A 119,105-nucleotide genomic window follows, 5' to 3' on the forward strand; every position below is an offset into this window, starting at 1 on the left:
GCTTACTTACACAGAAATTGAAAGGGATGGTGATGTCACGAGGAAATTTCTTAATCACTTAATGCACTTACTCTACCTATATTTAGCCTTTAGCCCAGTGAACCTGTTGTGGTCAAATTTATGGTTATAGGAGTTGAAAGCTAACACTAATGTCCAGGGTTGCTTGAAAACTTGTGCTCTTGCTTGTTTTCTGCTTGTATGACAACACAAAAAATATATATAATTTCTGTACAAGGAAGGAAAGCTCCAGGTGTTTAGGGCTTGCCCTGCATGCACCTGTACTCAGCATGCAGGACAGTAATTCCAGATTTTATAGCGCAGTCTCGGTTATTAAAACTCCTGTGTCTTGTACAGCATTGCTTTTATTGTTCTGGCCTTGTAAACCGGCACATTAAGTCTGGCATAAAACAATTATTATGGCAGCAAAAGCTTTAATTTCAGGATGTTTACATCCACATCAAGTAAACACAGGGCTTTTTATACACAGTTAACAAGTAACAAGTAGATCTGATAGATGCAGGGGTTGTGTACAAAAAAAAAAACTTGATACACTCTGTTTTGCAACTATGTTGAGTGCTCCTCTTAAAAACAACTTCTTTGTTACATACTGAAAAATATACATTTAAAGTGTGAACAGAGCTGTGTCTTTGTAAAACAGATTAAATCAAACCTTTATCGCCATATTGAAAATTTGATTTGAAATCCGGCAGACTACAGACATTAGCAGACACTAGATCTTAATCGTTTCTGGTTATGGTACCATCACCACTACTGGTACCACCGCTGTGATTTCATTCTTGCTACACAAGCTTTTTGCTCTTTGTCCAGACTTCAGCAAATGAAATGGCATGATAAGGTGAATTGCGGTCAAGTGACTGATTTGATGACTAAAAATATTTAACTTTTTAGACACTTTAGTTACCGTGTCTCTGTTCTGTTCTCTGTTAATAAGGGTCTGAGGTGTGGAGAGCCAAAACACATGAGCGCTTTCTTACTGCAAGTGAATTCAGACTGTGTATAGTGTTTCATTGGCATTACCACAACACTATGCTGCCTTCTTCATTGACCATGCAGGTGATTATGCGAAAGTGTGACATTTTGAAAATGCCTGATTGATTATTCTATGAACAAACAGCTAAATCATATGCTAAATGATGATCAAAGCCAGCGGAAGATCGTCTGTCAGACTGCACACAATTTTAAACACTTAGCTTTAGGCAGTGTAATCTATATTTGCAATTCTGAAACAGCCTTTGCATAAAATTGTCTGCAATGCTTCCTGTTCAAACACATGCAGAAGCAAACCAGTTTACAACAGACTGAAATGGACAGATCATAATAGATGGTACACGACTCTTTCACCCACCAGGACCTTTAGCAGGGGTAACTAATCAGTAAAATCAACAGATGTAGAGTAGAGAGAGCTATGTAAAAAAGAAAATCCACATGCACAATGGCACATGGTTGAGGTCCACTGATGAGACGGGCATCTCAACTCCTGACATCTCAATGCGCAAACAATCTGATGCATCTAAATGGTGTTACAGCCAACAGATCAATACAATGAAGTCTACCGACGTCTCAATACCATCTGATGCAGTGATGTTCGATGGGATCCAATAACACATTTGCACATTTCCACTAATCATATGAATTTATTAGGTGAAAGAAGGATTTAAATCGCTACACATTTGCTGATTGCAGTAATTGGGCACGAAGAGATGTATGTTGTAAAGATCAATTTAGAATTGGATTCTTAAGTTTTGTAATTTTAGGACTTATACATCAAGGGAGAGGTATTTCAGAAGACTTAATGCTTGCCATTTATAAATAGAGTTGTAACCAGTTGAAACACAGTTATAATTATAACAGCAGCTGGATCCTAAACTCTACATCACCTCTTTAAGAAGTCAAGTTGCAATAATGTCTGGGGGGCAAGAGGACAGACTGATAGCCAAAGGTTCTCCAGTTAAATTGTTATCAAGCAGCTTAATAAGCTTAGCCTCGGGCCCAGGAGATTAGCAAAGAACAGCAAGAGTAATCACGGATCTGATACCATCGGGCTAGAAACTTACAATAAGCAGAACGGCAGAAGCAGCGAGGTTTCGGGGTTCATCAGTGCTGAAGAAAACTCTACAATTACGTGGTGTAAGCAGTAGTAAGTTCAGGAAATATTTACATTCTGTATATTTAAATCGTTTTATGTGGGAGGTTTATAAAGTAAGTGATACGCAGACAGCAGAATACGAGTCTAGTGGATGACACCCGCATTTGACACTTACTATTCATACAGATGCTTCTTTCAGGAGGACAATCTAGATGTGGTTTTTAACATTGTTTAGAGGAGCAATTGTGTGCAATGCCAATGAGCACGCTGGCAAGAATATACTATAATAATCTGCTCCAGACAGTTTTAAACACCATTTCTGAGTTGTCCTTGAAGAGGTAGTGCTTTTCAATTATGCTTTTGATGTTTTTGTGATAAGAGTTTTTGGATGACAGTGTTATTATTTGTTGAAGCAAGTGGCATTTTATGTTGAAGCTCCAGTCCATGATTGGTGTGCAGTGCCCCATTAGCCACCTGTCACATCATGGCTTCACAGAGATCTCATTATAATGAGGACAACAATGTTCAGTCTACAGTAAAATTCAAAACAACATTGTCTGCATTTTCGAGTCTACATTCACTGAACTACATTGTCAGCAATGGAATTAATGTTTATGGAAGATATTAAAGTCATTTTAAGGACATTTCACCTTTTATTTAATGTCTGTGGGTACACTGAGGGAGGACACAGTGGAGCAGGCCTTCCATCTAAGGACCATTTGGTTACATCATATTGTACACACCTCAGCTAACTGAGCCACCTGGTAGCACCTTTGATAATTATAAAACGGCTTTATGAATACAAGGCAGCTGGAGAAGACACCATTACCGACATCAGGAAAAACACTATCCCCAATGTCAAAGACACATAAGCAGGGGGCACAGAGATGAGGTAGAGAGCAGCCATGCAAACACAGTAGATGTGGGTCCTCTGAATCTGATCAATGCCTGTGGCTGTTTGCACTGCCCACCAACCAATAACACTGCTGTGAGGAGCATTTATTACTCACTACAATGTGCGATTAATGAAGTCTGGAAAATGACTATGACTCATTAGCATCCACTGACCCTTGCAGAATGCAATGATCGGTCATGCTTCCTATTTGTCACCCTTGGTCAAAGTGGGCTTCTTAACAAATTGAGTGACATGATCTGCAAATATAATGCCAGTTCACACTCAGTAAACCTCGAGTGAAGGTTGCGCGTGTGATGATGTACAATATATGGGAGTTTCTGTTGATACTGATGTGTTTCAATTTTAATTTAATTGGGTTTGCATATAACCTGTGTTATTTCAAAACATTATTTTGTTCCCCTTCCTTCATATGTTATTATAATGCATATGGTATCTATTTAACAGTTGCTTGTTCCACCAATATTAGAAATTAAGGTGCAGCCCCCCCCCTAAAAAAAAAATTCCCAAAATGATGATGATGAAATGTCATTGTCAGCACAGCAATAACTCTGCTGACAAACACAGAGTTTCCTTCGACTCTGCTTCACAATAGAAACCAGCCTGTTTCAGCTCAATGCTTTTAATCTGGAGAGGCAGCAGGTGAAAAGGGTATGTGCAAGTAGGCAAGTATGTAAACTCCAGACAGAGAAAAAAAAAATCTTCTCTAAAATAAGTTATTACAGAATGTAAATTCACTGAATGGCTAAAATAGGCAGACTACATATAACAATTGTAACTGTAATATCGTAGTAGACCATATGAGAATTAATATGAGATATAACTTTTTTTTCCTCATGTTCTAAAATGGTTTTCAGTAAAGAGACAGACATTTAATTATGCACTGATGCCTCAGTGTGGCCCTCTCAGAGATAGTTTGACAACCCTGACCCACACTGCTTGACTGACAGGGTGGAAAAACATACTTTCAAATTACTTTGAGCCAGTTCAAACATCATGTTTTACTTTAAATGTCATCCAACTTTCTGTTCAAAGCTCATGTTCCAACATCAGAGCTCTAGAAATTTGTCTGTGGTGTTTGGCACACTGAAGCCAATACTTCCATGATAATCCCATATTGATGAAACCAAAACCACTACACCAGCAGATCAAGCAGACACACTAGTTAGGCTGTTAACCTGTTGTATTAATTAGCAATCCTTCCAACTGGCCTGGTGCCACAATGAGAGAGATCTTCTACAATCGGGCATTAGTTAAACTGTCAGTGAATGACTGGAGCAGGGGGAAAAAAAAAAGATAATTCAGCAGATTCCAAGTAATTACAAAATAAAAATACCTCACAGTATACCAACCTCCACTTCTACTTTGTGTTTCCATTTTTCATCTATTTGTCATACCATCTGTTTATGGAGAATCACAATTTAACCCTCCTGCCTCTCCCTCCTCTTGATTACATAAAAAAAAAAAACACAGCTAATGGACTGACTAACCCCAGTACTCTTCTTTCTGCTCATACAGTGCATGGCAGGAATGAATAATGTGTCTGATATCATCGAACATGGAAGAGAAACATGGTGTGAAATGATCCTGGTATTAGTGCCGTGAATGACATGATTGCACCCTGCAGACTCGGAGTGATGAAGGACTGAAGCAGAAATCTGCAGTGTAGATGATTCATGCCTATTTTAAGCATTTGCACATGAACATTTGGTGAAGTGATACTGTATATGTTTAGGTCAGTGCATGGGTAGCTAGATGGAAGAGTGCAGTGACTGGCTTGTAGACATGAGCCTTAATATGCAGTGATACAAAGACAACTTCCATGTCCTTTCACCTAACAATTCCATCTAGTCCATGCATGCCAGCCTTTGTAAACGAACATTTTGACATACAGACAGAAAAACGGAGATCCCTATTGATTTTGTTGTTAAATTATGTAAAATCCGAACTTCAACAGATGTTTGAAGTGACTTAAAAGAACTAAAAATTGCATCTGAACATTGTTAATGTGATTCCTTCATAATACAAACGCATTTATCTTAGTTGATGTTCAATGGCGATTTTTGAAACTGATAAGTGAATATATCAGATGCACCATAAAAGTGTCCCAGTGAAGCAAGGCCTCAATATTTCAATCACTGTGTCTAACAGTGATCTGATTTCAATGTCTTTTTTTCCTTTCATGAAGTAGTGGATGGTGTTTATAAATCATCTTTAGACAGACATTTACTAAACTCAACTGTGCAATAAAATACTGTACCTCAATGTTTCATTCAGTATTCAATATTTCATATTTGAAATGTTAATACCTATAAGACATATAGCTCTAGTTCTGTAAGAACATGTATGGTCAAAATCTCAATTTACATTAAACCACGTATATTCATCTTTTTTCAATTCCAGCTGTGATATCGTAAATATCTGCCATAATATAAAAACATAAAAGTAAAATACAAACATCACCCCTTAAAACATTTCGATGGACAATGACAAAACACCTGTTAAAACTGTAAATTCTTGATTTATACCAGTGGTTGGTTTTCAATGGTTGCCTGTTTTTACTTGAAGTGACTGGGATCTGTAAGCCCCAGCATGCACTGAGTAAACACCAATGTTGGGTGTAAACAACACGACTTCACTCATTGGACATTTAGAGATCACGTTGACCTGAGCTGCATGTGTTTGGATGGTAGGAGGAAACCCACACAAACAGCCTCCAAACAAGAAGGAACAATGCCACGATTCAAACCCACAAACATCTTGCTGTGAGGCCACAGCACTGACTGCTGAGCCAGAACACCACATTTGTTGGGGCACTTCTAGTTTAAATGTGTCCAGTGTGCATACAAGTAGGTGGCATCCCTGTATGGGAGAAGAATGACAATTCACTGAATTACCATAAATAGCTATAGCTGTCATTTATCATCATTCAAATGAATACATGTAAAAGCTGAATGCATACTGTAGGCTGACATGCCTCTCTGTGTTTAAGCTTTGTGTGACCAAAAAGGGAAAGTGTAGCCAAGTGTTAAAAATCAAGCTGTGAGTTCAGTGGCTATAATTCTGTAATTACTATCAGAAGCCCCACCCCCCCTCGACTGGCTAATTCTGAACTCAGTAACAAGCTGTAACCATCAGGCGCCTATTGCCAGCTATTCATTCAGCCAGCTACAGCACACAAATCATGCATAGTGTGTGTGTGTGTGTGTGTGTGTGTGTGTGTGTGTGTGTATTTATAGCCTATATAAGAATAGACTTACAGTATTTGCTTTCTTTACCAGAGTTAGATTAGGGGATCGAAATCAATCTCGTGTCTGTACCTTCAGTATGGAGCTAAAGCACTGAGCCAGGGGGATATAAACTCAATTTTACATAAAAGCTGGAAACAAGAAAACAGTCAGACTCTCTCTAAAGTTTAAAAATCATCAAGGACTCCCAAAACTCAGTAATTAAGCTATTTGATCTACTTTATCATGTGCATACACAAACAGTATTGAAAAAAATGACCATTTGTGACTAAGATTTATGTGCTATAACTATTTCTTGGGAACAAGAGCCAAAATCATCCTGGAGTCTCATCACCACATGTTGCCTCTATAGCCAAAGATGCTCCTCATAGAAATGCTGGAGATATCTAGTACATGTTGTGCTGGTAATGGTGTTAGACATCTTTTTTTTTTTTTTTAACTTTATAGGAACCAGGCTGGCTGTTTTCCCCCTGCTTCAACTGTTTTTGCTAAGCTAGGATAATCACGCCATTGGTGCAATGCCATATTTACCATACATCAGATGATGTGTTTCTGAATCCCCTTATAAAGTCATTCCTCAGTCAACAGAAATTATTCCCGGTCCACCATGATGAAGGACATCCCAGAGCTCTCATTTCTGCTCCGCAGTGAGGAGGCTGCATAGAGGAGCTAGAACTGGGGATACAGGACAGCATCCTTTTACAGACTGACACATCCCTATATTGGAAATCAGTTTATGATTGGATGTTTCACATTAGGGATTAAAGGAAAGCACCCCTCGTGTCTATTAAAATGTTTGCCACCTCCTCTGTCTTTGCTTCTTTTCCTTGGATTTTTATTTTGCATCTTATATCGGTGGGACACATACAAGGAAAAGACAAGTGAGATGGATTCAGTTAATATAATTGGGAAACACCCGATCTTTAGGTTATATCTCAGAAAGAAAACAAGTAGGAGTATTTTACCAAAACATAATTTAACGAAGTATAAACAGGAATAGTGCATGCATATATAAATCAGAAAAGATGAACCACTCTTGCTTGGCACTAGATTTATGAAGCAAGTTCCTACTGTGTATAGATGCAAAATGAGGACATCCAATCAGTGCAGAACCTCACCTGAAGATCTAAGGGCACAGCCTCTCATTATCTGTGCTATATACCAACAGGATGAAACAAGATTTATCAGGCATCGCCTTCTTTCCAGTACCACCACCTGCATATTTCCATATAGAACATCCTGTCTGACCTGCTTCTTCTCACATTGTTAAGATGGTCGCAGCACCTCATGAATTTTCTGCATCTTTTCACTCTTTAAAAAAACTGTCATGTCACACAAGAAAAAGTAGCCATGGTGCTGTGCTAATTGTGCACAGAATGTAGGGTAGAGAGTAAAAGGAAAAAAACAAAACAAAACAAACTACGTAACCAGAAAGCAAAGAGTGGAAACAGGTAGCAGTTGCTATGGCAGCTGCATCGCTTCACACAAAAGAGGTATTTTACTATTATGGCTTCTCTTTTTCTCTTAGCAATGAATTATACTTCCAAATTAGTTATTAATATATCTGTGTCATCATGGCATGATGAACTGCAATACCAATCTCATAATTAACTTCAAATAAACATACATATAAAACTAACATGTGTCTCCCTCTACTGGGAAAAGCATTAGGAATGAGACATGCATACAAAGCTTACCATAACCTGTTTGAGAACTGTTTCAAGGTAAAAGCAAAGATGTGTGCATTTGTTGGATGTTGCGGTGCAAATGGGAAACCAGCTAACACCTCAAAGTTTAAAGAAAGGAGTGTCATGTTTGGCTGGAACCACCAGCACCCTTGGAGAAGATTTATTTTTGCTGAGGGATTTGTTGTGGTGACATTTTCTACAGTGCCTCTAAAATACACTGACATTTCAGGCATGTGGATACTACAGGGAGCACAAAGCATAAATCCCAAGGTGTAGACGTGGACACATCAGTGTTCATGTCGTGCTCATGTGTGTAACCATAAGACCCATCCCACAAAGGTAAATATTTCATACTCAATACTCTTCATATATCCTTCTATCATCTCTACCTTCATCTTTCACTTGTAACTCAGAAACTAATGTTTACCTACCATCATCCTGATAGTCCCAATGTTTTGACATCCATCATACAAGGTTTGTCAGAGGAAACATGGGAGTATTTTTTTCAGTAAGAAGCTTCACAAGCAGTGTCCATCACCACATAGAGCACACACTGTTTGACCTACATAGTGTGGCCACCGCGCTTTACAGAACAAATTAGTGTAACAATATGATCCATAGCTGTCAGCTGCTTGAAATAACGGCTTTGAATGCCACATTTCAAAGATGTCTCCGACCCAGAAAATGTGTGTAGGAGAGTGTACTGTAGAGGTTTAATCCTCAACTCATTGAAATGTGTGTAGCCTACATACAGCAGTTTTTGCCTTTGTGATACCTTGTGAAAAACACAGATTCACATTTTATTTAATGGCAAACTGTTTGATTTCTGTAATTTAAACCACATGGGTATAATTAAACATGATTAAGCGCCATGGCTCGCTCACCACTCGTGCCACTTGATATTTAAAGCAACACTGATATTCATGATAATGTTTTTTATAAGTATCATCCTAGTTTTGCATGTATTCCTTCTATAATATGTTTTCCTCCCATCATTACAGCTACACTTCCTGGTTAGAGATGAGAGGTTGTGTGGGCAGAGAGGAACAGAGCTAGAAAGATGAAGCTGAATGCATTGTCACTGAGGGATTTAGGATTTGTTCTGCACATGCGCTAGACTGAAGTCCTCTGACAAGACACTTTACGGCAGTGCTATTAAGGCACTGTTGCTAAAAAGAAAGAAGGCAAGATTTGTATTTCTGTTATAGTTTTCATTCTTCAATTGTACATTAATTGTTAAAATAACATAAAGAACAAAAGCATTTTATGTGCATATGCAATGATTATATCAGCTTACTTGTATTAGTAGATGTATTATTGTTATTATTGTATTGTAGATTGTTAGGTGACACAATGAGTAATAAAAATAAACATTTAATGAAACTGATAAAAGCCCATGCCCAGAACAGGGGCTCCCAGGCTGGGTGTGGGCAGCAGGAAGTCCCAGTCTCAATCAATCTGTATATAAACTCAATTTTACATACTGTGTAAGCTGGAAACAAGAAAATAGTCAGTCTCTCTCGAAAGTTTAAAAATCATCAACCAGGACTCCAAAAGCTCAGTAATTAAGCTGTTTGATAAATGGTGGTGGGGAAGAATCAGAGAACCAAGGGGCACAGGCCTACATCCCTTTCCCAGGAAAGGAGCTCACAGGCTGGGTGAGGGCGACCGGATGTCCCTGTACCCTGGATGTGGGGAAGACCCAGAGAACCAAGGGGCACTGGCATACAGCCCATGCCCAGAAAAGGGTCTCCCAGGTTGGGTGAGGGTGGCTGGAATTCCTAGTCCTCTGGATGTGGGGAAAACCCAGAGAACCAAGGCGCAGTGGTGAACAGCCTATGCCTGGAGAAGATGCTCCCAGTTGTTGAACTAAATCACAGTGGGTGAAGCTAAAAGACTGTTGTTGAGGCTGGGTTCTGTTGGGCATACAGCAGCCATGGATGAGGATCACAAGGCTTTAATTCCATTATCTTTATACAAGAAGTAATAACATCCAAATGATTATTTTGCCACCACATTGCAAATCATTTAAATTGTATTACAACAGCACAGACAACTGGGCAACAAGGAATTCTGTAAGAAAAAGACTTTCTGTCAAGACAAGGCCATTTGGTGAGGTTTGTTCAGCTTCCAGGGCTATAAACATAAGCAAATATGCCCATGCAACAGTGTCTGTTTTTTTAGATGCACATTTTCTTTAGATGCACATTGTGCATGATGGTTGTTTGACACAAAAATATGCTTTAGACTGTGTAACTTTAAACATCTTTTGCTTTCACTTTCAAATCCATAGCTTCAGTACACAGCTTTACCCAGCTCTGTGAAAGAGACCGTTTGACAGCATTCTGCTTTCAGTGGGTAGAGAGTTTGCCAAAAGTAGAAAATGTTTTGGTGTTTCACATCTGTCATATTTAGTTCAGCTCTGGATAAGAGCCATTTTGTTTGAAGAATTATACTGGACCAAGCAGTAACTTGGGTGTCAATACAATTATAGCTTGTTATTACCAGGGTCTCATGACAGAATAAAATCCAGATGCAATTCAGTACTGTTTCAGTTACACACACAGATCAGTTGCTGTGTTGCCCATTTTTAATTTTGCTTATATTAGTTATGTTCACATTACAGAAAATAGTGGTCCAAATCAAGCTTTTTTTTCCTTACAGGACTGTCGTATGGTCTTAAACACAGTGAGTAGTTGCAATATGACTTCTGCCTGAATGGTCACATCTGATTTCATTCAAATTTTACATCTCTCCTGTAAGTGGAAGGAATGAAGTTGCTCACTGGAGACACAGTGAGGTCACAGATTTGCTTCCATGCAAATAAAACCTGAAGTGACATATTTGGTACAAAGAAAGAAATTAGACATCTTACAATATATATATATATCTGTATACACAGGTTTTGGGCTTTGGAATTATTCTTTGACAGCATCACATCACAACTGAACATTAAGACTTGCAGATTGAATGTAGGCATTTGGCCTGGCTCTACCCACAAAAAGTTTGCTCATCTAGTTTGCTACTTTATTTAATTTTATTAATGAGACACACACTAATGAAGTAAGCAAAATAAAGACGAGAGGCAAAGACACAGATGTGATATTGTAGATTTGTTTCCAATACATACTAAAAAATATGCTGGTTTGCTCATCTCATCTGTGGGAATCATGATTGGACACCAAATTTATTGAAATCTGCAGGTGCCTGGAAACTTGCATTTCTCTGTCACTCATTCAGTAAAGTCTGACAGCTTCTGGGGTAAGTGTGGCCAGTGCACATAATTAAAGAACTAATCACGCCTCTCAACACATGCACAGCACAGTGTCCTGACAGCATGGCTGCAAACCACCACACCTGACAATGCACATGGCACCAAGGGTTAATGCATCTCCAAGACACCATTACTGAGAGAAGACAGGCTCACACAGCTGAGACAGAGCAAGATGCTGCAGGGTTCACAGGTCTGTCACTGATCACATTTGCAGCTCACAAGAAGAACATTTGATGGCTTGTTTTTATGCCTGTGTGCTGCTGCATTGTTAGCTCTGACTAGGACTGCTTTTCAAGAACTGTGCTACCACTGACAATAGCTGATGAGGCTGGGTGACTCTTACAATACAAAACAATAATGATAATAATCTAATAAGTCATGTCAATAAATGGAAATGATTTTTGAGTCAACACTGCACAATCACTCTGATCGATTACAGCAGTTGGGTTGCTGCATATTCTAGTTGCACATGTGGTCCCCAAACAAGAATGGCCACACATGCCAGTAAAACTGTAGCAGCGAGGGGGTCACGCAACATTGGTGACTTGGAAATTGTTTTGTTTTTTAAAGCTGGATAAACAGCAGAGTGATATTTGTTGCGAAATATGCAGGCGACCTGTGCAGACAGAGATGGGACACACAACAAACCACCACTAGCACTAGAAGTAATGTTAGTTCAAGCACTAGCTGCAGTCACAAGTGTCAATCTTTTCAATCAGTGCCTGAAATAACAAGAGCTCAAAAAGCAGCAGGGACAGAATGACAGCAATTTAATATTTTATGGCTAAAAAGACATAATTCCAGTTATGATGGGAAAAAAACGGGTTTCAGAGGGAATACAAGTGGGTGACTGGGGGTAAAGTCTTAAGACAGAAAACAGCGCTGCCTCAGCTTTTTGCAGACTGCAGAGGAAAAGAGAGAGACTACATACTTTGACACCACCTATGACATGTAATTTTCTCACACAGCAGAGCCATAATGAGCAATCAGCTTAAACCATGTTGATTCTGGAAATTATTCGGGTGTGTTCTGACTGCTTATGGTGTCTTATCTATGGAACTATATGTCTATTAAATGTCCAGCAGCAGCATCTATGAGAAATGAAAGCATTGCAAAGCTTTGACCAATTAAAGGTGACTAGAGGTTAAGAGGACTGGTCAGGAAATTATGCTAATATCATGATTTGGGATTAAATGTCAGATAGTAACAATAACCTTCGGCAAATGACTTGTTAAGTTTTGACAAAAGGGACTGACACTGGAGAGGGGATGTAGACTCTGGCCTTTTAATTTGGTAGGGGGTGATGGTGGGGTATGGGAGCAGGTTAGAGTGCAGATCACCCCCCCCCCCAATACAATCCTGTCATGGTCACTTAAATTAATGTCCAGTTAATTCTGTAGCAATTATAGCACAGTGGCTCTGCTCCCTTTTACCTACAGATATTAGAGAATATTTATATGCTCATTTTTCCCCAAGAAACTTTCATTTCCTATTTATTTTTCAAGTGAAAGAGAAACATTACTGATACTTTTTTTTTTTAGATGTTCTTATATTTTTATATTTGCAGAACCATGTTGATTCTGAGTCTCAGAACATTTTCCAATAGTGTGTTCAAACTGCAGCTTCTCTCTCTCTCTCAATACAAGATACATCTGTACACTGCTTCAGACTTGTCTGATATTTATGTACATGTTGGGCAACACCATCGCCTAGCACTCGATGTCACTGGTCACTTGAGCAGATGTTCAAAACAGTTTAATAATACGATAACATGGAGCCAAAGCAGTATTCCTCTGCATCAACACATAACCTAGTTTAGTTATTCTCAACTCTCATCTAGGCTAGGTCAGGCCTCATGCAAAAATGATTCTCTCCCTACTTGTCCATCAAATTATGCCTAATACAAGAGGAATAAGAAGTCATGTTGAAAATAAATCGGAGCTTATAAATAGGCAGCTTGCCTTGAACAATTAATGAGAAGAAAGTCAGTTTTACTAAGCAGATCACAGTAACCCAAAAATCTATGGAGAACTTTCCTTTGACAACTAACCAGTCTATTTTACATTATTCATCCTTCAGAGAGTATGTGTACGCCCAATAACCTACTTTAACGCTCGGTGTTTGAGCCCTGGATGTCTTATTTCTTGTTTTTCCACTCAGTATTCATATCAAAACCCTTTACCCTCCCTGTGGACACTGTGGTGAAGTAAAAAGCCATTTGTAGCTTGCGTTTGGCTTTTCAGAGAGCGAGGACACAAACTCAGATGCCCAGATGGAGTCTCAGCCTTTCTTAACATTATTCTACTGCAGGTTAAATAATACCCTCCATTACTGCATTGTTGTCTAAGATGTACAATTTATCAAATCTCCATATGCATGTGGAGTGGACGAGTGTACAAATAAGTACAGTATATTTAATTGCAGAACAACTGCTCGGTTTATCTTGGGAAATATGGGATGCATAATATGCTTCTTTTTTTTTTTCCACTGAGATTCTTATTCTTGCATGAAAATATTTTATTTTCAGGCATTTAATCAGATTTATTGTACACTGGCATCTTCCCTTTCAACAGTCACGTTTGCTATTTGCAAAAAGGATGAGAAGTAATTCGCTTTTATTTGACCTAAAGTGATTATGTAAAGTGCTTTTGAGACTGAGTTATACTTTAAATTTCCGAATTTCAGCAAAATTCAAGCTGACGTTTCTTGTTCATTATCTCATACATATTCCTGCACTCTCTTCCACAGTTGTGATTGTGTGAGATTTTCTATTGAGAATCACTGCAGTTGAACTTCCATGAAGAAATACTCAACTCAAACTGCATGTAAAAGCAGACTGCAGTTTGTGTCTAACACAGTAACACAACACAGTAAAATTGTTAAGGGGAGAGACACTGTATCCTGTGTTTTCTCCTCTTAGCAATTCTGACTCTCCATGTGATCAATCTGTGTTCTGCTCCTGTCACTCCAAGCCTGGCCTTCCATACCTGTCCGCTTTCTATCAATATCAGGCATCCTGCCTCAGTTCTTCACCTGACCCTCACAGTCAGCCCCAGTATAAAGACAACAGCTGTCACTTGTAAAGAATGGCATATACTGCTATCACTTTGCTTTAACACCCTTTTTTCCTTCATCTGCCTCCCTCCACCCATTTGTTTGCCTCTGCAGCCAAGTTTCAGGTACAAGATCTGTGATCTAGAAATAGATTTAAAAACAGCACAATACCAATACAACTGTATTCATTTATAGTGTAATGCAACCAGCAAATTTGAAACACAAAAATCCTTGAATAATTAAACTTATAACATATATTATTCAGGATCCAGCAGTAATCAAAGTCACCATACCCATCACTGGTGATATTCCACTCTCCAGGTTCTTATATTTTGTATCATGACCCTCCTGGGTCTGGTACCAGTACAACAAATGAGTGGCGAGGTTTTTCACCTGCTCTTTGCTGAAAGGCTTTTGCTGCTCTACTAAATGTGTTTTATTGGACTCAAGTCATGAGAAATACCTGGCCAGGTCAAAGTTTTTACTTTTGTCTACTTCAAAAAACTTTTTACAGCGTATCTGAGATCCCATTTTGGAAAATGCATCTCAGTTCTTGAGACATTTTTGTCATTCAGCATTTGGTTCTAAAAACTCACAATTATTTTATAAATGTCATCTCTCGTACACCTTTTGCACCCATGCAGCCCCTCTTCAGTACACTCCATCTTCCATGTTTTATGGTCAACACTATGGTAGCCCTGGCCAGGTCCATACCAAACATGACTGAGTCAATCTGGTCCAAATTAATTTATTTTCGTTTCATCTGACCAACAAATGTGCTGCCAATATACTGTACATCAAACAGTTTGTGAGGAAGGGTTTTAATCTTGAACGCTGTCCGCAGAGCTCGACTTTACACAATGTCCTTCACACTGTCTGATCAGTCAATGAAATACCAGTTTCCACAGAAAATCCTTGTGCCAAGTCCCAAGCACTTACCCATCTGTTTTTCGATGCAAGGTTGCATAAATAACAAATTGTGCGTGGCGTAATTTTTCTAGGACCGCCACCGTGCCTTCTGTTATTGGTAGTATGACTCTTCCTATACCTGCCACTATGTTTCCGCTTATGTTCAGCCACTTAATGATGCTCTTGTACCCTCTCCCATCTTTTCACAATCTGGTGTCTAACGTTTTCAGGCAGTTTCTTACCAAGTGAAGCCATGTTGTATTAGACAGGCTAAAACAGTGATCACAGGTTCCTTCCTTATGTTCATGCATTAAGCCTTGCTTACATTCACTTCTATTGCAGTGGTCACTTTTGTTGCAGTACAGATACTTTTTAAAGCATCACACCTGTAGCTAATACACCCATTTGTTATTCATAATGTCATGTCACCAAGTCTCTGTATCGTCAGTGGTAAAATACAACCTTTTGTTTTCTGGCGACTCCTTATAACTTCTGGGTCTGTGATATACATTAGTATTCCTGCGTGTTGATGGCCTATTGTGCTCAATTGCTGAGCAAATTGCTCAATCACTTGGCTGCAGATTGAATTTGTTCATGACAGTGTGTGATGTAAATATCCTGCAGAATCATTTCCTAAAAAGTGTATGTGGGAGGCATGAAGTACACATACACTGATTATGGACACAATACATTTACAAATCGCAGGGAAAAATACTTCTAGCAGTTAAATGTATCAAGTGAGGGCTTAACACACTAAAATACTTGAACACAATTGTGTTGGCTGATGTCTTAAGGTCACTTTTGGGCCACGCTGTAATTCTTTGCATTTGTCTTTATTTTTAGATGCAACTGTAATGGCAGCTCCACAAATAATGGTTTCCACTTTACAGCTCTTAACCAACCTCCAGTAAATCTGTCAACCGTTGCTCTCCCTGCAGTGAAACATACACACAGCTGACTCTCTTTGTTACGGTGAACTGAATACATCGGAAACACACAACCAGAGGCATCTCATTCCCTGACGGCGCTCAAAGATATGAAGGCTGCATCTCTGGCAGAGACAATCATAGACTTGACATTTCTGAGCAGAGTGTCTTACACCCACCACATCACCAAAACCCCCATCGACACCCAAGAAGGCCCCCTGTCGCTCTTTGTTGTCTAACACTCAGCGGGTACAGATGACTCTGTGCAGACAAAAGATGGCCTCTCCTCCACTTCTTCGATTGTTATTTCATTTAAAGTGTCAATCTAAGACTAGCAATAGTGGCAGTTGGTTGGAGTCAGAAGGGGGCTTGTCACAGTGCTCTTTGAAGCATCAGAGGGTGTAATTTGCAGGACAGCGGATGTCAGAGGCCAGAAGCAGATGGGAATACCGACTACAAAGTACCACTACACATATCTTTTCGCCTGATCTAGAGAGAATTTAAATACCGATGATCATATTGTCTTTTAATGGTGTCATAGTTATAGTTGAGAAATAAGCTACAGGAGGACTGGGCTTTACAGAAATTTTAGAAGTCAAGCGGCATCTAAGATAAAACTGCTAGTCCTATTGTATATACAATAAAAGGGATGAAATGTGTTAAATGTCTTCAGATTACAAGAGCAGGTTAATTAGGATTTTTAACATGGCCTCTCACTTCATATAATTTTATACTGATAACATTTAGAGTTCTATACATTTGCTGCTATCTTTGACAAGCAGGTTGAGGATTGCATGTTGGTTGGAAATCAATGACCCCCCTCTTCTGAATATATGTATCAGTCGCTGCTGCTGGATGAGAAAACTGTAATAATTCTGGACAGGAAGCTTGACAGTTGAGTGCCAATGTGATAACGGTGTTTATCAATTTACAGACTACAGGACTTATCTCTCCAAGTGCAAAGAACATTTGAGCACCTTTGGTCCACATTACGTTATAAACTCTGTAGCTTTAAAAATACAGTGCCAGAGGCCCATCTCCTGCAGGATGCCCTTTCTGCTGTGCAGAGATAGGATAGATACCACACAAAGAGAAATCATTTTTACCCTTTTTTGTTGCTTAATATATTGCCACTAATCTGAATTACTTGCTTTTTATTGAGGAACACGTTCTGTACCGCACAGTGAACTCCCACTGAGAAATGTTATTAACTGCTTTTGTTGAGAAGCCTTACTGTATTAGATGTACATCTCCTGGTTCTCTTGGCAGTGTATTTTGCAGCACTCTAGACATTTAAACCTACTTTTTACACTGACTATTTTGCAATGCACAGAACCATATCATGTTGTTTTTGTATACACAGGGACTGTAAACTATGATGGCTTTGGTTCTTGTTAAACTCAAGATTTTCCTATGTTTGGTTACAACCTCTAGCAGTTAATCACTAATGGATACATACATATTGTAGGCATATAAATAAACACACTTTACAAGCAACAAATATAGGCACATGTCATTTTTGGACATATAAAACATAAAAAATGTCCTAAGTGAAATATATTTTACTTTGTATATGAAATATAGTTCACATGTGAAACCATGGTTTCATTGCAGTACAGAAACTCATATTGTTTTCGCTCTCCTTGAAATCCTTTCCTGTCCCAGCAGAAATGGACAGAACTTTCTACTCCAATTTCAAATTTTTTATTTCAACTCCAGTGTGGAGTGAATTATTAAAACTGTGTACAGCACAGATATTTGTCATCCAGGCTCTGACATTGTCACTCTTAACTAAGAAGCAGCAAGCCCAGAGCAGTAAGGTGTGGGGAGTGACTTCCCCTAGAGGAATGTCAACTCTGAGCCAACAGGTGGATGCGAGGGTGGAGGTGGGGCTTTTTAAATCATATATCAGCAGCAGCAGCTAGTGTTAGTGTTGCTTTCGGGTAAGCAGTATTGCAGCTGGCATGTAGAAACAGAGTGACAAGGGAGCTCACGGCTCAAATACACCAAAGAGTGCATGGGAGTAAATTAAAAATAAAATTAAGTTCAAAGCATGATAAGAAAAACAACTTTTTAACTTTGCATAATCTGTCAGAACGCCTTTCTGAGATCACGATTTTTAGAAGACACATGGGCCGTTCAGTTTCACCTATCATGAAACGCTCAATCACTTGATTTACTTCAGCTGCTGCTTGACCGATTGCCCTGTGTTCGTCTCCCCTGGCTGTTCTGCAGTGTCTGTGTGGGCCCCACTAAGTCTGTGTCCGCCTGCGTGGGCTGGCCTCAGTCTGTTCTCCTGCATGTGTCAGTCTCAGTTTGTCTCTGCACCTGTCTGTGTTCGCTGTTATCCATCTGTGTACAGCATTGTGTGTCTGTATTACTTTCTGTTGGGGACCTTTTTTTCTTGGAACTGTCCAAAAACCAAACTAACAGGCAATGTATATACAGTAAATTGCATCTTATGATACATATATTTCAGTCATTCTATGCTATTGCACCTTGATAGTGTCACATTCAGTCTAATAATGCTTAAAGACAGTGAGGAAATATTTTGACTTAGGATTGTTCAGTTGCTCATCTACTCCAACAAGCTATGATTGGAAGGCATGTATCAGGATAAACAGACTATTTAAATCTTAAGCAGGGTGCTCATTGTTGAGAACAGTGTTTGATGTGCAGCAGGCATAGCTGCAGGATTGTAGCTGTTGTCAAAAACTCTGAACATCTTGACAAACAGGCTGGAGTTTCACAGGGTGAAGATCAATCGAATGTCTTATCCTCAGGCTTTGAAAAAATGCCAACTTTTAACTTAAAGAGTTTTTCTTTTTAATTTCATGCATTTTTGGGCCGCCATTAATTTGGGAGTTTTTAAGTTTTTAGTTTATGTCATGCACAGGATGCTGATATTACTGAAACACACCTGAAAGCGTCCCGTTTGAAGGCACTGCTCGCTTTCTCTAGAAGTTCATCTTTATGATGAAAAGACAAGCGGTTCCGGTTGTTGATAACAGCCATTCGCCGTTGAATGAAGAGTGTTGATGTGCAAAATGAATATGGGCTCATTTTAATATTTTGATCATTTTACTGATTCTCTGCACAAATGCAAAGTAGGTTATTCAATCTGCCGGCGGGGGCCTTTAGCAGTCACCTTCCACCCTGGTAAAATACCAAATAACAAAAGATGTTGTTTTACAAACATGGTTTAACATTATAATAGAAATGCCATGTTTGTTGAATAACTGATTAATTACAGTCATGAATAAATTAAAGTTTGAGGAAAAGTGTTTGCTTTAGGGAAGTTTTTTCAAATCTAGTTAAAAGACAACTGTACATTTCTGAGGTAATTCAGGCCACTTTTTGCACCTTTTCTAAATTGGGAAAGCCAGTAAAATTATAATTATAAAAACCAGTCTATCTAACCCTCAGCAATGAAATCAAAGTTTATAATAAAATATTTAAGTGACAGCCAAAAACAACAAAAACCTAGATTAATCAAAAAAATGTACATTTTCTCCAAAGTAAAGCACAAAACAATTAAAAAAACATTTGAATTGATAAAGTTCACCCTAAGGCAATCCATTACTTGAAAGTATTTTGACTTGTTTTGTCTTGGCCTTTTTAACACCATAATCACATCACAGACGTAATTAGGAGGGACAGCACTGTGGCTTATGTTCTTCCCCAGTCTGCATGAGCTTCTTCCCTCATTCTGCCAAGCCAGTCACCAGAGAATCTAAACTACCTTTCTGTGTTGGCTGTTTGTCCTCCCACCCCCGACCAGTGTGTGCTGGGATAGAGTCCATGGTCTACCATAACCCTGAATAGCAATATGCAACTAAATGAATCAAATATTTAGAAAGCCAGGGTTGATTAGCTATGGGACTGCATGAAATCTTAAATAAATCTGGCATTATTGCTACTTCACTTTTCATTTCCTAAAGCTAAGGGTACTGTACCTAGTTTCACTACTGCTGCAGACAGAAATTCCACTGTTAAAGATGTAATGGATGATGACATATTCAGCCACATTTTATCTATGCCTTCACTTAAGGCACTCCTCTATGAATATACTGCTGAGGAGTTTCTGCAAAGAAGGCAAGAAGGATCTGCCGCTCGAGTCAAGCAGCTTCCCTGGGGAATGATATTGCTGGGGTGGACAGAATGACAATGATTGGTGAAGCATGTGCAGATGCTGCAGATTGAAATTAAGAGTGTATGCTGCAGCAAACCAGATCATACCTGCCTGAATCTGTTCCTGAGGTAGCCCTTCGGATATTGTCTTTAGGAGAAACGAATAAGGCTGGTTGTCTGATTTAATTCAAAGCACTATTCCACTATTACTTTGATCAGCGGGTGTGTCTCATATTCAGTGGCCTAGGAAACAGAAAATCATTCATTTTCATTTGGCACAAATCCAGGTTATCAGGAGATCAAATTAGACAGATGAGTTTATGTCTACTGTTTTTATGTCCTCCCCTTTTGATGCTAGTAAGCTTTGAGCTGTGATGAAATATAATGATACAGTGAAAGTATTCAAGTTGTTCCTTGAGACTATTTCTTTTCCTTTCATTTCCTTGCCCTGGGTCAGTAAACACTGGCCCACATTATCGTTTAACTGAAACAATTGTACATTATATTATTACATTAGTCACAGCTAATGATATCAGTTATCTTTAGGAGTCTGCATTGGGCTTGTTGTTATCAAAATTGCTGAAAATTTACAAAACAAATGCTACAAAAGCAGCAGCAGCAGAAAATGCTGTTAACAGACATGCCTTTGAAGCCAAATTGCTTCAAAATTAACCAAATGTTCCATCCAAACTGAACAGGTGTGTGGGAACCATTGAGTTTTGTTTGGCAGCAGTCTTTGTTTAATTTAATTAGCATAATTTAAATACAATGCCAATGCTTTGAAGGAGCTTAATATCCTCTAGGTGCAACAGCCAATTTTTTTTTTTTTTTTGTTTTTTTTTTTTTTTTAGTCCCACGTTTTTTGGCTGGAGCACAGTGAGTGTCTTATGATGTGAGAGTGCATGCAAACAGTCCACATGCCACCTTTTAATAACACTGTATCTGGTGCGGTGCAGTCTAAACAAGTAGCAAGCATCATCTGCTGAACTGGCAGTATCTCACATCGTTTATCTGTCTTTTGATTTATTCACCCACTACGCTGCTGTACCATAGTTCTTATCTGTTATCAAAAGCAGATGACAGACTTCCTGCTGAGGAAACATCTGCAGTGGCCCAAACCTTCTCAAGTTACTCATCTACAGATCATATATTTTGTAAAGCGCCTCAAATGGCCATAATTTTCACTCCAAAGTTTCATGTGTTTGTTACTGTTTTATTCCATTAGAATGGAAGCACTGAAATGTCGTCCCTGTTGTTTTCAATGATGCTAACAGAAAAGAGATGGCATTAATCAGTAGGTGTGAATACCTCAGGGATCACAGATTGTGGGAGGGGTAGGTTGTGGGTTTGGAGGGTGACATTTGTGCCGCCAGACATGTTAATTTCAATTTTGTGCTAAAGAAAACGAAAAAATAGATCTGAATATTTAATATTGTACACTCTAAGGATCTACCAACAAGTGCTTTTGTCTGGCAGAAGGAGTTTTGCTATCATAAAGAAAACCGAACTAAAACTAAATGATGTAGAATCAGGATTTTGTACATTCTAGATTCTTGTTTTAGCCAGAAATTAGATTCCAAATTTGAAACTTTCAGCTTTCATCCCTTTATATGTCCTGCCAAAGATAACTGCATGATTAACAAGGGAAAGTACATGACATGCATTTTCACCATCATGCAGGAATCATGGTCAGGAAAGGCAGAAATGCATAAAGGCAGGAAATCCCTCTAGCAACACTGTAGAGTCAACAACTGTCTCATGCTGCAAACAAAAGTGTGAGATACTGTCAGTGACACTCTGCCAAAGCACCCTAATCTACTCAGTGGTTTCTCAGCGAAGACAGGAGTTTGAAGTTACTACCTATGCTACACCTGCCTGGTTTCAGCTTCACCCTCCGCAGCAGGTAACGCTTTTCTTTAACACTTGTCAATCATCTAGATAAAACATCTAGCTTGAGATGGTGTGTTGCCTGAGGCTGAACTAACTGCCACTTGCAAAGCCAACGCAGGCATATGCAAATACAAGACAAGCAAAAAGCAATACTGAGGCTCACCAACAGCCTTGATCTGCTACACATTGAGCACATTTCTTATAAATCTCCTTGCTACTTAAATGTAACAATTGGAAAATGGATATTTTTCAAAATATTTAGTGAAATAGAAATGAAAATGTTGGAAAAAAGAATAACTGCCTCTGCTATACCTCTGTTTCCTATACCTACTGTAGATGCAAAAACATCTGAACATGTTATTGTATTATGTATTATTATATTTGACTGATTTATATTGCAGGGCTGCTATATATGCAATGGCTGATATATACTACACTGCACACATGAAACACTAATTTGCTTAAATAGCACAGAAACAGATGGAGATTAAGACAAAAAGCAGCTGTTAAACATTATCATATTATCTCTATAGGGCAATATTTAGGTTACTCTCAGCCGTTTAGGATTCATGCAGAGGCAGAGCTTTTATGAGATGAGATTAGAGTCAGAGAAAGATAGTATTTGAATGTTGAATCTGGTAAATTGCCCTGAGAATTTTGACTATGCAGCAAGAGATCAGAAAATGCATTATATCCTTTCAACCTAAGTAGGTGCAGCCATTGTATTGTAGTAGCTTGATTGATCAATATTGTATTAGTTGTGAAAAGATAACAGTTCAGCCAGACAGCATGTCATGTCTGTGTCCAGATTGTTTTTGACTGACACCTTGTCACAGTCTGAGTATATTGGTTAAAATGAATTCAGTCGATCACTGAGATCCTCGCCGGCTTTAAATCCATACTGCCCTATACAAAGCAAAAATGTAATTTCCCCTTACAATATCAAGAAAAAAGATCAGTATTTTTGACTAGAAAAGTAGTAAGGCACAAAAACCTAATTTCGGGGTGGAAAAATACAAAAATACAAAAAAAAAAAGTAAAAAGCAAACTTCAATGACTGCACTCTGCCTAGTCAAGGCTAGGTGTAAGATCAGATAGCTAAAGCTATTTATCCACTTTTCCACTAATTAAAAAAATAAAAAACAACACTGTGTTGATGAAACAAAATCTATTTAGTCTGATATACTACATAAACAAGGCATTAGATAAATGTAACACCACTGGAAAAAGCAACACCAGATTAAATAAAGCTGCTAAATTGATGTCTCTGCAGCTTCTGACTCCACTGAAATTTATGCAATTTGATGTGCTACTTTTAACTGACATATTTTAACATTATTTGATCAAAGACTCTTATGAAACTTGCTCATTAGTTCAGACAAAAAAAAAGTCAACAAAACATAAAGCTTTATTGTGTATTCCAAATGTAGCTTCATCAAGTTTGAGTCTGAGTTTTAATCTGATTTATAGTAGAAGCATTAGAACAAAGAAAAATATTGATATATTTTCTGAAATTATGCACATGCCAGTACTTTTTAAACTAAATACACAGAAGTTCAACATGGCTACGGTTTAATAAAATATGAGTTTGTGTAAACGCATGACTGCTCATAGCGTATATAAGCCAGCTGTAATGTATAATGTAGACCAAGTGTAAAAAAGAGACAAGTGCAATAAGACACAAAAATCTAAAATTCATGGCTTTAAACATCAGACACAATCTGCCATATTTGTAATATACTGAGATGTGTTTTACAGGTGTTCTACAGCATAATGTGCAAATAGCATTCATGGCAGGGTGCACAATTTCCCCCTTAGCCTTCACTATGGCAGTGGAGCTTATTATAAGGCATAAAAGTGTCTGGATAGGTGAGGAAAGGCTACAGGCAGAGATCTGCTTCACCCTCACCACTGGCATTTGTGGACGACATCGCTGCTTTAATAACTGCAGCAGTAAACACCAAACAGCTGTTGTACAAACACGATGAAGGCCTAAATGTACACATACAGCATTAAAAACCTGAACTTCAGGATTGTAAATGAAGCCTGATTAAATTTGCAAACAAGTATAAACTAGATTATGATGAAGGCCTGCTGATGTTATATTTATTTACAAAGAAAGAAAGACGTCAAGAAAATGGTTCCTCTGTCACTAGAAGAAAAACACTGATGCTTAAGATGATTATGTCGGTTTTCAATGAAAGGGAGGCTGGCTGGATTTTTAACAGTGATAATTATAACAAGTACAGCAACAACATTATAATCCAAATTATTATTTCTAAATTGTTCCGAAGAGGGAGTCCATGCATCCAGAGCAAAAGAGCATTGGCTTGAGCTCCTCAAGCCACAAACCTCTGCACATCCCTCATTAAAGGCATGAAGACAGAGAGGTTATGCCTTCCTGGCACACTTATGTTAACTGTGACATGCTCTGTTACCCTGATTAATTATGCAATTGATAGTGTGGTACTCTTTAGCCAAATGGTTAAGTCAGAAGTAATGGCTTAAAGTCCTACATTTCTTCTTCTTATTCATTATTATCTACTACATCCTTGTATGGGTAAGACTTTGGTCTAACAAGATGCATCCCAATTTCTCACTACATGCTGATTCTAACTGGATGCATATTCAGCATATTAAAAAACCAAATTTTCAGTGTATTGCTAATAAACATTATTGCCTCAAACTGCAATGTGTAAACAAAACGGTGAATTTGCGAACAGCTGGAAAAATAACAAATTTGGGGTGATGGTGAGAAAGTACTGTATTAGAAATAGGAGAAAAGCGTTTGCTTTCTCCTTGTTAATTTTAATTGGGCGTAGCGTTTGGAATTTGATGTTTCTTGCACACAGTCTCAATGATCAAGCATTTCTTTTTTTACTGGTTGCAAAAAAATATACTGGCTCTATTAAATTAATCATAGACTATATTGAATTGGATATCACTTCTAACCAACAGGAAGTGTTTGAGTGTGCAGAGGTAAGATTGAAAAAAAAAAAGAAGAGTATAATATCTTTTGGTAGAAGTTCAAGCTCAAGAGAAGCAGTTCAACAACAAAAATGGCATAGGGCCAGCAAGAGGGAAACTTTATTGATTCGGTGAATTAATTTCATTTGCAGGAATAACAAACAGTGTGAATCAGTTGCTTATGAAGACTGAGCAGTGATAAAGAAGGTAGAGAGAACCTGAGGACTGAGACTTGCAGAGGAAAGAGGCCTTTATGAAAATTTCACTCCAGGCACGAGCAGCAGAAGTTGGGCCCACACACATTCAGCAAGTCAGACCATCAGACACTCAGATTGTGGTATACCTTAAAAGATCAGTTCAGCGTATGATGAACTTTTTGCTGATTTTTCACTTTGTCTTACTAAGGTCACTTGTGAAATAATTACATGCATCAACCATGACCTAGAAGATTAGCTCGCTCAATTCCTGAAGCCAAAGAAAACTACTTCACAGATGTCTAATACAGTCGGTCAAAGCAATCCATCAAGGTGAACCGGAGGCCACCAATCACATTTTTTTCAAACTTGCACCAGAACATAATAGGATATAGGTAACAGGGAATAAACTGTGGCTTCAATCAGTTTCATAACACACACACCACTGTTATGAAGGTAAGATTGGAGCTTTAGCTTGATTTTTTTGCTTCAGCACTTTCTTTTATACTATTATTTTTGTTGCTGTTATTATGTCTGGAGCTCATTGTCAATCACAACCAAGTGTGACAGTCAAATGACAACAAATTACCTCATCAAGTTGAGTTTACACTGGATTTACTTCAATATTTACTTTGAAGACAAGTCAACCACATACTGCATCCCACAATGTAGAGCAGGATGTACAGGGTAGCAGGAAATAAGCAGAAGCTCCAAACATACTAGAAAGTTTCTTTTAATGCACTGTATTAAATGTCTTACCCTCGAGTCAAAGCAGGATGTGCACATTTTGCCGCAAGGTGAGAATAGATTTAACACACCTGACCTCAGAGCATCCCTGGAAACAACAAGCCATTGGTATATCTCAGAGAAACACACACGACTTCTGTTTATCAACCTTCATGCAGTCGCTGATTCTGCTTCAGTTTGTAGTACAGTGGTGATCAAAATTTGCTTTTGATTGGCGACATTTCCTGGTGGACATAATGACATTTTGTGTAATGATGAAAATGCTGTTTTGCAAGCTGTAATTCATCCGAGAGGTAGGTAGGTGGGAAAAACAGCTTTAAAGGGTCTGAGCTTGGAGTAACGCATGAGCTGCTGTGATCTAACTGCCAAATCTGCCTAATGTGTAATACAACTTTCTGTGCTTTTTGTGCAGATGATTCTAATGAGCTACAGCTTAAAACGATGATCTGCTGCATACGACCATCTGTAATATAAATGAAAAGACTATTTTAGAAGCCTTTTTTTTTTTTTTGGCTATGTCTTCCTCTGTAGACTTGCTGAAGCTGCACTGCTGAAACACTATACAAGCATATAGCAGAGATCCCAGCTCAGCTGGCAAGAGCACAGTATTATCCCCATTAAGGTTCAGAGTTCACTGCCTACAATGTGTTGGTAAATTAAATACCCCATTAAAGTCAATTAAGTATTGGAAAACCTGAAAAGATACAATATACAGTTGTCACTTGTTAATGTTCATTGCTCTATGGTTAGTGAACAATGTGCAGTGTAAACACTCTTTCAACAAACAATAAAATATAACCTCAATATCCAAAACTTTATGCACTCTGAAATGATGGCAACGATTATAAAGCACCTCACACCACTGGTCTGCACTAAATACTGGTCTCCACTAAATATTGTCAAAAGCAACTGTGTCTGCTGTATATGTGCATCAGCCAACAATAAAATGATATGACTCATTTCAACTTCAAGGGCTCCTCCATATTATCTTCTAAAATAAAAGGAAATCAAAATAATTAATGACGACACTGTTAAAACTTTCAGCATGAAGGAAGGCCATTTTGTAGGATTTAAAATGACTAGAAAGCCTTGTCTGGGCAGGTTTATCTCACTTTAATTAGAGGAGCTGCTTCTGCTGTCTAATCAAGGTCTGGTATTGTTACTGTTCTGACTTTAAGGGCCAAATGAATGGAATGTTTTATTCAATTTAAACAAAGTTGTTTTTTTTGTTTTTTTTTCCACAGGATTAATGTGGAAGTACAACTGTTCTGTTCTGGCAGCAGAGATACAGTAGAGCTGAAATATCCAGTTTGCTGTGGAAACTGGATGCTGAAGAGGGAAGCAAAGCCAACTTCAACTCTACCAGGTAAATCAATGTGTTTGTTCATTTGTGGACAGAGCTTAAAGCAGGCAGTAAGGGTCTGTCTAAGGCAGCACTTAGAACAGTGAATGCCAAATACTGCTTGCAGCAAACTGGCTAATACATGTACAGTATGTCACCCAACACAAAAATGCTCTGATTTGTATTTTAGAAAAGATTTTTCTTGGAACACAATTTTAATTATAAAGATGCATGTGTAATTTATTATTATTATTTTTGGCAAAATTGCACATGCTTATTGTCTTGGAAATACAGTGATTTGCTGGTTTCTTGCTGCAGAGTACATTTACTGCAATATGGGTTTAGTTAGTATGCAGGTGGAGTGGCCTGCTTCACTTTTCTGCCTTTAAATGGCACCAAAGAGTCTGTGATGGGTTATTATCAGAACTGCAGAAGTAGTCAATTTCTTGCTGTCTTGCCAAATGCTGAAAGAATAATATTTCAGTTGTGTTGAGTGTAGTCTGTAAATAATGATGATTCAAATGTCAGAAGATCTGTTGCTTAATGACAGTTCAGTGAGACCTTCAAGACACTTTCTTTTAGCAATGTGCAGAGGGAAGAGTTGGTCCAGGGAGATCTGTTTCTAGACAGAGTAGCCGTTTGCCCTTGTGTGTCACATTATAGTGTGTTATCACGTCAAGGATAATTGGAAGTGTGGGAGGGAATACCAAGCGAGGATACAGAGGACAAAATTATGATGACGGAAAAAACAGTCAAAGCCAAGAACGATATTAAAGCGGCATGCACAGAAGTGGAACAGTGTGTTTCATGGTCACAATTCTAAGTGCAGTATAATTGCAAAACATAATGTGGGGCCTCCCTTTATGCTGTATTAAAATGAAATGGAACAATTTGTTTTACAACAAACTAACAGACAAAATAAGTTAGATTTAGATTAAAATGCTTGATTTTACTAATTGGTATGTATTGAACCCAAACACTAAGATACATAATGGATCAGTTATTCAGCGTCCCCTCATTTTTTATTTTTACTGCAGTAAGTTGGTTTTGTTACAAAGAAAACTGTAATTGGTAAAAAGCTGTGAATAAATTGGACAGTTATGAATGTAGACAGAAAAGGACAATATGCTCCTGATCTCATCTTATTGTCAGGAATGTACAAAGTGCTGAAAGGAACTTTAATATTCAAAACTTTCACTGCTCTTTTTTTCCCTACACTTACGGTACCTATGTGCTTAATCAATCCCCATGAATGCAATTAGTGTATCCTCACATGTCATTACTAGCTCCCATCTGTGCTTTAGGTAGCTATATAGCATGGTTATGCATAGATTATTATTTAAATGATATGAACAGTCTCTAAATATTTCACTATCCCTGTGAAATCATATGCAATCCCCAGAAAATTCCACCTTATGTAACCACTTTGGAAGTTCCCCAAATGGGAGCAACTGCTAGCAGCTTGTTATAATTGCTCTACTAGAACCAAGCAAGTTTATAACAAGCCAAAATATGTCTTGCTCACTTAAAACCTACTGGTGGCCAAAACATCCCAGGGATCAGAAAAAGGAGGTAAAGCAATGTTGAGGCTCACGTCCAAAGCCTTGCATTGTGGATAGTCTCTCGCTCCACAGGGATAACACTGGAGGATATTTGTGGATTGTTAAAACAACAGCCGCATTGCTAAGGCACAGGAGCCACCTGGAACTGGACCATCTAAAATTAGCATATACAGTCTGACAAACTGAAGTACCAGTGAAGCCCTGTCCTATGATCATGAAGCTTGGCAGTGGTGTTCCTCCAGGAGTGTGACTCTGCCCACACACTGTCTATGTGCATATTTGCAGAGTTAAAAAGAAGACCATAAATACCAAGCTTATAAGGGGAAAAAAAAAAAAAAAAAAAGAATTCTGTTCCATATGACTGGCTCTGACACCTCGACTGTCAAATTAGTTCAACGTTACTGGTAGAGAGAAAATGCAGCCCTAAGAATGAAGTTTGCAAGATCGTGGCATGATGGCTACATTCTCCCAGAGCATCTCAGGTGATGAGACAATGGCAGTGTAACACTCAGTGCTATTTTTAAGATGATCTCTGCTGTTGTGTTACGAAATGCAGTGCCGTCTTTCCCTCAAGGCTTTGTATGGCCCCTAATAGTGCAACAACATTGCCCCCTACTGGTTTTATCATGCACAGCAGATCACATACAAAAAGTACACTGTGTATAAGCATTCTGGGCTCACTAAGAGAATGGAATCTTTCCAATATAAAAACACTAAATGTGAATGCACTTGCAACTCCTGAAACAAGAGCAATTGCCATATTAGTAAAGCCATGACATAAAACATGCTTCCATGCTGGTCTTCCTAAATGCCAGCTGTGCACTTTGGGATGTCTTTATATGATATGCTGACTAGTCACACTGCAGTAAATGACAGATAATACTGCAATACTCTTCAAAGTGAACAGACTAACCAGATCCCAAATACTGCTTTTCACCACAAAAACAGCAATGAACTTAAATCTCCAAGTCTCCAAGTCTGAGGAGAACAAGGTTGGTTGTATTCTAGAAGTTGTTCACTTCCCGACTACATCTTTTGCTCCCTTCACTTTCATGTTCTATCACTGATTTTCATTGTATTCAGAGATAAGTGAGACAAGTGCAGCTTCTTTAATATCCTAAACAAAACAAAGCAGTGCAAACATCTTTTTTCTGGGTCAGAGATGAGTTTTATTGGCTCTATAGGACAGGTCCATACAGATGCTTTCCCAGTTGTCCAATCCCAACCCCACTTCAAGTCAGTTGTTTCCATTATTTTAGACTAATCAAAGTAACCTTTCACTGATGGTAATCACAACCAAACTGACCTTGTTCTTGCCTTAGGGAAGCTGTGAGTAAAAAAAGAGGCATTTGAGCTGCTTAATGACTTGCGTTTTTATGAGCATCTCTGATATGCAAAATTATGCAGCAAGGTGCTCCCAAAATCTAATCATATCATCAGTTCTCCAGGGGAAACCTGTGGTGAAGGCGTGGGGTTCCTATTCTGAATTGTTCTGGACCTATTGTGCTCAAGACAAATGTGTCTACAGACAGGAGAAACATGGAGAGAGCAATGTAATAGATCAAAAATGAGATCTGTTTTTTTTCCCCCGCAGTATTTTTTCATCTGCCTTCTCAATGATGTATTCACTTATGTGCAAAAGGTTTGGTGGGTCCAGTGGGATCACTGCACACCAAAGGACCCACCACGGTCAGTCACAGTGGGTCATGGAAAGAGACTGGTTTCACATTCTCTGAGACTGTATGGTGGAGTTTGTCCTAGTGATAGCATACATGTGGACAACATATCAGACAAAACTAATTCATTATACTATCATGATGTTTTTTCTCTTTTTACTACAAGTTCTACATGTTTTTATGGCTAAGTCTGCTCTTTGCCTGGGATGGTATATGAAATGTAACATTTATTTTGAGAGCAAATTAAATTAATTTCAGTGGTGACCCAAATAAAGGAAATTTGCCAGTGCATAATTATTGTATTTGAAATAATACTATCTCAATATGAGACTAAACAGTCTGGTGAATGGCAGACCATGAGTCAGCAGGTCAGAAAAGCCTGTACAGGGTTATATTTTCCACTAGATGGCACTACAGGCTCTTTATTTCAACAGGGGCTGCAAGATGCAATCTTCCCTTTTCCTGCAATATGATCAGGGATAAATAGAATCTGTGTCTCACTATGCTCATCTAATGTTTGTAAAGTGATTCGCTTTAAGAGGAAGACATTTAACAACTCCCCCAACCTACCACAAATCATGTAAATTATACATGTGTTTATTGCAAAATACTCCATTTTCTTTCGGCAGTAATCTAAAACCACTTAAACAAAACGCAAACCATACAATCAAAGTCAAGGGGGTGGTGAGTAGATGGCTAAGCTGGAGAAAAAGAAGAGTATAATACCTGGGCACCATGATTGAAATGAATACCATGATATTACATTAAGTTTTATATGTAATATATGTCACCTACTGAAAAGTGTATGCAAAATGCAATATGCCACTGATTTTAGTCCTCATGAAGTACTGCACTAAAGCCATTATATGCACATAAGCTTTAATGTTACTCTACAAGAAATGCTTTCATATAGACAACAGCAGCTGTGCTCACGTTAAATTCATCCTGGTTAAAGTAGATATGAATAGTGATCAGACTGCATAATGGAACAATGTTCTTAGCACGTTCTTAAACATGATCATTCAGTCCACTGTCAATCCCTTTGATTTGCCAACTATTGGCAAAAATGAATGAACACACATATTGTCCATCTGTATGCTCAGTATGTTCTCAACACACTGTCATGGAGTGTTTGGACCATACTGAGCCAAAACATGACTAAACACAAAGCTTCAACACTTCTATTTTTGAATTTCTCAAGCACATCCATGCCCTTCATATTTTTTGCAATGATATTTTGGCACAGCCGTGGGTGTTTGGAACATAGTGCGTGTACAGATGGACAGTGGATTGGTGGATTATGCTGCAGGATGGGTTTAATAATGCTGAGGTTTTTGTAGCTCCCTTTGTCAGAATACCTTACATGAATCTGTTGTAACAAAAATGACCTGCTGAATTCTAAATTTAATCAACAGCTTTCACTATCTACCTCAATCGTACTACTTTATAGGCCTTTAAGAAGAAATGAATCTTTTCAACAAGAAGTGAGTTACAGCATTCTGTCAGAGGTGCAGAGACCGGCCTATGGACCTGGTAATTGGTTAGCGTTCATCTAGTGATATACAGATAAAGATATCAATAATCCCCTAATAAATGTCATCCCACAATTGTTCTTTGCAGCCAACTCTTCAATAAGAGAAACATCAAATGAATGATCACAATGAATGGTCGGAGATGGATAATGCTGACAGAGAGCTTTCGCAAAGTAATAAAGAGCCCTGGTGTGGATGAGCGCAGGATCTGAGAATTTGTGCCTCTTCCTGTTGTCGATTCAGACAAAACACAGCAATATCTGCTGTCAATGAAAACCTAACCACTGACTGCTTCCACTATGGCAGCTTTACTCAACAGTAATCAGTCACATCAGTACTATTTCAGGTTATTTAGATCTGTTACAGTCTGTAAAAGATATGTTTTGAGAAATAGATCATGAAGGGATGCTATTCCTGGTTAATATTTAATGAACAGACTTAGTTGAACAGTATAATACTATTCACTTTTCCTATATAGTGATAAATCTTTTTACTTTGTAAACATGAACAAAGACTTAATTGCCATCTGAAAGCCACTTTCACCAACCCAATACTGTATGAAGCAAATACATACAGTATAGCATGTCATGAGTAGCACTGTGAGCTGAAGCACTACTGAAAAATATTGACTTATCGGTCTCACAGCCCAGTCCATTTACAAGAGGCCATCCAATAATCTCCAAACACTTCATTAGAGATGACAAAGCACCATGTGGTTATAAATACAGTGGAATAAAAATTCCACAAGAAAAACCTCTACTGGGACAGTATAAGAGCTACACTGAAGCCTTTTCATCTTTGCATCATTTTTATCTCAATAAATAGACAAATAGATGTCTTTAAATTGCTGTCATTTACCTAAAATTGGAAACCTAACATGAAATACAATTGATGGGCACTCAGAACTGATTAATCAGCCATGATCCGATCAGGTCAATGTACTGGAAAATTCTGTCTCAGTTGGACTCCTTTCCTTTATATAGGCTATTCATATACAGTATTAGATGTTTTCCTTTATACTGACAAGTGACCATTTCGTAAATGGGAAGATTTTTTTCATAAGGCTCTCAAGAGGTTTTATATCCAGTAGAGTGTGTGTCTGCTGCTCCAATTTTTCTTCAATAGAAATAAATGATCTGTGCTTGAACGTGATATAACTGCACTGTTTCTTTTACTCGTGAGGTTTTACACGAGGACATCGATGCAGAGTAGAGTGGCCTAAGGCAAATTAAAGAGAAACAAAATGAGAAATAAATGAAGAAAAAAGGTGGTTTGGCATCAAAAAGGCTTTGTTCCATAAATTTGACAGTTGGTATGACATTGTCATATCAATCCTTTTTTCAAAGTAAGGGTTCCCTCATGGTTTTCTGAAGGTGGCAAGCCACCCCGATCCTGAAGCATCTTGTCGTTTGATCACTGAGTTCACAGATCACAGCCACACTCATTAAATGCAGTGTATTGCATTTACTGTGTTAAATGGGCCTAGTCTTTTCTCCTTCAGGCTGATGTTTTATTTCTTTTGATATTAGCAGAGGTGTGTTTTCTCCTCCCCACACAATAGTGCCCACTTCCACCATAAAATATAGCATGGATGCCAGCAGAGGTGCCCTTAAGCAGGGCAGTATACATTCTTGATGCCCTGTACGCTGAGCAATGTGTCTCTATATTGCCTCTCATATAACTATATATTCAAGTGACACAAGAACACAAAGTCTCCCAAAGTGAACAAAGTGTTTTATGTTAGCATTTCAACTAGCTTGAACGTAACATTTCAATGTAGCAATCAAACTTAACATGTACATTTACTACAAGTGGAAAGAGCGAGTTTTTATAGCAGCACGTCCTTCCTGTTTCGCAGAATGGAAGAACTGATATGACTGAAAGACCCCAAAATTACTGCGCCCTGCCATCTCCCTTTTCACTCATTCTCCAAATCTGATACTTTTTTTCCAGTGCAGAAAAACAAACTTTGATAGAAAAAGTTCTGTCAGCAGTTATCACAATTTATATGGTAACAGCCATTACAGATAAAGAAGCAATGTGATTTTTTTTTCCCCCCTGCCTGATTCCATTTACCATTTGTGCTGTTCAATTTGAGAGACTGAAAATAAATAAATAAATAAATAAATAAAAACTTAAACTTTTGAACCTCTTACCAAAAGAACAGTGATAGCCACTGCCTCAAATGAACTGTTTGTGTAGCCTACACACTGAGGAGCTGAGCTGACACTACAGTTTAAGACAAAGGGTTTTCATTGAGATTGAGACGCTACAAATGAGCTGCAATTTAGCTGTTCCATGTGAGATACAGTTTTAAACCTTAGGTTGTCCTTCCTCATGTAGGCCTGCAGGTTACATCAATATGAAATGAGCTCAGAAATGATTTTACACAGGGTTAATAAATGCGCCGCCAAAACAATTTGTTATGACTGTCTTAGTAGTTTGATGTAAATTGAGGATATTAATGGGGTTTTTTTTTTATGTTATTGTGCGCATAGTCGCATGACGTCACGCCCTCACGCGTCTCATCCAGAGCCCCTCAGTTTTCCTTCGTGGTGGAGGATCAGTCTGGATCAAACGGCGCTGCGTAAAAACGGAATGTATTTTTCCAGCTTTGGGGATGTATAATTTAAGTTTCAGTCCGCCGGGGGCTGTGATGGACAATTAAAGTTTAGTTAATCCCTTCATTAAGTTACATTGTACCAATTTAGACTTTTACTGTGGACTCTTTTCGGTCGCGACTGTAAAGTTTTGCCCTCAGAGCCACTGACAGCCCCTGTGTCGGATCAAACACACCTGCGCTGTGTGGAGGTGATGGGAGCGGGCTGAAGTGGAAATGGTCCGACAGCGTGCTTCTTTATGTCTCACTTGCTTTTTTGAATCGCCTGTAACTCCGACAGGTCTGCACTATGTGGGTTTAGCTGCTGGACTCGGGAAGAGAGTTGGGATTCTCATTGTTGGGTCTAGAGGATGCATCATCACTTAAACCCACATCATGTCCAACCTGAAGAGAAGCGGACCTGAATGAGAACTTCTCTCTCGGAAACACCTCTTTAAACCTTACGCACGCAATATCCCAGAGCGCAATGATTTTAACAACTTTGGTCATTATATTGTCCTTCCTGGGTAAGTGACGCACTCATCTGTTGAATTTCTGTCATTTTTAGGCTAGAATATGTATTCGTTTTAAAAAGAGAACAGTTCAATTCAACTAATGCACCAAACAGAGACACACACATCACACACACATCCCTGATCAAATGGCAAAAGATGTTTATTTGTTTGATTTGTTCTTACTGCCCAGGCGCCATTGTGGACATCCAGGGTTCATAAAGTTTGTCTAATGTCCACTGCCTCTCTGTTTATTATATGGGGGGAAAAGTTCTTCAAAATCTTTCCCTGACTCGCTTCTTGTAACTCCCAGACACCATGTTCACCTTGAAGGGTGACAGCAGCTCAGTCTCCCGGCCCGTTCACCTGGACTGCGTAAAGGCCAGTGAGCAATGTCTGAAGGATCCCTCCTGCAGCACCAAGTACCGGACGATGAGGCAGTGTGTGGCGGGGAAAGAGAGCAACTTCAGCGCGGTGACCGGTGCCGAGGCGCAGGGCGAGTGCCGCAGCGCTCTGGACGCCGTGAAGCAGAGCCCTTTGTACAACTGCAGGTGTAGAAGAGGCATGAAGAAGGAGAAAAACTGTCTCCGGATCTTTTGGAGCATATTTCAGAGCTTACAGGGTACGCATTTATTCATAGCAAACTATTATCCATTACTTAGCCGACTAATAAGCTGCCTATATAAATTCAGTATTTATAATGATGGAAGAAGAAGTATTTAGATTACTTTGGCCGATTCGTAAAAAACGTGCTCTACTTTCATTGAAGTACAGACCCACCGTTGGCAAATGTACTGAAAGTATTACAAAAAGTTAAAGTACAGAAGTTATGATGCAGACAGAATGGCCCCCTAATCATTTTTCTATAATATTTTATATGGATTATTATCGCTGATGCATTAATGTATAATAAGTCGCATTTCAAGGTGGAGCGATTTTACTTCTTTAAATATACTAGTATCTAGTATAGCACATACCAGCAATAATGCATTTTTATAAGGTCACAGCCTATATAACATCTGAACCTACAAAGAAATAGCTGGCAGATTAATGCAATGGAGTTAAATGCTCAGTATTTGCATTTGAAATATAGAGGAGGAGAAATCTAGTAGATTAAAAGGGAAATACTGACAGAAAGTACAAGGACCTGGTATTTGTACCCGCTGTAAGTGCTTTGTGCCACTTAACACCGAGCACATCCTCCTCTTACTGTAAATCTCAGTCACACTGTGGTGAGCAGGTCTACTTATTCAGTCAAGCTACAAACATAAATAATATGTTGCATACAATCCTCAGCCCCACAGTTATTACAGTGACGCATGTTAGGATGCAACCTGCTCTCAGACTCAATGTTTTCACCCATTCCATGTAAGAAAGACGAGTTCTATTGTGCAACATATTTATATTTATGAGACAAATACTCATATCAATAAGAGCAATTACAAGAGATTACGCCATAAGCCACAGCGTATAACTTCAAAGAGAGTTTGATAACATCTTTGCACACCAAATACGTACGTTTACATGCGCGCACACACATAATTTCAGCACACATTATTGCCGATCATTTCTTTTCCGTGCAGGTAATGATTTGCTGGAATATTCTCCGTATGAACCAGTCAATAGCCGGCTCTCAGATATCTTCCGTCTGGCTCCCATCATAGCTGGTAAGATACGTTTTTTTTTTTTTTTACATCTGACACTGCTCAAGCTTGGACACTGGGCAAGGTTAAGTCATTTTATACAGAGCCACTATTTCTCAGTTATGCTTTAAACCCAAGCAAAGTCACCACATCACTGCTACACATCTGTCACCCACTGACAACCACTCTTTCCTGCTGCTGTCTGGTTTCTGGCTGCTGCTTTCAACGCCCATTATCCATCACAAAAGCTTTTATCTGCCACTGTGACCCACCATACACAAAGCAGAGTCATTTAGTATATTTCACTTTCAGCTCTCAAAGCAGTGATGAGAGGTTTGCATGTTTTTGCACTGTCAAAGTATGCTGTAAGTAGCATTTATGTGGCAGTTTTGAATTAATCATCCATTTAGAGTAGAGTCTGTGTTGTTTAAGCTCCAGGAGCCTGTTGGGACTGAATACCTGGATTTAAACAAAAGAATGGTTTGCTGTTTGCTGTAAATTTGATTGCCACACATGTCCTCATATGTCAGTGCGGTGCAGGTGGACTTGGGAACATACACCTAGGGCGGCACCTATTTAGATCTGCTGAGAACACACACACACACACACACACACACACATACACAGCAAGCAATTAACCATCTGTCTGCGTTCAATGGCACTGATAAAACAAGAGCTGTGTGTGTGACAAGTGCAGCACTCACTGGCACTCTTGATGCTGAGCTTTCTGGCTGAAGGAGGGTGTCCGCTACACTGGCCAGCTACCATTTCAGTGAAAAAAAAATGGTTATTTGATTCTCTTGCCCCCTCCCTGGCTCCCTCTCTCACTGGCTCTTGCTATGATTGAATCCACTTAGCGTATCACAGTGGCTCTGCTCCACATTCGATGACATAATTGTTAACTGTGTTTCAAACAAACTGAGTAAAGGAAGAAATATTGGATTTCAGATTTCTCTCCTGTGCTGGAATAATGCAAATGAAGTACAACTATAGGTCTGGAAATGCAAAACTAAGAACTGCAGGAAAACTAAAACTGGACTAGTGGTTAAGGATTTATGAGTCTTTCAGATAATAGGACAACCAGTAAAATATAGAAGGATTCTCAAAGGCCAAAGTGTAAAAGCAGCTTGAGGTCCTTTTTTTGACCAAAAAAAAAATAGCTGGATGTACCTTAGATGAGACAGCAGACCCCAAATCTCACAGAATAAATGAGAAATGTTAAGATTTTTATAGCATTTAAAAAGCTGGTTTGCAGTTAATGGGCTCTTCTATCAAAGTCAGTGTCTCAGAATATGGAGACCTGGAAGCTTAACTTGTATTTTGTTACCACTATTAGGTTCCATTATTATAAGAAATCACCTAGATTATGTGAGCAAGATAAATTGGGCTGCCAAGATGGAGCTGGAGCTGAATAGCCCGTTTAATGTGTTTAAACAGCCATAAGGGACCTTCAAGAACAAAATAAATAAGTTAATGGGTTAGATATCAGGAATCCATTTGCCATAAGTGACCGTCTTCCAATGTGCAATTAAGCCAGGTGAAATGGTGTTTTGAGATAAATACTATCAGGTACCAAAATTCTATGGCAATCTACTCACCATCTGAGACCACTAAAAACAACATGCAAACAAAATGGTGGTGCTGGACGAAAAGCCAAGGGCTCACCAAAGTCATTCTAATTCATCATCTGGACACCAAGATTGTCTAAACCAAATCTTGTGCTAATCCATCAAGTCAATGTTAAGACATGTTTGACAGGATAAGTAATAACTAAGAGCTGAAAGGGGCACTAGAGGGTAAAATTAGGGGGATCACCAAAGACAATAAGATTCATCCTCTCAGGACCATAAATGTACAATACTACTATTATGGATCCTTTTTGTTTTGATTACTTCCTTCTTTGTATTTTTTTCTTTATTTATTGCTTCTGGAGAAAGCTCCACTGATGGTGCATTTATAACATTATTAATGCAAACAGAAAGTCATGACATCTGAGTCAATAACGGCAAGAACACAGTCTCCAGGAACAGCCCAAATGAAATGCCATGTCACTTATAAAAATCAATGAACATGTGCCTCACAGAGATGTAATACAATGTTTTTGTGCATACTGAGGCAGTGGTGAAGTCGTATATTTTATCAGGGTATTTGATGACATCAAAAAGGAAAAACTCAGGCCATTAATAACTTACACCAAGCTACACAAATAACTTGGATCAAGTATAAATGTTAATACCTACAGCTTCTTTGCAATCCCACAGCAAGAGCTGATGAGGCAAGGATTGTTGCAGAGTATATCTACTTATACAATCACATTCTGAAATCATGTATAAGATACTTCTTATAAACAAGATGTACCGATTCTGCTTATCCATGGTAAGTCTGACAGCAGAGCTATGAGCACAGATTACATTCCAAGGGATTTCTACAGAAGATACTGTACATAAGAATGAGGGAGAGAATAAATTCAGCATGGTCTCAGTGCTTCAATTGGAAAAGGAAAAAATAATTCACATCTTTTCTATATGTATTTGCATCCAATCCATATTTGAAAGCTTTAATGGATACAGGCATGTGTCTACGGAGACACATCTTCTGTTTTCAATGTCTATCTCCCAGCACTCATGTTTCCGTGATAACATATACAGATGACAAATGTAAGAGGTTTTCAAAAATCCCTCCAGCCGATTCCTCAATTTACATGTAAGACTCTCTCACAGTAGCTGTTCCAGTGAGCCCAGTATCTTTTCCGTCTCCTCCCAGTCCTTCCTCATAGCTCTCAGTCTTACAGAGAATAGAGGCGGTGAACAATGGACAAAGCTTGGAAAGATGATTTTCCATTGCTAAGATCTCAAGGATAATTCAGTGAGTCTAGTTGCCTGAAGCAACAGATTAATCCTCAGTAGTCTTTGTCCTCTGCTGCAGGCTTGGCCAGCCTGTGAATATATGGAGTCTGAGAGCAGGAATATATGAACAAACTGCTCCAGCTTCAGAATCACAGGGGCCATCAGCAAAAGTAAGACTTTAAATCTGCTGATATTTTTTTTTTAAACACAAGACTGTTTTTATCCATGTCAGCAAATCATCTAAAGGCAATTGCTTTCACACACTTCTGTGTTTTCATGTTTCCACCTTTTAATAGCAGAATAACACAATTTATTCCAACCAAATTAACCAGAGGAGGCTCAAAGCCCAATAATAGATACAAGTTGTGGTTTGGAAACTCGACAATCACTTATCTGCTGCATAATAAAACTTTAAAACAAACAAAACATCAACAGCACATTCTTTCATGCACAGTGAAGAAACTACAGTGCATGGACATGATAATACAAACATCTATAAAAGAATAGATAGGCTGTTAAATGACTACCTCCAGCATGACGCACATTTACAAACCACCCTGCATACATTCCTATACACTGACAGAGACATACACCTTCAATATTCAAAAGTATCTCAGTGCCTCTAGCTTTCCATACATCTTCCACACTGATAAACAAGTGCATAAATATGAAGGTTCAGGGTTTTAACTTCGAATGATTAGAAGGAAGAAAAAGTCTGCTATAGAAATATTATTTGACGGTTCCTGATAGCAAGACACTAAATAGTGAGCGATATCTTTTAGATGGCCAGGTTTAGTACTACTCCTTGGATCTGAGTTGAAACTGGCTTCCTGAAAATCCAAAAATGTAAATTTGGTCGGGCTCATCGCTCACAGACAGGTATGACCCCAGGGGTTTGCATTTTTACGTCTTGTTCTCTCTTCTATAAACTTGCAGTCACAGTTGTGCCATATGTCCAGATGTCTAACTTCATCTCATCTTCATAACCAGTGTATCTGGTGTGTGTGTGTTTTTTTTTTTTTTTTTGTTTGACAAATGTGAGCCAACAACCTGAAATCTTTAAGGGTAGTTTGACTTTTAGAGGATGCTGTTTGTTTGTCTCTGTGTGCATGAATGAATGGTTCCAGTTTGAACAAATCGCTAAGGCCATCATTGATAAATACTGTAATCTCCATCATTACACTGCCTTGTATGTAGGGATTTTAGGTCTCAGCATATGAATTGAGGGCTTAGGATCCTACAGGCTAACATCAGCATTCCTGTGAGCTTATATCAGAATACTACTGAACATGGCAGACAACAATGCTGAAAAACTGTACTACTCTTTAAATTCAATGCAGGATGAAAGACTGGCTAGAGGATTAAATGGAGGAAAAGAATAACTGGTGCAGTAGGAGCTGAGTGAAATTTTGCTAATTACATGGGTGCACTTAATAAATGGGTTTTGGGTCTGGTCATAAATACTGAGACAGTGGCGTGGATTTAGTGATGCTGGCAGGAAGCCTGATAGAAGGCATGGTGCCATGAAGGAGAAGGCTCTGACCACTGCTGTTTTTACTCTATTATGGTAGATAACAAAGAAGGCACGAAGCAGAGGGATAGATTTAGAAGGATTAAGTAAAGCAGTGAAGGACTTTGATTTTGGTGACTGAAATAGAGACTTTGTGAGACAATTAGTTTGTGGGTTTAAGTATGTGGACTAGAGAATCTAGAGTGAGATGAAAACATACAGGTAGAATGGCAAGAGAACTTAATATGTCAAACATATTATATTATATAAACACTTTTGCCTGCACTTTGGCTGAGTTAAACCTGAAACAGTCCAATGCACTCCAATCTATTGCGCCTAGACCTTTAAAAAAAAAAAAAAAAAATTACAGGTCAACTATTAATTAGTCAGTTATTAAAACCAGTTACAAACAGACCTGTCAACGGACAAGGTTATTGTCAAAATTAATTAGTTGAAGTATTTTTCATTTATTTAATAGAATTAAATTCTGCACTAAACATAAAGTTCCTGTATGTTTAACCAGTTAAGATATTACAAAGAAAAAAAAAAAACAACTCTTGTCCTCAGTTTTGTTTCACATTCACATACCTCTGAAGCAGCTTGGTTGGTTTTTAATAAATAATACCTCGAGCTCTCCATGCACATGAAACCGAATGATTAAACTAATGCAGTTACTTGGTGCGGTCATGGCGTTTATTTTGTCTACCAGCTACGTTGACAATACTGATGCAAAAATATAAACTATACTGTACTATAGAGCTCCTTGTCCAGCTGTCCAACAGAAACACATCATGTGTCAATTTAGATGAGCTCACTAATCTACAGGGAAAGTGCATACAAATACTATGGCAAATACACCACAGACCTTCACTAGCATTTCATTAGCTAGGGCATTACAATAACGAGACTTCTAGGTCTCATATTCACTGTATTAGTGAACACAGCCCCCTAGGACACCATAATTAACCTCCTCTGAGATGCGTATTTAACCCTACCCGGCTGGAAGCCCTTCAAAAGGTCTTTTGTATCAACCTGGCAAAGGTCAAAGGGTCAGATTCCAGTGTTTGCTTCACTGGCTTGTCATTTGGTGGCCTTGCTCAGGGGGTGCAACCTAAGAAGGCTAAGTGAGACCTGCTTTTCCATAAGCCAGTAGCCTTTTAACAGGATATGATGTTATATGTTACTCATTTATCACCTTTTTCTAGTTGGTGCGCATTGTTTGTCAAATCAAATCAAATAACTGTTCATTTTACAGAAAATGAGCCAGTGCTCTTTATGTACACGTGTGTTAGATCACACACAGAGCCGTGTTTAACCCAACTCCTCAAAATAAAAACTTTCAGAAAAGTGTTTAGTTTTTTTAACTATGGTAAGCATGTTTCCTCTTGGTGACAGTAACTGAGGTAAACTGTCATACCTATGGCCAAAGATCTACAAACAGACACAAAAGTATCACAGCCCACATCTCTCGGCACTTGTCAAATGTAAGTAATGGATTTTGTAATATGTGCTTAACCCAAGGTTCAAGAACATATTCAGATTTAATCATGGTCCATTCTGTGTTGCATGAAAGAGCGCAGTGAGCTTCAATTCCACCTCAAAAGGCAGAATTACCAAATTCATTCTTCCATGTCCAGACTGGGGATATAGTTTGTGTTACTGTGCAGAAGTCAGTGGAGCAGCAAGGACTTTAACTACAACAAATGGAAAAAATGAGATGTGAGAATCATTATGTTGGACACAGAGTGCTTTTGCTGTGATGGAAGGAGAGGCATACTGAGATGGAAGCAAAGGGAGGGGTGAGGGTGATTTGGGTTACATGGAGTAACTCAAGTCGAGGAAAAAGCACTGCATTGGGGCAGGTGTTTGTATTTTTAAGGCATTTGGTCCCTGTTTTCTTTATGGCTGAGGCCAACAAATAATCACCCCTGAGCTACAGGTATAGGATGTGGCAAATACATAGAGTATATGAACATGAGGAATGCACCTTTTGGTAATGATCTGAATATTAAGGGTTTGAGCTTTTGTCAAATTCAGAGTAATAAGATTGTCTTGAAGTGTCTGTGTGTAACAGTGTGTAACTGGTTTTCTGCTGCACACAAAGGGGGTTTGATCATAAAGGCCAGAACTAATGAGGTCTGAGAGAAGAATCTGATAAAAACCTGAAGTGCACCATTTAGCCAGAGGATTTAAAGTTCAAACATGTAACAACGCAACTGCAACAAATGGAGCAACTGGAGCAACAAATTGGTGCAATAACGAATCTTCCGTAAAAGATCTCTCTAGTCACACAATTCGTACAATGTGTTTGCAAATACAAGCCTGACTATATTCTACAAGGTTGATAGTGATCACACAGTTGCTTTTTTTGCTACTACTGATAGAAACACATTTAACAAGTTTTAACACCCAAAACAGATGCCTTTATTGAAAAGTATTCAGTTATTGGGGGATTTCTTCGATATCAGAATAATTACTGGTATTTTCTTGCACAGCTGTAGTTAATGACGTAACATAGTAGTCAAGTTCAGCTAAAAGGTGCTTAGACACTTCCTTAAAACTGTTGAAAGAAACTGCAAATCCCCAGGTGGGAATGAACGAAACAGATTTTTTTCTAAATGCATATTAATATATGCAGCAACACATCCACCGGTAAGGGAACTGTATAACTATATGTAGTGCAAATGGTGCTGAATTGCACTGTGGGGCAAATAGTTCCTCATTTCTGTATTCTGATGACTATGTCCATTTTTCAAGTGTGGCTCATTTATGATGCTGTAACTATATAACATGTGCAAGAAAGCAGCAGTTATTGCATGGCCAAATATGAAATTACGAGTCTCTCCTCTCTCTTAGCTGAACCTGCATCCACAAAGGAGAACAACTGTCTGAATGCTGCCAAAGCCTGTAACCTAAATGACACATGTAAGAAGTACCGCTCAGCATACATCAATCCCTGTACTAGCAGGGTGTCTGCTTCTGAGGTCTGCAACAAGCGCAAATGCCACAAAGCCCTACGACAGTTCTTTGATAAGGTAATTAAGCATGTTCATATTGAGAGCTATTTACAGCCTTTTGTGTGTTTCAGTATGGGAACTACATATTCAAACCAATGTCCAAGTTCACTGTCTATCTAGGGACAGTTTATCATAGTTAATCTGTGATCTCAATGGGAATATTTGCCGTTTATAAAGCAGATACACCAAGACACTTAACTACTGTAGTACAGGTGTACTGTTCTCTTCTCTGTTTCATCTTTCCAAAATTAAGGTTCCAACTAAGTACAGCTATGGGATGCTGTTTTGCTCGTGTCCAGCGGGGGATCAGATCGCATGTGCAGAACGCAGACGACAAACAATTGTACCTGCCTGCTCCTATGAGGACAAAGATAAACCTAACTGCCTGTCTCTTCAGAACACATGCAAGACTAACTACATCTGCAGGTAAGAAAGCGCAGACAGCTCCTTGAACAGACCTCATCTCTGTCCAAGGTTTTTCACCTCTTCAGTGCACGTCTTAACAGTAAGCCTGCCTTTTTTCATGTCTGTGCATTAAAAAAAATCTGTTCTGCTTTCTAGGATGCACACATTGCCTGCAGAGAGAGCTTCAGTAGTAATTCAGATGGGCTGTTATAGAAGATGTTAACATCTGTTCTAGTATAAACTAAAAAATGAACATTCAGAATGTTAGTTGACAGAAAACTGCCCATCTAATGCTATGTCGGTGTGAAACAGGGCTGGCATCTGAGAGGATTAACTAAATACTTTCTCATCCGCTGAGGGAGTTTGGCCAAAAACTAATTGTGTATTTCACAATTTATACTTTTCCTTTCAAACATTGTAACTGTAAAAACTGGCAGCAAGGAAAAGGAATCAATGAAGCATTTAGCCTGATATGCTTGTTACACACATTAACATCTATGACTTGTATTGCTTCTGTTTTTAGGTCGAGGCTAGCAGACTTCATCAGCAACTGTCAGCCAGAAGCCCACTCCATTTCTGGCTGTCTGAGGGAGAACTATGCTGACTGTTTGCTGTCTTACTCAGGCCTTATTGGTAAGTTCTATGCTGACTGTTTGCTGTCTTACTCAGGCCTTATTGGTAAGTTCTATGCTGACTGTTTGCTGTCTTACTCAGGCCTTATTGGTAAGTTCTATGCTGACTGTTTGCTGTCTTACTCAGGCCTTATTGGTAAGTTCTATGCTGACTGTTTGCTGTCTTACTCAGGCCTTATTGGTAAGTTATTCCTGGAAATCTTTTTAAAATTGGCTTCACAATTTGCCTTGTTGATTATATAAGTAGACTAGATTGATAACAGGGCTGGTAGTCTATTTCTTATGATTTGCATCTTATAATTTGACTTCTATTCATATGAAGGTGCAGCAAGAAAAATAAGAAAATGTGACAAGGAATGAGCAGAATCAAACGCATGGACATTTTTCAAGTCATAAACATCACTTGTCAGTCTGTGTAACAATTTTGATTTCCTTGTTTTCTTTGTCTTTATAAGCTTGATTAGAAAAGATGTAGGCTATAAAAGAGATTGTTTTTCTAGGCAAAGACGTCAATTCAAAGTGTGAAAAGTGGTTTCCTCTTCCCTACATGCAGTAGCTTCACAGAATATGCCAGGTCTTTAAAGACACATGTTTGAGTGATGATTTACAAAAACGTAATCAATGTAAAGGCATAGTCATCTTAAGTCATAAAATTAGGGATGGGCAATTCACTCATTAATATGCACAGCTACACTTGAATAATAAACACTTCTCCACAAATCATATCAGTTTTTCAGTATTGTCTAAAAATCTAAATCAGAAAATATAAGATCACCAGAAACACACAACTGTTCGGTGAAAACACTAGCTATACATACTGTGGTATTTCATCATGGCACAGGTGCTGCTTCATTGTGTTCTATGCGAAACCACAAGCTGTGTATCATTTTTTCGGACGTTAACTAGCGAGCCAAATAACTTCACAGTGGAGATTAAAGCAGCAGATCAACTAGTCTGCCAGACAGCTGAGCTCTCAGTCAATAAATTGCAGGATGTGCATGTCATCACAGTTCATACACCATGGCACTGTGCAGGAATAGTACTTGTTACCTTTTGTTCAGCCTATTCCCATCAGCAGGTTTCATTACGCAGAGAGGAAAAGCGATGCCCCGCTGAGGTTTAGTAATGAGAACTGAAAGCAGGGCAATGGAGACCAACTGCAAACTTAACAGGCAGACATTTTAATATGCACCATTCATATCCTACTTCACACACACTACACCCCCTAATGGACCCCCCTGGCTTATCCACTCATCTCTGTCTGTGCACACAAATCTGTGTGAACCTGCTCAGCTAATAAGTATGAACCTACTCAACCCATGCTCCCAACAAAAAAAAAAAAAAAAAAAAAAAAAAAAAAAAGCAACAGTATAACTCAGTGGTCAGTTACAGTATGTTCAGATGACAAAATAGCAAAGCTTTAATGGACTTTGTGCTTATGAAGTACAACATGTCACCTTCATCAGCAGAACGGACGACATCACTGGCCATGCTATATAATTAAGTGGATACGGGACAAGTTGTGAGGCTTATAATCGTGAGGCAGCGGGTTGGTGCCAGTGCCAGGGCAGAGGGCAGAGTCAGTGGGTTCCACCCCTTATGTCTGTGGAGACACATTAAAGGTTGAAGCATTTATGAAACATAATGACAGTTATCACACAGCTCGCCAACAAGGCACCTTACAATTCAATGCAAGTTCTGTAGATTTGGTTCATGGGGGTAAATGCTTCCTATAAAGTTGAATAACCTTATCCTGATTGGCTCTACTGTCCTGCTGGAGGATTTCAGTTAATGGCACTTGCAGCTACAATGACTAACAATGGTTTTCTTCTTCTGCTTAATGCTGTAGGTACGGTGATAACGCCGAATTACGTGCGATCTCCTGGCATTAGCCTGTCACCATGGTGTGACTGTAGCAGCAGCGGGAACAGCAAACCAGACTGTGACAGATTTTCTGAGTATTTCACCAACAATCGATGTCTACGTGAGTGGCCACCCTGCAGATATAAATTCCCCTTCTAATTGCACTATTCTTCACTGAATAAGGCCAAATTTACCAGGTGCATTGTTGGGATTTAGACTGGGATAAACAGATTTGATTGAAACAGATATATCATGTGATGACGATGGTCTATCATGACTGTCGATTGAGAATTTTTTTGTTTTTTTTGTTTGTTTTTTTTTAAACTTGTGTATAAGTGGTATTCAGTGGCATTCCACCTCCAAACCCCAAGTTAACTGTTCAAACATAGCAGAGCAATTCTAATGTAACTGCAGCATCCTAAACAGTTTTGGCAACAATTCATGCTCAGTTGCTTTTTACTTTAATAACTATACACTATTTTCTGTCTGGGAAATATACCTTAAATTAGATATGAAATTAATGATGAAAAATTCACATTAGATAAATTATTATTTTTGAAGTTTTCTTGGCATTTATAAAACTCATTTTTATACAGTTTCCTGAATCATAGCTATTAAAGGCAGACACTGCTTTTAACAAGGTTCTTGCAAAAGGTCAAGTAATTTCTGTTCCTGCTCAATTATCCAAAGTATCAATTATAAGGAGCTTTTAGTTGGACATTAACAAAATGTTTTGGTCCATAACACTTATTTCCAAAAGACAACAGACTCCAGACACCTGCAAGGTTGTTTGATGTTTTTAAAGACAAGGCTCAAAGGATATTCTGAGGGTTATTGCTCATTACAAGAAATTAAGAAATGAAGTCATGACATTGGATGCAGATTTTCTCATATTAAAATATAGAATTGTCTTGCACTACCTACACTGTAGTAAAGCATTGATTCTGCATAGGTACATGATAAAGCAACAGTACACTCTTTTCTTGCAGGGAATGCCATCCAAGCATTTGGCAATGGCACCGATGTTGGAGTTTGGCAACCTCAGCCTCCAATTCAGCCTACTGTAGTAGAGCCCAGCATCACTTGGCACGCTAAAGAGAAAAGCAGCAATGCACTGGATGCACTGACAGACATCACCAAACTGGAGGGCAACACATTATATCACATCTGTGGGATCTTACAGGTGAAGTTTTAAATGCAGAACGGTTATTTTAAAATACACAAGTAAAAAGAAAAGTAGAGATAAATTCAGTTTTTGATAATTTTGATAATTGTTTTTTATTAGTACATTTATTACAAATTAATGCTGTCACATTGAGGTTGTTTGGTTGTTTCAAGGGGGAAAAAAAACAAGAGATAAACATGAAATCCTTCCGTAAAACAACAAATGTTTTGACACATTTCCTGGCTTTTTTGGAGGCATCAGGCTTTTTTAAAATGTCTGAAAGAAAGAGCCCAAATCCAAATTCTGGCCTGAACATCAGTTCGAGATCTACCCTGTCTCAGTGTCAAACGTCTGGCTCAGTCACCTTGATGGATCAGGGATGGTTTTGTGATGGCATGCATAGAATCCCCCCTCCTGGGCAGAAAGATGAGACATCAGTATGGAGTCAGAGTTTCCAAAGCTGTCATGTCAAAGCTAATTGGTTGCCACAGTAGCATCAAAAATGGGCCAGAGGGGTAGAGTGTCCATGGGGATACAGAATGTACCAAATGTTTTGTCCCCCAAATACTATGTTGTAATTGGTATGGAAAGACTGAGGTTCATGTTTACTTAAATCCCAACTACTGTAGCTCTGTTACAGCTATAGCTGCTGATGGTTAAATACCAACTATGTAAATGCTGATTATTGGCATAAGACACAAACTTCAAAAGCAGAAACTGCAGTTGATAACTGTATTAATTTTGCAGCATGGTCCATTTAGTAGCTGTGCCGAACATTGTCAGCAGACGAGGTTTTCATAGATCCTACTTCTAACTCCATTACAGCTACTAAATTGACTTCTTCAACTTCAGTTTCTAAGATCAAGAATGAAATCTAGTCTCAAATCTTGAGGAGTCCTTAAAGTGATTGAAGATTTGGACATCTCCAGGTCCTGAGCACTGTATTGTCATCTGCAAAGGTGGTTGTAGTTTTTCCCACCAAAGACCAACATTTTCTCTTTGATCTATCTTTTTAATTCAAGTCTCACCTTATGCATGAATGCACTGATCTTAAAGACCTACTCTGCAAAAATCTGCACTGTGTGCTGTTTATTGAAAATGTGAGGTCATGCAAAATAGTTTTGCAAATAATAGATGCAGTTGCAGGTAATCATTTCAGTGAGCTGGTTTTTTTAAGAGTCTCATTGGTTGCACATTTTGCTTAAATGATCTGATAGGTACTGCAGCTACTTTGGTACTTTTTGGCTGCACCAACACACTTCAGGCCTCTGCTACTCTCTTCTGATAAATACTATGGGCCTGTATTTTTATATGAGATGATATCAGATACTTTAACCGAGACAATCTATCATATTGGCTTTTAATAGCGATAATATGATTTATCACCAGTAACAACATCCTCTAGGAGAGACCTCCTATGGAGCAATTAATCATTCTTCTCTATAGTCCTGCTTCTTTCAACTTAAGAGTCAACATGTGGAGAGTTTATTGTGTCCCCAAACTACTATAGAGTCTCTTTATCATTTTCTGTACACCATCTTTGCATCTGTGAAGGTTTGTTTGTGTGCCTGCAAATGTGTGTGTGCAGTATTTATGTGTTGCAGAAAAGGTCTGAAGCAGTCTCAGAAAAGTTTAAATGCATTAGACTGTCACAACCTTGACCTTGCACAAACATTTCTCACACAAACTTTCAAACAAACACATACACATTTAAGTCTTACACAGCTTGCTTCAGGAGGATTATTTTACAAAGTGGTCAGTGTGGATCTAAACTATGGGAATAGGTGGAAACTGAAATTATCATTAATTTTATTGTGGTGTCCATTTTGCTGCACAGCTGGGGCCGAGAGAGTTTAGGATGATGATTAATGAGTAATGATTTTGCCTGACCTCGTCATACTTGAAAGGCTCATCTTTTAGTCAAAGTTAACGTTACTTTGCCTTTTTTCTTTTTTCTTTTTTTTTATCCGTCCAGGCCCAAAAACTGGTGTCAAATCAAACAGTGTATACTGCTATGTGTGTGGTAAGTATTATTTTATTCTGTCCATTGCATTCAAGGCTCCTATTAAAATGGGAACAATAGTATTTGTGAGGTAGAAATCAGATCAATATAGCAACACTGATGAATCTACTAATTCTCCACTAAGATGCTATTAAATGGAGAAGACGGTGTAACATGATGGGTGTAATCATCAAAACTTTCAAATATGGAAATATGGCATTTTTCATTCCAGCCTGGAGTAAAAACTTTATTGCAACATTTCAATGACATTTCATATTTCTAGTGATTCTGCCCACAAATTAAGAATGCACATAACGTGCATATGAAAATATATAGTGAAATTTTGTGCTCACCCAAGTGTGACATTCATCTAATGTGCACAACATAAATAGAGCATTTCTGACCTAACTTTTGAGGCCATCAATAGGAAATTTTGCCTTTATTTTAATTGTACAAGTTGCAAATATTGTGTTCCTTTAACCCTCAGGTTCATGGTGAAACCCACAGAAAAATGACACATTTCAAAATGTTTTTTGGCAACTTTCCACTCAATGTTTCGCAATCTGTCGTCCTTCCCCCCCCCCAGAACCACGACCTGGACGAATCCAGTGACTCTAATGCCATTGCTAGAAGCTCACCAGCTCAACGCACCTGCTTACACCCGTCAAGTATGCTCTTTGCACTTTCCTTTGCTTTTATGCCAACAGTATCACCACTTCAAGGTTTCCAGCGTGTATAGGATGTGTGGAACTATGGATCAGCACTCTCTCAAGAATAATTCAACTCTTTCAGACTTCAGATATCTGCCAAATTCTGTCACCTACGTTCTTGTAGAAGTAGATAAAAAGCAATGGAGGTCATAGACAAAGGCGGATTATATGTGACAAGTCCATGTTGACTGTCTTGTGGGGGACTTCAAAATCAGACTCGCATCAGACTTAGGAACGCTAAATTTTTGGAGTGTAACCCTCTGATCTGCTAAGTCAGTAAAGTCACTTCTTTGGATTGCGTGCTATCAGTGCACGTTTGACTGAACACACTGCCAATGTGCTGAACGGTGTCCTGAGGATAAAGTGGCTCATTCTCTGCATAACTGTGCTTTGATTTGTCTTGTCAATAAAGTTGCTTTCGTTCAACAAAAAGAAAACTTAAAGTGTTGATCTAAAAGTGTTGATCTGTAACATTTCTCAGTGAACGACACGTTTCATAGTCAATATGATTCAGAAAACCTTTTAACTCATTTAAGAGCATATAACATCCTCTAAGACATATCAGCCAAAAAACATTTTCAATTTCCTCTTTTATATGTTTGGTGCTAGGTATAGATCAATTTTGTAGATTGATTTGATTGCTATGCTGGTCTGTGGTTTTATCACATTGCCTCAAAAAAAAAAAAAAAAAAAAAAAAAAAAAAAGATCATTTTGTATATAAGATACATGAAATGTGCGCTTTATTACAGTATATGCTGCCCTTAGCTTGTAACATATTGTCTGTAATGTTTTTGAGAATCTATGTTAGTACCTGATGACTGAGGCCTCTCAGCTTTATTCAGTGTAGCTATGATTTCTAAAATGTGACAGGATATGGTTCTTTGCTCACGTGGTTACAGATATGACTTTGTGTGGTTATATTTTAGTGGCAAAGTGCGTAATGTTCTCTTAACCAGTATCAGTTTCACTTCAGGAATAGTAAACTATCAGTAACAGCAAGGAAAACAAATATTACAAAAAGTGTCTTCAAATGTGTTTTGTTAGTTTGATCCCGATTATTCAGCCTGTCACTGTTTGCTTTCATTTTTTCACATTAGTGCATCTGGGCTGGGAGCAAGTGGACAGGGGTTTGATAGATAAAGAATGTGTACATACCCACCAGTAGAGCAAATGCCAAAAGACAAAAGCCAGTAGACAGTAATTATCAGCAATTATTGCTGATGCAAATGGTGCAAATGGAGGAACAGATGAAAACACTTACATAGTTATTATATATTTAATGACACCCTAATTATCAAAGATATTCAAAGAATGTACAACATGATGACAAACACTGAACACTTGTTTTAAACATCCTCACCATTTCTGAAATTGTGTAAAATGTGTCTGTTAATCACATCCATGTATGAGTAGACATCTAAACTAAAGCCTGTAATGATGCACTTTCATCATCCTACTTTAGAGTGTAACAGATTTGTTTCTGAGCCTATAGAAAAAGTTTCGGTCACAACTGTTTAATTTGACCTATAGATATTACCAGCATAAATCTGAAGACCTCTCGTATAGCAGGACATTTATGTACAAGCAGTCAGAAAAAAAAAAAAACAAAACATTTGGGTTGTCTGTCCAGTGTTTGCCAAACAGCTGAAATAAAAATGGTGAACAGTGACTCATGCTGGTTTCTACAATCAACAGCAAATGATACACCCTTTTGAATCTTGTCACTCCTTTTCCAAAAGTCTAGTTTACCAATTCTTCTGGCAAATAGGAGAATTCTGTAAAGCAAGATTATAAAGCATTAGTTGGCCGACAGACCACCATTGTAAGTCAGATCACATCAGTCCCGGTGTGGAGTGACACAGGCGGACAAGGACAGAGTCCTACAAAGGACAGACTGCTCAGCGGTGGGGGGGCCCCCACCTGTTTTGGCACAGTGATGGAATACTTGACCTAGTCGGAGAGCCTAAGATTTATTAGACATGTCACAGAATCAAAAAAGGCGAAATATTGTCCTAATGTTTTGCATGAGATGAAACTGACAGCTGTCTGTTCTAAATGATGGGCCGACATTATATTGGATGGAGATATCCTAACACACAAAACATATTTCAGGAGTCTGCACTTATTTCAACAAGTTGGGAAATGTGCTTATTTTGAAGATTGAATCCATATGTCCCATATCTGCCTGTTACTGTCACTGTCTGGCATTAGTTATTTTAGCTTTATATAGGAGTACATTCCATAGTCTTAGCATAAAGACTGGAAATGTATGTTTGCTGGACTATATCTGGTCCCTAAGATATTGGGGGGGGAATAAAAAAAGGAATTGATCTTATTTGTATTGAATGTGTATCCATTACTCCATTACAGTAGCTAATATGCTCCTAAATATCCACTGCAAACAGGTATTAATTCCATCCATCCATTAGCTTTACGACTTAAGCTGTTCAAAGTGACAGGAGAGCTGGAGACAATCCCAGCAAGCACTGGGGAAGAGGCGGGTGCACACTGAACAGGTCAACCTGTCTATCACAGGGCCAACATACTCTAGACATATAGATCACCGTTCACACTCATTTATGCCTGGTGAGGTGTGGTTATATGGTCATAACCTATTTTTAAAGATTTACACCTTCAGCAGGGAAAAACTGGCTCCAGGCTGAAAGACAGGCAACAGACAAATGTTTAAATCAAATGTACATTTCGTACAGTACGTTCAAGGTAAAATTATAATATATATACGTTTCTGATTAAATGTCCTTGTGCCTTGTGTCAATGTCAAAACTCTTGCACCTCTTCCTGGTATCTGATTAGTGTTATTGCATTCAGAGACGTGAACGAAATTACAATTTAAACGTTCAAGTTTTGAGAATGCAACACACACAGTAGTTGACTGAAGCCTCAAGACAAGAACAGTTGTCATTAAATCTATGATAAATATTATTGCTCTCCAGGTTTACTGATCCCCTGCCATAAAGTCCTGAGGACTGGAAGATAGGGTTTTCAGAGTCCCCCTCCCATGACTATAAAACCACTGCAGGTCTGCTCAATCCAAATGTTCACCCTTGGCACAGATTAAAGAGGATACTGATAAAACAGTTCAATCATAGCAGCACTGCCTTGTAGGGATCACATCTAATTACTGCAACTTTGACCTCTCAAGCAACATTGTTTCAGCACCTCAAAACTACTCTGTGGATTTCACCTTTTCCATTAACCAGGAGAGCAGCAACAATTTCACTTTATTACTTTTTCTTTGTTGTTGTTGTTGTGCCCAAGTGTCAGAATGTGCCTGCCTTTTCACAGTAAACACTCCATGGCATCAGTTATTTAGAGATGCTTCCCCTCACATCTTTTTCAAAGCAGTGTCGGGGCAAAGATAACAGATAATAATGCAGGTACTTGATTGCAGACAGAAGCTAAAACCATAAGCTCTGTTCCACAGGAAAAAAAATGGAAGACAAGAAAACAGTAAATATGACAAAACGGAGTCAAAGGGTCATGGCTGAGGAGAGACCTATAACACTGTGTCACAGTATGTATGTATACTACACGTGTTTTAGTTTATAAAACTGTCAGAAAAATAAAGGAAAGGTTTGACTCTTTAAATATCTTGTGTCTACATATAATTGATATAATAAAACAGAAAAACAGAAGATTCTCTCATTGAAGAAGCTTACACAAGAAAATAAAAAATTTTTACTAGATAAATGACTCAAATAATATTGGCAGTGATTACTAATTTCAGCATGATACATTAAACCCACATAAACGAATAAATATATTGAACAAATGAATTTCAGTTCAAGAAATGGTTTATCATATTAATCTGATGGGGTCATATTAGGACTCCATCACATTATTAGTTATTACCACCACAAACAATCTAAATAGTAACAATATTAACTATTCCAGTGGTTTAGTATTTGTTAACTGGAGATTAAGCAGGGCCACTAATGTCCTATTTGTGTCTTCAGTTAACTCACCTAACCCAAGGTTTATTTCAAGATGTTTAGACATCTCTATTATTAAAAGGACAATTACTCAATGTAATTGCTACTGACTTCTTCTGTTAATACTGTACAACCTCCAAATTACTGTAGTAGCTGCTAAGCACTGAAGCTGCTCCTACACATCTGAAGGCTCTTTTCTAATGAGAATAAATTCAAAGTCTGTGCACTACAAGTTACCCAGGTTCCATCGGCATTGGTCTGTGGTTTGAGTAAAGAAATAAATACTTGTACATGTTAGAGAAACAAAGCCTTCTTCACTCTGAGTTATGCTCAGCTCCAGACTGTGGACTGTGGAGCCCACACCTTTCAGCACCACAGAGAGCCCTGTTTCCACAAACATCGACCTGAGGTGAAACTGCAGAATATGACACCAGCTGGTCTCAATCAAAGTAATGAGTCTGCCACAGGAGAATTTGTTGCTGCTTCCTTTTAAATAACCAAAGTCTATTCATTCTCAGAGGCTGTGGGCTCTGCGTCTGGCCACTGTGGCTGACCTAGTCACTTGTCCCTCCTGCAAATGTGTTCTGTCAAAAATAACATATTTAAAGATGTTCTCAAACATTTTTGTTCCAACAGTGACAGATTTCACTGTGATGGCTGTGTTGCTTCACTGCAATACTGTTACATCTGATACCTTGGCAGTATGTGTGTGTGTATCATGGAAATTGATGTGTAGCCAGTTGATGGTTAATCGTTACAGAAACATGATCCCGGAAATGTTCAGATCTAGTTGATAGGCAGCCACCTCCGACATAACAGATTACTTATGTGGGAACAAAACGTGTACAGAGCTGATTTTTGGTAACCAGGCTCTGACCCTGTTACTACACTGCGTAAAGTACAGCAGAAATTTGAGTATCAATACCAAGAATGCCCTTCAGTCAGCCACACGACTGTTCTCCAGACTGAGCAGATAAGACGAGCAGAATATAAGCTAGTGAGCCTGGTAAATCTAAATCAAGCAATCACATCTACACAGCTGCAGGCTTAACATATGATATGCAACAGATAACAAGAGATAACAAAAAATAACTCAAGACACATTCAACTAACAAAAAAAAAACTCAGTTTGGTGCAGTCTCTTCTGAAATGTTATGTATCACTGATAAGCACCAGATGACCATCGGTACACAGATAAAGCTTAAGGTTGGCAATAAGAGCAGATGAGTGCAACAGCAATATAATCCACAGAACAGGAGCTCAGTACTTTCGATGCAATTATGATATGAAAAGCAGTAGAGCAAGCTGTTTTATAAACCCATTGATTTCAATTTAAGTGTTTTTCTAATGTTTAACAGATAAGAATGTGGAGAGAAATTGTGGGGATGACTATCTTATCTGACAATAGCTATATGGACTGCACCATGAAGCCAACACTACACACACACACACACACACACACACACACAAATGTGTTTGTGTGAAAGCCAACAAATTGGTTTACACCCCCAAGGGCAATAAACAATATTACCCTCTACTGAAAGTTTGCACTAGGCCAACAGATCAGCCACAACAACACCAACAGCTGAGGACACACAGTATGGTATGCTGCAGGCCAACCCATAGCACTCATGCAGTCATGCACCTTTGACCTCTCCAGCAACAAGTTTCACCTGCTCATATATGATGGTATGGAATCAACAAGGCAGAAGAATAAAAGAAAAAACTGGACACAGAGATTACGCAACAAAATCGTACCTGAGGTCAAGCAGTTATCCTCAACATCTCAGCAGAGTAGAGTTCAGAGGATGTCACAGTAAAGTCCACCAGGGAAAGTCCACCAGGAAGAGTCCACCAGGTGAAGTCCACCAGGTGAAGTCCACCAGGAATAGTCCACCAGGTGAAGTCCACAAGGAAGAGTCCACCAGGTGAAGTCCACAAGGAATAGTCCACCAGGCCTTCTCCCAAACAAATCCGTCCTTTGCTTTTGCTTATTGTGCGTCATGCCCAGAGTTAAAAGTGTCTTAGAAACGTTTAACTAGCAGCCGCTGTGTGTATTATTGAAATAACATGTCACTGAAATACAACTTCAGCAGAGACGTTAGTGGAAATGTCTGACGCCGAGGTTCCAATGGAAGAACACAGTTGGCACACAGGTGCCAACAATGACGCCAAATCGACCGCGTTGTTTCCGCTGAAGATCAGCGAGTTCCCATTGAATATTCTAATACGATCACTGCAGCTGTTTTAATACGATACTACAAAACCATCAAGGCTTCTGGACTCTGGGCTTAACCCCATGTTCATGTTTAGACTGTTTGCGTGTATGTGCGTCTTTGCGCGCACAGCCAAGAGACTAACTGCGTGCCACATGGATTTAAAGCAGGGGTGACCAATACGTCGATCGCAAAGGTAGTGTGGGTAGATCATATGGCATTAACAAAGTCGACGTCAGCCCATCATCCGTCCTCACTATGAAATTTGTCACTTGATTGACGTAGGGGGAAGCTAGTCTGACATCTGACCTTTTCTGACACATGGGTCACCGCGCATGTGCAAGAATACATAATATGTATGCAGGTATGCAATATGCATGTACAAAAAAGAACATCGGAAAAAAAACAGGAAGTATCAAAAGATTATCACTGAAAAACACACCATAATGAAAAAAGATACAAAAATCAAATTATATATTTTTAATGCCCAATTGCAAGAAAGGTGTTTCAATTCCAATGCTTCTTTTTTCAATGCCAAACTTTGTTTACAATGCCAAAACTTAAAGACATTGAATTGGCTCCATATAACCAGGCACCTTTTTGCTGTGAGTCAACAGTGCAAACCACCAATATGTGATGTGCTGCACTGCACCCGTAAGGAGAACTGCCATCAGTCCTGGTACCAACTACACAAAAAAGTATTTCAGTGTGAAACTGCTCCCACTCCTGAGATGAATGGATGATTCACACTTTGGTTTTACTGTCACAATCTGAAAGGGAACATTTACCATCGCCAGTAAAAACCTGTCAACATCCTCTCAGACTTTGCACAAATACAAGAATTAATAGTGAGTGTTGACAAATTCTCTTTTACCCTCTCCCATCCTGCTGCTTCTTGGGATTTATAAAAATGAGGTCTATACACTTTAATTGTGCAATATTTCAGTTATTGGTCACACATTAGACATCATGTGACTATACTGGCTGCTGCACAAATGATAAAGATTGCCCTGATGTACCTATTGAAGACATTATATCGTGTCTATTTTCAGCTTCACTAAAACAGCAGGGAGCAGTTACGGCAGCCATATTGCAATTGTACATGTGGCAGCCACAAATGCCACAAAACTGTAAAGCACAGCAGAGCTATGAGACCACCTTGACCTCAAGAGCTGTCAGCTACAGTAATGCTGGGGCACACATGGAATGAAAACTACAGTAAATTCTCTTTGAACAGACAAAATGAGGGGATGCGTTCTGGTCGGGGAGCCTTTAACTCAAAGTGCACGCTACTATAGAGGATTAAAAACAAGTTTTATTGAGCATGCAGCATGTAATCCCACTAAAAACACCAGTCTGGAGAGGAAATTGTGTAAAATCTGAAATATGAACGTAAAATCTTCGCAAAGAGCACTTACATTATACATGTGTCCTTTGTATATACTGTAGTGTAGCATTAATGTGTTTATCCACAGCCTACAAGGTGAATACTCCTTTCACATACTACAGTGGCTTCTCGCCAAGAGCACCTGCAGGAAATAAGTCAACTGTTGAGAATAAATGATGATGGCAGTCTGCATCTCATTCCTTGACATGCTCGTTTAAATGCACACCACTGATGTTAAAGAGCGAGCATTCTGAAAGGTGAAGGACAAGCCTTTCATATCAGGCTGTTCTGTAAAATGGGTTAATGCAGTATATTCTTTTTGTCACATCGTTAGCCCAAAGTGCATCTTGGAGGCAAAATTATGTTACTAGATCCTTTTTTTTTTTTTTTGTTGTTTGAAATTTCTTGTAAGTTTGACCTCTTCTCTACAGTCTAAACAATTTTACAAGATAATCTAGTTTTATCATGTATTTATAAGAGATTCATTTCTCTGAATTTGTGTGCTTGGGTGTTTCAAATGTAATTTTTGAGAAAATGTAAAAATTTCAAATATGTACTGATATTCTATCCAAACTTTAATGTTTCTCTTTGACTTTCATTTATTAAAATGTTATATTTTCCAAGCAGAACCAGGGAAGATGCTTCAATTGCTTAATATTTTAGTAAACACAAAACTGTTTAGATTCATCCTTTTAAGAAATTATGAATGTACCAACCAAGAAACCATTTTTGCAGCTTTTACTGTCAATTGCTTATGTTCAAAACACTTTATGTTTGGGTTGTAGTTTCTCTCAGTCATTTTCAGTGAGAATAATTATCTTTAGTTGAGACAACCAACCAGTGTTGAACAGTGTGCACCAGAATGCAATAGCAAATTGAAGATTTAAGATTCAGAAACAGCAAGCACCAGACAGACTGAAGCAGAGGAAAAGGAAATATACTATAAAATTCAATGCCTGTACTAAAACTACTGCAAGCAAAAAGTGTGCAAATGATCTTCAGGACTGTTTTTTTTAATTTTTTTTATTTTCTGGCATGTTGTCCATCTTTAAAATACACTGAAGATTAATGATATGAAGTTTCTCATCTTTTATCACGGTACAGTGAAACTGCGATTCCTGTGTAATGACACTGTTATAGAATTATCCTACAAACAAAAATAAAAACACATTAGCTGGCATACTATCCATCTGGTATGAAATGCATCATAATGACCACTTTTCAACAAAAAGCAAGACAATGCCCGTACAGTCCTTAAAAATGTACAACTCAAAAAGAATTGACATTATAACAGCTGATTTAAGTCAACAATAAAATCAAGTTAAATGCGCTATTACACAGGAATCTGTTAAATATCAAAACAAAATATGAACAGAAATGTTCATTTCACAAATGTAGCAAAAGACTTACAGTTTTTCATAGATACAATAGTAACAGGTGACAAGGCTGAAAATAAAAGTTAATCTCTTTCCATTCTGTCATAAAAACCTAACAAACACATGAAATCTCAAGATATAATAGTGACAAAGACTCACATTTGTTTCAAGACACTGTACAGCTCAGGGTGGAGTCAGGGCTAAAAATAGTCAACAGTTTTGAAAATTCTGCAGATCAACGTGCCCCCCTCCTTAGGAGTTCACATAAAGCCATGGCATTAGAAAAAGTAACACAACTCCTTGTACTCAAAGATGGAAATAAAGTCATACCTTCAGAGAACTCCTAAAAAAACCTACAAAACAAACTGGTAAACAGCCAGAGGAGGATGTCGTCTCTGGTCTCATTTTATTTAGCAGAGGTCTTCCTTTTTCCCTAGATGGCATCCAGTCCAAGGGCAAGTTCAAAAGCTTCATGTCCAAGTTGCACAGCAAAACGATACAATTACAGACTACAGTATTTGCCAGAGCTTCAGTGTTTCTCTGTGTTATATACCTTCTTCAACAGTGAACACAAAGAAAAAAAAAAAATCTGCAAATCTGTAACTTCCAGTTTGCTAATAAAATGCATGGAACTTTGCAGAGAGACATGTTTCGGAGTTTTCCACACTTTAATCTGATGATTTGGTGATTTGTTTTGCCTCCCCCAGTTTGCAGTCTTCACCCACATGCCACCAGTTGCGATTGCAGTCTGATGTCTCGGCATCATTTTTACGTTTTCCACAGAAAATACAGACTTTAGCGTCATCTGGGTGGATGATACATATATACAGGAAACGCTAAAGGAGATCATTGATGCTAACTTGCAAAGTGGTGCATCAAAAGACAAAAGTTGTTAAAACACTCTCAAGTGGTCATGCGGTGATAATAGGGGCACTGCCCTAGCACGTAGCTTTCCCAACAAAAAAGGCAATATGCATTCAGTCCATGGAACAAAGGCTGTACTCCAAGCTTATCTTAAAAACAAAATGCTTTAGCACCATAAAATACCACTTGTTGGCAAGCAAAAGGAAAGACAAACACCCCATATGCAGCATGTACTGGATCTACCAGGCATTTGCAATCATCTGCTTTTATTTCCAACACACTGTGAGGGAAACCGTGATATCACCTAATGTACAGACACCTTTGCGATTCTCTCATTCTGAGCAAACAGACGATGAGGTGTCACGAAATATTTATGACTGAAGCTTCAAAAGGTGCAAATCACTCTAGTTCATCTCTCTGATGTCACTGGTAGCCACTCATCAGGCAGGTTTGCTCTAAGCTGTGTCATGGTGACTGAATTATGACATATGCAGAACGGGGCAAAAGAGGGTGAAAGACAACAAGGGCTGTGCTCTTGGGACGTTAAAACTTCGAGGGTAGCAGCTGAATGAAATCTTCTACATGTAGCCATCTTTTGTCTCTGGAAAGCTTTCCAACTGGGATCTGCAACATGTTGGAGCAATATAGTATAACCTCTGATGTTACAAAAAGGAACCCAATGTTTTGAGGGGTTGTGAGTCAGACGCAGGTGCCTTGGTGTGCAGGAGGTAGGGGTTTTCGGTTCTTTAAAGACTGGGACTTGTCCTTAAAATCTGTTGGTTTCTGTTGTGAAATATCTATCAGCGCACTGGCAATGATGAGTCCTACAGAGACAAACAAAGCAAGAAAAGTGGTGAAAATTTCCAATTTCACACCTCACATGAATGTTTTTTAATGTAACAAATCTTATTTTGTTCGCTCTAATAGTGCTCAAAATACTATCTGGCTAATAAAGATGTTCACTCAAAGACATTCATTTAAAATTTATTTCTACCAATAAACAAATAAAGTATGGTAAATAAATAAGATGAAACTGTTCATGTTGTTACCGGACTGTCCTGGTGGTGGTAAGTCTGAGGGTCCAGAGGGCAGACGCATGAGGACGGTAAACACAGCAGCTTTCCCGCCAGCACACGGCTCCATCGCAACAGGTTTGGGTGCACCCTGAAAGAAAAAAAGACTACTATGAAACAAATGTATCCGACTAAATGGCATACCTGCTATACTAACCAAGCTTAAATCACAGTAATGTGACAGTTGCACAGTCTTGCACTGGCCCATGTGATACTATTTTTTTTGGTACATGCAATCCAGCCGATGCTGACGTTAACCGCTGGAGTTGCTGCATTTATGACAAGATGCCTTCGTCCCCAAACAGTTTGATTGGTCACACAACAAAAACACTTGTGTGCGTCTGTCAGATATTCCATATGTTCAGGCGATGACCTACCCTCCGAGTTAATGGCCAAATCTGCTCGTCTCAGGCGTGAAAAACATGTCATCCTGATAATGAATGTCAAGGGTTTCACAGCATGTTTTGGATGAGGGGATACAAATTGGGGAGTAATAACATATCTGAAGAGAACTGACTTTTTTCTGTGTCTACTTGAATTCAAAATGAGATTGAGAGAGGCAGCAAAATGGGAGAAAAACATGGATGCACAAGCACATGCATTAAAACATGAGAACCAGGAGTGGGATGGAGTAATTTCTATTAACATGTTCCACTGGAACTTGTGTACTGTCTTTCACCCTGAGCAAAGGACAAAACCAAAACGCTGATGCAAATTTGTGTGTTTTGAATGAGCATTGACTCTGAAAGCCTTGACAAGCTAAATATACACACTACTCTAAGTACAAACATGCTGTAACATGTAACTGTAAAAACACCAAAAAAACACTAAGATAGAATAACCTCTGATATGAATTGCTGTCAGTACTGTTTTGCCCACTCTTTACACTGGTTAATTCTTTAATCAAAGTAAGTGCAATCCTGTTTACCATGAAGCATGCAGTATAATTTTGCATCCAAGTGCCAATTTCATTTGCCATTTCATACACCACAGTTCATAATGACAGTGTGTTTCCTAGTTACTCAGGGAAGGGGGGCGTCATTTGCAATAGGCTTTACCTATGCAGCTGTAACCAAAAGGCAGCTGAGCATGTTTTATCATGAAGGACACACTGTCCTGCCAATTATGTACTGCACAGGTTTCTCCACACACAGGAACTAAGGCAAAGCTACAATAAGGATTAGGTAGCTTTACAGTGAACTTCCTCAATAGTTAAATGAGTAAATGTGTAAACACATTTTTTAATGGATTATTTGTGGGTCTGTGGTTCTGGATTTGTCCTTCATAAAAACACAGCCATCTTTGCACAATTCAAGTAATGTGCTGAGCTTATAAATGCTGTCAAGATTGACCCAGGTTGTTTTCCATTTGCCTGTACTACTAATCAACTGGAACTAATACAGAGGGACAGACAATGAGGAGAATGGAGAGACAGAGGGAGAAAAACAAGGCAAGAATGAACCAAAGTACCAGCAGAAATGCATTAAATACAATCTCCCTTCTCACTTTATTGAAATACATACATACATATATATATATATATATATATATATATATATATATATATATATATATATATATATATGCTTGGTTTAAAACTAACACATGCAGGCAGCTTAGAGACCCAGACTGTTTACACACATTGTTGCTCAAACCAATTAGACCACATGATGAGAACACAATGTTTTAAAGCATCTTTCAGAGTTGTTCAGAGGCACATTTTAAGTCTACTGCTGACATACAAGGGCAATTGCCAGCGATTTCATGACCATTCAACTCTCTCGACTCTGCTAATGATACTCTGCCGCATGAACACAGCTATACTTTGTCCAAACTACCTGGAGTGCTGAGTGTACATGTTGGTCTTAGGGCTTTAGGAGATGTAGTATTACTAGTAACTGGCAAAAAGTGCATTGCTCTCTTTCAATTAAATAACACCTGTCCTTTGAATATGCAACAACACAAAGTGAAACCACCTCCTTTCTTCCTGTTCTCTCTCATCTTGTCCATCAGTGCCTTTAGTAATCTGGCTAAGAGACATATTTCTACCATGCAGGGGAAAATAAAAATATTATTAACTCTGACCATTCCATATGCAATCATATTAAGGCTTTTTCAAAATTGGTGGTCATTTCTTCCACAGAACAGTTACACAGCCTTCACATCTCCTATGCATTAATCAAGGACTGTATTGTTGTGTATTCAGAACCATCCAGCCTCATAAACATGCATACACACACAAACAAATGTATTTCCTTTCCCCCTGCTGACAGGTGTCATCCATCATACTCTGCATCTATTAGCGGTTCCATATGTTGAATGCTGGCCATAGCGAATAGAAACATCTGTGACATCGAGGCCTAGGCCTGCAGTGTTTGGGCCCAGTTGGCTCTCTGTCCAATGGTTGCTGACATCTTGGTCACTAAAAGCAATGTTCATATCTTAGGGGCTTAAATTGGCCAAAAATTGAGGAAATGGACAGAAAAGCTTTTAAAATTTTCTCTCAGACCTGCCGGAGGGTCTGCAGAGATTTAGTGAGAGTGCTGGTACTAACTAATACAGTGAGATGAGTGCTGACAGTACACTCAGAGAAAAAAGTCTTAAAAGTTTTCATGTGTTAGAATGGGTGTAAGTGGTCATTGTGGCGCTGCAGCCCTCCTGTGTCTTTTTTTACCTGTACAAGCTGCATCAACTATTAGTCTGATTATAATGCCAAAAGCCTTCGTCTCTGAAAAAGAAACTTCGGTTTAAACCTCAGACTTCCAAACTGACCAGTACTGTATGGAGTTCTTGCATTATATGCTTAAAATATCTGTAATTTCTCTGTCTGCATTATGTCAGTGAATGACTGTGTGCGTGTTAAAAGTACAAACGGAGCCAGTGAAGCAAACAGGAAACCAAAGATAGTAGGGTAGGATCAGTGTCCTCTTTGATATCAACAAATATTTCGATAGCTAAGTGGTGCCAGATGCAGCCCAATTAACCTTTATAAAGGAGAATTAGGCTTGTTGCATATGAGTCACCTTCAGCTGGTGCCAGGGCATGTGATGGAGCTGTATGTACATGCATTTGCACATTTGAAAACACTCAAGGAGTGAGTCCAAAATACACTGGGGACTAAATAAAACTAAATAAATAATAAATATATACAGCATAATATGTTTCCCTGATGACCTCTCAGGAAGTATTTAGGATATACGGAATGTATTTGGCTGCTATACACCTCGTCTATCATATGCTAGCATCGCACATCATTGAATATTATTTGGGACCATTTCTGCACTATTACAAGCTACTGGGGAAAACATTTAAACCAATCAACACTTAATTGAGAGCCGCCTAGTGAATTAAATGTATGATGGATTTTACCATGAGCTAAAATATGCATGTTTGCTAAAGTAGCTGCTGAAACATTCAGCATGCAGATTTGTGTAAAATAATACTTGTAAATTATCTCCCAGAGTTCTCAGTTTCCTGTAACATTATTTTTCTGGCAACTTCCTTTGGCTGTATGGACATCTGAGTGAAACTGAAAGACCAGTACCAGTAGGTTCATTCTGCATCTAGATATGATTGAGAAACAATACTGAAGTCATGTTTTTTTTTTTTTTTCTTTTCATGGTTATCATTGCCAAAACACCTTGGGACACCGTTTACAGCAATACTCTCTAGTGAATGCAATATTTCTACCTACATTTTATAAACACCATCTTTGTTTACATCTCATTGACAGGTGTGTAATGAACATTTTACTAAATGAAGGCAAAGCCATGATTGCCACAACTATTCAGGTTCAGATCAATTTAAAAGTGCAATGATAAAGTGCACTCAGAGGCTAAGAAGCATTGTTTTTCTCCTCTTTTGCTCTTTACTATGCCCTTCAAAATACCATAATGCACAGTGAGTACCACTCAGCACTACACTAATAGCTAATGTAGTGCCTCTTTGCTGGTTGCCACAGTTATTTTATTTCTCTCAGTGGCAGGAAACACAGAGCTGGCCCTGGCTGAGGAAACACTGTTGGTCCTTCTGATGTCAATTTGAGGATGCAGCTCTCCATATTGCTTTAAACTATGCTTTTATCCCATGTGGCATTGAGCCCTAGACTGTGCCAGACTTCTTATCTACTCTCTATTTATATAAGAGGTATTCACATCTTAGGAATAAAGAGGAGCAGCAGCAACTGAACAGTGCCCAATAATTACAGTGCTCAAAAGCGTATGAGCATCCAAGGTAATATAACAAATTAATCAAATAAAATTCTGAGTGCAAGAACACCATGCAGCATATTTCTAGTAAACAACTGGAGAAAACACTTTAAACAAAATGAAAACATGTAGTAAAATATACAAAATAGGACAAATGACAATGAAGAAATGTTCCAGAAAACAATTTGACTTTACAATTTTTAATATTGGAACAATCCCTCCTCAATCCAGTGACACTTTAGAGGTCCCCCCTCCAAAAGAAATTATGAAAAACCTACAAAGCCTTAAAAAAAATCTTTTCACAAAGATCATTTTACATAAATGGTATTTATCTTAAGATCGACTAAAAAATGTCAGGACGTCAGAGAGAAGGGAACGTCAGTGTCAGATTTCATATGGATGTGATGAGTGAATAAAATACTGACATACTCTGAGCTGAGGGCATGAGCTGATCTAATCATGATGTACTAATGCACTACACAACTGCATCATATTCTGTACGTAAGTAGAAACACTTCATTGTATCTACTGTCATAATGGCAATAAAATGGTCCTCCCAGTCAGGACTTTGTAGCTGACAACATTTGATGGTGGACATTGGGAACAGGACATTATAATAATCAAAATGAAAGAAGTGCCACCCATCACTATGGAAGACTCTTGCAAGATGCTACAAGAATGCAGTTATTCTACAACTCTAACAGAAATTAGATAATAATATCTGTGTGTGTAAGCAAACAAAAAGACTCACATCAGCCACAGGCTGCAACAGCTCGATTTGTTCCCCCCTAGCATCCAGTGCCACGGCAACTGAGGCAAATGGACGACTGGCCATCTGCTGACGCTCTCTCATCAGTTGCTGTAATATCAAACAGAGATGACAGATGATCAAAACATATGATATACAATACAAAAACTCTAGCAGGATATTGGTTTCTAGACTTCAATTTAATAAAATTACACAATTTTTCCATAAAAATATTGTAAATATAATTTTACATTTAAAGCTGAAAAAAAAAAAAACAATGAATCTACTGTATATTCATTGATCACAGTGGTGTGCAATGTGATATTTACTCTTTTCCATATATACTGTAGTACAATAGAAAGTCACAAAGACTGCACAGAAATGCTATGATTGGTTTAAGGTGGACTTCCTAAGACTGACAATTTTTATTGCTTAAACTGAGCAGAAAATAGCTTTTCTTGTTCCCCTTTAATCAATATTGTAAAACAACTAGTACCACACTTTCATCAGCGATGCAGTGTCTGATCAATACTTAAACAGGCCGCCATTTTAGCACCAAGGACATCACTGATTGGTATTGGATTTGTGATGAGCTTAAGTGTGCTGCATTAAGATCTAATTGTATTTCAGATTACTAAGCACATCAAATGGTGGTAGTCACCTGCCCTTACTCTGCTCTCTGAAGTACATGCACAGCAGTACACAACTTCACACAAAAAACACCAACAGATGTTAATTGTACAGAGTATCGTGCTCCAATATCAACTTTATAATATTTCGTCCATGTTCCAGCTGGGGAAGTTAACCAGAAAGAGTGTTTTCAATTCATGGAGCTAAGGTTAGCTGAAGTAGGTACCTAGATGATTAAATTTGCCAGTGAGAGACGTCATTCAGCTAATTACTTAGTGATATGACCCTTGAGCTCATCCTACAAAAGAAGAATCTATGATTATGATAGTGATTATTGAAGTACACTTGACTGATTAAGAACTTTCCAATTATCTCACAGTATCCATTTAATAAAACTGTGGGGCTGTTTGGGTCAGCTGCATGAGAATGCAGAATTTCCTGGTGGTCTGATTCCTCAATAAGAATTTGTCCTTGGTATGCTGGTGAACCCTGAGATTCCTGTGCTTAAACCCCCACCCTCAGTCTGTCTGAATATAATTAAGTATTCATTAGTCTGGCTACTATTTGGCAAAATTCAGATGAGGTGTGCAGGGACTGATAGCAATATACAAAGGAACGAGCAAAAAGAAATTCTGTAGAAGATGCTTTGAATCAACGTCCTGGGGCATCAAGGGCTCAATCTATATGACAGGTTTATGAAAACAGCAGTCAAGAGTCCTGCATTCACATTGTTATAGCTCCGTTGAGGGTGTACACAGGAAAACATGTCACCGAAATGGTGGCGTTCAATTAATATGTCAAAAACATTGATTAGGGATTTGGGAGCTAACAGCGATTCATTACCGAGACGTGCACAGACAGTTCATCCTCTAGAGATGGAAACTGAAAAGACGTAAATGCACTCTAACCTGTTAAAAACACCTAGAGTCCAAAATAATGAACAAAATGCATTTAACTTAAATTAATGTTACCCTTTAAATATATGCGTCTTATTAATTATAAATGGATTTCACATTGGGCAACTTATTATGTGTTGAATTCAATTTGCAGATTCAACAATGATAATTAACATTATGACACATTAATCATGTTCAAAAATGTAAAAATACTTTAATCTATTATGAGGCAACACAGGAGCGTATATCACATTATGCCAGTTTGTCCATCAGCAAAGAGCATGAAAGTGAACAGGGTTCACCTGACACCAGAGTACTTTTGTAAATCAGATCAAATTAGTTTATTATTTTTAACTAATTTGTTATAATCTAAATGCAAACAAAAGAGCTTAAAAATGATAAATATAGTCTGTGCATTTTATAATTTCTGTGTCTTATAAACTATACATCATTTGTGTAAGTGCCAACCATTACTTCACTGACTACCCTTATCTGTTGTACAGACTCACTGAGTGTGAAAAGTTCAGGTCAGCTCTGTGTAAAGACTGCTTTGTTGTATCACTCTGAAATCACTCCCTAAGGGAACTATAGCTAGGGAAAAAAAAACAACAGCCACATGAAATTGAGATTGATCACTGGATTGATTTCTTTTTGTAGCTCTGATTTTTAAACTTTAAATCTGGAGGCCCATGTCAGATTTCTCTACTAATAAACATCAAACCAGCAACACCAACCTTATAGATTTGAGCTGCTGGGCCAGCACAGGTCAAAATGAGAAATTTTTGCCCTTTTTGAAAAGATAAAAGCAGGATAGAGGGTCTGGTGGGGTTGTTGCAAAACACGAAAACAGCTCACGGCTTATTACAATTTCCAACACAAAAGCTTCAAGTCCAACAACATTCATTCTAAATGTCAGACAGCAGTAATGTTATTTATCATGTTGCAGAATTCATTTAAAGCAAAAAAGGTATAATAGAAGAGCAGAAGCAAAGTCAGAGAATGCGTCCCGCACTACATCTAAAATGTGTTGGGAATACGCTCATCAAAGACCCAATACCACGGAGATTTTAGAAATGAATACTACGTTAATAATAAGGGGCAAGAGTGAACTCGGTAAAACCAATTAATGTGTGTGCAATGACAGACTGATTTTGTCAAGAACACAAGCTGGAGTCATTCACGGCTGAGATAAGGGTGGGCATGGAGTGCATTACTATGCAACTTGATTAATTTGGCAAGTGAGTGCATGAATTATCTTTCTTGTGAATGCAGCATTTTGTACCCCTCAATGGATTCTATAAAAGGGTAGGTGTCATCCCGCCTCTGAGCATATTCTACACCTAAGCAGGTCACTTTGTCCTTTTCAAAGGTCACTGGCTGTACCCACAGGCACTGCTCTGCAGACTAAAAAAATGATATATAAATGCAATAACATAAAAAAATTCATAAAATATTGAGTTTTGTGGGCAGCATGGTGGCTGGGTGGTTAGCACTGCTGCCTCACAGCAAGAAGGTCATGAATTCGCAACCCGGCCTTTCTGTGTGGAGTTTGCATGTTCTCCCCGAGTACTCTGGTTTCCTCCCACAGTCCAAAAACATGTATGTCAGGTTGATTGGTGACTCTAAATTGCCCATAGGAGTGAGTGTGAATGTGTGAGGTTGTTTGTCTCTATGTGGCCCTGTGATGGACTGGTGACCTGTCCAGGGTGTACCCCTGCCTTTCACCCAAAGAGAGCTGGGATAGGCTCCATCAGATCCCTGTGACCTTGGTTAAGGAATAAATGGGTATAGAGGATGGATGGATGCATGGATGGATTGAGTTTTGTAATCAAGTTGGCAAAAATTAAACATTAAACAATATGGGTCTTTTTTAAATATTTAATTTACATTCTGCATGTTGATACGCATTTCGACAATTAGACTAGAGGCAAGAAAATAAATATATAATAATTAAAATAATAATAATAATACAAAGTTTGCATTATTGTACGTGTAAAGTAATAAGATCAAGTTCTAATATAAAATATTTATTAAATGTTCTTGTACTGTATTTCTGTACTTCTCTTTCACTTATTAGGAAGAAGGCTCGTAATCACAGCTATGCTCCATGATCCCTAACTTTGGAGGAAATTATCAAAGTACAAACTTTAAACTGAACAAGGGACAATCAAGGTGACCAGGGGCTTAAGAGTAGGATAATCTTATTACAGCAATCGATGCCCGCTGATTGAGCTCTTCAAGAGAAAAGCAGAGTGTGAGACTACGCCAGGTCTGCAGAGGGACATGTGAGAATTATGTGTCTGTTATTTTTAAATGACTGATACATACTAAAGTTTCTGCAAAAGGCTCATGCTGCCAGCATATACTAACAGTATTTACAGTAGTTGTGTGAAAAATGCAGCCCTCTAGTTTATTTGAATGAGGTAAATCTGGCAATGCACAAGGGCTGCTATCACAGCAGGGCTCGAGTAGATAAAAACCTGGCACAACTTTTGCCAGACTGCAACACAACCTCCTCTACCCTGTTGACTAAAATACGAACATGCAGTCCTGGTCATTTATTTTGTAACAAGAACTGTGTTGCTGCTGTTCAAACTAAGGGGTATATTTTACTCAAACTGGAATTAATGATTCAGCAGCAATAAGCCCCCACCAACGCAGTCCCCTGCTCCGTTTTAGTGACACACCCTTATAACACAACAGAACATATCCCTTATTTTTAGCCTTTACATCTATCACTATCTTGTCCTCGACTGACAAAACAGGCTTGTTTAAGCCACATCCATTACCAATGTCATAACCAGGACAACTTCTATGGGCTGATGATAGCTTTTAATAAACTGATGCTAATTAGTTACTGGTCGATTTAGTAAATGGTACAATTACTCATGCTGAAAAATATAATGGTGTTTTTTATGTTAACCACAGCTCAGTTAGATTTTTGAGTGCCAGTAAAACATCACCACTCCGCACAACGGTCAGTACATATGTTGTGAGTGTGTGCATATTGTACTGAGTGGACTGTGAGAGGAAAAGCATTAGACACATTCACATGGTGGTGAAAAAAAATCTCAATGTTGCTGCCTTGTGAAATGTCAGCACCTCCTCCGGCCTGTTCCCCCCACAGGTAACTTCAAGGAGGTCATCCATCCTCCTCCTCTGTGGCATTTACAGCTGTTGTCATTTCATCTCTTTTACCCCGACTCAAGATCCAATTCTTGACTAAAATTATTTAAACAAAGCCCGTATGCTACCATGTCCTTTCAACTCCCACCAAAAAAGCCCTCATTCAATATCACTGCGGTATGATTAAGTCAATACCAGCAATTACATGCTCACTATTTTGTGGTTTCTAGGTAGCCATTTTCAAAATTACATACAGGTAATGCCTATGTTGTTATATAAAAATACTTGTGAAATATGTTTCTAGCAAAAATTGGAAAAACTATAAACAGGTTGCTTCTTACATCTAGTATAGCTTCTTAAATCTGCTAACACAGATTTCACACCAGCAAAGTTCAACCAGTACCAGAGATCCATATGCTACTTGGCTGGATCAGTGTCTCATTACTGCGTCTGCCCTCTCTAGAAGCCTCATTAGGGTTTATTCATTCCACATCCTTATGTCAGATGGGGGGGGCTTGCGAGCATTAGATGGGCCCCGGCCCAAATCCTTACATCACTTATCTGGACAATCTTCATAAGTGCATGGGCTGTTGACAAGCTCTTCCAAATTAAATGGACACAATGTTCAGTGAAGAGCCAATCAGTTCACCAATGAGACGAGATTGGCGGAACCGAATCAGTTTATCTTATATCACAGTACAGTCTCAACTCAAGTGAGCAATCACAAATTCCACTGAAATTTTGCCATTATAACTTCGCAGTTACTTACTACATGACAGAAAACTGTATGCTACATAAAACACATCCTAATAATACAAGCAGTGTGGCAAGTGATTAATTATGAACGCCATCACTAGCTTCCTGCTAAATGAGTTGAATAAAAATGGTTTGCTGATGCTGGATGATTTAAGGCACTTTAAGCAGCTTCCTTCCTTCCGCTTAACACTGAAAAATATGGACATAGCCGCAGACAGTGAGTTAGTTACCTTATACTTTACAGCTATTAAAAAAAAAAAAAAAAAAAAAAAAACATTCTCAGACAGTGCTGCGGTACTCACCTAAGTGATGAACTTGATTCATACATAAAACCCTTTTACTCTGAAAGGATATACAGTAAAAAATATCTTAACTACTTCAGTAAAAATCACTACAAATGATTCTACCAATTTGAGTATTCTGGAGAGTGTTCAAGAGAACCATCACCTGAAAAATTGCTCAATACTCAAATTGCTCAATACTTGCAAAGCTAAGGTGACCAGAAAAGCTGTGAATAGCTGTAGGCAGCTACTGGTTTCAGGTAAAGGTTACCAAGGCACAACTTCTCTTCAAAACTAGGGTTCCTGAAAGTGCCATAGGACCGGACTGTTTTAAATTAGTTTAAGAATAAGATTTAAAAAGGGCATGTAGGAGGAAGCTAAATACAATAATCTATCATCTATAATATGACAATAAAAAATAAATGACTATGCTACCCTGTTCAGCCACATCTTCTTCTTTTCCTTTCAGCTGCTCCTTTCAGAGGTCGCCACAGTGAATCATCTGCCTCCATTTAACCCTATCCTCTGTATCCTCCTCACCCACACCAACTATCCTCATGTCCTCCTTCACTACATCCAAGAACCTCCTCTTTGGTCTTCCTCTAGGCCTCCTTCCTGGCAGCTCTAACCTCAGCATCCTTTTACCAATGTATTCACTGTCCCTCCTCTGAACATGTCCAAACCATCTCAATATGGCTTCCCTGGCTTTTTCTCCAAAACATCTAACATGAGCTGTCCCTCTGATGTCCTCATTCCTGATCCTATCCATCCTGGTCACTCCCAGAGAGAACCTCAACATCTTCAGCTCTGCTACCTCCAGTTCTGCCCCCTGTCTTTGTCTCAGTGCCACTGTCTCTAAACCAGACAACATTGCTGGTCTCACCACTGTCTTGTCCACCTTTCCTTTCATTCTTGCTGATACTCTTTTGTCACACATCACACCTGACACTTTCCTCCACCCGTTCCAACCTGCTTGCACACGTCTCTTCACTTCTTTTCCACACTCTCCGTTGCTCTGGACTGTTGACCCTAGGTACTTAAAATCCCCCACCTTCTTCACCTCTACTCCCTGTAACCTCACCGTTCTACTTCAGTCCCTCTCATTTACACACATGTACTCTGTTTTACCCTGTTCAACCACATAAGTAAAAAATATTTGACCAAAAGTCATATCTTGGGATTCTCAAACCTCAGATAGTAACTGTCAAGTTTGGTTCATTTACCATCTAACCTGTCAAAACTGGGAATGCTGGTAACAAGATAAAAAATCTCAGTCAATTTGGGGTGTAAGGACTGAAATTCAGAAATATGAACTCAGTATGGAACGTCAACTTCACTCTGCATCAAATTTCCAAAACAAAAACTGATGTCATGTTACAATGCCAATATACAATATATAATATATATGACAAATGATTGCTATGTCGTTTCTTAAGGAAATATTCAGACCCCTTCATTTTTGCACACTTCATTGATTTCATTTTAAACTGATAACTGGATACATCCATAATGACTAAGTGAAAAGATGTCTTAGAAATTTTCTGAAGCATCTGTACACAGGATGTGCAATTCCACAGAACTGCTGGTGGCAATAACAAAACTTTTCAATCACCTGAAATTTAGAGATGGAAGTTATATATTTTCATCCTGCAGCTGAAGGGCAGAAACAAACATAGGAATTCCAAGAGCAGACTGAAAAAGTGAGCAGAGTTTTAATGATGTGAGCCCATCTGCCTGCATTAATTTTTATTGACTTTAATTCTTTGGATAGGCTTGATTCGCAGTCACGGGTAGCTATCATTCTTGTTTATTTTCATATATCAATTAGAGGAAATAAAATCTACATCCTATGATTATCAATGTCATTTACAAAGTGGAAATAAATAAATGTGGGAGCTTTATTAGCCAGCTGCAGGTCACAAGTCTGGATTTGAACCAAATTAAACTTCCTGCTATTGAGTCACATACATACTATAGCAGAATATAGGATTTACTCTGAAGAGATGGAAATGATGGGTCTTCCACCCCAATGCAGTTTGGGTTAAGGGCACTGAGGTAAATTTGCATACATTTGCTCCTTTTCCTCAATTTCCTGCACAGTATGTTTCTTACTCTTTTAATTTCTTCTGCCAATCATCTCATCTTTCACCCCTTTTCAGCCCCATCTTTTCTCAACCCCATCTTTCATACCCACACTGAATATTAATGTTTCATTCTATCACTTTTTCCTTAATTCATTCAGTGCATCTCTGCTCGCTTCCTTCATGCATTTTCCACTGGTCCACATAATGTAAACGCACAGTTTATTTGAATGATCATTTTGAATTTTGACCATATTCAGTGTCTTTCTGGAAAAATACCAAATCAATAATTGGGATGTCATGAACGGAGAAACTGCAACAACATATATACCTCTGTCTTTTTTGGTGTAACTATACTGGTATACATGTTCAGTGCAATTTAGGCTCATTTATCCACATTTGTTTTTCCTCCTGCAATTATTGAGAAAAGGCTGTGCCAGTTATGCTTTTCCAGACTTCATCTTTCCAATCTGTTTGGAATCAGTTCAAATGTGTTAAGGTGTGGTAGAGAAATGTAGTAAAAATCTTTGGCTGCCAATTCCAAACGTACATCTAAATCACACAGAGATATTCAGCAATAGTCAATTTGGAGCCAAATAACAAAAGCCTGCAGCAAAATTATTACAGCATCTGAAATTTAGGACCCAATTCTCACAACACAACTGCTTCTACAACCCATGTGTACAAACCAACCATTGAGAATGCAACAAGAGGCGATGCAGAATACCCTGGCCAATGCAGTATTCCATAATCTCCATTTCTGAATAAAGTTTGGGGTAAAAATAAAAACATGGTGTCTAAAGGCACCATCAGGCTTGAAAAGTGTTTCAGAAGAACTGAAGCATTAAAGAGACTTGCAGATTTGCAAAGACAGAACTTTTTTCTAAAGGGGTAATTGGAACATAAAGTATTTTACGGACTTACTTCTCTCCGTCGTGAAGCCCAGCAAGTCTGTTTGATCTTCCACACCACTGCTGCCACAAGGAGTAGGGACAGAAAGCAACTGGAAACAAAAATAAGCAACATTATCAAGCAACAGTGCCCACATGTATTCTTTGCATACATGCTGTTTTCCTGCTATTATATAATGTAGGCCTAACATGTTTATTTTCACATGCATCTGCATTAGTTTTAACAGTACATTTCTTTAGGATCAACATTTCAATTTTGTGTCGCTATAGTTCTTTGATACAGTATAGTCAGCCAAATCAGTACAATATTTCTATTTTAAACAGGGTGTACGGGGAAATCTAAAGTTTCCTTTGAACTTAGAAAAAAAAGGCAAAACAGACAAGATGGCTTGAAGAGGCAGCATATTAATTTCTCAGTAGACTCTATACTCTGGCCGATTACTTCAATTAATAACCCAACAGGAGAATCGTTAGTCAAGGGAAATTCGGCCAGGTTTAAGCGCTACTGGGATAGAAAAATATGACTGATTGAGATCTTCCACTTCATTATCTTCCTGATAGATGAGAATGTAAAGATTAGATGTGCTAAAGAGACATCCCTGCTATTCTCTTAATAATTCCAGATTCCAGAAAAATAGTTTTTTTCAAATAACCTCAAATTATTAAAGCTTTCATAGAGATGTTTGTAAAACAGAAAGAAAGAGAGGGAATATTCTGTATTAAATGCATATTTCATCATTTCCCTTAAATTACTCTCTAACCAATTAGAGGGAACATGACACTGTTCCCGATGACCAGTAACAATGCTATTTGGATGTGAAACACATACTGTATGTAATTTGAGCAATCAGCCCTCATCTTCTGGGACATGCCACATTTTAAAATTGGTCGTCTGGTCCAATAGGCACATTTCACCAGAGACTCATGACTAGCACTGATTGCATGGGCCCATTTGTTTGATACTTAAAACTTGAGTAGGTTTTTCTGCCACACCTGCTCGATCTCCTGGCCAAGATCTTTGAAGAAGGTGACAACGCCTGTGAGGAGTGTGATAGCATGTAGAGAATACAGCTTCTCACAGATGATTGCAGCAAATAGGAGGAGACCAAGGAGTAGGATTAAAGTGTTGACTGATGGGAAATTCAGTGCTTCAAACATCTTGTCACTACACCGGGAATTTATTTTAGAGGTGCACATGCTGGGAAACCCTTTCATTCTTTTAGAAGTATTTGCACCATCTCAGACACCTTTGAAGATGATAGTGAATGGAGAGAAGGGGTTGTGGGGGTTTGAATGAGATTTTGTGGCAAAAGTGACAAAAATATTTGACAGATATTTGGCTTTAGAGATTAAAGAAGCTTAAATCTTCTTTGCTGTTCCTTCTGTTTTCGCAGTTAATAAAAGTTGTTCTGGAATCATTCATGTTCTGGCTTCCTAAGGTAGTGAAGGAGGAATAGAAAGTTTTCTAAGTAGTTATGAATATGGGATATGTTGATTTGTCGGTACAATAGCAGCTGGTGTGAACTCTGTCACTCAAGCAATGCACATTCACTTGTGATGGAGACCAACATGCAAGAAGCAGTCACACCTTATAATTAATTTTCTAAGCTTACTGATAAACTTATTTACAAGCTCTACTGTTCCTTATACTGTTGTACATTGTTATTATTACATGTACGTGTTTTTAGTAGTTATATGACAGAATGAAAAAACTGGCCTTTGACAGAAAGAAACTTGACCTTAGTACTGCCTTCTTTTAATTATGTGCTCATTTCTGTAACCGCAAGGCTAACAGATACCACAAGGGGGGAAAAAAAAAAATCAATACTATCAATACACACTCAAAGAAGGCTCTTTAGGCTCCTGAAAAGATGGTAACATGATACAAGAAGCTGAAAATACTGAAAAAGAAACACATCCCTACTATTCTTATGGGTTTTAAAACATTTAAAATAAATAAGTGGTATATGTACTTCTTCAAGTCTAGTGCTTGCGCAGACGTGCTGTAAACAGAGCGACACTAATATGCACATGCATACACTCACATAGCTTCATGACTGGAATGAAGATGATTTTGTTAATTAGTATAAATGAGACCCTGGAGTTCCACTGCAAGTATCCCATTAAAGAGTTTCTACAGCATCTAATCAGAATGCATAAAACAATCAGACTGTAAATATATTACAACTCTGTATATGTAAATATTTTTATGAAGTCACTAAAATGAAGAAGCAACATGGAAATGAGCAAAACACTAACTGTCTGAAAGCTTGTAGAGGAAAACATGAGCCGATGTTACAATAAACTCAGAAAGGAAACAGTGGGAGAAATTTCCTGCTCACACTGTTATTTCTTCACCCTCTTTTTCTCATACAAGGAGGTGTAGAAACCCTGTGGGGTGAGTTGACATTTTGTCATCAGACTGATTATGTTTCCTGCAGGTTCATCACTCCTCAAACCTCCCACACATGCACACAACTGCTTGCGACTGCATTAGGACTTTTCATCCCCCCCCCCCGCCAGCCAAGTGTGCGGGTCAGTGAGAACTGGACACAGTCACAGGCAGAGACTTGAGGGAATTGGTATAACCAGCAAGGAAAGAGAAACAACAAAGGAACCAAGGAAATGAAATGCAAACTAGTGCAAATAGATGCACAAAATGAAGCAGGCATTAAAGTAATGCTATGAGCAGTGTTACCAAAGCCTGGGATGCATTTTCCTTGGGATTTAGAAAGCAAGCAAATATTAGATCAAATATGCTCTGTCCCTCTCCCCTTTCCCTCCAAGAATATATGAATTTGGCTATTTAACCGTAATTTGATCGGTTGGAGGCAGACGACAACTGGTTGTGTGACAGCTTTTCAGGAAAGTTATTGTTGACTGGGCAATGATGGGCAGGTGCCTTGGGCAAAGACTATCTTCTATTCCCTCCCTGACACCTACGCAGATAATATGTTGGCTTATCAGCTATTCTGGGCTGCACACCTTAAAAATGTAGACACATGCACAGAAACTGCATGATGGTTATGTGTCAGGTTAGATATCAAATACTGCCCCTATCAATGACGTTGACTAAACCAGCTTAATTTAGCCACAATTGATTTATCCATGGGTGTCCATTGCAAATCCAAGAATTCAATTCAGATTCTCTCAAACACCTCCTCTGACATAGGATTTGAAATATCTGCATCCAAATACACCAGAATTCATTTCAAGGACTGTTGCATGAATAGTACTTTGGGTTAGGTAATGAGGCAATTATTGTGGTGCTAAAACATTTATAACTACTCAATGCAATCTTTTGAAGCCTTTCAAAAATGCCAATATCAAACTTAAAGCATATATTTTGCAATTATCCTCACATCTTCTTAATTTATTCAGACTTTACTGGGCTTTTGAGACAACTCAATATCCTCATTTTAAATATTTCAATGAGAAAAGATTTCCATCACAGCTCTCGTGAAGAAAAATCATTAAGAGCCCTCATATCTTGATCACCCACGCCCTCCTTTTGATGGCATTTGCAGAGAAATATGCACCTATTTAAATGCTTACCGGCAGTTCATATGCCACTCGAGAGAGGAAAATCACTTCCTTGAAGATAGAAGAAGCATTTACATTTACTCGGGTTAACACAACTTGTCCAACAGGCTCAGGTTTGTACAAGCAATAAGCCCAGAGAGACACAAGTGGAGAATGAAGAGGCTGTACTTTGACTTAGAACAGTTAAAACAAATGTCTAAGTGCATATACCTAAGTAACATAAATATTTAACTCACTGACCTGAAAAATGTCACGAAGAACTGGACAAGATCCATGATGCTGTTTTGTTGGGAGAAGGCAATCTATTTGAGAAACAGAAGAGGATGACAATGAAGCAAATACCAGGACAGTAACAGTCACAGGCATATGAACATACGGATCATTATGCTGTTAGAAAGTGCAGAATTCTCAGTAACACCAACTCTGAACTTCATACATAAAATCTCTTCACAAACAATAATTTACTTCCAAGAGAGAAAAAGCTCAGTGAACTTTCATTCATTCTGACTGAATGATCCCAGTTGGTCTGTGACACTGTGAAGAGTTTAACATGATTTGGTGTCAATAGGTCAAGTTTGCATTAAGAGCTGAGTAGGCCTGCTAAAAGGTCACATATACAAGAGTGTCTGGGTGACCTGTTATAAAAGCATCTGTCTGTAAAGAAAATGTTGAATGATCAGTCAGGAATGTATTTTTCCCTTATTAAAACTGAAACTACACAGCCCTGGCAGCATATCTCATAGGTCACGTCACAGTGACACACATTAATCTGTAGATGCTTCGAAGACATTCTGCCTTTAAAGCATTTAGGCACACAAACATCATCTACATCTTTTATTTAGATTTTGCTTGTTAGCAAATACGGTCGGGTAATAAGACACAAATTGTTCTTTATTTTTATTATTTAGGTGGTCATTTGTTGTCCTGAATGTCTATGAGGCACACATTTAAAATGCACGGGTTAATGTGATTTTTTTAAAAAGTAAATCAGTGAAGATTCAGCCCATCACAGGTTTCTGAAACAGGGCAGCAGCATTGGTTTATTATTATGGTGTGTATCCTATTGGGTTTGGCTACAGTGAGATGCATGTGCATGTTTAAGGTTATGTGACAGAGCATAGTCTTTACTAGACTAATGGTAACAATCGTACTAGGCTGATTTTTATTGCCCTCACAAATATCTGCCACCTTTCACTTTGACTTTTAAGTGCAGAATGAGATTCACAAATATGAAAGGAGACATTCACTGACATAGCTAATATGATTCAAAAGCACACGTTACAAACACATTTTGCTGTGATTTTAATAGGTGAGGCAGTTCTATTTAGTACTGTCACTCCTGCTGTCCACATAATATTGGGGTCGAAGCAATATGATTGGGGTTAATGTAATTTCAGCTCATCAATCTCAGCTGATGAATGGCATCATTTAATGATGTTTTATTAAGCAGTTTGGACAACATGATGTCAGAAAAATCTCAGCTGAATACTTTTCTTCACTATTTTCTTTAACGTTTGCTGATTTTAACATGTACATCATCGAAGCCTAAATTCTTATTGCTGCATTATAGATAGACAGATAGATAGATAGATAGATAGATAGATAGATAGATAGATAGATAGATAGATAGATAGATAGATAGATAGATAGATAGATAGATAGATAGATAGATAGATAGATAGATAGATAGATAGATAGATAGATAGATAGATAGATAGATAGATAGATAGATAGATACTTTATTCTTTGCATTATACAAGCTAATGGGAAAAAAGACCATATGCTGTTACAGAAGCCATTTGCTTTAATGATTCAAGACAGTCCACAATAAACAGTGATAAATGTGACAGATGGACAGAAAATTGAAGTGAAACTATAACAGGCTTATAGATAGACTCCATAGATGGACTGACCCTAAAGATATTTTTGCTCTACCATGGTCCACTCCCCTATAATGTTAAAGGGAGGGACACAACAAACAGAAAAATCAAATTTTAGGAGTGGGCTAATTATCAAAAAAGGCCAATGTGTGCTATAACTAGTAACTGAAAATTATATCACATTTCTAAGTAATAGCTAAAGCTTCTCACTCACATAAACTTTTTAAGAAATAAGATTGTTGCTGATGTTTATCCAAGAAACAGTGAATAAATGAATAAATGCATATAAGTAACATGCAAAAGGTCTAGAAAAGATCACACGATGCTTTAATTTGGCCATTTAAAAAAAACACAGTCCTTACCTGGATCTTGATGGGCCATGAGAAATTACTGACGTAGACATAAAAGGTTATATTAGGGTTGCTTCTAAAGGTGAACTTCTCACAGGAGAAACTGTCCCTGTATTCCTTGATATTAGTTTTGGACACAATGGGTACTTCCTCTCCAGAGATGGTTCCAGCTGTTGAGGTAAACAGTTCATGTTGAGTACATTGCCATTTAGCAATCACTGAGCTCACCTACATACAGAAATGGAGCTGGACTGAGTGCAACATATTATTATGAATCCATTAATGGGTTTATCAAGCCATTTGAGACAACAGGAAATCACTCATGAGAAATTATTATTATGTCTTAAGTGCATGAAACATTATTTTGGTTGACTTAATACAGTAGAATTTACTGTGTAATTACACATGAAGTCCATATTTTATTGTTAAATGGACATGGACGTGGGAGAAAAACACTGCTTGAAAAAGGGAGTGAAATGCTGTTGTCCATAGGTCATGACTGAGTCATGTTAGCACATATTCATCGTTTGAATCCATGTCACCTCTATCAACTAATGCATTCTGTAAATTTGAGTCTCAGAATTCAGCATTTTATGTCCTTAGGACTGATGCAGACGGCATAAGGGCAGCAAAATTTTGCACAGTTCAACTATTTATTACAGTGCTTCTTTTCAGTGCTGTGTATGTTCAGTATTCATGACTGGAGTGGTGTGTTTCATTACTGTGTGCATAATACAACAGTCCAAAAATGGTAATTAGTACAAAAGGGCTACTACTGTTTTGAGAAGGATTCAATAGAGGATGAAATTTTCTTGGGATAAAACTCAATATGTACAAATCTGAAGTGCAAACTTTGGACAATATCTTGTTTATATGATTCTTAACACTTATGATATACAAATGAATGCGTTTCTCACCAAAAATCCATTTTCCATCTATCTAAATGTTCCACAGTTTTTTTTTTTTCCTTGTGTCAGTGGGTCTTTGGCATTGACATTCTAACCCACAGCTGTGAAACAAAAGAACTGAAAATGACAGGTTGAGTGAAGCTACGTGAGCACATTTATCTTAATTGAAATCACCCTCCTCCCCCCACCTAAATGCGCTCCACGCTGTTGTCGATTGTGAAGAGGCTCCTGCTCCGTCTGAGACACAATATCTTTGCGGGGAGAGGGGACTCATCTTCAAATATTAATGATGACGACGCTCAGAAAAGGTTAAGGTGGTGGAGAGGAGCCCAGGAGGTTAACGTGTTTTAATGGTTGGAAAATGTCAGTGTTGTGGGGATGGAGAAAGTGGGAGATGACTTGAGAGGGAGTTAGAGCAGGTGATAAACAGCGGGACTGAGACTGCAGTGTCCTTGGGGTGTATAACCTGAGGAGACCTATAATATCCACTCAACAGTGACACATTACACAACTAAAAAATGGGGGTGCATTATTATTATCATATTCAACTCCAAAGGGAATAAAAATGATCAAACAAGGGTTTCTGCATATCACATACAGTACACTGCATATGTTAATGTAGTATGGAAATCAGAAACACATTGACATATTTCATTATTCCACTGTTGTGGCAGTGAAATGACAATAACTAAAGACATCTCATCATCCTGAGGCTGTGTTTAACCTGTTTGTATAAATCACACTGTGGATGAAAATGGTTTCTTAATGATTCTCTGGCTAAATGTGTGCATGTCATTTGGTGAGAGAGAGTAAGACTGTGAGTCTGAACATCATCTGAGATTTTGAATATTTGCTCTGTTGACCTTTCAGTGCAAAAATATATGATGTTTATTTTTGTAAATTCTAAAAGACCCCAAAATGACTCTTTTGAGATGATTTCCTTGAACTTTTAACCTGAATCCCTAAAACCATTTGTTAAACCATCATTAGGTTACTGCATAATTATTTTTGGTGTTCTTGGCAAATGTGTGCATTAGAGTTTGAATGTGGAATATGTATTTTCAGACTAATTGGCGAATTTGCAACAGCAGGAAAGAAAACTCATTATCCAATGGCCTGCTTCAAGTTAAAGGGTGTGAAAAACGCATCCACTAAATTCACAACTAAAACTATAAAATTGGCTTTCCTGTGACTGGAATCAATACATAACAGCTTTTACATTCATTAAAACTGCATAATTAAGTTGTTAATTACCTGTTGATCCCACTGACCAGGTGATATTGAGGTTAAAGTTGTTCGATGCATTGATGGACATGTCCAAGTTCTTGTTTGCCTTTAAATTATAACAACAACAACAACAACAACAACAACAACACAAAAACAAACAAAAAAACCCCCACAATATTATTGTAGTTCATTAAATTGAGATTGAGAGTTACTGCTGCTGGACTAAGAATGATGAGTTCTGAAATAGTTACCTGCTCAGGTGAGGCCATAAAGTTAATGGCAGTGTAGTGATTATCATCCTCTTGGATGAGACTGAAGGTGAACTGGTAGTCAATCAATAAATTGTCTGTCAAGACAATAGAAAACAAAGGTTGTTTGACAATATACTGCACTTAATGAGGAGCGGCAGCTTTCTAAGGAAGATACACAATCTCAGGTGCTGGCTGTGGCGTACACGACAAGAGACTACTATGACAGCATAAATATAGAGATGTATGCTATGTGCTATGATCAAAAGAAACTCGCAAAGCCACAGTCTGACTGATAGAGACAAGTGAAATCAAAATGCCTGCAATCAAATCCAATGACTGCAATCAGGCTGTACAATTTTCTCATCAAGCAGAGAACAAGTATGAAGACCTGACCCTGACAGCAAGCTCAAAAGATCCCCTGCAGCGATTAATGAAGTATTTCTAATTAATAGATTGTCATATGAATTCACTATTTCCCTTAAATCATTTACGCAAATATGAAAAAATATTTCAACTGAAAATTATATTCTGGGATGGTCCTTTAATCCATTCTGTAGTATGACTGTCCTGTTCTGGTACCATGCGCAGTGTTGTATGCACATGACAGTGAAAGGGGCGATAATCGGCAAACATCTTGGGAGATAACAGAAAGGAGCTCAAAATCACCAGATACAGTGAGAAGTCACATAATACACACAGTGAATTAGCTGGATAATGTCACAGTCAGTGAAGCATGTTAATCCGTGGTCAGTGCCCTTTTAGATAGTCATGGAGTGTCATGTTTACAATACTGCATAACAGAGCTCAAGAAAAAACCCCAGTGGTGTCCAGAGGTTAAAACAAGCTCCAGGCTTTTAGTTTCCTGTCTTTCTCTGACTGAGCCTGGTGTCAGGCTATGGCATTTCAAAGGGGAAAAAAACCTTGGCACGGCCTCTGTTGTCAGTAGCAGAGTGTTGAAAGGCAGATAACAAATCGGTTAGTACTGCAGCACTGTGAAGGACACCACACCATGCAAATAAACACATAAAGCACAAAAACCAACATGTACAATATACACAGGAATACGGGCACAGAAGTGTCACCACCGGGTGTCCCCCCCCCCCCTTCTCTTTTGTTTTTTTCATAATGCAGCTTTTTGCATCACTTCATCTTGAAAGATCAAGTCGACCGAGCATTTATTCTACTTTGTTAATGAATGAATGAGTAGGTGGGTGACTGAGTGAGTGAACAGACAAGTGGGGAATTTCTACTCCTCCGTCTCCTTGATTAGCTCAATCACTCACTCCTGATGCACTTGACATTTTCACGACAAGTCATTCTGTCACCGAACAAGTGCCCCTGGTGCCAAAGTGCCAAAATGCCCCATCTGCCCTGAGCAGAAGAGCGGAAGCAGAGAAGTGGGGGGAGAGAGGGAGGAAAACAGAGACAGAATAGCCAAGAATAACCAGGGAGGTGTGAGTGTGTGTGTGTGTTGATCTGTGTGCGAGTACATATGAGCTGTCTCCAGTGGAGAATTACTCACAGTAACAGGTTCCTCTGAGTGGATTGCCAAGGTAACGGTTTTCTGAGTCACATCTGCAGCAAAGAAAACAGAGAGAAGAGGACAAGATGAAGAAGGGTGCTAACAGATTGAGAGCAAGAATGCCTCTTATCAGGAGCAATGTATGCCAAGTACCAGCGCATTAGCTCCTGCTGCTGGCGCCTCATCAAAACTCTTACTTCTGACAAACAGGAAATGATCTGATAGTTTATAAAAGTTAATTAGATTTTTTTTTTCCCCTTTAGTTTATCAAAGGAACACAGTGACATGCAACAAAATTTACCTACCACCAGATTACAGAGCACAGTGTGTGGCAACTAATAGTTCAGTCTCAATCTGTTAAAATCCTGGGCACAAACACCAACAATTGACGTCAACAAACTTTTAATCGATCATATGAGGAATATGATACTAAGCTGACATGTGAAAGCCAAATCACGAACAACCAATCAAGGAATCCTGTTTGAAGACTGGATGAGGTAAGACTGTGCTCATTCACGTTTCAGAAATACACAGCTAGTCAGCCAAGAATGCAAAGTTCAAAAACAGGCTAGACAAAGCCTGGGGTGAGTTTAAACTTTTTTCAACTCAAGCTTAATAATAGGAGCTTTAGGATTCAAATTTTACAATGAAAGCTCAAGACTTTTGACTCTGAAAAACTAAAAGTCTGGGGAAAAACCCAGTTCTAGAGTTGTATATCCACTACTGTAAACTATGGTGTATCTCTTAAAATAATTACAAAAATGAGCATTAACAAAAAACATTAATACACTTTGAAAAAATAAACAAATAAAAATTCAAATAAAACCTTGCAAAGGAAAAGAAAAAAGAACAATGTGAAGTGTTGCACCCTGGTTATTCATTATGTTTCCAAGATATTAAAATATACATATATATATCTTAAACAAGACTTGGTTGGTGAGTTTAGGTCAGTTCTGACAGCTGTCGACATCTGCATGTACCAAAACTCAGTATAGTAGCTTGTTGTCCAGATACTAATGACAGGGGAGGCATGGCAATCATCAAAAAAAGGAAATGAGGCTACAAGACATAGCAATAAAAGATACAATTTCTTTTTCTAATGAGGTAAGAAATTAATAGTGTTGGCAAGTACAAAAAATAAATGATTTCTGACAATGAAAAGATGCCCTTATTCACAAATTATTCACTCACTGAAAAGGGTTTTGTTTTATGCTTTTTTTGTTGAAATTTAAACAACTGGATTAATATAGCTCTAAAGTGACAACCTTTGATTACCTTGCCCTGTTGATTTGTAAAACTGAAATATGCGAATGGGGTTTCTTAGGTCCTGTAAGGTCACGCTGTTTGTTCAAACCACTGCAGTTTACAACTGGATGATTTTCACAAAACAACAATATCATGGCATCAGCCAAAGAAGTCTTACTTCTAAATGAAGCACTGCCAAGTAAAATAATTTGTTTTTTCATGCGCAGACTGAAATCGCCTGTTTTGAGGGTATGCATGTGTGAGAAGGTGTTTTATCAGGCTACCACGGCTTTCCCAACAGCTGTAATGAGCATGGACATATGGCAGTGTTCATTGGAAATCAGTGTTCTTTATCTGTGCACTTAACTCTCTACCAATCACTCTGAACTACACTTTGCTGTACTACACCTGATAAACCTTCCACCTGCATGCACTGGAACATGTGTAATGAAAAGTTACAAGGCAATCTAAAATTTGGAAATTTACTATCACATGGATTTTGTTTCACTGTTGTTAGAAAGAGAACATCAGATACAAAAACACTGTGGAAAGGAGGGAATGGAGGATGCAAGCAAAGCGACTGAAGGACACGAACGCCGCTGAGGAGGAGGTGGCTGTCAGTGATGTTATAGCGAACGAGGATGACTCTGCGTCTAAAAATAATGCAACATTTGTTGTTTTGCAGCATTCTGGATTCACGAGAAAGACATGATCAAAAGTACTACGCAAAAAGATGTCAATTAGAAGATTAGACGTGGGTGGCGATATCACATCTGATGCATATCAACACCTTAAATATCATGAGAAAGAAAGTTCTACAACTGTAACTTGAGCTTATAGTTTAATTATTACAGTGCCTGAACTGCAAAGTTTAACAGAAATGATGCTTTGTGTGTCACCTACAGTTATTTTACAGAACCTGCTCATTGCACAAAAGCAAAAGTGCACAAAAGTGTGCTTTAACAATATTAGCTGATATAATCAAGGATGAGTTTGACAGGATATCTAACCATCAAATCTTGAAGGACATATCAGTGCTCTGAATGATCTTATGGGGAAACAAGACTGAGCTTGGGAGGAGCCAGCTCCACAGCTCTTATTGTTAATGTTATACAGGCAAGGACAGGGTAGAGTGCTCTTTTGCCATGGTAGGAAAGATGGAGGACAAATGCCACCATAGGCTTTTGAACCTTACAGAACATCACTCCTGGGGCGTTTCAGATGCCTGGCATTTGCAGATGGCAAAACACACTCATACCCATGCTCATCGTGAAGTGTATAATGCAAGTCCTCTACACTGTATCTTAATATATTCTACACCTGCATGCATGCGTGCACACATCTGCACTCCAGGCAATCCTCTTCCACAGTATCTTAATTTGATCTACACTCAACCTGAACCTTTGTCTGTGTTTGTGCACACGCTGCAATTTAACAGGCAAAATATACACACACAAACAGAAGAAATGTGCTATGCACCCATAAGATGCCCTTCACACGTGCATGTTGGAACAAGCACATATGTACACGCATTCTGAGCAACCCACTGTTACCCCTACTACAATAACAATCCTGAATAATGTATGCATCCAAATGAGCACGTTAATGAAAAATATTTCCCTCAGCACTCATGTTGGACTCATCACTGTAACACAGCATGGACCTCATCAATTGTTTTCAAAAATTATTCTATTCTGCACTGATGCTCCCTTCACTTGATTACCGCAGCTATTATTCTGTGGTCCTAATGGTCTCTATGGTTGGGGTGCATGCATGTGAGAAAGCAAGTGTGTACTTTGGTGTACACTGCTGAAAAGACAGAGCACCCTTGTGTAGAGGTCATTGTTTAAGGTTTACTGCTGGGGATGTTGTGAGGGGTTGGGTGAGACACTGATTACATGTAATGAGATACCAGAAATTAAATTACAAAAAGGGAATGGCAACCATCCTGCCACAACTGTAAATCAATACATACAGACACCAATGAGATTACACCTGGACTATATATATACACCGTAACATGTTTGAATATAAAACTTTATCTTGATTTTGAGACTAAAGACACCACTAAAATAACTGTTGCTCATAACAAAGCCACTAAACAAATTAGTCTGTAAAAGAGACTGAATTAACATCATATCCTGATAGCTTATGTAGCTGGTTAAAGTTTAAGCTGATAATCAGTAATGGGTGGCATAAACCTCCCCAAAGCTCCAAAGCTGTATGGGTACATCCTCCCTCCACTTATTGGCTGATGATGATTGGCCTGCTGGTGCCTGGCTTGTTCTCATACCCCACTCTGATTTTGCAGGACAGAGAATGAGTCATTTGAATGAACTCTTAGCCACCTGCTATCCAAGTTCTTCACTGCTTTATACTGCACTACATTCCATCTGGTTGCAGAAATTAATGTGACATTTTGTCATTTGTGCAAACTGTCATTTATTTACTCTCAAAGTCAGCAGAGAGCACCAAGGGTTTTAAAGAGGTCTTACCCACACTCCTTCATCTGCTTTTTCCTTTTCCTGAACTCTTTCTTTTGTCTTCTTTGCTTTCTCTGTGGATCTTTGTCTGTTCCAACACACTGGTTGCCACTTGCTCAGGGTAACTACAGAGATTTTGTGCTGTTGGTTCCAGTCAAATGACTGCTCCTAAGACACATACTGATCCATTTATTCTCTGACAAAAAACATGGCAGATACTGAGTATTTAGAAATCCACAATGCAGAAACACAGGCTGGGCAAGTACAGAATCGAGCTGCCAATATTCAGAGTAGCAAAAAGCATGTGTAATTCTATAAAAATGTCACAACATGTTTATACTTCCATGTCAATGTAATTCTTTTAATCACCGACACTAATCTACTTCAGCTAAAGCAAACATGGTTTATATAAAGTGCATGCCAAATACATACAGTTATTACCCTTACAGGTGGTTACTTTTGCTGACTAACATCTTGTTATTGTATTAACCAAGAAGATGTCTCAACTGAATTTAAAATGGTATTTTGTCAAAATGCTGAAAATGTGTGAAATTATACCACTGATGGCAATAATTGATGGCAAAACCTGAGCACACATGCAGCATTTCAGACAGAGAGAGGCAAAACCATGTCATAGTGAGTGGGAGTGTATGTGTGCTAATGTTTGGCTGTGACCCCTTTATAACTTTTACTGCATTAGGGGTATTAAAAACATCAAGGTCCATTCTGCTTACAAGTCAGAAAGCAGACAGCTAAGTGGAGATGGTCCTCCTACACTGAGGGAGTCTACCGAGTCAGCAGAAACCATCCAGGAAGTGGAGTTTCAGGACAATAATGCCAATGGTTTTTTTTTTTTTTTTTCTCCACACCATTACAGCAACCAAGCCTCATATCAGAAGGAACAGAGCTGCTCTCAGAGGACAGAAATCAATGATCATGACTGCATCATGAAAATTATAACTCACTTTGGTGGCAGTTCAATTATTTGTTTTTATATAAACTGTGGCAGCCTTATATAAAACAAAAGGTTTACTGTAAGTCCAAGTCTGTCACAATTCAAAAAAAGATCAAGTAAAGTTCAACTTGTACAATTTAGCTGTTATTATACATGTCTGTCAATCATTTAAACAAAGACATCAAATCACTCCTAATCAAACATTTCTCTAATTTTAAAAACTGTGCTGTAAAAGTACCATATAGTCAAAAAGTATGACACAATGATTTACTGGCTATCTATTATGATGTACTATAAGCAAGAGATTAATTTGTTTAATGTATATGGGTCTATCCTCTTTAAAATCTCCAGGGGACTCAGCATCATAAGGGAAGCTCTGATTCTGGCTGCATGCAGACTAATTTATGCATAATATTACAGACAGCACATAACACCCTATATGTATTTCTCACTTATCAAAATGGATCTCCTTTAAAACAGCACTGATTTTTTCATCAGGTTTCTGTCACAAGTGACCGATCCAGTGACAGGAAGCCCAAAGACTCATTTTTTGATTGACATCACCTCAAGTGAGTGAATTTCAGCTGGAACACTGATGGTATATATTTTATTTGATCTCAAGCTTTCTTTCTTTTTCTAAAAAAAAAGGAACCGATACTAAAAAAAGCAGCACCATGAGCAGCAGGTCTGGAGTTTTACAACAATTATAACATGAAACACACACATACACACATCACAAACAAATAAAAAACAGAAGTTCCTTGCTTTTGTGTGTGTGTGTGTGTGTGTGTGTGTGTGTGCGTGTGTGTTCAAAGTACTCACAGCTGGCACTGGTCTCCTTTGATCCCCTTGGTGGTGCAGAAGCACTTGCCAGTTAACACCTGGCACACATTTGCATGACCATTACACTTACAAGCTGGAAGAAGCAAAGAAACACAGATGGAAAAGAAGATGAGGGAGAGAAAAGTGTAAGAGAGAGGAGAGGGAGACAACAACAGTATTGATTAGCAAAACACAAAAATTACAAAACCGCTTTGTTTTGAGTGTGCTTGTGTACATGCACATGGTCAGTTAGACTATTCCAACCTTACTTTCGAGATCAAGACCTCCCAAGGAAGCAAAGTCTATAGAGTCAGACAACCTGTGCAGTAACATTTCTTTTTCTCATTGCCTGCAGTGTTAAGATATGCTACCAAAATCTCTACTGCTGTACTGACACATGGATGACATTGATATTGATCTGCGTAGAATAGTAAACAAGAGTAATTCCCAAAAGATTGGCTGAACTTCAAAGATCTGATACATGATGGACATGTATCAGATCTCCCCCACATAGGCCACTGCAATACCCACAAGGCATGTGTGCATGGAATATAAAGAGCGCAGCAACGGATGTGTGAAAGATGAGCGAATTGCCTCCTAACGTGCTTCTAGTGTGGCATCCTTTCAGGTTTGTATTTGCGGCACAAAAAACTGACCCATTCCTTTCAGATCACTAAGCTTTAAAACACTGAGAAGGTGTATTATACAAGGATCAGTAAACATGGTTTTTCCCCCTAAACCTCCTTTGTAGCAAATTTCCCTGGATATAAGATACAAATATTTCAGGTGACGGGGCAGTTTTTAAACTTCAATTCTTCTAACTTTCTCCAAAAAACTGTTACTGACAACACATTCTGGAAAACACAGCAAGAGGAGGGTTGATTTCAAAAGCAGAAATCCCACCCTTTGGTTCTGTCTTCTTTCCAAAGCCACTCCTCCAGAGCCCATGAACACACAAAGCCTGACCTTTAATTAATTATCGTTTTAGTTATCACAGCCTCCAACTTAATTTAAGTTCTAGCTTTCTTCAATATACTCTTTTGTTTGTGATCAAAAGTTGGTATAGGCATACACTGCAAAGATTTTGATTTGGTCCAAATTTTATAAAATGGATAAAGACATTGTACTTCAGCCGGCAAGCTGCTGTGACGGTGAATGGCACTTTGTCTGACAGATGTGTATTAGAACGCGGCTGCAGACAAGGATGCTCTTTGTCGTCTCTGTTGTTCGATATCAGTATTGAGCCCTTGGCACAGTTCAATCAGACGACAATAATGTTAAGGTGTTTTCAATAAATGGGGAGCAGCGTAAATTGTCCATATATGCTGAGGATGTATTACTGTATTTATCTGATCTTGAAACGACAATTCCTTCCCTAAAAAAGCTTATCTGTAAATACGGTCACCTTTCTTGATATAAAATTATAAAGTGCCTTGAACTATTATTGTTATTACTATTCATGTATTATTCTTTTAAATTTTCATCTTATTTTTTGCTGATTTATACTGCACCTATATAATTTTCTGGTCTGTTCATTTTTGCTTTTTTCTTTGGTTCTTGTATTAGGCAGTAATACAAATACTATTAGGACTTGCAAAACTATTTCTGTATCTGGGATGATGTCATAACCTGTAATGACATATTTAATTTTGTATGCGTTGTGAAAAACAAAATAAAAAGAAGTTCTAAAGAGAAAAAAAAGCTGCTGTAGGTATTTTCTCTGCCATAGCTCGCTATCTGTAGCTAGCAGAATGGTAATATATCTGCTTGCAATGCCTCATGGGAAATTATGCTCATGCTTTAAATGCAAGTGTGATTGTGCGCAACTAGGAAGTAGGCTGACTAGCAGGTCAGCCAACCAATGGTTTTGTTAGGCCCAAATAAAATGATTGGTCAAGGTTTTTTTTTTAGCCCTGCAGCTGCCACAAATGATGGAATATTCTAAATATTGAATTCAAACAGAAGCATGGATATATTTGCATGTACTAATAAAACATAATGATTCTGACTCATTTTGTCCCAGGGCTTCCAAAGATTGCAAAGAATATCCTGTTCAAAGATGCTCACCTGGGCAGTTTCACTTTACATGTTACAATTATGGCCCATACTATAAGATAACAACTGACACGTAAAGCTCCCAGGTGTGTACGTACATGGAGTGTGTGTGTGTGTGTGTCATGGCTGGCAAGTGAAAGGACAGCCACCGTGTAATTTCTCAGGAATGCTATTCATGGCTCGTAAGTGAGTATGGGTATGGGAAGCTGCATTACCAGACTTTAGTCAGTCTCCACTGTGTTTAATAGAAGCACATCCTAAGGCAGTTATCAAGCACACACACACATCATTTCACATTTGATTTAATGTGCATTCTTGTGCTATTTACACATATTCTCCACAATAAAGTCAGCAAGTATGATGTGCATTAGCTTTGAAAACTGGAACTGCTGTACTGTATAATTCACAAGGAAATTCATCCTGCATTACGCAGAAGAGACATATATAAATCTGTAGCCAGCTAGTTCTGTATATATATGTGTGGTTGTGTGGCCTTGATCAAGATATATGTTATATATGCATTTCTTGGTCCTAGAATGATATGTCTTGGAGGTGAAAAAGCACAGTAACACAGGAGTATTCGACCTTCAGCTTCACCTGCAGTTCCCACAGCTTACGCATCTGCTCTGCACTCAAAGTCAGGAAAACACAGTTAATCTTGACATTTTCCTATCTGTGACTTGCAGAACCAAAAATACACCAACAGAAACCAGACATTTATTTTCCCTTCAGTTGTTATTCCTGTTAAAACATTTGGAGTAATATTTTCATTATCAAAAAGGACAGTCAAGTTTGCATTCATTCTAATCAATACACAATAGTGCCTGCTGTCGGTTATGACGTTCTATTACTGTTTGTTTGTCATGCAACTAAACTAATTAGAGTTAAATAAATAGATGATGTTCATCTTAAAGTTGAATTATTTACATGCAGTGCAGCAGGTTTAGTAACAATTGTAAAAGGTAGAAGGTAATTTGTGATTCTATGTTAAAACTTAACGATCACACACATGAAAAGTACACAGGGGACTGATGAAAGGTTAAAGGGGGTTGGAGATAAAATACATCACTTGACTGCTTCACCAATAACAAATACCTTCATTACCTCTTATGGGTGCAGAATAACTCATTTCTATGGCGACGTAGCACTTACCCTGACACTTGCCACCATTGGTCGGGTCTCCATGGTAACCAGGCATGCAGGTCTGGCAGTGTGGACCGGTGGTGAGGTTACGGCACTGTTCGCACACACTGCCATTGACGCACGTGCTGTGGCCATTACACTGGCATGCTGGGGGGAAAAAACAGAGAGAGATTACGAAACTGCCTTTCAATCAGATATCTAAAAAGAATAAATGAATATAAATCTGAGCAACTCGTGGCTACCAAAGGCACCACATGCTTAGTGCAGGTAACACTGCGGCTGCAGAAAACAGGAAACTAACGTGGATTTTTAATTTTAATGGTATGAAACATGATGTATGAATTTCTGATGACATGCCTGCAGCCATGATCTCCATCTGTCACATAAGCACCTACTCTACTGAGTGTTTTTTTTCCCCTTTAATATTTTGTGTCCAAGTCACGCAGTCATGTTGATCATACTCCCTACACCTAAACAGCACAACACATCTTCATTCTAGGGTTTGGAAAATAACAAACCCATTAGAGCTGTCAGCAGCTTGTGTCTACCATGTCGTCTTTATTACTATTTAATCAAACCTACCTTTAAAAATATTTCTAAATGGCTGCAACTTTTAATTAACCCGTCTCTAAGTGTCCTTTTGGAAACACAGACTAGACATCTAATGGAAAATTAATATACAAGTAATAAGTGTTTGTTTTATCTAAGACAAATCAGTAAGATAATCAAGTGTTTATTTTGAATTGGTACAATTATTTACACCTTTGAAATTTGTTATTCTGTGTGTTACACTGTAATCTACACAATGGAACGGGGGCCACAACAATTCAGTGTTTTCAAAAACACTTTGCATCTTTTACAATTTATGCCAGTACAATTTAATTAAAAGGTTTTGGAATGTAAATTGTATGTAAAACCATCTAAAATGCCTAAGTGATATAAATCTTACAAAATACAATGCTTCTCAACGTTTTGACACATTATTGATACAACTGAGCCACTGAGTGCGCCTCACATTCTCAAATTACAACTAGTAGTCATTACATTATCACCTTACATGTGGTTGTATGGACTGGGGCTTGATGAAAGCATTAAATGGCATACTAGAATAAGGTTACATGGAGTCAGTGGGGAGGGATTGGTTGCATAGGGAAGCTGTAACAAGAATCCTTGATAAGAACATCTTTTTAAACTTAAAACATGACGCTCAATAGGTATCAACCCCTCAAGCAGTTACATGACACATGATCTGTAATTTCATAAAGATGGACAGGAAGTAGATCCCTTACCAGGACAGTGAATGAAGGCCCACTCGTAGCCCTTGTCTTTAGGGCAGCTGCCCAGCTCCAGGGTCATGTCCTGGGACTGGCCTTGCTGGCCCTGCCTTGTCACTCTCTTCATGGGCCCCCGGTATGAACCCTCGATGCACAGGCCCTTTCCTGTGCTGCTAGGATCACCACACCAGCCGCACTCAGGCTGCTCCAGGCATTGGGAACATGTCCGCAGGCCTGAACAGTTCTGGGCTAAAAGAAGAGAAGAGACTTGTGTTGTATTTCTTACCACTATGTATTTAACCTATTGCTGTGGCCTTCACTGACACCATTCCAAAACTATTTAACCTCCTTTCTTTTAGCTGCATTTTAGCGATTATTTAACAGTTACATTGGAAACCAAGCAGCATACAAAACTAAGTAGCAACAAGCGCAATGGTGCAATGTTGTAGCACATAAAATGCTAATGGCTGTTGTTTTCAGGATCTTATGTTGTAAGATGTGGGCCTTTTAAACACACAGTTTAATTCATTTCATAGCCTCTAGAGGTCCTGTGGGTTTGGGAGCACTGCACTAAAACACAAACTAGTGACCTGTCAGGAAAACAGATTTGAGAGCTGATAAGAAACAAGTGTTGAACGTTAAATAGCCATAGAATGAAACAGAAAATGTGTCACTAAACCAGAGTCAGTGAAAAGTTTGTGATTTGAACAAAGTTCAATGAAAGGGTAAAATGTGATGTGTGAAGTGGCACCTTGCTCTAATCTCAGAAACCGAAGGGAGTGAGGGAGTGATGCTGTTTTGTCAGCTGGGTGACGAACTTTCAGGCCACTAAATCGCTTGACAAGTTTCAGCACTGCCACTTGCCTGCCAGACAGACACTTAAGAGGAGAAAATGCCACTACTATTTTAAGGAGACAAACATTGAGTGCTTTTACCTCAGTTTATGTCAAACAATTCCCCAGCTATTCTGCTAATGGATGTGAAACCATGACAACGCATGAGCAATCAGTACAAAGTAAGGCCATTTAAGTTTGTTTTGACGAAAGGATGTGAGGGGAACATTTCTCGGGAACATACCATTGAGAAAAGATGTGGCTAGATAAGGGCTTTTGTCTTGCCACAGCACAAAAGTATGCTGAAATACAGAATCTACCATAAAAACAAAATCCATATCTTTCACATGGATTTTGACAGATAAATCAATATGTGTGAACATGAACAAGCAAATTTGATGCCTGGAGCTGTTACATAAATTGGATGGTGATTATGAATGGGTCTAGAGTAAAGCAAGTATTTCTTTACCCAGTTTTAACAGCTTTTACCAGTGATGAGGCTCTTTTGACAGCACTGACAACTCTGAATTTATTTATGGAAGCTTTCAAGCACATTTTAAAATGCTAAATGAGTTTAACTTCAATTCTGTTTGCAGTTTTATATTCAGCCACAAATGACATCAAGATGTGACTTTTAAGGTCAAATTCTAGGAGATCAGTTTAATGTACAGCCACTTAGCTGCTCAGCATCTCCTGTGTCGCATTGACTTTAATCTGCCTGCCAGATGTTACTCCACTTGTAAAGTCTTTTTGCTGATGAGTACAGAAATCACTGACTGAAACACAAATTACTTCAGTATCTGGTTTTGCACATCTGAGGGCAAAATTAGATTATGTGCCTTAACATGTCTTGCATTGCACCCTGCACTCAGCAAAAGATACATATCACTTTAAATCAACAAGTTCCCCTCTGTGAATATATGGACTTAACAAATCATTTCTCTAGTATTACTGTTTCTTCACAGTGGATGCAGTAAACCCAGGACCTCTTAAAACCTCAAGAAATCGTGTTATTAAACACCAAAGCAACACAGCATTAAAAAAAAAAAAAAAAAAAAATCAATCAACTAATAACAAAAGCTCTAAATTTAACAGCTGTCTGTAGGCGTGGGCTGCAACACACCAACAGCTCAAAACACAGGTTAATTTTACTACCATAAACTGGATCACATGAAAAACAGTAAACCCTCACATATGAAAAACTAACTGCACGTCTTGATTTTTTGCTTGAAAAAATGACAAAAATGATCAGGATAGTTGCCAATAAATACATTTTAAATCATAGCAGCTATATTCACCTATTGTACACAGACACCTACAGCAAAAATGCAAGACCTGTAACAGGGGAGTTGGTGTAGGGACAATACAGGCCAGTTCTAATACAGAAGGGTAAATCAATGAACAGCACAAATGCTACAAGGAATAAGGGAAAGTCGACTCGACCTTGCATGTTTAATATTCAGTCTGAACTTAAAGCAGCTTCAGGGGATTCGCCTTTTCTGACCCATCTTGATGAAACAAACATTGTGTTAATGGCACAGCCATGTTGTCTGATGTGGTAAAATATTGATACAGAAAAGGGTGTTTATGTATTTCTGGATGATTAATTACATCACAGTCAAAAATTATTATCAGCAAAAACCCTTAAACAATGAGTACTGATACCCAAAAGCAAAGCAGCAAACCACTAAAACAAGTAACATATTATGCAAACTAACATAAGATGTAAAATTAGACTATTCTCTATTGAGAGCAACAAATGCAGCACTGTCTGCCCTTTCAAGGTGCCCCAGCCGGCAATGATACGACAGCTTATTTTAACCTAGGTCTGTGATTGTAAGTGCATTTATGCAGCACACTCAGCCTAAAGCACACAGCACTGTGAACTGAAAATGAGGAGGAACACACTAAAGTAGGTGAGATAATTCAACACAGAAGCGGTGACTGAAACTTGAAGTCAATGTGAATGAGCAAAGTCAGCCAGAACAATCAGAAAGAGAAGAAAATACAGAGCGAATTTATAGGATACCCTTCTTTGCCCTTCATGCCAAAAGGGACTAATTCCTCAAGACGAATATCCACAGTGTACTGAAACGTCTCTTGGTTACCTAACAGGGGCAGACACAAATGCATTTGAGACTCACCCCTGGGCCCTCTAAATTTGTTACTCACTAAACTGATCAGAGATATTTCTACGGTCTGACACAATTGTGGGTATAATTCATACATCACACAGCACAACAGCATCAACCTAAGCAACTACACTGACCTTCTGGTAAAGGAGCTCTCTGATCAACTTACCACCGTGCAGTGAAAAAACTGTTAGCAGTTTCACCTCTGTGTGCATCCATTTTCACTTTCAGAAGTGAACTAAACATGCATAATGGGTGCCTAAGTAGTAATGCAAAGATGCAACAATCCAACAAATTCACAAATTTTTGTGGCACATGGAGAAATTCTATTTCAAAAATGAGAACAAAACCATTTACATTTGCAGGCATTCCCGAATATCACATTCTCTCAGTCGCAGAATGTTGTTAGTAGCCATCTCCAAAACAGCCCGTTGACATGTGATTGTCTTTAAACTACTTAAAGCTAGCTAATGGCAATGGGTCCATCTGTAGCTTGGTCAACAGGGAAATCTAACAGTTGGGGCAACTATACATGAGAATAATTGGCCATTACAACCCAAAAACAGCTTCCAGAGCTAATCACAGGAAACTAATACCGTTTTCCTTCTGACACAAACACCTTCCACTTTAAGCTGTTTTCCTCCTGTAACCTCCTCTCTCTCTCACTGATGAATATTGACTGCTTGCAGAAGCCAATCTGAGAGAGCTTATTGCTAGCCGCCCTAATGCCATACTATAGGCTTCAAAGAAGCCTCATCAAGATTAAGCTCGGTAAAAGACACTTACCCACACAATCTCCAGTCTGCCACTCCAGACATTGGCCATAGGGAAAAGAGATGACATATGCAGTAGAGTCGACACAGCGTTGTGCACTGCTACACCACATACACTCCATGGCCTGGCTGGTGCAGTTGGCACAGTTTGTGTGCAGCGAGCAAGGCTTCTTACAGGATGGACGGCTACTCTGATTGGGGTTTCCTGTGCAGGAGGATAAAGAAAGAGGGAATAAAAAGAAAGAATAACTCATCATATTCTCACAAATGAGACTGTTGTCCTTGTGTAATGTTGAACTGTCCCAAACAAATAACATATTACGTTAGTGTTAGCATGCATGTTTCTCACCAGTAGCTTTTTCACAGATGAGGCCATGGGCAGTGGCAGTGCAGGGATTGGCTTTCAGGCCTGACACTTGGGGCTCCTCCAGGTAGGCACAAAAACCAGAATCACTGGGCTCACCGGGGAGCCAGCGCAGACTGCTGTTGGTGAAGGGAGACATGTCCTCCCAACCCCAGTATGACACATTGATTTTCCTCAGGCCCACCCAAGGAGCCAGCCGCTGTGGAGACACAGCAAATGACTAAACACAAAAGGCTTGCAAAACCACTAGGTACTTAAATAAGATAAAATTTCACAACTATATTTCTCTCTTTCTCTCTTCTACCCCATCATTTAAGAAATAAATGGATACTTCATTTACACCTTAAAACTAAGAATGTCATTAAAAGTCTACTGAAATAACTTCACAGATATGATTAATTATTTGCTTTCACAGTTCAACTCTTAATGTAATGGGAAAATAATGGGAAATGGCATGTCAAGGATGTGTTTGGAACAAACAGTCAACCCAGCAGACTGACAACAAATGATATCCTCATGAATACAGCAGGCATGACTAAACTAAACTCATCAGTAGACTCCACTCATGTTGTGGATATGCAGCTGTGGCAAGATGAGAAAGTGAGTATTTGCCCTAAAGCACATTTCACAATTTCCATTAAAGATAAAGAGGCTTGAATTATTACCTTGTTAGGACTATTTATATTTCTAAATAATAATTTGAGAGTTCCATTTCATGAGTTGTATTGTATTTAACTAAAAAAATGTGGAGTCTGGTAGCTCTAAAGATTTTAATTTGAAGCTGGTCAATGGCCAGAAAACACATGTATGTTGAATCTGCATCAGAGGCTTCCCTTAATGTGTTGATATATTCATGCTTTTTAGGTACGGGATAAAATAGGTCCTCTTTAACGTTGAAAGAATTTCAAAGTTATACATACAAAAACAGACACAGCAGTCAATGTCGTACATCATATAAGTGCTTATGATTGCCCCTGGTTTGTTATATAAATGAGAAAGAAGACTGTTACAAAGGATAAAACTATTCAAACAAATAAGTCTGGTGCCATTATCATCCGATTCATCATTGCCTTCTACATATATTTGAGTCACAGTAAAAAAAAAAACAAACCACACAGTTTAAGGCACTGCCTAATGGAAAACAATTTGATGGAAAAGGAAAGAATTACACAAGCTAAAAGAAGGGCTGCAATCAGACAAAACAGAGCAGTACACAGGTACAGAACTGTTTAGGAGAAAATCATTACAGATTGCATAACTTATCAGAATTACTGACAGGCTTAACTAGCAGATAACCACTTCCTGTTCTCTCCTATCTGCAAGACACCAAATCTAATATGTAGTATGACCCACAAAGCATACATGACCAAATCAATATACCTCACTCTGGTAATTTTGAATATCCAGCACATTTGCTTCATTTTTTTTTTTTTTTTTCACTTATGTTTACCTTGTCTTGTTGCTGGAGCTTCTTGAGCTCCTCAAGTACAAAGTCCACTTGTTTGGAGGTGGTGAGAGAGGCAATGTTTCCATTGAGGTTCTTGCAATAGTGTTGGGCATTGTCATAACTCTCACGACTTGAGTTGATCCTCAGACAGGCGTCCCCCACCTGGCTCCAACCCTCGCTGCACTGCTGGGCTGGAATAAAGGAAGAGGGTGTCGAGAAGATGATGGCAAGGCTGTGTTAGTGTTAAAGAAAGAGTGTGGTGACAAGATGGTGAAAGGACTAAGAAGCAAAATACTGTGTTACTCAGTGATTCTCTTCGAAAAAGGCTGGATGTTCATTTAGATGTAAGTTTACTTTCAGGCACCAGAAACACACAAATACACACGCAGATATGATTTGCAGCTCCCACTGCTACAACAAGCCCACAGGCGACAAGGCTTCATGAGCTGAGAGTTATGGATAAAGTGACAGTACCATTTCTTCATACTGAGCCAGAATAAACATTCGGGAGGGGGGCTGGAGGGTGCGATGTAAACTAAATACATTGTCAGAGGTGATAAACAACATCAGGATGACATCTTGAAAATACATCTCTGTAAATACCACATGCTGTGTTTACATCAGATGTCCAGTAGCAAAAGTCTGCTCTTGGTGAGTTGTCCTTATCATTGTTAAAATAAGCCAAAACATCATAGAAGAGAGAGAGAAAAAAAAAAACAAACAAAAAAAAAAAAATCAATGAATACCTGTTTAAATACCCCACACCCTCCCCTAATCAGGTCTGAATGTCAGTGGAGTCATTCAGTATATTGAACACAACATCACCTCACAATGTTTTGTATTAGTGCTCACTCTGATTTCTATCCATGAGATCCAGGATAAGGATCTTGGATATGTGGTACACATACAGCAACAGCAGCAGCAGTACATTTATCTTTATCATTCTTGTGTCTTTCTTACCAGGCAAAGCGTGGCACTCTGACTGATTCTGGTCCCACTGACAGTTGAGATTCAGCGAGCAGCTCTTGCAGTTGGCAAGCTTACTGCACACCTGCTCGTTCCGTACTGGACACTCTGTGAAGTTCTTGACATTCTACAGCAGGAAAAGACAGAAAATAAAAGATATGAAGGCTGTTAACAGAAGCATTGAATTTAAGATTGGTCTGGGCGTGTTCATCTGTTTAGTAAATATTCCTACGGAAAAAAAACAGTTTCTCACAAAAGCAACTTGCTGGGACGACTGTATATAGGTAGCTCTATGTAATAATTATCTTTTAGCTCCTCATTATCCACAGCTGTCAGTTTGGAGAATGTATATGTCCTTGTGTGCATGTGTGTTTCTCTGAGTGAACACAAAATGAGAAGTGCTCTGACTCCCCCTGCTGGAACACTCACAGAGGTACAGTTGCTGAAGGCAGAGATGCACTTCTTGTCATCACACCACTGACACCCATTGGTATTGGCTGTACAACTGCCACAGTCTGAGAACCGGTAGCACCGCTCATCTACTGTGACTAAAAAGAAATAGGGAGAGGGACAGCAGAAGGCAAGAATGAGTGGATGCATTTGTATTTGGTTCAAAGAAAGGTCATCCTTTTTAGCTATCAAAGAATTATAAGCACACTAGTCAAAGCTAAAACCACAGCGGCAGTCATGTGTCACAGTGAGTGCATTTCTGTGGGTGAGGAAGAACAGAGAAAATAAAAATAAATAAATAAAAACTTAGTCATTAAAAGTGGACCACCAGTCATCCTGGCAGATTTAGAAAGAAGGAACCAACCAGAGGTTAAACTCCTGCTGGATATACAGAAAGGTTTTCATATCTTTCTCACCAGCTTTAGGGGGGCAGAACGGAGCAGGAGTGAGGCTTCCATTAGCCATGCTGGGTTCCCAGGGCACACAGCGGCCTCTGCTCCAGATGCAGCGCACCCCTGGCCCAGCGTTCACACAGCCCTGCTCTGCCAAGAAAGCCTGGCAGCTCGGAGGTCGGTAAACAAGCACATCGTTGAGCAGCATACTGGAAAAGCCCCCGAAGACATACATAGACCTGGCCAAGAGAACACACAGGAACAGAGGGTAAACAATAAGATATAAAACAAAGATCAAAATGACAGCTCTACTATGGAATCCTTTGTTGTTTTAGCATTGTGAATTTTTCAGGTTCTTCCAGTACATTAACAATAAATAGGTATAGTGAAAGTTGAGATATTTAAATATGTGGTAACTACACTGCAATATTTCCAAGATTAGTGACTGTATTAAAGCTGTGCAAACATGAACAGAAAATTCAACAAAAAAAATATGTATATCATGAATATTATCATGAGGCCACACTGATGAATGAGGTTTTAATGATGATTTCACTGGATGAAGCACATGTCCAGTGTGTTTTGGTCTGAGTGGAGATTCCACTGGAAAGAACTCACCCGTTGCTGACCACAGCAGAGTGACCAAAGCGGTTGACATCCCTGTGAAGGTCTGGTTTAGGCAGAAGCCTCCACTCATCACAGGCTGAGGAAAACAAAGGCCAAATGTCAGAAAGGATTTGGTTTGTCTGTGTGCTGTCATGTTTATGTTTTTCTAAATGTATTTTGTCTTTAATTGTATTATAACTTCTTCTATAATAGTTAAGATACACATAATGAAAGGAGGAGGAAAAGTCTAATATTTGCTCAGTTATAGCCCTTAAAACCTCAGTAGATGCAATTCCAAATTTAAAAAAATCAACATATACATAAACAATGAAGCTAAATCTGACTAAAACATGTTTTCAAACTGACTAACTGAGGTCATTTCATACATAATACAGAGACATTTTAGGGACAGCAGGGGGGTTTTTACCAAACATTTTCCAGGTAATAATAACACTTCTGTAGAGTCAAGAATAATATGAGTCCTACCAATGTCATAGGCGAGAAAGTCAGCAGAGAAACATTTGGCTCCGTTGCTGAGTGATGTGTCGTTGTGTGTGTTGCCACCAAAAATGAGCAGGGTGCCACTGAGGAGCACAGCCGAGTGCAAGTACCTTGGAAATCCACTCTCTCTCAGGATGAACCTGGAACATATGCATGACGAGTATGTCAAGGACAAGCCTAAAAATAAAAGCTTGTTACACCGTGTCATATAGAGAGACTGGAAAAAAATACAAATGGCTTATTTTACCATGTCCGAGTGTTAACATCATAGCGGTAGAGATCATCAACAAGGCCGTATTTGTTGGCAGGCAGAGCCTTATAGCCTCCATGAACATACACACTGCCACTAGTACTGTCATAGGTGCTGGTGTGGCCATAACCTCCCTGGGGAACAGCACCTTTGGTCTCAGGTACGAGCCACGCGTTGGATCCTGATAAGAAACAATATACAGTGGGTACGGAAAGTATTCAGACCCCTTTAAATTTTTCACTCTTTGTGTCATTTCAGCCATTTGCCAAAATCAAAAAAGTTCATTTTATTTCTCATTAATGTACACTCAGCACCCCATCTTGACAGAAAAAAACAGAAATGTAGAAATTTTTGCAAATTTATTAAAAAAGAAAAACTGAAATATCACATGGTCATAAGTATTCAGACCCTTTGCAGTGACACTCATATTTAACTCACATGCTGTCCATTTCTTCTGATCCTCCTTGAGATGGTTCTGCTCCTTCATTGGAGTCCAGCTGTGTTTAATTAAACTGATTGGACTTGATTAGGAAAGGCACACACCTGTCTATATAAGACCTGACAGCTCACAGTACATGTCAGAGCAAATGAGAATCATGAGGTTGAAGGAACTGCCCAAGGAGCTCAGAGACAGAATTGTGGCAAGGCACAGATCTGGCCAAGGTTACAAAAGAATTTCTGCAGCACTCAAGGTTCCTAAGAGCACAGTGGCCTCCATAATCCTCAAATGGAAAAAGTTTGGGACGACCAGAACTCTTCCTAGACCTGGCCGTCCAGCCAAACTGAGCAGTCGTGGGAGAAGAGCCTTGGTGAGCGAGGTAAAGAAGAACCCAAAGATCACTGTGGCTGAGCTCCAGAGATGCAGTAGGGAGATGGGAGAAAGTTCCACAAAGTCAACTATCACTGCAGCCCTTCACCAGTCGGGGCTTTATGGCAGAGGGGCCCGACGGAAGCCTCTCCTCAGTGCAAGACACATGAAAGCCCACATAGAGTTTGCCAAAAAAACACATGAGGACTCCCAGACTATGAGAAATAAGATTCTCTGGTCTGATGAGACCAAGATTGAACTTTTTGGCATTAATTCTAAGCAGTATGTGTGGAGAAAACCAAGCACTGCTCATCACCTGCCCAATACAATCCCTACAGTGAAACATGGTGGTGGGAGCATCATGTTGTGGGGGTGTTTTTCAGCTGCAGGGACAGGACGACTGGTTGCAATTGAAGGACAGATGAATGCGGCCAAGTACAGAGATATCCTGGAAGAAAACCTCTTCCAGAGTGCTCAGGACCTCAGACTGGGCCGAAGGTTCACCTTTCAACAGGACAATGACCCTAAGCACACTGCTAAAATAACAAAGGAGTGGCTTCGGAACAGCTCTGTGTCCGTTCTTGACTGGCCCAGCCAGAGCCCTGACCTAAACCCAATTGAGCATCTCTGGAGAGACCTGAAAATGGCTGTCCACCAACGTTCACCATCCAACCTGACAGAACTGGAGAGGATCTGCAAGGAAGAATGGCAGAGGATCCCCAAATCCAGGTGTGAAAAACTTGTTGCATCATTCCCAAGAAGACTCATGGCTGTACTAGCTCAAAAGGGTGCTTCTACTCAATACTGAGCACAGGGTCTGAATACTTTATGACCATGTGATATTTCAGTTTTTCTTTTTTAATAAATTTGCAAAAATTTCTACATTTCTGTTTTTTTCTGTCAAGATGGGGTGCTGAGTGTACATTAATGAGAAATAAAATGAACTTTTTTGATTTTGGCAAATGGCTGCAATGACACAAAGAGTGAAAAATTTAAAGGGGTCTGAATACTTTCCGTACCCACTGTATCATAAGCTTTTACAGAGAATAAAAATGAAAATGAAATTGTATTAATACAGCTGACAGAAGTTGTTCTTGGCAGGGATGGTAAGTACTGTTCTACTGTGTGAACCTGATGAATCAAAACGTTACACAAAAACACAAGTAAGGTAAACCTTCGCAGAGAGCAGATAGCATGACAAACAAGCAGCCTAAAATCTAAAATGGCAAGTTGCCTGCTACCAAAGTTGTGACTCACTCATGTTATACTCCTGAACATTGCTGATGTAGCTGTAAATGGGGGAGTAGCCAAAGATGACCAGCATGATGACCTCGCCATCCTCCAGCGTGACGCAGTGGGCAGAGTGTCCCTCCACAGCATAGATCTGAGCCTGGGCCGGTGGGCCGACCACAGGGTTTCTCCGCTGCCATGTCCGACTGTATACGCTGAACACCCACAGTTCATCCGTCACATTCCCCCAGCCAGCTTCTAGTTTCCCACCAAACATGTAGATATCATCCTGAGAAAATGAGAAGTGACTGGCTTCAGTGTGTTAACCAAGCATACAGAGTCTGTTGCATGCTATGATAAAAGAGAAATTAAAGCCTTTGATGTATGAAAAAATGTGCCTTTCAATGAGGCTTGTGTTCAGTTGAAATTAATAATGAAAGTAAGCTATTTCCCTTTGAAAACCACAGCTGTGGTTTTAAACATGGTTCCAAATAAGCTTCTATTTCTTTTTCACCTGACCTAAATCCCTCTCCCTCCTACTAACATTCATGGTTTTCTAAATTTCTTCTTTACCAAGAGGCTTTGAGGCAAATCTGTGTATGCGTGTTTACCTGGTAGGCAGCAAGTGAGTGTCCATATCTTGGCACAGGGCCACTATTAATAGGAACAGTGTTCCAGACGCCACTCTCCAGGTTGTAGCTACAGAACATAGTGGGAGAAGATTACACTTAATACCATACAACAATGTGTACAGAAAACAAGCTGCAGAACAGCTCGTCCATCTGTCACACAAATGAATTTGTACCATATGATAAGCTGACAAAAAGTGCCATGGTTAAGCTAGAGCTGACAGTGACAGTGCTAACCACTGAATGCACAGCCTGTATATTCACAAATCACACCACTTTAAGTGACTGTTAATAAATGAATACCATGGGGACATACTATGCTGTGACTTACTTGAGAATCATCTGGAAGGAACTATAGTTGAAGGTGTATCCACCCACCACCCACATGACCTTTTCCTGCACCACAGCCTTATGGGAAGCTCTAGCGAGTGACGTGCCAAAGGGCTTGACACTTGGTAGGACCCAGAAGGACTCAGTTGAAGGTACAGTTAGAGAGCAGTCTGGACCTACAAAACAGGATGAGGAAAACAAATTATAGCTGAGGGCACATGTTAAAAATAAACCTAAACATTTCTTCTCTTCATAGTTGCATTATTTAAAAGTAAAGACATTTATCTGATGTTGAATGTCTTTTAGAATCCAATTTTTCAAAAACATCTGCCGAATTCTCATACCAATTTACTGACACTCTGAAGGTCAAAACTTGACTGGGCAGGGATGTGAATATGTTAAAACTGTGTGAATGAAAGTTGCAAAAAAAAAAAAAAAAAAAAAAAAAAAAAAACCATAGTAATGCACTGTCACAGGGCCTATTAATGTGTTGCCAATCAGCATTATGACACAACACAGCTGTTCAAGCTTTTCCACTAACACATTTTTCATTACGTCTTACTACATAGTCACCATGGAAGAGGAAAGAGCATTTTTACAACCTGTGATTGCAAAAGTGTGTTACTTAAAGCATGACTCACCAGGCAGTGTTTTGAAATACTGAGCTGAGTAATGCTTTCTACATTCTTATTTTTGGTTGTACTAGAATCACAGGTGCTGGAACTGTACTGAATTTAATTTTAAGATTTTTTTCTTTCCAGGCCTTTTCACGAAACTGGTTTGCTTTAAATTCAGTTCTTAAACACTGTATTATTGAAAGCAGTTGTTGTTTAAAAGTGCACCAAAACATAGTACACAGTGATTATTTATGTGTTTAAATCCTGCTAATGACTACATGCCTGCCTAGGACACTGATCAGCCATAACAACCTGCTTAATACTGTGTACACAGGAGTCACTGTGGGAGTTGGTTGGCACTTGTGTCACTCCGTAGCTCACTGTGCATCTTCTGTGAATTGGTTTGCTTCCATAGTTACACCCACAGAAATTGCACACACTTCTCAGCCATTCATGTAAAAACTTATGTAAAACTGCAGTCATAAGGACCAGTTAGAGATCATTTTTTAGACAAATTCAACAGCCTCCCCACACTAATTACCATATCACTAGAAGACTGTTTCTTGTCATAGAAACAAATGTACACTCTACTCCTTCTGAACCATTTAAAAGAAAAATTCAAAGGAGACAGAATCTTTTGAAAAGGATGAATGAAATTTAAACATTTATTCTACAGAAGGCTAACCCTGTCACCAGTGAGCCCTGAGCACCCATGACCCTGTCGCCGGTTCATTGTTTGCCCTTCCTTAGACAACTTTGGTAGGTAGCAACCACTGCAGACTGGTGACATCCAACAAGATGCAATTTGGAAGATGCTCTCACCCAGTCATCCAGCCATCACAGTCTGGCCCTTGTAAACATCAGACCCTTCGCTTGGCCAATTTTCCTGCTTCCAATACATCAACTTCGAGGACTAAATGTTCACTTGCTGCCTAATACACCGACAGGTGCAACTGTAACAAGACAATCAGTGTTATTCACTTTATCTGTCAGTGGCCATAATGTTATGGCTGATCTGTGTATATTTAGTAGACCTATTTGCTAGATTTTCAATCTGGATAGTAAACTTTCTGTAAATATGCAGTTATGTGCACCCTGAGAAACACAGAGTAATCCTACCTGTTCTACATGAGTCACTATAAACAAGCCAAACATTTCTGAGCGCCCGCAGGGTGTGGACAAAGTTAACACTTACCTTGCCAGCTGTCATTACAGACGCACAGCTTCTCCCCAGTGAGGTCGCAGTAGCCGTGGTCGGGGCTGCCGCAGTTGTTCCTGCAGTAGGGGATGTCACAGGCCTCGCCTTTCCAGTACTTGTCACATTCACAGTACACTCTGCTGGCAGCGGAGTTCCCAGGGGTGCACTTCCCATGGCCTGAGCAGTTATTAGGACAAGAGTTGATCCTGGACAGAAAGATGAGTTCATTCAGCCAACACAGCACGTCCTACTTAGGCAACACAGAGACCTTTACTTTTAAAGCCAGAAAGATTAATGAAGTACCATTTAGCTCTTGGCAAAGGTGAGTGGGATACAAATACGGCTAATGTATGAAAAACAACTCAACAGCTCACTGGTCTTTAACAGTGATTTCTGCTGTGGCTGTTAAACCCTGCATAAAAGCCCATTTCAGTCTTTTTGGTGCTGAAATGTGGGACCCAGTAACATTTAACTATCCAAAAACTAAAAATACATGAACCTGGAGACCAGTCCAGTGTAGTTTATAATGAATTAGATGCATCAACTAAAAAATTGAATAATGTCTTTAACACAAACAGTGTCCTAATGGAACTGTCAAGACAAACCCAAAGGAACTGGTTCCTGCTGAGGAACGAGGCAGTAAAAATATTTTTAATCTTAGGTTCAGCTGTAGAGCCTGAATACTTACGAGTAAAATATTTCAAATCCTGTCAGGTTATAGGCAGCGTCACTGAAAAAGTGTAGTAGTGCGTAGCCTGAAGTTGTCTCAACCTCAGGAACAGTCTCATTTCCTCGTATCTCGGGCACAATAAGACCACTAGAGACACAGACAGAAATTCATTGGCATTGCTTTCTCACAGCTCACACCACCTCTAAGTTACAGTGACAAACCCACGATGTTCTGCTAAATTTCATTTATATACTTTCTGAACGATTAATAATCCTGTTTTATAAACAGTACATATGTTGTAATAAAGCCCATCTCTGCAAAGCTGTTAGTTTGAGTCATTCATTCTTATGATATGTGGTATTATAACTAAACTTATGATTTATGATGCATTATAAGACAACAAAAAAGTGGCCTGTTGACTTTTTGGACCTAGTTTGGATAAACCTCAATCTTTTTTGAGGGGGACAGGGGGGTTCTCACCTGAAAACAGCAACCAGAGGAGCATATATCGAATCTCCATCATAAACATACATATGGTCCCAACTACATTCGGTGGCAAAGTGGTTAAATCTTAACCGAAGAACTGCATTTGGACTGCAGGAGGAAAAAAAAAAAAAAAAGCAACAAAACGGTTTAATGGATGAACAGCATATAAATCTATTTACATCCTGTAAATCACCGCATGCAGACATCATTAAAGATCATCAAAAATGTGACCTGATTGTATGTGAATTATCATTTAGCCAAAACATAAAGGAAAACAAATCAATTTACTCTGGAGTACATCACACAGTATGTTGTAAAATAGATAATTTAATGCCCTGGCATCATTCTGACAGGCTGCCCTCACAGTGACCAGAGTTGCCATGACAACTAAAAGCATCAACAGGTACAGGTATTCTTCCTCTTTAGGACTGCTAATTATCAAAATGTAGCAGTGAAGCTCATCACACTATTATTCTGAACCTTTACAATGTCAGACCCGACTTTACATTCCAATGTGTAAGCAACAAAAGTTTACTTCCTCCAACAGAGAGGCTCACCAACTTTATTTGATTACATTAATCTGTTTTTACTGCATAATTAAATTTGGCTGTGTGTGCTCTGCTTGAGTAAATTATACTAATTCATAAAAAGCACTTACTAGCCCTCAATGAGCCAGGTGCACTTTGTTTTGTACTTGTAGTTGATTGGACCATCAGTGAGGTATCCTGAGGGCTCCGTCAACCTGGAAGATCACAAAATTCAGCACAGCAAAATGTTACCTCAGGTCTACAATTTAAAGTTGAGTAAAGTACATTTCAAACAAACGATGCCAAACTATTTGTATTATGGTTTTGACTGTTTTTGACTCAATAACAAATAAAAGTTAAATTACCTTAAAATACCTTAAAATGAGAGAATACCCAGAGGAAACCCATGCAGACACAGAGTATATACAAGCTCATCTGAGGCCATAAGTTCTCTTCTTTAACAAATAAGATCATGTCTTTTTTAGGCATGCAAATCTTCACACTTTCCAGACATTTTTTTCCTGGTTATGTTCTTGAAACAGCCTTAACAATATGACATGGAATCAACGGTCAGACAGCCGATCTGCCGACCAAAACACAGGCTAAAAGTCTCATTGTGTAGTGAAGAAAAAGCAGCACCATTTCTATGAAGAGACCGCAAAATGTAACACAACAAACATCGTTAGCATTTTCAGTGAAACAATTGTGTAACTTGATGCCATTGAACATAATTTAAAGGGTTAACAAGTAACTGCTTTTTTTTGTGAAACCTATCAGCGCTGACAATAATTGATAAAACTTTTTCTGTGATGGTAGCACAGATCTCTCGTCCTGGTTCGAAATATCTCATAAATGTGACCTCAGGTGTCCAATTATACTGTCACACACTGCATTTAATTCCCACGAGTCAAGATAAGAAGACAAAAAGCTGGCAGTGATCCGACGGTCAGTCCCTGCCAGCCAAAAGATTCAATCAGCTGGTTCCTCTGCCTCTTTTCTCCTCATGTCTCCAGTCTAACATGGGAACGAATTTTCAACACAGTATTCTTCACACAACAGACCACATTCATGTGAGTGACAAAGATAGATGACTTTTAAATGGACATTTATCACTGTCCCACATCACAAGACAAGAGTTGCACACCCACAAAACAAAAATGAAAATGGTTAGGAGGCAGACCACCTCAAAAAGTATTCTCCACATAGTGATGCTGGTTTTGCAGCAGATTGTTTTTTTGTTTTTTTTTATAAAATTCAGTTGGATGTTGCAACAAATGCTTCAGAAGCCATGAAATTGATAATGTTTAGGCTTTCGTTTTGCAACTCCACAGAAAAACTGCAGCCTTGCTTCTTTTACTTCTTTGTAAACTTCACAAATACAGACTGGGATCTCATCAGTGCTCTGAGTAACACGTCAGTTCTCTTTAATGTAGATGTACTTGGGGTGAATCAACAGATTTATATGTGACTTACATTATATATTTATTTAGTCATGTTTTTTTTATCAAAGTGAACTTTTATGACACAAACGCCCAGGGGAATACAAACAGCAGTGAGCTGAGGCTGTGTAGATATTCAGAATGATGATTTTTTTTTTTTTTTTTTTTTTCATGCTGCACTTTGGACTTTCCAGGAAAACACTCTCCTGTGAAATAGTCAGTTTTTAAACATACCAAGACAATGAGTACTGTTAGCACCGCTGTAATGTTCCGGTCTGTCTATTTGTAGTTACATATTAAAAAACACCAGAAACATGAAATGAATCTGTGATGCCAATTTAAACTTTCCAGACGGTATTTGGCACTTGTTCTTTGAGAAGCCACAGCTTGTTTGTGGTGCTGACTAGCAATGTCATTGATAATGTATTAAACAGGGTGCCCATCTGTATTCTGCTGACTACAGGGGGCACTACCAGTTCCTAATTTCCAGTAGGTTGGCTTTAGGTAGGTGGTTACAGGAGGTTATTCCTTGATAACACATCTGCTGACAACCCTGACAAAACCGCAGACACATTAGGAACAATGGTAATTACTGTGATCAAGGTACTTCAACACCACAGAGTGCACCTCAAGTGTACTGAAAGGCCATTACATGCCCCTGTCAAGAGCCAGAGGAAACATTACTATTATTATCATCAAGTAGAAGTTTGAATGTCTCCTCTTTAGACACTTTGCCATTCTTCCTTGCATTTTCTTTTAGTGCTTCAATGTGCACTCAGGCTATATATATATATATATATAGATTTAGGGCATCACCACATAGGTTGCAGGGTATATGCAACATCAATTAGATGCAGACACTTCCTCAAAGCCACTGGGGGCTCCTTCTCTCTCTTGCAAAAGGAATTTATTTGTTTAGGGATTTTATTTGGAAGCACTGCAGACACATTCAGGCAGTAAATCAATACCAAAGTGCATGGCTTGTCTTGGTCTGCCTGATGTGCTGATGTCTATATCTCCCAGACAACCACAAATAAAACACAACTAACTGAGGGATTAAGGGAGACTACAAATGTGAGAAACCTTCACCAAAGGATTAGTTGAATTACAGAAATCTAATCTAGAGCTATTCTGCTAATAGATTGTTTAAGTCAATTTTCCAGAAAAGGTGTATAATGCTACTTTCTACCAGCTTCTTAACTGAAAGTGTGTTTAACAGACAAAACAGGTAATCTGAAGAGTTACAATGGCTTTTAAGAAACTGTGATGTGCATTTTTTAAAACCATATTTATCTTTTACTTGGGCTGTTTTATTGATAATCACAATAATCTTTAGTTGCAGTGCTTTTATTTCTTCCCAGTTCCCAAAGTAGTGATGCTTTTCAACCCAACCATTTTCATTCAGTCACAAATCCCCGTTTCTTAGACTCACATCCACAGATCTGCTGAGACTAACCCATTCAAAATAGTTTGATTTTTCCCATTGCTGTACAAACATGGTCGTGTTTCAAAGAGTTATGTTGCTCTAATACAAACACATTTTCCAGTCTACGTACAACACATTTCCCAAAAGCTTGGTGCATACAGGCCTGTTTAAATGCCAGTGACACTGCTGTTTGAAGGACAACTACTAGATCAAATGTGATGCCAAACTTCTTTTGGGGTGGACTGCAATTAATCTGATGTAGATGAAACAGTGAAGTAAATATTTAGTGCGTGTCCACTTACTTGAATCTCCCCTGGCAGTGCTGGCACTGGTCTCCAACCCATCCTCGGTCACAGATACAGGACCCATTGATGCATTTTCCAGACAGACAATTCTTGTCACACGGTTTCGTCGGGGAGGCGTAAGTGAACAGTACAAAGTAAAGCAAAACATACACCACCAAGTATCTGTTGATAACCCGCAGATCGCTGGGGGTGACTAGCTTGGGTCCAAAAAGGAAGAGTTTAGTCTTCCACATGCCCCCAGGATCCATTTTTGATCCTCCAGGTCGACCAAGCTGAGTCAAAGACCGGGGCCTTTAGGTCTGCTTTGGGAGAAAGCTTCGGCTACTCAGGCTGTTTTGATGATCACAAAGAAGTCCTGCATATCCGCTGAGTGTAGAGCATACTCAAAACTAGAGCCTGACGTTAGCGCCGCCAGTGTGGAGGGATACAGAAATGCTATGTTAGCTAAGTGTTTGTGAAAAGCTGCCTGGTTGACCGCATGCACAGATTTGGAGTGAGAGGAATTCCCGTCACCCTGTGTCTTGTTGGACGAACCTAACGTTACCAAAAAAGCCGACCATCGATTAAAGCTACCCGAGCAGCTAACACGTTGAACGCTGCGACCAGCTAACGCATAATTTGTTAGCCTATCTAGCTTATTTGCAGTTTGGCCTCTGCTAAGTAATATAACGTTACTGCATTGATCCAAGACCATTCTCCTCCAAATGCCATTTCAGCAGCCATTTTAACGCGTAAACAATCCAGACTTGAAACAGGGATGCACACAGAAACACACGACGGTCCTTCCACAAGCCGCTTCACTTTGTCCGGATTTTATCCACAGAAGAACAAAAGGGTCGCGGCGTGTTTAAGCCCTGGACCCAGCGCGAAGGCTGCCGCAGTCAACATGGATGTGGGGTGATGTGGGACCTGGGGGGCACTGAGCAAACACTTTGAACTGTTGTTGGTCCCACGGCGCTTCAGGCACCTTCAGCCGCAGGCTTCTCCTTGTGGTGTCTCCTCGTATCCCGGTGCGGAGGGGGAGAAGGAAAGAAAGAAAAAACACAGGTGTTGGTGTCAAAACCTGACAAGAAGTGGAAACGATGGATTTGCTAGCGCAGCGCCACTAACGTTACACGGCTCCTCAGGTTGGAGAAAACCAAACACAGCGTGCGCATGCGCAGCAGACACTTAGTCCATATAAAGGTACAGTGTCAAAAAGCCACGGAGCGGTCCTATGCGGCATTTAAAAACACGTCTCAGTAGCTTTTTCAGGTCAAACATTCCCACATCCACATTCATAAAAACACGGAGCCATTTTATTGCCAGTCTATAACAAATATAAAATACGATGACAGTAGATTTACAGTATATTCTTTTACAGTATTTACAGTAGCCTATATTTAAAATGCATGACAATTTGGCGTAACGATTTTTACAGTTCTATAAATATTCATCAATGCAAGTGGAATATATATATACATGCATGTAAATGTTAGTTTGTGCTGCTGTTGAATTGTTATTCGAACATATTTCTGTTGCATGTGGGCAGTGGTGTACAGTAAGTGTACTCTAATGTGCAGAGGAGGATCAATAGACTGCAATATAGTCACACACTTCTAGTCCAAAAATCATGACACAAGTTGATCTGATTAGTGAAATAAGCTGATGTGATCTTCACTCACCTGTTCTTGACCTCAAATGGCACATAATAACTAGGGAGGATGGTGAAAGCTCAGTAATGCTCATGGTAAGGCAGCTTGTGGTTGGGATTCAAAGAGGTCATTTTCAAAGCTACAATTGCCCTGCTGAGCTTAATCAATGCAGGCAGGCTGCATTGCTATTTGAAGTTCATGAGCTGGTGGGTCAGTGACCCTCTCATCCTACCTGAGGTCTTGGCCCATCTGAGAAAATTTCAATAAATCACGGTAATGGTTGGGGAAGATGTCTAAAAAGGTCAAGGAATGAAAAGTGCTTTTTTTAAAAAAAAAGTTTTTTTAATCATGCACGTGTTGAGGAGGCTCGAGTGTGCCTCTGTCTTAACAGTACATATCAAAGAGAGCACTTACTGATTCAGATGAGACTTGTCAGGGTGGTGCTAGCTGCCAAGCTAAGGAGTCTGACAGATTGGGGCTTAGGTGAAACATGCAGGTGTGTGATGCAGCAGGGCTAAGAGAAAACTGAGATTAGGTCTTATGTGTGTCTAATATACAGATGGTGATTAGCTGGGATAAGTTCTTACTTCATTCACAGTGTAAAACACTTGTAATGTGCAAGTTGCCATGGTGCAAACTGGAATGCCAAATATAGTGAGAGACATTTTTTTTCTGTTGCCTTTTTTACTGTGCTGGTAAACTGAAGCTGGTCGGGACTGACAGTGGTTACAAAATAACATGGTGTTGGACTTCCAGAATTAGTCTTCTGTATTTAAAACTACTAGACACTGTTTTTTCTCACTTTAAAGTATTGTGCTAGGATTCATCTTAATAGTTTTTTATCATTTTTGGTTGGTGCATGTTTAACAGATTTGTTTGTTTGGAGCTGTCCACACTGTGAACATCTACCCCTGCAGGTGGCAATGTTGTACAGCAACACAAAGGCATGGATGCACAAATGTAGGACAGTGGGGTACAGACTTCCCCACAAAATACAAAAACCACATCCTTATGGTTTAAAGCTGAAGGAAAAGAGAAGGAGTAACTGACCAGGAGTTTCCTTTCTGACTGTTGAGGTTTCATCGTTACTATTATTATGAAACTACGAAACTTAGTGATCCTGAAATAATTGCAATTTATATGTAATTTATGTGTATATTTATGTAACATTTGTTATTGAATGGACTAAATGTTGATTACAATTGTCAGATTAAAAATACTAACAGTTGTATGCATTAAAAAAACATTTGAAAAAAGGCCTTTTCCATAGCTGATGAAGTCACACGAACATCTATTTTTTTCCACTGAATTGTCACAATATTAACATAGTTTATGCTGCATCCAGTACAAGTTTAAGTTGCATTAGCCGAGACTGTGAATGCATGTAAGCTCATGTACATTGTTACAATTCAACTCATTTTGTAAATTTAAATCAATTTGTCCATAAATTAAGACAATGAAGAAATAAATCCTGGAGCTGCATTGCAGCCATAATAACAAATACTGGAACAACAGCTTGGGTAATGTGACATATAGTATCACATGTTGTTTTGTCACCCCCTTGGTAATTCTGCTGAGATTCAGAGCCTTTTTCACAGCCGGAAGCCTTCATCTGGATGTGATACATCTTTCAAACAGAACTAGCAAGAGTTCTCAGCGTCAGTTCAAAAAAAGTTGAAAATCTGAAAACATTATAAATTCAAGTCAAACTCCCTCTCAATATTCCCCAAACACAACCTAGCTGGCAGGCAGTTTCTCAGCCTTCACATGAGTCATCTGCTCACACTTTGAAACACAGAGGTTGAAATCACTTACCACAGAGCTTATTATGAACCTGATCACACATGAACTAAAAACAATATTATTGCTCCATGACTTAACACTGCTGTCCTTAAGCCACAGGAGAGCCTGTTGGCGTTTAGTCAGGTGCACACACCTCTGCAGTGAAGGGAAATAGGCACCATCTTTACAAGGTGTAGTATGTCTGAAGGCAGTGCCCTCTGCATTCTTGGTCTAAATGTTCTTAAAACAACAGGGAGGTACAGCAGGGTCAGGGGATTCAACTTTCTTTGGAAAGTCCCAGACCTAACAGTAAGACAAGGCTCATGGTTTAGACCAGATTAGATAGAAATTCCTAAATAAATGGGGGGTCTCTTTTCAGGGGATTGGTGGTGCATTATGTGTCTCTCTCTCTATATATATGTGTGCAAACATGGGAGAGGCCTCTGAATCAAAGAGGGTCTGGCTAATTTGAAGTTGAATCAGTGACCTTTGTCCTCTGATTCATAGCTGAGGAATGCTCTTTGTGCTACAAAAAAGAAGAGAGCAGCCAAATCTACAGTTGCATGCACCTTTGACTCAAATGTACTATATTAAAGTTCAACTGTCCATCTGACCCACTTTTAGCACACTTGTCTGATGGCTACATGCATACCTCACACACAACAACAAGCATGATGACCCCCAAATCAAACAAACATGGATGTTAAGGACCAGATACCTCCCATACAGCGAGATGCTTCCAGAGGTCTCCAGCACAACAGGAATTCCCCTGGTGGATTAACAAGACACTTTTTATTCTGTGGACAGACACACAAAGAAAGAGTGGAGGAGTGAAAGGCCAGACCACCCTTGTTTTTAAGTCATTCTGAGCCATCATGCCTGACTTACTTTCCTTTACCATTTACTCAAGGCTACATGATGAAGTGTAGAAAAAAAATGACATCATCTGTTGACTTTTAATTGACCTGGAGTGAGGTGAGGTAAGGTCTGCACAGACATGCAGACTAAGGTTCAAGGCCAACTGGATAATCATACATATGGCAAGGCAAGGCAAGTTTATTTATATAGCACAATTCATATACAGAGTAATTCAAAGTGCTTTACAGATATAAAAGACAAGTTAAAAGTACATAGGCAAGAATCAAAATAAGAAACAGTAAATAGTGAAATTAAAATGAAAGGAAACTGAGTGCAGATAAATCACTTTGGATAAAACACTGTCAGTTGTCATATGTTATATGCCACACTAAAAAGAAAGGTCTTTAGCTTGGACTTAAACATTGCCAGAGATGAGGCTTGTCTAACATCATCAAGAAGACTATTTCAGGTTTTAGCTGCAAAGAACTGAAACGCTGCTTCTCCCTGTTTAGTCCTGACTCTGGGCACAAGCAAAAGGCCTGTCCCTGATGTTCTCAGGGTATCAACATGTCAGAGATGTAATGTGGTGCTGAGCTATGAAGAGACTTATACCCAAGCAGGGCTATTTTAAAGTCTGTTCTCTGAGCGACAGGTAGCCAGTGCAGAGATCTGAGAACAGGAGTAATGTGATTGTACTTCCTGGTTCTAGTCAGGACCCGAGCAGCAGCGTTCTGAATGTACTGCAGCTGCCTTACAGCTCTTTTTGAGAGCCCCGTGAACAGGCCGTTACAGTAATCTAACCTGCTAGAGATAAATGCATGGATGAGTCTTCCCAAGTCTGGTTTATACATGAGCCCTGTGACTCTGACAATGTTTTTGAGATGATAAAATGCTGACGATGTTATCGATTTAATGTGGCTGTTAAAATTCAAGTCCCAGTACATGATTACCCCTAGATTTCTAATTTGATTTTTAAATTTTAGAGAAAGAGACTCTAAACATATTCATATAATGTAGTTGCTTTGAAACAAAATGCAAATGCATTTTTCTGCAAAATGTCTTTTGTTTTCATTCATGACAAGTGAAACTGTTGAGTAAGAACGTGCATTCTGAGCCTTGAAAAAACTTTCAAGTACCACTTTTTAGCAAACTTACATCACATGAGAACTGATGAAGCCAATAAGATGCAGCTGGAAGCTCTAGGAGCAGCCTCTTTAAGTTCA

The 119,105-nt window shown here is 38.8% G+C and overlaps 2 protein-coding genes across 2 annotated transcripts; one reads left to right on the forward strand and one right to left on the reverse strand.

Moving 5' to 3' along the window:
- Positions 1-34,723: 34,723 nt before the first annotated feature.
- Positions 34,724-51,737, forward strand: gfra1b (gdnf family receptor alpha 1b). Its single transcript, XM_026315507.1, has 10 exons — positions 34,724-35,286; positions 35,585-35,893; positions 36,855-36,938; positions 44,127-44,305; positions 44,541-44,713; positions 45,216-45,325; positions 47,174-47,308; positions 48,177-48,370; positions 50,328-50,375; positions 50,941-51,737. The coding sequence occupies exons 1-10, from the start codon at positions 35,247-35,249 to the stop codon at positions 51,091-51,093; spliced, it is 1,425 nt and encodes a 474-aa protein (XP_026171292.1). The 5' UTR covers positions 34,724-35,246; the 3' UTR covers positions 51,094-51,737.
- Positions 51,738-59,638: 7,901 nt separating this feature from the next.
- atrnl1b (attractin-like 1b) lies at positions 59,639-114,741 on the reverse strand. The gene is made up of 29 exons (XM_026315487.1): positions 113,606-114,741; positions 110,570-110,653; positions 109,906-110,019; positions 109,444-109,572; positions 108,753-108,961; positions 106,942-107,116; positions 106,593-106,680; positions 106,009-106,270; positions 103,941-104,124; positions 103,679-103,833; positions 103,205-103,289; positions 102,611-102,825; positions 102,174-102,292; positions 101,739-101,871; positions 100,782-100,969; positions 99,317-99,530; positions 98,981-99,172; positions 95,245-95,478; positions 93,965-94,102; positions 90,758-90,851; positions 85,253-85,305; positions 83,731-83,825; positions 83,507-83,585; positions 81,357-81,514; positions 79,355-79,416; positions 75,585-75,663; positions 66,894-67,001; positions 61,911-62,025; positions 59,639-61,685 (listed from the first exon to the last, which is right to left on the reverse strand). Exons 1-29 carry the CDS (start codon positions 113,854-113,856, stop codon positions 61,561-61,563), a joined length of 4,137 nt encoding a protein of 1,378 aa, XP_026171272.1. The 5' UTR covers positions 113,857-114,741; the 3' UTR covers positions 59,639-61,560.
- Between the last annotated feature and the right edge of the window lie 4,364 nt (positions 114,742-119,105).

This window comes from Mastacembelus armatus, chromosome 19 (assembly GCF_900324485.2).
Source record: "Mastacembelus armatus chromosome 19, fMasArm1.2, whole genome shotgun sequence".
Taxonomy (NCBI): domain Eukaryota; kingdom Metazoa; phylum Chordata; class Actinopteri; order Synbranchiformes; family Mastacembelidae; genus Mastacembelus; species Mastacembelus armatus.

Coding starts and splice junctions, on each gene's coding strand:
- atrnl1b (XM_026315487.1), bottom strand. CDS start 113,856: ATGGATCCTGGGGGCATGTGGAAGACTAAACTCTTCCTTTTTGGACCC. Junction 108,962..109,443: donor GGATTTGAAATATTTTACTC/GTAAGTATTCAG, acceptor CTTTCTGTCCAG/GATCAACTCTTGTCCTAATA. Junction 67,002..75,584: donor GGGCTTCACGACGGAGAGAA/GTAAGTCCGTAA, acceptor TTGATATTACAG/CAACTGATGAGAGAGCGTCA.
- gfra1b (XM_026315507.1), top strand. CDS start 35,247: ATGATTTTAACAACTTTGGTCATTATATTGTCCTTCCTGG. Junction 45,326..47,173: donor GTCTTACTCAGGCCTTATTG/GTAAGTTCTATG, acceptor TTAATGCTGTAG/GTACGGTGATAACGCCGAAT. Junction 47,309..48,176: donor CACCAACAATCGATGTCTAC/GTGAGTGGCCAC, acceptor CTTTTCTTGCAG/GGAATGCCATCCAAGCATTT.